Consider the following 110,890-nt stretch of genomic DNA (forward strand, 5'->3'; position numbering starts at 1 on the left):
CTCCTTCAACCCCTCCCCCTCTTTACTGCCACCATAACCTCTAGCACATCCCTCATGATACAATTCCTTCTTAGTCAATGTCTCAAATAGTTTTTCTTCCTCTTTTTAATATTTAAAAGTGTTCTTTTCTCACCTACCATTAACAATACCTTCTCATTCGTTTCTCGGTCGACCCAGCTAATTCTCTCCATTCTTCTCCACACCCACATTTCGAAAGCTTCCAGTCCTTTTTTTTAAATCACTTTTGCGTAATGTCCATGTTTCTGACCCATACAATACAATACTCTACACGAAGCAATTTATGAGTCTTTTTCTCAACTCTTTATTCAAGGTCTCACAAAATAGACTTTTCTTCCTCCTAAAGGCTTCTTTCGATGTTCCTATCCTTGTTTATATTCCACGTTCACACTTCATATCATCACTAATGATACTACGCAGATATCGGAAACTAGACACGTGTTCTATTTTCTCCTCTTCAACTTCTATATTTGACACCGACCCCTTCGTTCCAATCACCATGATTTTTGTCTTTCTAACATTTATTGTCATCCCATATTCTTCACAGCTCTTCCTCAAATTTCCTAACATCCTATTGATTTTCTTTTAAAATTCTGCAACAAGTGTCATATCATCTGCAAACCGTATACACCTAAACAGTCTACCCAGGGCTGGAAAACTCAGCTGGAGGCCCGAGACTAGAAAAAATATGTTGTTCCTACTGACGTCACCTAATACATTTCTGTGAAAGTGCTGTATGAAAGGGGTTAAGGGAATATGTTTCATATTTTTGGTCATATTTTATTTTATAATGATGATTGTATCTTCATGGTTCTTCCTAGATAGCCACTTGAAATTTGGAGGCCCGATGGAGATTTGGAGGAGATAGCCAGTTGATCAGAGTGGAGGCCCCTGTTTATCTGGGGGCCCGGAGCTATACCCCCCTAAGCCCCTCCCTTAATCCGGCCCTGAGTCTACCTCCTACCGAGCGAAGCAGTTGAGTAAAAATTAAAAATTTTAAGTATATGAGTAAAAATTACAAGGTTAGTAGGAATAAAATTTTACATTTTGGCGACGTGACTTTCCTCAACAGCCGACCGAGGTTTATATCCAAAGAGGATATTGTTTTTTTTATTATTATTATTAAGATATTACCCAAATTTTCTTTATTTTTGGTATTGTAAAAGCTTGTACTAAAAAACTAAATCAAATACATTTTTTTAACGTTAAACGCAACGTCCTTTGGCCTAAAGAAGATAGGTGATTAATGAAACTGAAACTCAATAATCATAAAAGACTTTGGTGGAACGAGAAAACTCACGGACCCTGTACCTCTTGCATTAGAGAAGAGTCATTGTCCTCCTCAGAGATTATGTATTTATTTAAATGTTAATATAATTCCAGATACAGCCGTAGGACCACATTTCACCAGATGGCATACATTTTGAAATATGGTAATGTATTTAGGAGTGAAGATTCTTAGCATTTATCTGGTGAACTAGACAAAAAAAAAAAAAAAAAAAACTGGAAAACTCTCAGTTAGGATGGCCAGGAGTGCAGTTCGACCTAGCATGATTGGAAAGCAAAGAATCTAATCTTTCATCCTCATCTGATATTATATTTATAATTACGTTAAGCTCTTCTGTTAAAACTTTCTATTGGTTACTTTTAAAATAGTTCTTTACAGTATCTCACGATGGTGGTTTAATACCAAACATTTTGTGATTCATTTTTAATTCAACATGAAACCAAGCATACGAAGCTAGGCGTGCTCAAATGGTGTAGGTCAGTGAGAACACCTACTCACAATCTATCTTCTGACTGAAGAAAAGGAAGGACATAAAACTCACAAATTCTTGGGAGGTCAAAACATGAGCACACAAAGGAGCAAAGTGGTCAAGTATAAAATTGCTCTCTCACAAACCAGAAGCTAGCTATTTTATCGTTCAGACTACTGATTTATTTAGGGTGGTTTAATTTAAAAGTAATTCATTTTTTTAATGTATATAATTTTCATAAGCAAGAACAGTTTGTTCTGTGCGAAACAATTTTCCTACTATCATATTTACCAGCCCCAAAGAGCACAGGGACTCAGTGGTAGATTGGATACCTCTGGTGCAAGAGGTACCTGGTTTGATCTCAGACCACGTAAGTTTATGATGGACAACAATGAATTATGGTCACAATAAGTATTGTTATGATCATGAAAAATACTATTTGTTCTCGGGGATTTTCTCGGAGTACTCTCTTTTCTTTTCAAATGCTCATTAAAGCAATTCTTAGACACTTATTGGCTTCCATGAAGCATTCCTTTCCTTTAGTCTAAGGGCACCGTGGGGTGTACCGTAGCATCTAAAGATTTCATTTCATTACAATGAAATGCTCTTTCTTTCAATTAAACTTTTTCAGTTTAACGTCCCACGCTTGTGCCCTTCAGGCTAAGGAAGACGGATGACTTAGGCAAGTAACTGATGATTAAAGAATTGATGGAATGATAAAGTAGAAGGAAATGGGAGTACCCTGAGAAAACCCGCGAACACGATGTTGTCCACCACAAACTTACTTGGCCGAGAAACGAAGCAGGGATCCCATGAATTATAAGTAAGGACTCTACCCGCTGAGCAGTACTTGGGGTCCCGGGTTCGATCCCACCCACCGCCAAGTGAACTTTGTGGTGGACAAACACCTTGTGCGTGCGTTTTCTCGGGGTTCTCCCGTTTCCTCCCACTTTCTTCATTCCACCGTTTCATTCATTACTCATCATCACCGTCTGCTTTAGCCTAACTGGCATAAGCATGGGACGTAAAACTTAAAGATTTCATTTTCATTTTCAAAGATTTCATTTTTCTACCACTGAGCGCCCTCGTCACTATGTGTCTTATAATGAGCAAAATAGAAAATGTTTTTGATATAAATATTGAAATTTGAGGAAAGAAGGTCAATATTTCCGAGGAAAACGTATTTTTGGCGATCCCTTGTACCTCTAATTGAGGACAAGTAATATTTCAAATTACTTATTTCATATGACTTTATAAGAACTTGATCGTTATGCTTTACTGACTGCCTCTCTCGTGGTTTTCCTATTATTTAAATCTTACAAAAAGGAAAAAAAACAGTACGGCCTTCGAGATCCCCTTGTAAAGAGCATAAACATAGCACTAACCTATGTAAATATGACTTGTACGAGTATAAAAACTGTAAAATTACGCCTCGAGCATATTTTTCTGGCGTGTGTGATTTATTGAGCTATAACTAGAAGTTGAAGGAAGGATTTCATTAATATAAATGGTGTAATAGCTGCCATATGAGGAGGGTGTTGAAGCTCTTTTTCTATACATTGCGAGGTCATAGAAAAAGGTGCAAGTAATTATGCATCCACAACATTCAATAGGTCAATGGACATTTTATTAACGAATTCAAATATATTGAATTCTGCTTATTGCGTTAATTTCTATTTGAGCCGATATAGCAAAAAACATTAGGAAAATGTACAGTACAGAAAAAGTGTCTCTTAGGATAAGGTCAAACAATACATCATTTCCTAACTCAGTTTCGTAAAATTAAATTGGCATTCAGGTCACTAATCTAACACTTTGCTTTCAGGAATAAAATTTTCTTTCTTACGTTTGTATGAAATATATTCGTTGTAATCGATACGTTCTTGTGTAATTAATTGTTCATGCAGCAATATGTAGATTTTGATACTCACATGTCGTAACTAAGCCTGCAAGTTCAAACTGGAATCTGTAAGACCCCAGTTGCATTTTATAGTTATTCTGTAACTTACCTTTATCGGATTGGCGGATGAAAATTAATTCAAATTCAGTTTTCGAAACCATTATTGATAATAATTTATGCATGTAACTAATTCTTTTAAATCTAGGCTATAATGTTATGAGTGCAAGGTATGTTTTCATAATGTCTTCTATGGTACAGTTGGGTTTATTTGTAATCGAGCACCAGTGAAAACCCTGTTTTGCGATCCTCTGCGCATGTCTGTTCAAGGAAGAAGTGCCTAATTATTTTCTTCCTAATTAAGACATATTGCAGTCTCATAGTTGTATTAAATGCTTTCAGAAATCGCTTAAGAACTCTGTTATCTTCTAGGCCGCAGTGTGTATGTTATTTACCAAGAAAGTGTATGTATACTGTAGAGTTAATAACACTTTGAAGACAAGAAAAATCATCCATACACTTCTGCATACGAATAAACTCTCTTAATTCAATGCGGATATCTGAAGTTATGTTTCGTAATCTTTTATTGTTTTAGCACTCAAAGCACAAAGGAAGCTCCATAAATTTTGCACAACTCACTATAATTTTTTGCATTGGGCAATTAATTTTCATGCGAACATTCTATGGTCCTTTATGTAGAAATTAAATATACAAATTTGGTTCCAATACTAACAGCTAAGTCTCAATAGACAATGAAGTAGACAGCTGCATCCACAAATGGTAGTGATAGAATTATTTTACAAGAACGAAGACGATTCCGTCAGAACTACTCAAAAAAAGATGCTTCTTGTCTGTGGGGATCAGGCTTTGGACCATAGCAGTAGCAATAAGGTTTCAAAGGTTCAGGACTCAGTCGGATTGGCTTCATCATGGTTCTGACTTTAGTCATTCCACAGGACCTCTCCGACTAATCCAAGCATTAGGAAACTGCTGACCAAGGTACTTACGGAGACAAGTACCGTAGTGGGGTAGGCCGCTATCGTACTGGAGAAACTTAGGGAATGATCCATTCTACGGCAGCAGTGGTCACAAAATATCGTCTTCTAACATGCGCAGTTTAATCCATCATCGTTAGGGTCTCATAGATGAAGAATAGCCCCACAACACGAGCGTCTCAACCGCCACACAACACTATTATATTGCCGAGAGCACCTGCGGATACGTGAAACAACGCGAATTACTGTCCGATCAGTATCGCAGTGTTCTGTTTGTTAGCCTCGCTCAACACGTGAAACTTGGTCTCATCAGTAAACAATACGTCAGAGGCAAATGCGGGGTTCGTACCTGCTTTATGACCCACTGAGCAAATTCCAGACGAAGATCTGGATTATCTTCTGTAAGATGTGCTTGAAGTTGCAGCTTACAAGGGTGCTACTTATTCAGTAACATAATGCTCATGATTAATGTGCGAATAAAACCACTTTCAGGAGCTACGCTATGTGTGCTTCTTTTGGGACTTTCACTGAATAATGTTAACATTACCACAGTTGTTGCCTTGTTTGTTGTGATGCATAGTCTACTAGTCGTTGGTTGATCTGCCACAGTTCCAGTTTATTGGAATTTCATCAGCATCAGCATTTCAGCAGCAACCTTTCCGGATGGCGGCAGTTAAAATCGTCTGCAATAACTCTGATGCTTCGTTCTCCAGAGACCAGGATGATCTCAATGCACCCTGCATGCATCAAGACCATTTTCTGGTAGTCAGTCACAAAAAAGAAAAGAAACAGTCATAACTTCGTAACTGTTAGTGGTAAAGCAAAAGTAACAGTGCGATTCAATTTCTACGAAACGATGCTATTAAAATGACGTATTACAGGTTTCCATTTGAGACAATTGCGTAAAATTCAAGACGGCAGACATCATTGTGATGTGTGCTCAAACATTTTACTCCAGCCATATTCCCCATCTTACTTTGGTTATATTTTGCTGCATTTACCACTCATTAGGGTAGTGCCACGTCTTTGAACAACACTTTACAGAGATTACATTAGTAATGAGGCAAAGCAAACACACCTGCAACAAAAGATGGTAATGCTTATTATAGAATTCAATGTCAAATTGCAATCAATGAAGCAAGTACTTCTTCTTTCTTGCTTTTTTTAATACTAAAAGAGAACTTGCTTCCACCGTCAATGATAAGAAACTTGCTTATGATAAAGGAAAATTAGTTTTCATATCAAACGTGTGATAAATAACTTAAATAGAACAGGTGTTTGTTACTATCCGAGAATTGAAATTTTGCTTAAATTATGCACTTGACAACAATCAACTATTCACTTTAACACTCGTCCAAGTGACCTCAAACTACTCTGTAATGCAGTGCAAAAATGATTTATGAATATAATATGCCAATAGGACAGATACAGAAATTCAACTAACATCATCATGAAATCTGGTCCATCAAGACATATTTTAAATCATATAGTTTTCATATATTGCAATTTTGATATTTTATGTCAGTTTTTACCGTTCACAAAACTTGCTGCCCTGTGCAAATGAACTGTAAACCCGGACCTGGCTTTGACTCAGTTTTTTATCCTTATATACAAAGGAAGTTCTAACTGACTGACTGTTCAACGTCCAGTCCAAACCGCTTAGCTAGGAACTTGAAATTAAGACAGTACACACGATTTATGACGTAAGATACCACTAAGGAAGATTCTTTTGGAAATTCAAAGGTAAAGGGGGAATATAGGGGTAGTAACTATTATATTAAAGTGTTCATATCTTGGAATTTCTGATGATTAGAGACATAAAATCTAATATATGGACTTCTCATTTTAAGTAATAAAACACATGTTTAAGAGTTTCTTGATATCTAACTAGAAGGGAAGAAAATTGGCGGAAGGAAGAGTAGAAACTAATTATCATAACAAGATAATTATATCACGGAATCTCTTAAGGTTAGAGACATGGAATTTGGTATTTCGACTTCACATTTAAAATAATAAGACCGTGTTTCAGCGTTTTTAATATTTGACCTACAAGGAAAGAAAATGTGGTGAGCAGTAAAAAAGGATGGCATTACAATTATTATAATAAGATAGCCATATCCTTGAAACCATTAACGTTAGATGTGTTAAATCTGATGTTTCGGGTGTTAATTATTTGGATTGTTATCTGATACATATATAGATATCTCTTACTTCTATCGAAATTGATATATCAGAACGTATATATCGGAACATATGAGCCTGTATCGTAATTACAACCATTAATTAATGTTGAAGATTTACATGGTTATGAAGATTACTGTAAGTATGCTTTTACTTTGTAAGTTGAAGATTTACTTGGTTGTGAAAATTACTATAAATATGCTTTTACTTTGTAAGTTGAAGATTTACTTTGTTATAAAGATTACTGTAAATATGCTTTTACTTTTTAAGTTGAAGATTTACTTGGTTATGAAGATTACTGTAAATATGCTTTTACTTTGTGAGTTGAAGATTTACTTGGTTATGAAGATAACTGTAAATATGCTTTTACTTTGTAAGTTGAAGATTTACTTGGTTATGAAGATTACTGTAAATATGCTTTTACTTTTTAAGTTGAAGATTTACTTGGTTATGAAGATTACTGTAAATATGCTTTTACTTTGTAAGTTGAAGATTTACTTGGTTATGAAGATTACTGTAAATATGGTTTTACTTTGTAAGTTGAAGATTTACTTGGTTATGAAGATTACTGTAAATATGCTTTTACTTTGTAAGTTGAAAATTTACTTGGTTATGAAGATTACTGTAAATATGCTTTTACTTTGTAAACACATTTTATTATATTACACATTTGTTATTTTATATACAGTGTGTATCAAAAAGGACTTTACAACTCTGAAACTCATACTTTGTAAACACATTTTATTATAGTACACATTTGTGTTATTTTATATATTTATTTAACAGTCACCAGATACAGCTCCGAGGCCATTTTACACTGGATATCCAACAACAATAACAATGGAAAGGATTTGGGAAGGTATCGGCCAAGGCCTGTTTACTAGGTACCATCCCGGCATTTGCCTGGTAGGACTGAGGGAAACCCTGGAAAACCTCAGTCAGGATGGTCGGCAGCGGGAACAGTGTGTATCAAAAAGGACTTTACAACTTTGAGACTTATTTATTTATTTACCTTACAGACATGGTTTCGGTGTGATTTTGTAGCAAGAAGTTTAATGTGGCTTTTATTGGTGATGAGCCACACACATACCATTTGAAGTCGATTTCTTGCCAAACCCGCTGCAGTATGTCAGGTGTTACTTGTTCAATTGCGGATAGATCCTAGCTCTGGTTCAGTTGCGAGGTAGATGGTTCGAGAGGCAACCGTTTTCTCAACACATGCCAAACTGTCATGTGTGGGACGCCCAGCTGTCGAGAATCACTCAGGGTCGATTTTGTACGACTGTTCACAAAAATTTGTTTCACTTGCTCTACAACGTCTTCAGTCAAACAGGGACGACCTGAAGATTTTTTGTGTCTTATTGAACATCCAGTTTCAATAAAACACTTATACCACTAATAAATAGTAGCCCTACTGGGAGGATCTTTACCATATACTTTGTACGAAAATTGCGTTGCACAGTTGTCGAAGACTTGGATTCTTCAAACCAAAGCACACAGCTAGCACGCTCAGTACCAAGAAGGGCAGCCATCTTTGCTGCAACTACCGCTAGCATTTGCAGTGGCTTGTTTCTGAACTAGTGTATTACGTGTACTACTAGTTGATATTGTGGTTATTAAATTAGGAAAAACAAATAGGAATTGCCTGGCATTTAGAGGAAGTTTTGAAAGAAAGAATATTTTGTATTAACTAGGTTTACAAATTGTTTATGCTTTTCTAATGTTAATTACACTATTTTAAATGACCGCAGATTTGGTATCACAGGGAGACAATTCCATTTTAGTAGATCCAGTAAACCTTTGTATAAATGCGTTCTTGAAACTATTATAATGTAGTATGTAGTGTTTATGAATGTATTAAGTAACTAACTCTATGGCCTATGGATCCTGGAGGTCCAATGGTGCGTTCAGAAAAGATCTCCATTGACTTCTATCCTTAACCAACTGAATCCAGTTTCTACTTTGTATTCCTATTTCTGCGAGATCCATGTTAATATTTTCCTTTCATCTGCGCCTAGTTCTCTCTTAAAGACATTTTCCGATTGGATATCCAGTGTATAAATCACATATACATTATAATACATTCATAAAACTGTATACATATAACTACATGAATGGAGTAGAGAGAGAAGACGAGTGAAAGGAATATGTCCATATTATGCACCGGGAATACTATTGAAAATAAAAATTAGACATGAAAACTGGTATTTTGGATTTTTCATCTAAAAATACACGTAATTAAACATATTTTTCGGTGTTGTTCGGTGATGTCTGACCTAAAATGGAAGGAAAAAGAGCGGCAACGCTTCCTTAAGATTCCTATACCTACGCAAAATATTGTCTACAGTAACACCTGGGAGCATTTGCTAACCATGTGTAGTTTTACGCTTTTTTTCACGTGGCGCGTGCGCTATATCAAATTTACAATATGATGATCACTGCACAGCACAAATCTGAGACACAAACGCAAAATAACGAAGATATCTGAGGGTAAAAAGGAAAGAAGGAAATGTGCTCTTTATAACGAACAACTGCATAGTAGTACATGAATTAGTGTAATAAAACAACATGGTCTTATGATTAATTTCCTGTATTTTGTTCGTTACTCTTTTGTTATAATGTTCTTGAATATTAAAACCTTCGCTAATTTTCCAACACATTGATCAATGTTTTAAAAACAATTCTAGCTGTTACTCTTGTCATTTAGCAATGTTGTCATGTGAATATGCTTTACTAGATGCAACAAGTTAACTCTTTAGTTTCGTCCACAATGGTAGCTCTGAACTCCTACTAGAATACCTGAAAACATCATTACTATTTTCAGATTGGCAACGCTGAGCTGGACATAAAAACGTGTGCTATATGTCGTGGCTTTTCCATTTACCTTTGCATACACCGGGCAATCCGAGTGCGCAGAAGCCCAGAAAACATTTGCGACCCATTTTTTATTAGAGCTCTTACAAAATCTGGTTACATAGGATCCAATTCCTTGATCATATTTCTACAGCTCTATGATACTACCCAGCAATGTTTTTGTGCGTCGGAAATGGCAGATGGATTACAGTGTTTCTTTCCTCTAGTTAGATAATATGCTGTTTCACCTAATAAAATAATAGTACCTAGAAAGATACCAACGGCTAAAATATAAAACACTGACTGCAAATCTTGCAACATTATCACTCGTTCCGTTGAGCACTCATCTCCACAAGGAGTTATCCCACTCGCTTTGCTCATCTCATCTGATTCAGACCAGCTTCTCTCGCCCGTCGGATGAGGACGTCAGAGCGATAGACAAGAGGCGAACCTTTCGGAAAGCCTATTGCTCGAAGTGACATTGACAACGATTCCAGTAGGCTGTGAAATTGGTTATTGCACACCGAGCACGGACTGACTTCTCTCTTATAATATTCCACGAATGATTCTGTTCCAAACAAAGCAAATTGCATTCCTTTTGCTATCTTCGTCAAGACTCTTCGATGATTTGAGTCGATTTGATATCTTTCATGCAAAGCCTGTAGTGTTGGGTTAGACTTTTCATCTAGCATGCTCTTAATAGTCAAATGACCAATTGGAGATAAGGAAGACCATGCCAGCTCCTTCCAAGTATTTGTGTTGGGATAATATTTCGGAATTGTGAGAACACTAACAATGGCGCCCGTGTAAATAGAAGCAATGATTAAACTGAAATAAACCCAAGCGAAGAAAATTAATCTTATTTGGTAGAGCTTTGGTTGCATTACGGATACTTGAAGAAAAACGCCAAACATTCTTAAAGCTAAGGGAACAATTTCTTCGTCTTTCTTGATTGTTGTAAATATTTGCGTTAGTTTACAAGCTATTAGAGCTGCTACAAGTGATGATAATATTGCCAGCCACATATCAATTTGATACATGTTCAGCAGAGCCTTCCAGGGAGAAATTGCGTCATCCTTGGGAATCGTAACTACTGTTTTGCCAATGCTTGTGTATTCTGAAAACTCTATAACTTCAAATCTGTAGTGAATCAGAAACATACTGGCGTACGCAATATCTGCTTCATTTCTCTGAATATCTCCTATTACACTAGTGAAACTTCCATTCGGAAGGCGTTGTCCAAACTGACTCCATCCGTTCACTTTTACAAAATCGGGAGTGTAATTCATGTCAGTATTGAGAACTCCAAAAATTTTAAACTGATAGCCTCCGCTCCAGTCACGCCCATTCCTGTTTTCAAACAGAAACGTCGGTAATATAGAGTGGTATATAGTATTTACACGCAATATACTGTATGTCCATGGAGGTTAGATGTCTTGGAAAGGGAGTAGGCAAAGGTGAAAACACTTTTTGCATCATCAAGCGAATCTAAACTCACTTTTTTGCGTAATGTACAACTGCAGAAAAGGATTCTGTGATACTGCTGTAACATTTTTGAATTCATAATTAAAACTACAAATTGGGGAGTCATTTTGAAGTTTGCCTCTAATGTACAATAGTGCTAATCTCAACAGTCGTCTGCTTATTTTACTGGGTAAAATATCAGATAAGTCTTGTTCACTTACGTCAGACGTGTATGTTGCAAGAAATCTTGCTCATTTCTTCCAGTAAAACGTATCAGTCTCAGAAGCCAAACTCTCAACATATTTCCAGTTACACACAAAGAGTATTGTAAGGTCTTCGTCTCTGAGAGTTTCTTTAGATCGGTAGTTAATATCGTTTGGTACTACGCTGGCGTTAATAATAGTGGCAGAAACTGTTTGTTTCCCAAGGTACAGTCTTGGGAAGTAACGTAACGCAAGTAACGCGTTTCTTGTAACGCGTTACTTTTTAAGTAACGTTTCCTAGTAACGCGTTACATTTTTTCCAAAGTAACTGTAACGGTAACGCGTTACAATTTTTTAAGTAACGTACCTAGTTAGCGTTACTTTTTTCGCGTTACATTTCGGATGAGTAACTACAATATATGTATAATTTTTTTCGGAAACATGTTTCTTTCTTGTAAGTGAATTTCTCAGAATGAAACAATCGAGCATGAACTACGTATGTCAGTGACCGACAATCACAGACACACAAAGAAACAGATAAGTTCGTAGTGCCACTTGCTGTTTTTGGAAGATGAGGACAGCCTTAAGGAAATCACGTGTACTGATTGCAAGCACCTGGAACATATTGTCGTAGATTTTGACAGCTCCAAATCAATATATTCAGTGAGTGAACTAGGAGTGCAATGATACCGGTACTCTATTGTACTTTTATTGGTGTTATTTTTTATAAAGATGGAGAACGAAAATATTTTACCGTTCGAACATTTGAAAAATACTTTTTTCTTAAGAACTGAGGATGATGGTGGACTGAATTTAAAAGTAAAGTGTCTGAAGTGCCCCGGCGGAAAATATTTATCAACAACTAGGGTGCCATAATTAATTATTTACAGTAAGGGGTTAATATGAATAAACTGTGTTCTGATGAGCAGGCATACTTTATTACTAGAAAATAGTTTGCTGATGGTATGTCTGCTTTCCTTCAGTTTCACTTTCAGATCAGTTTGCTTATCCTAGAGTCCCGTTGATTATAGAGTTTGAAACTAGCTTTAACCTTTATTTTACGGCTTGTCAGCCAGAATAGTAAATCCGTTCTTTCCCGCGTGTCACTGTACTGACACAGGCGAAAGGTCTACTTTGACCCGCGAGCACACCGGTTGAGAACCAACGTTTTTGGTTCCTTTCACTATGGACTATCTCTTCATACAATAAGGCATATCATTTAAAAAAAAAATATGTGTGCTCGCGGGTCAAAGTAAACCTTTCGCCTGTGTCAGTACAGTGACACGCGGGAAAGAACAGATTTACTATTCTGGCAGTGTAGTGACAAGCCGTAAATTAAAAAGCATGTATCGATTTTAGAGTTACTGGCAAGTTTTGATTCACTCCCAGTTCATGTGTTCTCATTTTATTAGTTGTAGTGTAATGTTTCTCTATATTCTGTATTTTTAATTGTACATAACAACATTGTTATTATTATATAATTAGTTTAGCAGAATAATAATAAGCAACCATTTTTTCTAACGCATAGGGTTGTGCACGAGTCAATCTAAAACTCGACTCGACTCGCATTCAAGTCGAGTTTCGAGTCAAGTCAAAGGTAATATCCTCGAGTCAAGTTACGAGTCGATTCATATTTTCGCGTCGAGTTTCCAGTCCAGTCGAGTTTGATAAATGACTCGTTCGTTTTAACTTGTCTTGAAATCATGGCCTGATTACACTGGAAAACGAAAGCCATAAGAAATGTAAGCTAAACAGTAATATGGAATAATTTTAGTGTTGCTCACGAGAGGGGACACTGTTCGCATCTCGTCTCGTCTCGATAACGAGACCACAAGAGATTTTTTATAGCAAGCTCAGCTCGGCTCGGCTCAACTGAGAAGATGGCTCGAGCCCGCTCGCTTGGGGTGAACCATCGGCTCGAGCTGACTTGGTAGGGATGAGCCATCTGCTCGGTTCGGCTCAACTGAGCCGAGGGCTCTAGCCGTCGGTTGGGTGAGTTGTTGGCTCGGCTCACTTCGGGTCTATAGTGAATGAGCTGTGAGCCGAGCTGCTCGAGTCGTTGACAATTCTAAACCCGGGCCGAGCAGTTCAGTTTTGAACATATTTGGCCAGTGCCCTTTAACTTTTAATAGTGTCTGGCTCGAGCCCGAATACTCAACCTAGACCCTTAACCCAAATTCAGAAGCTAGTGATCAATGTCCTTGACTCCTAGACTTCACGACTACCGAGGTAGGCAATCAACTAGTTTTTTAGTATTCAAATACAAACCGCCTATCTTTCATGTTTATATACAGTGTTGTTATAATAATAATAATAATAATAATAATAATAATAATAATAATAATAATAATAATAATAATAATAATAATAATAATAATAATAGCGGTAGTAATAGTAGTATGGAAAATTGAAGTCATATTTTTTTTTTCAAATTTTAAGTTTCGGACTTAAAAGTAACGCGTTAGTAAAGTAACTTGTAACGCGTTACATTTTCTCAAGTAACTTACCCAACACTGCCAAGGTACTGGTGGAGGAGAGAAGCTAGCGATGCAAAGTGTTGTTGAAAAATTATATTGACAACATGAGCTTCTGGAAACTGGGAAACACACAGCTGACTTATAGCTTCTGACAGCTGATGATCATGGTGACACGTGTCTACAAAATTTAAAGATTGAGTTGCTCCTATCGACAAACTCGTTCCAATGATTAATGGATATAAATACACTGTACGCTTACTCCTTACAGAGAGAGAGAGAGAGTAAAGACAAATAATGTGTTGAAATTTTATACTTCTGCTTTGATATCTGAAATGAAAGAAAAGAATAAATATGAAATTACTTTGCTCAGCTTCAATCTACTTGTATCAATAAAAGTACAACATTTATTTAGTAAAAGTACGAATAATGCTAATATTTAATTTTAGTATAAAGTGCAACATTGTATTTATTATGAAAAATATTACCCGGCAAATGCACTCACAAATCTCTGGCAGACTTTCTCTTTTGACGAAACTTAACTTAACTTGTAAGAATTCAAACGCTTTTGCTCACTGGAAATCAAAACCATAACCAATTTTCGGCATTGACAGTTGTAAGGGAAATATTTGTATTTCATCTACAAATATATATATATAGTGCAAAAGGCTTGGTCTTTCAGTTGAACAAATTGAAAAATACTCGACTGTGTATACTTCTCAAGAACATTTTAATTTTGTCAACTTTTATATCAGAAAAAAGTTATTTTAATTTTAACAAAAACTCATTTAAATCTTATCTCGTGCACATCCCTAGGCCTGATCGTGAGTTCTCAAACAAAATGTTAATGAGCAATAACAGCATGTAAATACAATATAGATATATTGTTTAAGCTTTCTTACAGAAAGCAGGTAGAGCCTACTTAAAAACATTTTTATTACTTTTCTTGAGTGATAAAAATGATGATGTACAGTTCTTAAGCTTAGTACTTTATACTCCATTATTAGCCTTAAACAGTTAGTTTTTGAGTAAATTATGCCAAGTTATGTGAGTGACGAACACTGGTGCAAAACCCTGACGACCACTGGAACATTTCGATTTTGAGGTGAAGACTCAAGGAATTTTACAAGGGATTTCAAAATATATTGTTTTTCCTTCAATGGCTATTGGACTTTAAATTGTAACTACATGGTCAAAGATTCACGATGCTCGCAGCAAAGACAAAAAAGAGTAATTTTTCAACCTTGAAGTGATGACCACTGGTGCCTTTACCCTACCACCATTCGACACATGTTACGCAATATAAGTTTGTTCATCTTAATGTATAAGATCACTTTAGTTTATTCCTTAATTCTATCCAAACTTGTCACATTAAGGTTAAATAAATTTCAAGAACTTTAACCATAATTACTTACAAAGATTTTGGTTCAATATTTTCACAATTTTATTATTCTAATTACATTGGAAAGCATATTGATACTTTTGTACTTTATTTAGGGAAAACTTGAGCTAAGTATATTATTCTAATTCAAGGATAATTTTGCAAAAGTGAAGCTAAGTAAATACTTTTTACTCTTCAATCGCGTCATATTATGCTCAAATGAGGTAACAAAAAAAATCGTAAAGTAAACGAATTTACACACCTTCGATCAAAATTTGTTATGAACTGTATCTCAAAGTTAATTTTTTTTCGTTTTGAGCATGATTTAACTTCGATTGAAACGTTAGTTTACACAGCCATAGTAAATTCGCGGATTTTACTTACAGTTACAGTAGGTTACATCTATGGTTGCCACCTGTCTCAAATTAGGCGAAAAACCATAAATTTTAAGATTTTCAGCTTTCTGCATTACGGCTAAAGATACATTATATGATGGATGCCAAATTATCGCGAGAGAAAAAAACACAAAAATGCGACAGAAATTCTTGGAGAGATTTGTACATTTTGATTCATCTATGACTATCGAAATGTACTTATGAGTATCGAGATATCGACATGCTTTTATCACTAAAATGTTTCATGTTGGCTGCAATGAAATAACCTTCAATTCTTTCACCAGTTCAATAGTTCATAACTTCTGTTCAACAAGCTAACCGGGGCGCAATGGCTCAGCGGTAGAGCGTTCACCTTTGGTGCATGGGGTCCTTGGTTCGATTCCAGCTTGCTGCAAGTAAGCTTTGTGGTGGACAAACACCTCGGGGTTCTCTCGTTTCCTCCCGCATTCTTCATTCCACTATTTCCTCCATTTCTCATCATTACCATCTCCTTTAGCCTAGCTGGCATAACCGTGGGTTGTAAAATTTAAAGATTTCATTTCATTTTTCTCAAAAACCGATGCTGCAAATTTTCTGTTTCGGAAGTTTCTGGGTTCAAATTTTTATTGCAATTTTCATTTATTAATAAAATATTCTTAATAAATTGTACAATATACAAATTTGGGACAGAGGAATCGGTGATATGCACAAACTCGGTAACTATGTTCTGTTCTAGGCTCATCAAAAGGTGGCAATTCTTTCATCTGAGCTTCAGTTTCTTATGGCGAAAAGTGTCAATCCAATAAGTCGTAATCAGTATTTAGGATATGTATACGAGGTTTTCATCATTCAGTTTGTTTTAAACCATGACCAAACCTTTACTACTTTCTATTATTTTGAAGGCAAAATTGTTGTTATTAGCAATAATTCTAATTATAGACGAAGCGTTGAAGAAACGAAGTACACGAAATAAGCTTTTTTTAAAAATCAGAGATTAAACCAATAGCCAATTTACAAGACGCTAGAAATAAATCTCTGCAGTAAATGACAACTCACTTTTACTCAGCAGTTGGAAATGCATTCGTATTCCTTTCTTTAGATCTTTACTTTCACCAAACACTGAAGACATTAACTCTGAAACACCATTCGACAAATATTGAATTTACGTCCACCAATTTCAATGCGTACCCTACAAATGTCCATTATGCAGATGGCGTGATATATTTCGTCCATTAATCAGAAGAAATTGTTCCAATGTACAGACAAAAAACAAGTATGATGCAGTGATAAGCGTAATGGATTTAATTGCGTTATTACATAGCATACAGTTATCGTATATCGCTTTTCCACTAATGTTCCTTTAAACCCATTAACTTATACACGTACAACATAATAGTTTTCCATTAAATTTTTCGTATCAAACGTTTTCATTGATGGTAGTTTGATCAAATAAGTTAGTTGAAATTTTTGCACGTACTATAAAGATGAATCTCCTTCCTCATTCATTTATATTTCTTCAGTCAATTGTATATGAATACTGAATGTCTATTAGGTAGAGACAATAGTAGTCCGGGATTTTGCTCTTCGCCTAATTTATTTTATAAACTATTACAAAACAGTCTTTGTATCTACATAGAGAATATATCAGAATATTCCTTAAAACAAGTGAGGAGAAGAAAAGAAATGTTCTACACGGGAACCTTTTAACTCATAGCCGCTTCAAGGGGTCTGTAGCGACTTCAGGATACGGAACTTTGGTAAACTCCTTACCTCATGTCAGCCTCCAGAGGTTCAGGTTGTGGCCAGAAATCCCCGTACCTCATGGCAGCCTCCAGGGATTTGGGCAAGATGATACTCCTTCGTCCAGAGCAACCTCAGGAGCAGGTGTAAGTTAAGCGATGAGTGTTCAACTGATATTTCTTTCCTCTTCGGATCCACTTTTATAGGCAATTTCTGGGTAGCTCGTTCCTCCTCGCTTCCCGTCGTGCTGGTTTCGTGTCTTTCTGGTTCCTTTATGTGTATCGTCTGTTGTACTGATGATTGTAAACGATAGCACGTATTGTATATGCATATGTTCTCGCACTCGAAGACGAGGATCCTTACAATATATTTCTTGTATACTTTTAGAGAGAAAAAAATACTATTTTGTGGGACCTTGAATAAAGAGTTGAGAAAAAGAATCATAAAATGCTTCGTGTGGAGTATTGTTGAATGGAGCAGAAACATGGATATTAGGCAAAAATTATGAAAAACGACTGGAAGTTTTCGAAATATGGGGTGAAAGGGAATGGAGAGAATTAGCTGGGTCGAATGGAAAATAAATGAAACTGTGTTAGAAATGGTGGGGAAAAAAGAACAATCTTAGATATTATTAAAAAGAGGATGAGAAACTGATTGGGACATTGGCTAAGAAGAAACTATATAATGAGGAACATCCTAGAGGGTATGGTGACAGGGAAGAGAGGGAGGGGTGAAGGTGACAACAATTGATGGACGATATCAAAACAGAAAAATCATACGTGAAGACGGGATCGGGTCAGTTGCTCAAGTATGTTTTGCCCAACCGTTAAAGTGTTGGACATTTCCTCAAGTATCTTATCTTGCTATTGATCATGAACTGGAAATCCATGACAGGCGCGAAACGCTTGGCTAATTGTCAGAACGGGGGCTGGAGATTTTCATATATGATAAAATATACGCAGGGTTGCCACAAATTAGAGAAAAAATTTTACTATGTTTTTTTTTTATTTTATTAATAAGATTGAATGTTTTTCATGAATCATTTAGGTCAAAGATCTGAATATTCTTGAAGTATGTGCATGCGCTTCTAGTAGTTATCACATTCTCAGTATCATATTTTGCATTACGAAGGCAAAACACTGTATCTGAGCAATTCAAATTACAAACTGGATTTCTTTCATTGCTTAAAAGACTTAAGAAAAATAGAATAATTAATTAAGACGATATTTATTTAAAATAAACTGTCCTTTTACACCGTATTTACGAATTCTTCAATAAATCACATTAATTTCTTAGGTTATGTAAGTATAATTCAAATAAGCTGTATTGAAGGGAACTATATTAAATTTTCCATTGTTTAAAACAAAATGTTTTATGAGTATAGTATAACAAAGATTAAAAATAGTGTTAGACAAGAGACGAGATTTGAGGCTGTTTCGTCTTGAAAAAGAGGCGTGAAAGTGTTGTCTTTAAAAACATGTTTATTAGAAGAGATTTTATCTTGAAAAGTAGGCCTAAAAGTGTTGTCTTTAAGAAAAAAAAACGTGTTTATTGGAAGAGTTCGGTGTCATCTCGAAAATTCTCCCTCGACATTATGTTGGGTAACACTAATAGCATAATCTACATAAAAGAGTGGAAGTGATCGCTCATCATCGCCTAGACGATACTTCTTTAGGTAAAAATAAACGTGAAATTTGGACAGAATATTCCTTAGATGTACTCCACTAGCTCACAAAGAAACGAAAGAAAGTGCTTATGGTATCGGGAGCACACACTATTCGATGCTGCGTTTGTCATGTTTGGATTTGTTATATAAGAGATTGTTTCTGTTACATAGAAAGGCAAATATCAAGAAATATAATAGACGTTTATTATAACACGATTAATTTTGGTTTTTGAAAAATATGGGAAGATATTTTTGTATGAAAAGGTAAATAGCAAGAAATATAACATATACGTAATATTATTATGTAGTAAATTTTATACCCACGATCTATCTTTAATTGACATTTACCAATTTTTAGTTCTCACCTATAAGAAAGAAAAGAGTGAGCATCACCTTCTACCACTACGTATAAGTGCCCCTAAATGTGTAACTTTCGTCAAAGGGAAGATTTAAGTTTGTTGGTGCACCAGTTTCAGACCTTTTAAAATAGGTTTCTTGAATTTCATTTATGCACAATTATCCTTGCTGTTTACTTTGAAAAGGATTATCTTATGTTAATAGAGAACAGTAGTTTAGTTTTTTAAGTATATGCTGACAATGTGAAAGTATAAAGACATGACACGTAATATGTTGACCTATCTCCAAATTCTGTTTTCTTCTCCAGCACTAAATAAATAAACTAATCTTGTGCCTAGTGATAATGCAATATTAGTTTCGAGGGTGGAGGATTGTGATTTTGAAAAAGAAACGATCACTATTGCCAAAAACTGTTTGACACAATGGAGTATCATCGCGTCATATCCTGTTCACTCGAGGTTTGTTATTTATGTCATGATCGCACATAGGCCCTTGTTTGTGCACTCCCGGCCTAGGCCTATTCCTTTTATCACGGAGACAAGAAATAAGAAAGGATTTTTTGGAGCATGTATTCCAAGGGAAATAAAGAGGTTTTTAAAGTTTTTTTTTGTTTGTATCTCACTCTTAGTATCTCACACATTCATGAAATTAGAGAAATGAAACTCAACCTATAAACTCTTCTTTAAAATAAGGAAATATCGTATTTCAGCGCCTTCAAAAATCCCGTTTCTTACGGCGACATTTCTATAATATTCAAACTTCCCTTCCTTTCTTCAGAGTCTGTCGAATGTCAAGATTCGCTTACGTTGGAGGTCTAGAATTCAGTACATAGATTCTTAATTAAAAATAGGGGAACACATGTTTTAAGAGCAGAAAGAAGGACATATTTATTATATTGAAATTTCCTTTAGTTATACATAAAGTGCCGAGTCTGACAATTTAAATTTCAGGTTTTATATGCATTACACCTTATCTTCCCGAGAGGAGAACGGAAACTTCTGCTATTTTATGTATAATCAGAATACGTTTTTTTTTTTTAAATATGTATTTAATAACTAGCCTTCGGCTAGGTTAGGTTAGGTTAGGTTACAGTACAGTACAGTACAGTAATTCTGTACTCTTTATCACAAAGAAGAGAACAACAAGCATTAATATTTTTAGAGTCCATTCTAGAAAATAAATTGTACACTGAGTATCTTATAAATAATATATCACACAGAGTACCAACTTATAAAGTAAGAGCTCTGTATTAAGGGTCTTCACTATAGCGAAATTAAACTACTGCTAATTTTAAAGTTTTTCTGTAATACCTTCAAAACTAATAAAAATATTCGAAAAGCAGAAACATAGTGAACTAGGCAATATAATTCTGCATGTGATACCTTTACTACAATTCACCTATCTGCTTTTGGTATCCCGCTATTTACAGAACCCGCAAAAATTGCTAAATCTATCTACAGTTGCAAATCGAAAGCAGATAGATGAGTTGTGATAACGGTATCACACCCAAAATCGTATTGTTTAGTTCACTACGTTTCTGCTTTTCGGATATTTTTATCTGTTTTGAGGATATTATAGAAAAACTCTAAAATTAGCGGTAGTTTAATTTCGCAGTAGTGAGGACCCTTAAGTGCCTTACTTACTATACATAATAACGGGAGACCGGACTCTTTTAGAAATTAGGCTTGTATTAGGTTTCTAGTACTTTTATAATGTTTTATAACAATTCAGACATGATTCTCTTTGATAAATAGTTATATTTATATCCTGTTATTAGACAATCTAATCATTAAGATTAGGGCTATTTTAGTGCTTTTACTTTATTCTATTTTACGTTATATGACTCAGTTTTAAAGTATGAAATATTGCACTTGTACTTTTATATATAGTACTAACATTGAATTTTAAGCCTTTAAATTCTATTATGCACAAAATATTCAATTACCTTGTACAGTGCTATACTTAGTTCACGCTGTTCTCAGCACTTTAAATATATTTTTAATTAAATTAAATTAAACTATTATTATTATTATTATTATTATTATTATTATTATTATTATTATTATTATTATTATTATTATTATTATTATTATTATTATTATTATTATTATTACTGAAACCTAACACAGGTAATACATTTCAAGCTCTCGAAATGTTTGTGATTTGTATTTGGTTGCATTGTATACGGGATACGAAGGTAGCGAGATTTCCTTAGCTAGGCTACCTTGTTTCGCTATAGGCAACGTTTCTTTCTTCATCTTATCTCTAGTTTCTATCTTATTTTGCTCTTGTTTTCTTATTCTTTTATTCTACTTTTCTTTTTTATGTTATTTGTATTTTGCTTCCTCCCGCCCTGAGAATCTTTTTTTCGATCCCCCCACTATGAAAGAAAGGAGATCCAACCCCCTTAAGTTCAGGACGTGAGAAGGAATTTTGTTGTAGAAAAATAAAAGAGGTTTTGTATGTCCGCTTCTTTCCCAGAGGAAAAATGGTTACACTCTTTCAGATGCAAGGCGTGGATTGCATACGATAAGCAACTTTAAACACTGCACGTATTCTGTGCATGCATAATGTTATCGTGGACTTGTGGGAGTAAGGAAGCCAATGTTGCCAACTGGATCACCATAGCTCAAAATGCTGGTCCACCCACAGTGCTCTAGTTCTGCTTTCTTCAGTGTGAAAACAGTGGTCGAAATGAGACGGTATGCGGTGGTATGCCATACCGCCTTGGTTTTTCAGTGATGAAGGCATACCGAATCTCATTTTTTAGTGATCAAGACATACCTTACCGTCACTGGAGAGTAGATGCTAAATATCTTGAATAAATATATTTTTATACACAGAAATTGACGAATAGCTTTGCATGTAAAAAGATTTTATTTCTTATGTAGAAATAATTAACGCGCAAAAATTGCTAAATCTATCTACAGTTGCAAATCGAAAGCAGATAGATGAGTTGTGATAACGGTATCACACCCAAAATCGTATTGTTTAGTTCACTACGTTTCTGCTTTTCGGATATTTTTATCTGTTTTGAGGATATTATAGAAAAACTCTAAAATTAGCGGTAGTTTAATTTCGCAGTAGTGAGGACCCTTAAGTGCCTTACTTACTATACATAATAACGGGAGACCGGACTCTTTTAGAAATTAGGCTTGTATTAGGTTTCTAGTACTTTTATAATGTTTTATAACAATTCAGACATGATTCTCTTTGATAAATAGTTATATTTATATCCTGTTATTAGACCAACAACACCAACCTTTTTATTATCTTTCTCCTACCTTTTGTTTTTCAAATTAGGTGTCTTCAAAGAAATTCATCTAGTTTATACTTTGATGTTCCATACTGAATTGTTTCTTTCGTATATATATATATATATATATATATATATATATATATATATATATATATATATATATATATATATATATATATATATATATGTGTGTGTGTGTGTGTGTGTGTGTGTGTTTTCTTGTCTTAAAAATGTGTTTTGAGCATGAGCGGAATTAGGTGTTGCCCGTTGTGGAGGCGATTTTTCCGGAAATTTAGAATACCTCTCAGTTGAATGGTACGGGAGCTTCCTCCCAGGAAATTGTTAATATAAAAACTCGGCTTTTGAGCATTTTCGTATATAATTCTCTATAATAAAGCATCAGAGGATATTTAATTTTTTTTTTTTCAAAAAGTTGTTGGCGAGGGATCAAAATCTCTCCATGATCCCGCTCCCATAACTAAAGAGAAGCTCTCCAATGGTTTTCACTCATTATGTAATAGAAATGCAATCTTTTAGGCAACATACCCTCACTGTATTTCAACATTTAGATAGCCGGTATGTCGAGTCAAAATCGTAATAAAACATACTGCCTCTGCTTTTTTTTCACTTCAAGCACTGTGTAAAGATGATTCCCGTTTTCTATGATTGTTTTGTCGGCTTCGAATCTTTCTGTATTCTGTCAAAGTGGATTCCCTTAGCCAAATTCTATTTAGAAAACGCAATGTTTTGTCAAACCCGCAAGGGTAAACGGCCTTCCACCATCCGAATCAGTCGGTATTTGTGCCCGGTTACGTCAGGAAAGGGTTTTCAACTTTAAAAAAATCCATTAGCTTTACCAACACGATATGTTCATGATTTTAACTTCGACTAAGGATAGAAGAATTCAAAATTTTATGTAATCGAAATATGTATGGTTATTGAAAAATTCGAAAAATAATAAAGCTACTGGGCCTGGGAGGCCCCAGATCCCGGATAAGGGTTAACCCGGCGACACTGGTGCCAAGTCTCACAGACTCATGTCTCCTGTTTTTGTAGCCTGTTACTAATAGCTAGTCGTTGGTTATGATTGGAGTTCAAATTGAAAATTTTATTTTTCAATAGACTTCTGAACAAGATTCATTACCTTGTGATAACAAAATAAAATTATCAACAAAAATTGTTAGGTAAAGATTTAAAATTTAACAAATGGGTCTGTGAGACTAGGCGCCAGTGCTCAAGTCTCATTAACAAGCGTCAGTGCTGCGGGGTTAATTTCTCATCATCACCGTCTCCTTTAGCATAGCTGGCATAACCGTAGGACGTAAAGATTTCGTTTCATTTTTTTCATTTTCATTTTTTTCATTCATCAAATAAAATGTATTTAAATGAGCTTCACGTAAACCTGTGACTTATACAACCCGCCAATCATATAGCTCTGGGTGGTTGTATAGCATGCAGGGATGAATATAACAGTTCTTTCTGGATTAGATTAGCAAAACTGCAATTCTTACAAGTAAACTTTACGTTTGGGTGAATCGAGTTGCTGACTGAGACACATATGAGAAAGTAGTACTAAATGTGGTCAGTATTTCAGTGAAGTTGTAGGTGCGAAGCTCCAGGGGTTTAGGAGATACAGCTACCAGAACATCACATGGAAGTACATAATAGTCTTCATACAGTTGGAGGTAAAGCCCTGTAAGACCTCTTCTAACGACAAAAGGTGAATAACAAATATATGGGTACATATTAGGATTAGGGGGAAGTCATATAGTAAGAGTATACCTGAAATCGGCTATCTTGAAATCCGCCATTTTGAATTAAGGTTAAGTTTTTAAAATAGGAATAGGGTCATGTGATACATGATTTAAGGCGCAAATTTAATCAGATGAACAATGGTGACGTTAATTTTGGTTTACGCGCAATTGGTAAAAAGTTACAGGGAAATTAAATATTGTTGCAGAATATGTATTAGTCCTTTACCCCACCTTGTAAATTTTGTGTTAATGATAATAATTAAATAAAAAGCATGTGGATAAATATTAGGTCTATGGTAAGAGTTGCCTTGATGACGGCCATGTTGAAATCCGCCATTTTGAATCAGACAAAAGTTTTAAACAAAACGCATAACAGTGACACCTTATTAATAGCAAATTTTACCATAAATCCAACGGTATAACAATTTTTGCTTTATCATTAACCAGCATTTGTTATCGCATAAACAAGTTGCTAATTTAAGGAAAAATGACCAAAGTGGAATTGAGTCATAATTGAACTTGGGTGTTTCTTCCAGAAAAGTCCTCAATTAGTACAATCAATATGTAGTTCAGAAAAGAGTGCATGACTTGCACAAACATTGTAACGCCACCATTGTATTTCTTATTAACTTCTAGCCCGAAGTCATCTATTGCATTACTCTATTCCCATTTAATTTTGTGCTGGTTAATGATAAAGCAAAAATTGTTATACCGTTGGATTTATGGTAAATTTTGCGATTAATAAGATGTCACTGTTACGCGTTTTTTTTTAAACTTTTGTCTGATTCAAAATGGCGGATTTCAACATGGCCGTCATCAAGGCAACTCTTACCATAGACCTAATATTTATCCACATGCTTTTTATTTAATTATTATCATTAACACAAAATTTACAGGGTGGGGTAAAGGACTAATACATATGCTGCAACAATATTTAATTTCCCTGTAACTTTTTACCAATTGCGCGTAAATCAAAATTAACGTCACCATTGTTCATCTGATTAAATTTGCGCCTTAAATCATGTATCACATGACCCTATTCCTATTTTAAAAACTTAATCTTAATTCAAAATGGCGGATTTCAAGATGGCCGCCGTCAGGTATACTCTTACTATATGACTTCCCCCTAGTCCTAATATGTACCCATATATTTGTTATTCACCTTTTGTCGTTAGAAGAGGTCTTACAGGGCTTTTACCTCCAACTGTATGAAGACTATTATGTACTTCCATGTGATGTTCTGGTAGCTGTATCTCCTAAACCCCTGGAGCTTCGCACCTACAACTTCACTGAAATACTGACCACATTTAGTACTACTTTCTCATATGTGTCTCAGTCAGCAACTCGATTCACCCAAACGTAAGGTTTACTTGTTAGTTGTGAAGCCTGCCAGAAATAAATAAGTTGACCATTGTGGAAACTCCTTCAATGCGTGAGTAGTAACGCGTACGTGGTGTTCAAAATTTTTACGTGAATCATTAGTTACATGAATAGTAGTAATAATTAGGAAATAACAGGAGGAGAAAGACTCATATAGAAGAGAAAATAAGATAGAAAGGTAAACAACAAGCTTTGTGCTGTACAACGTCATTACACATCTTCCTGTCCTCTCTAACAAGCTTTCTCCCTCCCTTTCTTTCTCTCCTGTTCTCTCTTTTTGCAGAAATTCCAGCATTTTTCCTTATTACTTTCCCTTCCAGGTTGAAAACTAAAACTGTGTCTATCTCCTGTGCTAAGTTCATCTATCGTCGAACGCTTTTCCGATTCTAACGCATATTAAGGAAATAGTTATATTGTAGTTGAAACACTCACAGATATTCATTGTAAAATTAAGTCTTAAAAATATTAATTAAACACTAGCCGAACCTGCGCTCTCTACACAGCGCATCATTCGCATATGAGCAAAAATCTCCTTATCATTCCTCACAACATATGTACATGTCCCTTTACACACACAAGTGAAAGACGTCTTGATTTTTAAAAAAAAATCGGCAAGAGGTATCATAAAGGGGAGATATTTTCGATTATTTTTTCTCAATATCTCGCACCGTTTGCAAGATTTGAGCCTACTTCCGGTTGAGTTTCTAATTCAAGTATGACCAGTGTTTTCTTTCTTCTTGCATGCAGTATGTAATAAGCAAATACATTACATATACAATTAATTATAATGTCAGTTATATATGGTGTTCATTGGGCAAAACACTCAAAACATAAAGATTTATCTTAAGACTCGAGAAATGGTTATCCATCCTTTTTCACTATTATTTGGCCATGGAACAAACGCCTGAGACATATACAACCCCAATATACAACATTGTGGTGTTGGAATGTATAACACATAGGATATGATGCTTTAGGTTTTAAAAAAAATTCAATGCTTCCAGCGTACCCTAAAAAAATGTTATAAAGAAATAATGGCCATGTTTTTGTAAAATATTCAATTAAAACTGGACAATCTACGCAAAATTTCCAATCGATCAGTGAAAACGTCATCTTTCTAGAGCCTGTAGTTTCCGAGATCTCATTGTCGAAAAGATTGACCACAAACATATAAACATAGTTTAAAAGAACTCGGAAGATGAAAGCACAACTCACATGCATTGATTTTAGAGAAGGCTTATTAAAATACAAAGGCTTTGAACAATAATTTTATATCATAAACTTTATGAAAAAGATATAGTTAACTAATTTAGACTATTTAAAGTACAAATACTTAACATGTTTGTCTCTGTTAAACGTGAAATCACACATAACCGTAAATGAAAGATTTGAAAGCTAAAGTTATAGGTTGGAGCTCAGGCGCTTTTAATTTTACCTGTATTAGCAACACCAATACGTATTAAAACCTATGCCAAAGAGAGGGCGTAACCCTTTAATGGCTGGGGTTAGTCTATTTGATATGAAGCCAAGTATGATTATATAAACCAAAATAAATGATTAAAGAAGTTTCCTAAACCTAACCCCTTACCTTTACAAAAAAAAAAGCGCTTTTAATTGCTATTGTAGTATTTTAATAGATAGATGTGATAAGTTAAACTGTGACCCACTTAGATATCTCCCCCTCAGCCGAAAGATCCCAAAACATACATAACTGATATTTTATATTCCATCCAAACATTTTATTTTAGTAACTTTGCTACATCGTAGAAGAACATTGAAAATGCTGAAGGAAAGATTTGAATTCAAGATTTAGACGTTCAAGTTAAGAGTATTAACCATGAGGCCAAGTAGTCTAGCGACGAAGCGAAATCTCGGTCTAATAAAATATAAACTTGCCTGGACCACCCATGTTACCATTTTTTTACATTGATTTACATTTTATCTTTTTTTTTTAATTGCATTACCGTTATGACTTATGGTCTCTAGAGAAGCGTAGATCTCCCTCGTGGCTAAGCGGTTAGCGTACGCGCCTGTGGCGTGGGAGACCCGGGTTCAATTCCCGGCGGGAGCTCATGTGGTTCGGACTCCACGTTAATCAGTAGGTCCACGTCTCATATAGCCTCGCTGCTGAAAGGGACGCTAAACTAAAATCAATTCAATTCTAGAGAAGCATAACTAAGAATTCCTATTTTGGTCAACCACAAAGAGTTCAGTTTCATGCCTGGATGCTATACAACCAACCATAGTCATAAAATTGGCGGGTTGTATATTTCACAGGTTAGATGAAGCTCATTCAAATGCATTATATTCAATGAAGTGCTGAAAAACTTAAGTTCGCCACCATACGCTCTGACACTCCTGCTTCTTTTCACTTAAGACTGCAGAAATAAAAGATATCATGAATTATCGCTTTACAATATCTTCCACATAGCAATATATTCAAGAGATCTGTGTTCGATTCCCAATGGGAGTGATTTAGATCCCATGTTAAGATGTAGCTCCACTTTTCGTGTAGCCTCCGTGCTGAACGGAACGCTAAACTCCAAATCAACTATTCAGTATACATATTTGATACATATTCTATTTCCCAACCATATAGAAGTCTACCTTTCTTTGAAATTTTAAACAAAGGTAGAATCTTAACATGATTGATTTTACTCACAACGTCTCCAACGTTATGATTTGACTTTCGAAACGAAAGAATCATTAAAATTAAGTTTGTGAGGATTGAGGTCTTTTTCCAAATTAAAACACACAGAATAGGTTTACACGTGCCATTGACGTTCATCAAGTCTTTCTAGAGGTGTACGAAGTAGCCACTGTGAATAAGAGGCCAGTAAAGCGTTTTACCCTCAGAGACAATGATGTTCAGGAAATTACAGCATCAAATCATAAGATGAAAAGTTACATATAACTATTGTTGGTAATACTTGTTGTTAGTTACTTCAAAGAGTAGCAATGACAGGATCGTAATTTACATTTAACGTGATTTTGTGTCTTAAAGAAGTTTTTCTCTTGACATGATCAGAAACGTGTTTTAGTCTTTTGCAGTGGCAATAGAAAAAAAAATGTTTTGATTGCCTATCGGTTCACGTGGAATGGTAGTATCTAATATAGCATTACTTTGGAAGCGATCAACGTTTTCTCTCTAAACGCCCGCCCAAAGAGAGAGAAACGCATCATCAACATTTCGGAGAGCGAAAGAGTAAACTAGGGGATATAAAGTAGTTAGCGGTTGATGCTTATCTTATGACGCGTTGGCTGATTGAATCTTCCTGTGCCTTATCAGCATCGAGGCTACATGAGACAGGGCGTACTGTTTGAAGTGGAATTGAACCACTACTTGCATTTGCACCCGAGGCAAATATCTCCACCGGAAGTTGAAGCGGAGACCACCTGCACAGAAACCACGCACGTTATTAATTCGTCAATGAGAATGTAATTATATGACAATCTTATTTTCAAAAGCGAACATGTCTACTTCCTTTTTTTCTCGAAATCCATCTTGAATGAAAAAGAAAATAATCATACCACAGAAATTAGAAACAATCATTAGAATGCATAAATACTCGGGATTTGCAAATATCCAGGTATTTAGTCTACCTTTTTCAGTATGCATAGAAACTGGTTGATGGCTCGATTAGGAGTTTCCTTGTAGCATAAGTGTTATGGTTAATCAGGCCTGTAGCCACTACATTAAGACAGGGGTGGAGATCAGTTTTGGTACGTGAGGTGATTTCGGCCATGTGTACAAATTATATTAACGTGTTTTCCATAAGCAGCTATCTTCACTACAATGAAGATAGGATGAATCATGCAATTCGAGAAATCTCAAAAGGAAAAAACAAGTGTAAGGAAGGTCGTTGAAAAGCATACGGTAACATATTTCTCTCAACTATCATGAACAAAATTCACAGCACGATGAAGCCGAAGAAAATCCAATGTAATAATGAAACTATGTGTAAAGCACTCGTAGATGGTTATGGACTCGCTAAAAGCCCATACGAGCGTTATGGTAGGTCAGTGATCGTTAGAAAATTCCGTCTCTACGTTGGAAGGATCACTGAGCAATTGCCTCTCACGTCCTTGCCTCACGTAAGATGATTTGCAAAACTGTACACATATTTTTTTTTCTATTGATGATGAATGAATCTGAGGAGCTTCATTGACTGGCTGAACGAGTTTAATTACTCTTAAGAACCTGCGAAAAAATTACTTTGTCTTCACACCCGTGAAGTCGTGAGGTGCAGTAATCCTTATTCCTGTGAAAGTAGTGTTATGTTCAAAGTAAGAATTAATGATGCTTACATAGGTACTTGTATCTTTGTATCATTTTATTATTGTATTTTGTCAGTTAAGCATTAAAAGAAAAATTGCGACTGAGGTTACAGCAACAATCTCTGATTTCGTTTGTGTCCGAAGTCACTGTGATCATTTGAAAAGTTAGACATTTACATTTATTAAATGGCAATTGTTTTAATCAAAAACAAAATTTCTTCTCCAGAAATAATTCAATATACAACTTAATTAACAAATAAGAAAAGAACTGAGTACGGTGAAAATAATTAATTACCCTTTATTCCGATCCGAAAACCAAAACACAGGTTTTCAGTTATTGATATTAAAGTGGCCGTAAGTCGCTAGCTTACCCTTTGCTATTAGTACACCCCACATCGTGCAGATCTAAAGGTCTCTCACTAACGGCTTTTTAATATCTAATGACTGAAAACTTGTTTCTTTATTTTCATTTCGAAACAAAGGATGAATTGTTTTCACCTTAGCCTTTTTTCTAAATTAAGTTTTGTATTTTCTACTTTGCAGCGTATGAACTTTGAAGTCTTTGTCATCTCATCCATAAGTCGGTGGGCAACAGGAAAATCTTGGGAGAGCTATTTTATACTTAGATAAGGTCTCTTCTTCGTAACTGCATCTAGATATTCTAACCTTGGTCTTCCTCTTCCTGGTTTTCCTTCTGTCTTTCTTTTTATCAACACGGTGATCCAATCGGAGTGCCGAATAAGATGGCCAAGCATGCTGTTTCTTCTTTTTCCTAATATCTTCACGATCTGTCGTCCTTCATTAGCTTCCTTTAGTATGTCTTCATTCCTTTTTCCCTTTGGTCCATGACATGCGTAACATTCTGCGCCAACACCACATTTCAAGTGCTTCCAGCTTGAAAATTTCAGGTTTTCTCAATGTCCACTTCTCTGATCCATAAAGCGCCTCGTTCCATACCAGGAGGGCCGCGGTGGCTCAGTGGTAGAGCGTTTACCTCTAGTGCTTGGGGTCTCGGGTTCGATCCCAGCTCCTGCCAAGTGAACTTTGTGGTGGACAAACACCGTATGCGTGGGTTTTCTCGGGGTTCTCCCGTTTCCTCCCACTTTCTTCATTTCACCATTTCATTCATTACTCATCATCACCGTCTCCTTTAGCCTAACCGGCATAATCGTGGGACGTAAAACTCAGATTATTCGTTCCATACCAGGGTCTTAATAAATCGTTTTCGGACGTCCAGCGACACATTTCTCGATGTTAGCAGTCCTCTTTTCCAATTAAACGCTTGTTTACATTTTGCTATTCTGAAACTTGCGTCTTTTTCTTTTCTTCCGTCCGAGGATATTAAGACTTCCTAAATAGGGGAACGTCTTAACATTTTCGATTTTCTTTCCATCTAGCCATATGTTTGCCCTTTCTTGTCCTGCTCTTGTGCATTTTATCACTTTGGTTTACTTCTTATTTATCTTCCTTTTTGCATTTTTTCCAGTTGGTCGTTCAAGTTTGAAAGTGTTTCCTGCAGGTCCTTTTCGTTTCCCGCTATCAGTGCTATGTCATCAGAGAACTTTGAAGTTCCTAATGAAAAAGAAAAAAGGTACTTAATAAGTTAATAATCGCTTATGTTCTATGGAGTTAGCAATATATATATCCTTGCTATAATATATATAGCAAGGATGAGTAATAAGTCTTGCAATATTTCCAGAACCCGAACAGCAGGCGCGCGTATATACCATGATCAATCGTAAACACAAGGACAAACTAGACTAAGAGATACAGTGAAAAACGAACTATTTGTTACGGAGGGCGCCACTACGGCAGGATTTTCACTCAGTTTTCTGTAGCAGTGATAACAAGTGCTCAACAACGTCTGGTTGTGCTACATGAGCTAATGTCAGCTCAGGCTCAGAGGAGTGTGGATGTGTGCGGGCAACTGCTACAAAATCATCGTGATTTCCCTTTTCTTAAAGGATTCTCACATGTGACGAAAAGTGAGCGTTTTTCGCGCACTAATCTAAATGCGCAAGAATCTGTAGTTAAGCAAGGGCAAAATTTCCAGAACTAGTCGTCAAGCAGGGCCGTTTCAAGCGTAAAGTCATGCTCCGTGTGTGGTAGAACTTCGAAGGGTAATTTACTTGCACTTCGTTAATAACGGTCGCATCATCAATGCGAATCTTTATTTAACCCGTTGAAGTGGATGTATGCTGCACTGCGTCAAAAATATCCTGCATTGATGAACCGAAAGGGCACCTCGCTACAACAGAAACTCAAAACCACACTCGGCTCGAAAAATGCAACAAAAGATTCAGGAACAGGTCAACAACCGGCAAAGATAGTAATGACTTTGCCCCTTTAAATTACTACCTGTTTCTGTCCATGGCACAGTTCCAAAAATCACGATAGTTGACTAACCAGCAGGAAATGGAAACAGCAGCAACTGACTTTTTTGTCTCTCAGGACAAGACGTGGTATCGATATGAAATGGAGGAACTGGCAGGAGATAGACAGTCCAATAGAAGGAGCTATACGTTAAATGATAATCTGCTTGTACGGGACTGTAATAAACACTGGTATCTTGTGTACCAGAATATTGCAAGACTTATCCTATTCCATCCTTCCCGGGAAGAAGTGGCGATTCTTTTGGAAATGATAATATGGGTGATTCTAAGCAAACAATAATTCATACAAACATAGATCATATTCTCAACAATTTCAGAGTTACAGGTTGTGAAAAATTTTTCTACATTATATTGTTCATTGTGCACCCTGTAGTTATTCTACGTTATTAAGAGAAATTTGTGAATGAAGGTTGTCATCCAATTCCCTTAAATAATCTTAACTTTGTTTATATATAAACACAATCTAAATCATTTAAGAAAACAGAATATGAAAATTTCGTTAACATGTACGAAAAATATTTTTTATATTAAAGTAAATTGGAGAATAAAGTTCAGAAATTAAGAGCATCAAATTAACTCATTTAAAATGGCTTTTAGAGCAAGAATCATAAAATTAGGTTTACATAATTTCTAAGCAACCAGTTTGTTATCTTCATCATACAAAACCAAACTGATAGGTTGAGATTGTAGCCATTATTCGGATGAAAATGGTGTTTATATTCAAAACGGGGTTTATATTAATTGACTGCCTACATCAGTCATTCCACAAAGAAGTAATGGATTACTGTTTCGTTTCTTTAGCTATTTCTTCAGTAAATATTTTTCTAAATTAACGTTTCCTGTTGTTCGCAGTGCTTTTTATGCCACTAGCAAGATAAGCATAATGTTTCGAGCAAACACTTTTACACTGTAATCATGTATACTTGATTCTTCTTAGGGATGTTCAACTGTAGCGGAAATAGTAAGGCCCAATAACTGTCCACTTGATGGAGTTCCAATTAAAAAAATAGTCTCTGTAGCTGACTGATTGAAACTGAAGTTATTTTGGACGACATGCGGGAACAGGAGGACATGGGTAAGCCACACAATCCACTTGGTTTAAATAGCATTCTTTCCCCGGAGGACATTGATGAACATTGCAAGGGTTGTCCGCAGGATTGCATCTGTCAGAAACTGCAAATACAAACACAAAAACATTAACAGAAAATTATACAACAGAATAGCGCTATGTTCTATTGAAGCATAAAAGAGTAAGTTTAGACCATTTGAATCCAAACATGTACTTGTGTGTTTACATGCGTTGGTGAATTCCACAAAAAATTCTCAAAAAAATTAAGTTTAGATTAAATCCGAGGCCCCATTACGTATCAGCTTCCGTCAACGCAAGCAATTTGTATAATCAGTAGGCCCTATTACATATTGATTTTGTGAATTCATTATATGACATAAGTTACACAAATTTTCAATTTTCCCATAATCTCTGCGTATGACGTATTAATAGGAAAATCATCGTTTGCTACGTGTAGCTAAGGTTTTCCACAAACACACCACAAAAATGTCTTCGCGAATATTTTTTTAATTATATTACTATTAGTCTTGCTTACGACACGACAAATTTTTCGTCTCCTCTCAAAAGCGAGACGAGTCGAAAGGAGAAGTTCCTTTTCAAATTCGAGACGAGACATTTCTCGTGAGCAACACTAGTTCACGCTAATCTTGGATCTCAAATACTGTTTTCGTGTTACATCATTCACAGGATAAATTGATAAATGATTGTACGAACACAGTGAGGAACATTTATCAACGTTTAAAGGTACGTCAAGTCATTATATAATATACTCCAATAATAAATATGGTTTAAATGTTGTTATATCACACTCATCGTAGAATTTTCGTGACCCAGGAGGATTCTGATAACTTCTAGCTCAAATTAAGGAAAAAAATCAGGTGTTACATTTTGAACAAAAATACGAAATAAAACGAGAATTTTTTTTCGAGACGAGAGAGGGAATTATTTTGCAAGAATTAAGACGAGACTAGAATAGTACAAAAATTTACGAAACGAGAAAACCTTATTTCCTCGCGTCGTCTCGTCTCTTGGACAACACTAACTGTTATGACGAATTTTGGGAAGATGGATAGATAAAGTATGTTCTATTTCACTCTTCTCGATCAGGCTTATCGCTGAAACAGGTCGTAATTTGGGGTATTAGATGCACGTGTAATGCGGACGTGTACGTGTCGAAACGAAACAAGAAAGAATTAAGACAAGAAATCTATAAAACGAAATTAAAAGACGACACGAAAAAACCTTATTTTTCATTTCCTTTCATCTCATGACCTATTCAAAATGAAACGTATTTTGATTTCTAATATATTGAAAGGGGAGCAACAGCCAACGTAAGTCAAAATATCATTCCAAGTTATATAGTTGTCACTTTCCAAGTTACATAGGTTATATTAATGCATTAGGATCCCGGTCACAGTTTTAAGAAATGAATATCGGTTTTCAGGTATTTTCTTACAGGCCAGAATCTGAGGCCACAGATTAGTATCATAATTGTCGGGTATTCTAATTTGTGAATTATATTAAAGACCTTGAAAACAGAAATTAATGCACTGAAACTGCACTTTCAATCTGGTGCTTTACAAGTCTAAACTGTAGATAGTAGTAAGAGCTTCTGTTGTGTTGTCATCAGGGATGTAAGTAGCGATAGGTCTTCGGGGTCCAGACTCCCCTTCCTCTAGAAACTTGGACCTCTCTGTAAATTAAATGTAGTTTCAGAAATAATTATAATTTTACAAATTTTACATATAATTTACACCAGGCGTAAAAGTGGCTCTGAGAAGGTAGGTGGCGGTATGACATCACGCCATTCCCCCTGCTTATCTTTGCCAATTGTAATTTTTTAGAAACTGGGGGGGCGCCATACACATTTTTTCCAGGTGGGAGGACGGCGTTTCCCCGTGTTCCCCCCTCTTACGCCTGATGTACACTCATACCCCCGAAATGAATTCCTGCATACATCCAAGATCATCATTATATAATATTAATCTTTTGCGTGAATGTCTCTACTGTCATGTATTATCTCTGCTGCCTTATTATTATTATTATTATTATTATTATTATTATTATTATTATTATTATTATTATTATTATTATTATTATTATTATTATTATTTAATTGTATAAGTTGTGCAGTTCTTTGTTAGCTGACAAGAATATGTGCACGTCTTATCACTTGGAAAATTTTATAGTCGAAATCAATGTGATCACCGCTAGTACTTTCGTATAGATCTAGTACATTTTATAATATTTTAGTGTTCTACTACGTTCACCAACAAATCTAGTACTTTTCTCATCCTCTTCTTTTTTCGTAAATACATTTGGGAGGGGAAAAAGGAACCTCATGAAAATTTGCCAAATGTACGAAAATTTCACTGTTCCTCGTAACATTTTTCTTCCTGTTTCTTTTTCAACAGTGGCATTAACAAAAGCGGAAGTGGGAGATAGGTGCCGTCCGGTCGCCTCCTCCAATCAATAAATTACCACAATAAACAATATTGCATGTTTAGTAACCCGTTTAAACAGTAGGATATTAACGAATTAAAACTCAATTTTCTCAATAAGCCTATTTTATGATATGTTGTTGTTTTCTCCCGACATCCTCTATATTTGTCATACTTGTGTTACTTTAGTGTTTTTACAGTGAGTTCTAATACGACAATTAAGCAGGGATTACGCCAGCTGTTTTTTTTTTTTTTTTTTTTTTTTTAGTTTGGGGTATAAAGCCAAAATTTAGAGGCTATGAGTGGTTTGCACGGTTTGTATCGAATTTTAACTTTAAAAAAAAAAATATGTAAGTTTGAGGTTTTTCCAAGAATGTGGGGTCACTCCCCTCACAGAGGATGGGGAGCTGCCGAAAACTTTCTAATAAGATATTACTATCGTAAAATGTCATAAATAGGGTGAAATGGGAGCATATAAGATTTTAGTGCTTGTTTCCAAGATCTATTACTTTTTTTTTTCTGCATAGGTTAGTACGAAATATTTTTGCTGGATGATCACAATGGTCCAAATTGCCAGGGAGAAAATTAATAATAGTTGAGGCTCATGATAATGTAGATTTTCAGAATCGTAATTCATATGACTTTTCACTTATGACAGAATAAAATGCGGCATTTCATAACAAGCAATTGCTATTTTAAAGAACGCGAGACACTCAAAATACTTACACGTAACGCACTTTCCATCATCACAGCATCCTTTGCAACATTCAGAACTTCTCAGGCACTAAATAGAAAGAAAAACAAGTTATCAGAATAAAGTAAAATTACTCCGGTGGACCATCATTTTTAAAAGAAAATTATATGGTTCATATGTAGGTACAAGGATTCGAAAAGTCATGATTCGCTGTTTTATCAGGGAAAAAATTATAATTCCTGAAATATACAGATGTATACCACTAATTTGAGTAACCGACGTATTGGACTAGTCGAATAAAACCAGTGGGGTCTGCAGATGGGTTTGGCTGGGAACAACTCAAAACGTTTAAATGGCATGCAATGTCTTCGAACGACGAACCTTCTAGAAGAAGTATGAGTGCAGTATCTATCCTCTCCCCAAAATGGCAGACAAGTAACGTTTAAAAAGTGACATAGCTACAATTAATATTGAATCTTTCCTCAGTATTTTCTGCTAGGTCTAAAACAGAGCGAAATTTCAAAACTTCTCTTCTATTAATCAAAACTGGATTATAAAATCAACTAAGGCGTTACCGAGGAAGTAACTTTACAAAACCATACAACAATCAGGAGAATTCCGAGAAAAACAATGAACATAATGTTTCCCAGGTTTAATGCATGCTACACCTTGTGTTTGACAATACCAAAGGGTGTATTACTATTAATGGCCTGTTCCCCAATCGGAAACAGTACCACACGCCACTGATAAATATATACATCAAAAGATATTCTTTAGGTACCAGTTAAGACACTGGAGAACTTTTTTTTTTTTTAATATGACTCCGCAACCCTCTGTAGAAGCAGAGTATAATATGCATGAGCTTCCCCGTGAGTAAGTGGTTAGCGTTCGCAGTTCCTGTGAGAAAGACCCGATGGCAGCTGACATGGTTCGAATTCCACGTTAAGCTGTACTGTACGTCAAAGACTCCTATAAATTTGTTACCTGAAAAGGGACGTTAGTTTCTATAGAAACAACAAACTTATTATCTAGATCAGTAATAGCCAAATGCTGGCCAGCTGGCCGGAAATGTGTTTCGTCCGACCAGCGAATAAAAATGGAAAATGTATTATTAATTTTTTATTCTTAATTCCATACGTAACAAAAAGAGAGTGGTTGGCCATTATAATATGACTAATCGCGCCTTGACTTTTCACCTTGAAAATGTTTTTAATTTTCTAGGTACCAAGTCGATTCTGCGAGGTAGGGTTGTTAGTCGATGTTTGTTGAAGTTTAGTGTCTCTTCTCAGCACAGAGGCTCTACGAGAGAGGGATCTACAATTTAAAGTGGAATTCAAACCAAGTTTCAAGGTTCTCCCATCGGAAATCGAACCCAGGACACCATGCAGCAAGTGGTTCGTACACTACTCTAGACCAGCAGGGGAAAATGAAATGAAATCTTTAAGGTTTTTTATGTCCCACGGTTAGGGATGCGCACGAGACAAGATTTGTGGCTGTTTCGTCTCGAAATTGTGCTATAAAAGTGATGTCTCGACTCGAAAAATGTATATTTCTCTATTGGAAGAGGTGTGTGTCGACTCGAATTTTGTCAGGAAAATCCTGTCTCGACTCGTCTCATGCGCATCCCTACGCACGGTTATGCCGGTTAGGCTAAAGGAGACGGTGATGATGAATGAAATGGAATGAAGAAAGTGGGAGGAAATGGGAGAACCCCGAGAAAACCCACGCACACGGTGTTTGTCCACCACAAAGTTCACTTGGCGGGCACTGGGATCGAACCCGGGACCCCAAGTACCAGAGATGAACGCTCTACCACTGAGCCACCGCGGCCCCGACCAGCAGGGGAGACTATCGTTCTTAAGATGACAAGCAATATAATAAACTAGCAGCGTTCACCCCGCTTCGCTGCGGTCACCCCGGAACGCAATAAACTTTGTTACTTAGATAATTTTTACTTTTTCGCTTTCAAGTGATATGATAAAAACCATAGAAGATTGCAGTAAATCTTAACATTATATCGCCTGTCATTTATGTTAACCCGCCCCGCTTCGCTGCGGTCATCCCGGTGCTGGCATATTGTAAAAGTGTCTGTAAAAATAAGCAAATCAATTAAAAAATTTTAAACAGAAGATTCAAGCTATTTTCCGCTGTATATCGCCTGTCATTTATGTTAACCCGCCGAGTGACACGGTCATGCGGGTTGCATATAAACACGTTTATTTTTACCTATGATGAACTAATAACAAAGGATTTGTACGTTATGGACACTTGAATGGTCAATTATCTCAAGACACTGGTAATTAAAAATTAAAGTGATATGATAAAAACCATCTAGGGTCCAAATCCTAATAACCCCCCAAAAATGAAAGAAATTGGTTCAGCCGTATTAGCGTGATGAGCGGACAAAGGATTTTGTACGTTCTCTTTTATATATATAGATTAACTTCATGAATGCCGTTAAAACCCATTTGTGTAAGGTAGCTAATTTAAGCACACCTTAAATCTTCACTGAAATTTCGATGATAATGATGATGATGATAATAATAATAATAATAATAATAATAATAATAATAATAATAATAATAACGTTAGGCTTATTTTCGAGACAATACTGGACTTATCGATAGTACGCACCAGATCGATTAAATTCATAATAGTTGGAGGGAAAATCACAAATCTATACATTCGAAAAATGTTTAAATATTCTCCCATGGGAAAAAGTTTAAGAATCATTACTTTACTTCAATTGATTTTTGGTTCTTTTTCGAATGGATTACAGATTCTTAATTCATTTTGGTAGTGTGAGTTATCCTAATGTTTAAGATAGGTAAACTTTGTTTTCAGCATTATTTGTATTTATAATAAATCAGTTTATGTCAGCACATATGTAGACATGTCTGATTTTGAAAGTAGAACCTTCCGTTCGTATACATTTTCCGAAACTTGCAGCATTGGTCTGCATTTTTTACACTCAAATGTATTTTTATTTCAATTTCATACATTCCACATGTAAAGATACACTGGCTATTTGTACTCGAAGAAGGAATTGTTAAAAAAAGAAAAGAAAAGAAAAGAAAAGAAAAGAAAAGAAAAGAAAAGAAAAGAAAAGAAAAGAAAAGAAAAGAAAGAAACTTCTGAAATATATCTATGTGAAGTCAACATGATGCTGTTAAATACTCTTGTTTAAGTAATTTTCATACATTTCAATGTATTTTTTATAAGATTTCAAAAGTAAAGCTGAAATTCAAATATAAAACCTAGCGTTCTTGTGCCTAAGCTAAGATTTTTAAATCGTATTAGCCAGATGGAAATGTGTCTACATTATGGCATTTCAGAATATGGTAACCGTAGTTTATCAGATTCATTATCAGTTAGTAAAAATAGAAGATTAAAAAAAGGTAATTATATTTCAAAAAGGGTTATTTGATCAAAGAGTTTTTGCATAACTAGTATTTGTTTTATTTTTATTTTAGCGAAATTAAAATTGATTAGTGCCTCATACTAAAATATAATCATAATTATGTATAACATTCCTTAAAGTAATGCCTGAAATGCGGATCATCATGTTCACTACCTAGAAATTAGCACAACGTTTTAGTTATTTAAAAAATGACTCAAATTCAAAGCAAGGTCATGGTGGCTCAGTGGTAGAGCTTTCACCTCTGTTGCATGGGGTCCTTGGTTGATCCCAGATCGCGCCAAGTAAACTTTGTGGTTGACAAACACCGTGTAAGTAGGTTTTCTCGGTGTTGTCCCGTTTCCTTCCACTTTCTTCATTCCACCATTTTCTTCGTTTCTCATCATTACCATCTCCTTGAGCATAGAAGGCAAAACTGCGGGACGTAAATCTTCAAGATTACATTTCATTTGTTCAAAGCATTATCTAATTTCAATACATCTTTTAGACGAATTAAGCCCCAGGTGGAATTGCTGGTAAGATCAAGATACAAATGCTCAGATTACACAACTGTGAGGATGGCTACGTTCTTAAAGCACCAAACAGAAAAAAAATGAAGCTTTCACAAATATTTAATTTTCTCTTACTCTTAGTCTGCATCTATTCCCTCTTTACAACACCCTGATTTAAAATTTTCTATCCGCCGTTTTGAACTGCGGCATAGGAAGACACTGACTATCCAACAGTATCTCTAATGTCATAGTTGCTCCATTGGTTTGGTTAAACAAGGGTGATAGAACATTCAAATGCAACATTCAGGCAATACAAGATAAAGCTCAAACATTAGGTAGAAAATTTGAAAAGTACATTTCTATAATTAATATATTTAGGGTCCGAATTACCGGGGGAAGGGGCTGACAGAGCTTTTCCCTTATTCACATGTTGATTCCCACAAAGAAACTAACTCTTGAATCCCTGCCGGCGATGCTTGTCCCCCCCCCCAAAAAAAATGTTTGTTGGTTACAAGTTTGAGTATGTTGTCAAATTCCAGTGTATAACGTCATTTCATCTTATTTTAATCTGCCATCTGTACTCCGAAATGAAAACGTAACTCCTCACCTTTGATTTCTGAGCTACCATAATATACATCTCTTCCGCTGTTTTCGCCGTCGCTCAGTTTAACTATTTTGTTGTCACTTCCAAGTGTCCTCATCCGAGTCAGTTCACCGTTGGTAGTAATGTTGATTGTGCAATGTTAAATTCGCAGTTTCTTTCTGTAATATTTGTACCCCATATCGGAATTTAAAAAATACTTTCGAAGTGACCAATCACTAGAAGTTCCGAAGGCAGGGATTGACTTTGTAGGGGAACAGTACAAAGCCATTTTCCCCGCCATTGAAGTTGCCGCTGTCAGCAGAAGAATTTATGTGAGATGAAGAGAAAAAATAAAAGACTATACTCTCTGTATAATTACTCTCAAACACCCTCTGTGTTGTCCTGATCTAGCAACTTCTGACTACCATAATTTTGGACTCATGAAAGGACACACCCAATAAACGTTTTAACACATTTGAAGCACCGCAAGATGCTTCGGTTACCTAACTCACGAATTTGGAGCAAGATTTTTTTCTTGCAACCGGCATGCAAAAATTGCTCCCCCGATGAAATAATTACTTGTGCCCCACTGACGACTACCTCCATATGCATAACATCCACACTTTCATATTTGTACTCCTTCATCTTTAGGAATAAATTCAATATTTATCTGTTTGTATAAAAAGCAAATGAATTTATTAATCAAATTAAATTTTTGATGTTCTATCCGTGTTTTAATATTTGAACTGAAATGAAATATTTCAGTTTTACTAGGCAAAAAGAGACAACGATGATGAGAAATGAATGCAATGGTCGAATAAATGAAGTGGGAGGAAACAGGAGAACCCCTAGAAAAGCCACGTACATCGTATTTGTCCACCACAAAGCCCACTTGGCGCGAGTTGGGATCGAACCACGTATGAACGCTCTACCACTAAGCCACCGTGCTCCCAATTATTTGAATTGACATTTCAAAGGTGACTTACTGTCATTATATCTATCATCAAAATTTACGTATCATTATGTAACTGTTCTAGTTCATGTAACTGATGATGAAGACCGTACGTTACTTTTGCAACGTTAGTTCAAATAATTAAAACACGACTGGATCATCAAAACTTAAGATGTTTAAATACACGTATCTCCGTGAGTATTTTACAGAATATATTACTCTAAATGAATTATTGTTTAGATATTAATCACTTTTCACATGTAGCACCAACGTCGTTTCACAGCAAAAGCATTCATATTGAAAAGTTAGATGAAAGTCTTGGTAAATATATTAAAGATTATAGGGTTTATTCTTCTGGTGATATCATATTAAGGAAAAACCCTGGTAAAATGGCTAGTCGTAAGATTCGAACTAGAGACCTGATTTCTAGGCAGTTCTGGTTCGAGAAGCCCCTACTTCTATCAAGTGACGTAACTAGGGGGAAGCAAATGGGACTTGTGCCCCGGGCACCGGATTGGAAGGGCAAATACTTGGGGGAGCGTTTTGGTTTGGTTGGTCAGGGGGTTGCTAAGGCGAGTTCTTGCCCCGGGCAGCAACTAGCGTATTTGCGTCACTACTTCTACCCCAGGTTACGTGAGTTTTTGGTGAACAACATTGTGTCCGTGTGTTTTCTTGGAGTTTCCAGTTTCCTCCCACATTTCATTCCACCAATTCGTTTCACAATTACTTAATTAGCGATCTGTTTAATTAAGCCTTCAGGGCATAATGATTCCATTTCATTTTCCTGCTTTTTAGCCAAAAACTCTAACTGTGTGTCTATCTTGACACACTATTGACCCATTTGTGCTAATAATATGTTTGTGTCAGGAGCTCCATTGAACTTACCGTATTGCCATTTTCTATGCAATCCTTCGCTTGTGAAAACACCAAAAGCACCGTTTGCACGAGAAGAATCTTCCACATCGTAGATCACTCCTTCCAACAACAACGTTTCAACTGGAAAATAAACAAATAACACGTGGTAGAAGGTAATTGTATAAACATACATACTGCGTACATGTTCCTCCTTTACCGGAAATGAATGTTACGTGTAAGTGAGAGGTGGACCCAATGATTTGTGGGCCGGGTCATTTCCGGTGACAACCACTGTTATTGTGTCCCTGAATTAAAATCTGTTGATGTGGGAAAACAATGTTACGATGCCAATGAAGCCGTGACGAATGCAAATGAAACCAGAAAACAACACAATTACGTAAGAACAGTATACAGATAGTGAAAGATATAGGGCCCAAAATGTCTTTTTTGTGTATTTCAGGAATTCTTCGCTTATGTACGTAAGTGTTTCTGATTACCTTTTGTTTCTCTCACACTCTGGGAAATTAAGAACAAAGGATCGTTATCATTCCGAGTTATGCTGTGGATTCTCCTCACAAAATGTAAATTGCTCGCTGAACGGTTGAGATTTCTTTTAAATATTCTCCTATGCAAACACATTTAACTGTTTCGGCTGCTCAACGGAGTCCTTTCTCGAGCATCAAAGGAAAGAGAGTGGGAAAGACAACTGGGAAGACATTGGATACAGTTCGCATGCATCTAAATATTATATTGTGATTACACCAGTTACGCTGTCCGTATAGGATACAACAAAATTCAACGAAATAACTGAATAAGATTTTTGAATGATCCTTAAGATACATTGTACGCAATGCATTTTCTTTCACGCTCTACCCTAGGCAACTGTTTTTAAGTTGGTCACTAGGAAACGTGTGAGGGTAGATTTACAAAGAAGTTGCACCACCCGAGTGTGACGTAATGTCACGTAATATATCTTATAGAGGTCAAGGTGGAACAAAACGAGTCCTGCAGAGCTTCTACCCCCCTTAGCTCGCTCAGCTATGTTTCGTAGCGTAAGTAAATCATTTTTTATGCATTATATATTACATATAATGGCAAATAAGTATTATTTTCATCTTATTTTAATAATAAAAGTGTTACTGAAATTTTTTAAAAAAATCTTTGGGCTGGGTTTGAATCCACGCCAAAAGAGATTTTCATTACTTGCCCGAGCACTAGCCTACTGGGCTACGAGGACCGACAGCAGTTGGCGTTTAATGTGTTCTATATGTATGCTACGTGTCGAGAAACGGATAACTTCAACCAATCAGAACCGTGTGTTTAGCTCCTATGGCTAGGGTCGAGCGTGATTAAATTATATACGTACGCAATCTATAAAATATTAAACAATGATTCATGCAATTCTGTGGAACAAAACGAGCTATGTGGGGCTTCTAACCCCCTTTGCTCGCTGACACTCGCTCAGATATGTTTCGTAACGTAAGTAAATCACTTTTTATGCATTATATATTACATTCGAGGGTAAATAAGTATTATTTTCGGCCGCGAGGACCGACAGCAGTTGGCATTTAATGTGTTCTATATGTATGCTACGTGTCGAGAAACGGATAACTTCAACCAATCAGAACCGTGTGTTTAGCTCCTATGGCTAGGGTCGAGCGTGATTAAATTATATACGTACGCAATCTATAAAATATTAAACAATGATTCATGCAATTCTGTGGAACAAAACGAGCTATGTGGGGCTTCTAACCCCCTTTGCTCGCTGACACTCGCTCAGATATGTTTCGTAACGTAAGTAAATCACTTTTTATGCATTATATATTACATTCAAGGGTAAATAAGTATTATTTTCGGCCGCGAGGACCGACAGCAGTTGGCATTTAATGTGTTCTATATGTATGCTACGTGTCGAGAAACGGATAACTTCAACCAATCAGAACCGTGTGTTTAGCTCCTATGGCTAGGGTCGAGCGTGATTAAATTATATACACGTAACGCAATCTATAAAATATTAAACGATGATTCATGCAATTCTGTGGAACGAAACGAGCCATATGGGGCTTCTAACCCCCTTCTCTCGCTGACACTCGCTCAGCTATGTTTCATAACGTAAGTAAATCACTTTTTATGCATTATATATTACATTCGAGGGTAAATAAGTATTATTTTCGGCCGCGAGGACCGACAGCAGTTGGCGTTTAATTTGTCCTATATGTATGCTACGTGTCGAGAAACGGATAACTTCAACCAATCAGAACCGTGTGTTTAGCTCCTATGGCTAGGGTCGAGCGTGATTAAATTATATACGTACGCAATCTATAAAATATTAAACAATGATTCATGCAATTCTGTGGAACAAAACGAGCTATGTGGGGCTTCTAACCCCCTTTGCTCGCTGACACACGCTCAGATATGTTTCCTAACGTAAGTAAATCACTTTTTATGCATTATATATTACATTCAAGGGTAAATAAGTATTATTTTCGGCCGCGAGGACCGACAGCAGTTGGCATTTAATGTGTTCTATATGTATGCTACGTGTCGAGAAACGGATAACTTCAACCAATCAGAACCGTGTGTTTAGCTCCTATGGCTAGGGTCGAGCGTGATTAAATTATATACGTACGCAATCTATAAAATATTAAACAATGATTCATGCAATTCTGTGGAACAAAACGAGCTATGTGGGGCTTCTAACCCCCTTTGCTCGCTGACACTCGCTCAGATATGTTTCGTAACGTAAGTAAATCACTTTTTATGCATTATATATTACATTCGAGGGTAAATAAGTATTATTTTCGGCCGCGAGGACCGACAGCAGTTGGCATTTAATGTGTTCTATATGTATGCTACGTGTCGAGAAACGGATAACTTCAACCAATCAGAACCGTGTGTTTAGCTCCTATGGCTAGGGTCGAGCGTGATTAAATTATATACGTACGCAATCTATAAAATATTAAACAATGATTCATGCAATTCTGTGGAACAAAACGAGCTATGTGGGGCTTCTAACCCCCTTTGCTCGCTGACACTCGCTCAGATATGTTTCGTAACGTAAGTAAATCACTTTTTATGCATTATATATTACATTCGAGGGTAAATAAGTATTATTTTCGGCCGCGAGGACCGACAGCAGTTGGCGTTTAATGTGTTCTATATGTATGCTACGTGTCGAGAAACGGATAACTTCAACCAATCAGAACCGTGTGTTTAGCTCCTATGGCTAGGGTCGAGCGTGATTAAATTATATACGTACGCAATCTATAAAATATTAAACAATGATTCATGCAATTCTGTGGAACAAAACGAGCTATGTGGGGCTTCTAACCCCCTTTGCTCGCTGACACTCGCTCAGATATGTTTCGTAACGTAAGTAAATCACTTTTTATGCATTATATATTACATTCGAGGGTAAATAAGTATTATTTTCGGCCGCGAGGACCGACAGCAGTTGGCATTTAATGTGTTCTATATGTATGCTACGTGTCGAGAAACGGATAACTTCAACCAATCAGAACCGTGTGTTTAGCTCCTATGGCTAGGGTCGAGCGTGATTAAATTATATACGTACGCAATCTATAAAATATTAAACAATGATTCATGAAATTCTGTGGAACAAAACGAGCTATGTGGGGCTTCTAACCCCCTTTGCTCGCTGACACTCGCTCAGATATGTTTCGTAACGTAAGTAAATCACTTTTTATGCATTATATATTACATTCAAGGGTAAATAAGTATTATTTTCGGCCGCGAGGACCGACAGCAGTTGGCGTTTAATGTGTTCTATATGTATGCTACGTGTCGAGAAACGGATAACTTCAACCAATCAGAACCGTGTGTTTAGCTCCTATGGCTAGGGTCGAGCGTGATTAAATTATATACGTACGCAATCTATAAAATATTAAACAATGATTCATGCAATTCTGTGGAACAAAACGAGCTATGTGGGGCTTCTAACCCCCTTTGCTCGCTGACACTCGCTCAGATATGTTTCGTAACGTAAGTAAATCACTTTTTATGCATTATATATTACATTCGAGGGTAAATAAGTATTATTTTCGGCCGCGAGGACCGACAGCAGTTGGCATTTAATGTGTTCTATATGTATGCTACGTGTCGAGAAACGGATAACTTCAACCAATCAGAACCGTGTGTTTAGCTCCTATGGCTAGGGTCGAGCGTGATTAAATTATATACGTACGCAATCTATAAAATATTAAACGATGATTCATGCAATTCTGTGGAACGAAACGAGCCATATGGGGCTTCTAACCCCCTTCTCTCGCTGACACTCGCTCAGCTATGTTTCATAACGTAAGTAAATCACTTTTTATGCATTATATATTACATTCGAGGGTAAATAAGTATTATTTTCGGCCGCGAGGACCGACAGCAGTTGGCGTTTAATGTGTTCTATATGTATGCTACGTGTCGAGAAACGGATAACTTCAACCAATCAGAACCGTGTGTTTAGCTCCTATGGCTAGGGTCGAGCGTGATTAAATTATATACGTACGCAATCTATAAAATATTAAACAATGATTCATGCAATTCTGTGGAACAAAACGAGCTATGTGGGGCTTCTAACCCCCTTTGCTCGCTGACACTCGCTCAGCTATGTTTCGTAACGTAAGTAAATCACTTTTTATGCATTATATATTACATTCGAGGGTAAATAAGTATTATTTTCGGCCGCGAGGACCGACAGCAGTTGGCGTTTAATGTGTTCTATATGTATGCTACGTGTCGAGAAACGGATAACTTCAACCAATCAGAACCGTGTATTTACCTCCTATGGCTAGGGTCGAGCGTGATTAAATTACATACGTAACGCAATCTATAAAATATTAAACGATGATTCATGCAATTCTGTGGAACGAAACGAGCCATATGGGGCTTCTAACCCCCTTCTCTCGCTGACACTCGCTCAGCTATGTTTCATAACGTAAGTAAATCACTTTTTATGCATTATATATTACATTCAAGGGTAAATAAGTATTATTTTCGGCCGCGAGGACCGACAGCAGTTGGCGTTTAATTTGTCCTATATGTATGCTACGTGTCGAGAAACGGATAACTTCAACCAATCAGAACCGTGTGTTTAGCTTCTATGGCTAGGGTCGAGCGTGATTAAATTATATACACGTAACGCAATCTATAAAATATTAAACGATGATTCATGCAATTCTGTGGAACGAAACGAGCCATATGGGGCTTCTAACCCCCTTCTCTCGCTGACACTCGCTCAGCTATGTTTTATAACGTAAGTAAATCACTTTTTATGCATTATATATTACATTCAAGGGTAAATAAGTATTATTTTCGGCCGCGAGGACCGACAGCAGTTGGCGTTTAATTTGTCCTATATGTATGCTACGTGTCGAGAAACGGATAACTTCAACCAATCAGAACCGTGTGTTTAGCTCCTATGGCTAGGGTCGAGCGTGATTATATACGTACGCAATCTATAAAATATTAAACGATGATTCATGCAATTCTGTGGAACGAAACGAGCCATATGGGGCTTCTAACCCCCTTCTCTCGCTGACACTCGCTCAGCTATGTTTCATAACGTAAGTAAATCACTTTTTATGCATTATATATTACATTCAAGGGTAAATAAGTATTATTTTCGGCCGCGAGGACCGACAGCAGTTGGCGTTTAATTTGTCCTATATGTATGCTACGTGTCGAGAAACGGATAACTTCAACCAATCAGAACCGTGTGTTTAGCTCCTATGGCTAGGGTCGAGCGTGATTAAATTATATACGTACGCAATCTATAAAATATTAAACAATGATTCATGCAATTCTGTGGAACAAAACGAGCTATGTGGGGCTTCTAACCCCCTTCTCTCGCTGACACTCGCTCAGCTATGTTTCATAACGTAAGTAAATCACTTTTTATGCATTATATATTACATTCAAGGGTAAATAAGTATTATTTTCGGCCGCGAGGACCGACAGCAGTTGGCGTTTAATGTGTTCTATATGTATGCTACGTGTCGAGAAACGGATAACTTCAACCAATCAGAACCGTGTGTTTAGCTCCTATGGCTAGGGTCGAGCGTGATTAAATTATATACGTACGCAATCTATAAAATATTAAACAATGATTCATGCAATTCTGTGGAACAAAACGAGCTATGTGGGGCTTCTAACCCCCTTTGCTCGCTGACACTCGCTCAGATATATTTCGTAACGTAAGTAAATCACTTTTTATGCATTATATATTACATTCGAGGGTAAATAAGTATTATTTTCGGCCGCGAGGACCGACAGCAGTTGGCATTTAATGTGTTCTATATGTATGCTACGTGTCGAGAAACGGATAACTTCAACCAATCAGAACCGTGTGTTTAGCTCCTATGGCTAGGGTCGAGCGTGATTAAATTATATACGTACGCAATCTATAAAATATTAAACAATGATTCATGCAATTCTGTGGAACAAAACGAGCTATGTGGGGCTTCTAACCCCCTTTGCTCGCTGACACTCGCTCAGATATGTTTCGTAACGTAAGTAAATCACTTTTTATGCATTATATATTACATTCGAGGGTAAATAAGTATTATTTTCGGCCGCGAGGACCGACAGCAGTTGGCGTTTAATGTGTTCTATATGTATGCTACGTGTCGAGAAACGGATAACTTCAACCAATCAGAACCGTGTGTTTAGCTCCTATGGCTAGGGTCGAGCTTGATTAAATTATATACGTACGCAATCTATAAAATATTAAACGATGATTCATGCAATTCTGTGGAACAAAACGAGCTATGTGGGGCTTCTAACCCCCTTTGCTCGCTGACACTCGCTCAGATATGTTTCGTAACGTAAGTAAATCACTTTTTATGCATTATATATTACATTCGAGGGTAAATAAGTATTATTTTCGGCCGCGAGGACCGACAGCAGTTGGCATTTAATGTGTTCTATATGTATGCTACGTGTCGAGAAACGGATAACTTCAACCAATCAGAACCGTGTGTTTAGCTCCTATGGCTAGGGTCGAGCGTGATTAAATTATATACGTACGCAATCTATAAAATATTAAACAATGATTCATGCAATTCTGTGGAACAAAACGAGCTATGTGGGGCTTCTAACCCCCTTTGCTCGCTGACACTCGCTCAGATATGTTTCGTAACGTAAGTAAATCACTTTTTATGCATTATATATTACATTCGAGGGTAAATAAGTATTATTTTCGGCCGCGAGGACCGACAGCAGTTGGCATTTAATGTGTTCTATATGTATGCTACGTGTCGAGAAACGGATAACTTCAACCAATCAGAACCGTGTGTTTAGCTCCTATGGCTAGGGTCGAGCGTGATTAAATTATATACGTACGCAATCTATAAAATATTAAACAATGATTCATGCAATTCTGTGGAACAAAACGAGCTATGTGGGGCTTCTAACCCCCTTTGCTCGCTGACACTCGCTCAGATATGTTTCGTAACGTAAGTAAATCACTTTTTATGCATTATATATTACATTCGAGGGTAAATAAGTATTATTTTCGGCCGCGAGGACCGACAGCAGTTGGCATTTAATGTGTTCTATATGTATGCTACGTGTCGAGAAACGGATAACTTCAACCAATCAGAACCGTGTGTTTAGCTCCTATGGCTAGGGTCGAGCGTGATTAAATTATATACGTACGCAATCTATAAAATATTAAACAATGATTCATGCAATTCTGTGGAACAAAACGAGCTATGTGGGGCTTCTAACCCCCTTTGCTCGCTGACACTCGCTCAGATATGTTTCGTAACGTAAGTAAATCACTTTTTATGCATTATATATTACATTCGAGGGTAAATAAGTATTATTTTCGGCCGCGAGGACCGACAGCAGTTGGCATTTAATGTGTTCTATATGTATGCTACGTGTCGAGAAACGGATAACTTCAACCAATCAGAACCGTGTGTTTAGCTCCTATGGCTAGGGTCGAGCGAGATTAAATTATATACGTACGCAATCTATAAAATATTAAACAATGATTCATGCAATTCTGTGGAACAAAACGAGCTATGTGGGGCTTCTAACCCCCTTTGCTCGCTGACACTCGCTCAGATATGTTTCGTAACGTAAGTAAATCACTTTTTATGCATTATATATTACATTCGAGGGTAAATAAGTATTATTTTCGGCCGCGAGGACCGACAGCAGTTGGCATTTAATGTGTTCTATATGTATGCTACGTGTCGAGAAACGGATAACTTCAACCAATCAGAACCGTGTGTTTAGCTCCTATGGCTAGGGTCGAGCGTGATTAAATTATATACACGTAACGCAATCTATAAAATATTAAACGATGATTCATGAAATTCTGTGGAACAAAACGAGCTATGTGGGGCTTCTAACCCCCTTTGCTCGCTGACACTCGCTCAGATATGTTTCGTAACGTAAGTAAATCACTTTTTATGCATTATATATTACATTCAAGGGTAAATAAGTATTATTTTCGGCCGCGAGGACCGACAGCAGTTGGCGTTTAATTTGTCCTATATGTATGCTACGTGTCGAGAAACGGATAACTTCAACCAATCAGAACCGTGTGTTTAGCTTCTATGGCTAGGGTCGAGCGTGATTAAATTATATACACGTAACGCAATCTATAAAATATTAAACGATGATTCATGCAATTCTGTGGAACGAAACGAGCTATGTGGGGCTTCTAACCCCCTTTGCTCGCTGACACTCGCTCAGATATGTTTCGTAACGTAAGTAAATCACTTTTTATGCATTATATATTACATTCGAGGGTAAATAAGTATTATTTTCGGCCGCGAGGACCGACAGCAGTTGGCGTTTAATGTGTTCTATATGTATGCTACGTGTCGAGAAACGGATAACTTCAACCAATCAGAACCGTGTGTTTAGCTCCTATGGCTAGGGTCGAGCGTGATTAAATTATATACGTACGCAATCTATAAAATATTAAACAATGATTCATGCAATTCTGTGGAACAAAACGAGCTATGTGGGGCTTCTAACCCCCTTTGCTCGCTGACACTCGCTCAGATATGTTTCGTAACGTAAGTAAATCACTTTTTATGCATTATATATTACATTCAAGGGTAAATAAGTATTATTTTCGGCCGCGAGGACCGACAGCAGTTGGCGTTTAATGTGTTCTATATGTATGCTACGTGTCGAGAAACGGATAACTTCAACCAATCAGAACCGTGTGTTTAGCTCCTATGGCTAGGGTCGAGCGTGATTAAATTATATACACGTAACGCAATCTATAAAATATTAAACGATGATTCATGCAATTCTGTGGAACGAAACGAGCCATATGGGGCTTCTAACCCCCTTCTCTCGCTGACACTCGCTCAGCTATGTTTCATAACGTAAGTAAATCACTTTTTATGCATTATATATTACATTCAAGGGTAAATAAGTATTATTTTCGGCCGCGAGGACCGACAGCAGTTGGCGTTTAATTTGTCCTATATGTATGCTACGTGTCGAGAAACGGATAACTTCAACCAATCAGAACCGTGTGTTTAGCTCCTATGGCTAGGGTCGAGCGTGATTAAATTATATACACGTAACGCAATCTATAAAATATTAAACGATGATTCATGCAATTCTGTGGAACGAAACGAGCTATGTGGGGCTTCTAACCCCCTTTGCTCGCTGACACTCGCTCAGATATGTTTCGTAACGTAAGTAAATCACTTTTTATGCATTATATATTACATTCGAGGGTAAATAAGTATTATTTTCGGCCGCGAGGACCGACAGCAGTTGGCGTTTAATGTGTTCTATATCTATGCTACGTGTCGAGAAACGGATAACTTCAACCAATCAGAACCGTGTGTTTAGCTCCTATGGCTAGGGTCGAGCGTGATTAAATTATATACGTACGCAATCTATAAAATATTAAACAATGATTCATGCAATTCTGTGGAACAAAACGAGCTATGTGGGGCTTCTAACCCCCTTTGCTCGCTGACACTCGCTCAGATATGTTTCGTAACGTAAGTAAATCACTTTTTATGCATTATATATTACATTCAAGGGTAAATAAGTATTATTTTCGGCCGCGAGGACCGACAGCAGTTGGCGTTTAATGTGTTCTATATGTATGCTACGTGTCGAGAAACGGATAACTTCAACCAATCAGAACCGTGTGTTTAGCTCCTATGGCTAGGGTCGAGCGTCATTAAATTATATACACGTAACGCAATCTATAAAATATTAAACGATGATTCATGCAATTCTGTGGAACGAAACGAGCCATATGGGGCTTCTAACCCCCTTCTCTCGCTGACACTCGCTCAGCTATGTTTCATAACGTAAGTAAATCACTTTTTATGCATTATATATTACATTCAAGGGTAAATAAGTATTATTTTCGGCCGCGAGGACCGACAGCAGTTGGCGTTTAATTTGTCCTATATGTATACTACGTGTCGAGAAACGGATAACTTCAACCAATCAGAACCGTGTGTTTAGCTCCTATGGCTAGGGTCGAGCGTGATTAAATTATATACACGTAACGCAATCTATAAAATATTAAACGATGATTCATGCAATTCTGTGGAACGAAACGAGCTATGTGGGGCTTCTAACCCCCTTTGCTCGCTGACACTCGCTCAGATATGTTTCGTAACGTAAGTAAATCACTTTTTATGCATTATATATTACATTCGAGGGTAAATAAGTATTATTTTCGGCCGCGAGGACCGACAGCAGTTGGCATTTAATGTGTTCTATATGTATGCTACGTGTCGAGAAACGGATAACTTCAACCAATCAGAACCGTGTGTTTAGCTCCTATGGCTAGGGTCGAGCGTGATTAAATTATATACGTACGCAATCTATAAAATATTAAACAATGATTCATGCAATTCTGTGGAACAAAACGAGCTATGTGGGGCTTCTAACCCCCTTTGCTCGCTGACACTCGCTCAGATATGTTTCGTAACGTAAGTAAATCACTTTTTATGCATTATATATTACATTCGAGGGTAAATAAGTATTATTTTCGGCCGCGAGGACCGACAGCAGTTGGCATTTAATGTGTTCTATATGTATGCTACGTGTCGAGAAACGGATAACTTCAACCAATCAGAACCGTGTGTTTAGCTCCTATGGCTAGGGTCGAGCGTGATTAAATTATATACGTACGCAATCTATAAAATATTAAACAATGATTCATGCAATTCTGTGGAACAAAACGAGCTATGTGGGGCTTCTAACCCCCTTTGCTCGCTGACACTCGCTCAGATATGTTTCGTAACGTAAGTAAATCACTTTTTATGCATTATATATTACATTCGAGGGTAAATAAGTATTATTTTCGGCCGCGAGGACCGACAGCAGTTGGCATTTAATGTGTTCTATATGTATGCTACGTGTCGAGAAACGGATAACTTCAACCAATCAGAACCGTGTGTTTAGCTCCTATGGCTAGGGTCGAGCGTGATTAAATTATATACGTACGCAATCTATAAAATATTAAACAATGATTCATGCAATTCTGTGGAACAAAACGAGCTATGTGGGGCTTCTAACCCCCTTTGCTCGCTGACACTCGCTCAGATATGTTTCGTAACGTAAGTAAATCACTTTTTATGCATTATATATTACATTCGAGGGTAAATAAGTATTATTTTCGGCCGCGAGGACCGACAGCAGTTGGCATTTAATGTGTTCTATATGTATGCTACGTGTCGAGAAACGGATAACTTCAACCAATCAGAACCGTGTGTTTAGCTCCTATGGCTAGGGTCGAGCGTGATTAAATTATATACGTACGCAATCTATAAAATATTAAACAATGATTCATGCAATTCTGTGGAACAAAACGAGCTATGTGGGGCTTCTAACCCCCTTTGCTCGCTGACACTCGCTCAGATATGTTTCGTAACGTAAGTAAATCACTTTTTATGCATTATATATTACATTCGAGGGTAAATAAGTATTATTTTCGGCCGCGAGGACCGACAGCAGTTGGCATTTAATGTGTTCTATATGTATGCTACGTGTCGAGAAACGGATAACTTCAACCAATCAGAACCGTGTGTTTAGCTCCTATGGCTAGGGTCGAGCGTGATTAAATTATATACGTACGCAATCTATAAAATATTAAACAATGATTCATGCAATTCTGTGGAACAAAACGAGCTATGTGGGGCTTCTAACCCCCTTTGCTCGCTGACACTCGCTCAGATATGTTTCGTAACGTAAGTAAATCACTTTTTATGCATTATATATTACATTCGAGGGTAAATAAGTATTATTTTCGGCCGCGAGGACCGACAGCAGTTGGCATTTAATGTGTTCTATATGTATGCTACGTGTCGAGAAACGGATAACTTCAACCAATCAGAACCGTGTGTTTAGCTCCTATGGCTAGGGTCGAGCGTGATTAAATTATATACGTACGCAATCTATAAAATATTAAACAATGATTCATGCAATTCTGTGGAACAAAACGAGCTATGTGGGGCTTCTAACCCCCTTTGCTCGCTGACACTCGCTCAGATATGTTTCGTAACGTAAGTAAATCACTTTTTATGCATTATATATTACATTCGAGGGTAAATAAGTATTATTTTCGGCCGCGAGGACCGACAGCAGTTGGCATTTAATGTGTTCTATATGTATGCTACGTGTCGAGAAACGGATAACTTCAACCAATCAGAACCGTGTGTTTAGCTCCTATGGCTAGGGTCGAGCGTGATTAAATTATATACACGTAACGCAATCTATAAAATATTAAACGATGATTCATGCAATTCTGTGGAACGAAACGAGCCATATGGGGCTTCTAACCCCCTTCTCTCGCTGACACTCGCTCAGCTATGTTTCATAACGTAAGTAAATCACTTTTTATGCATTATATATTACATTCAAGGGTAAATAAGTATTATTTTCGGCCGCGAGGACCGACAGCAGTTGGCGTTTAATTTGTCCTATATGTATGCTACGTGTCGAGAAACGGATAACTTCAACCAATCAGAACCGTGTGTTTAGCTCCTATGGCTAGGGTCGAGCGTGATTAAATTATATACGTACGCAATCTATAAAATATTAAACAATGATTCATGCAATTCTGTGGAACAAAACGAGCTATGTGGGGCTTCTAACCCCCTTTGCTCGCTGACACTCGCTCAGCTATGTTTCATAACGTAAGTAAATCACTTTTTATGCATTATATATTACATTCGAGGGTAAATAAGTATTATTTTCGGCCGCGAGGACCGACAGCAGTTGGCGTTTAATGTGTTCTATATGTATGCTACGTGTCGAGAAACGGATAACTTCAACCAATCAGAACCGTGTGTTTAGCTCCTATGGCTAGGGTCGAGCGTGATTAAATTATATACGTAACGCAATCTATAAAATATTAAACGATGATTCATGCAATTCTGTGGAACGAAACGAGCTATGTGGGGCTTCTAACCCCCTTCTCTCGCTGACACTCGCTCAGCTATGTTTCATAACGTAAGTAAATCACTTTTTATGCATTATATATTACATTCAAGGGTAAATAAGTATTATTTTCGGCCGCGAGGACCGACAGCAGTTGGCGTTTAATTTGTCCTATATGTATGCTACGTGTCGAGAAACGGATAACTTCAACCAATCAGAACCGTGTGTTTAGCTCCTATGGCTAGGGTCGAGCGTGATTAAATTATATACGTACGCAATCTATAAAATATTAAACAATGATTCATGCAATTCTGTGGAACAAAACGAGCTATGTGGGGCTTCTAACCCCCTTTGCTCGCTGACACTCGCTCAGATATGTTTCGTAACGTAAGTAAATCACTTTTTATGCATTATATATTACATTCGAGGGTAAATAAGTATTATTTTCGGCCGCGAGGACCGACAGCAGTTGGCGTTTAATGTGTTCTATATGTATGCTACGTGTCGAGAAACGGATAACTTCAACCAATCAGAACCGTGTGTTTAGCTCCTATGGCTAGGGTCGAGCGTGATTAAATTATATACGTAAAGCAATCTATAAAATATTAAACAATGATTCATGCAATTCTGTGGAACAAAACGAGCTATGTGGGGCTTCTAACCCCCTTTGCTCGCTGACACTCGCTCAGATATGTTTCGTAACGTAAGTAAATCACTTTTTATGCATTATATATTACATTCGAGGGTAAATAAGTATTATTTTCGGCCGCGAGGACCGACAGCAGTTGGCGTTTAATGTGTTCTATATGTATGCTACGTGTCGAGAAACGGATAACTTCAACCAATCAGAACCGTGTGTTTAGCTCCTATGGCTAGGGTCGAGCGTGATTAAATTATATACGTACGCAATCTATAAAATATTAAACAATGATTCATGCAATTCTGTGGAACAAAACGAGCTATGTGGGGCTTCTAACCCCCTTTGCTCGCTGACACTCGCTCAGATATGTTTCGTAACGTAAGTAAATCACTTTTTATGCATTATATATTACATTCGAGGGTAAATAAGTATTATTTTCGGCCGCGAGGACCGACAGCAGTTGGCGTTTAATGTGTTCTATATGTATGCTACGTGTCGAGAAACGGATAACTTCAACCAATCAGAACCGTGTGTTTAGCTCCTATGGCTAGGGTCGAGCGTGATTAAATTATATACGTAAAGCAATCTATAAAATATTAAACGATGATTCATGCAATTCTGTGGAACAAAACGAGCTATGTGGGGCTTCTAACCCCCTTTGCTCGCTGACACTCGCTCAGATATGTTTCGTAACGTAAGTAAATCACTTTTTATGCATTATATATTACATTCGAGGGTAAATAAGTATTATTTTCGGCCGCGAGGACCGACAGCAGTTGGCGTTTAATGTGTTCTATATGTATGCTACGTGTCGAGAAACGGATAACTTCAACCAATCAGAACCGTGTGTTTAGCTCCTATGGCTAGGGTCGAGCGTGATTAAATTATATACACGTAACGCAATCTATAAAATATTAAACAATGATTCATGCAATTCTGTGGAACAAAACGAGCTATGTGGGGCTTCTAACCCCCTTTGCTCGCTGACACTCGCTCAGATATGTTTCGTAACGTAAGTAAATCACTTTTTATGCATTATATATTACATTCGAGGGTAAATAAGTATTATTTTCGGCCGCGAGGACCGACAGCAGTTGGCGTTTAATGTGTTCTATATGTATGCTACGTGTCGAGAAACGGATAACTTCAACCAATCAGAACCGTGTGTTTAGCTCCTATGGCTAGGGTCGAGCGTGATTAAATTATATACACGTAACGCAATCTATAAAATATTAAACGATGATTCATGAAATTCTGTGGAACGAAACGAGCCATATGGGGCTTCTAACCCCCTTCTCTCGCTGACACTCGCTCAGCTATGTTTCATAACGTAAGTAAATCACTTTTTATGCATTATATATTACATTCAAGGGTAAATAAGTATTATTTTCGGCCGCGAGGACCGACAGCAGTTGGCGTTTAATTTGTCCTATATGTATGCTACGTGTCGAGAAACGGATAACTTCAACCAATCAGAACCGTGTGTTTAGCTCCTATGGCTAGGGTCGAGCGTGATTAAATTATATACACGTAACGCAATCTATAAAATATTAAACGATGATTCATGAAATTCTCACAAGATGGCTGTTAAATGGCTAATACACATCTAAAGTAAACGGCGTCCCCTTCGGATTTGTTTGAAGTTTTCTGTTTTGCGTACTCATGTGACACCTAACATAAGTTATAAAGAACCTGGGTTCGAAACTAGGATCAGAGCTTGACAACTGCAGAGACCATTATGCAAGGTCAATCCTTACATAGGGCCTATATGTCGTTCCCCACCACACACTATCTTGCCTAACAAGAGTTGAGTTCCGTTCGATACATATTGAGATGGCTTCAGGCAATGAAAGGGGTAAGGCGTGAAAATTTCTAGACATTGGTAAGTACAGCAGATGGTGTAATCTGAACCTTGCTCCGTCCGTCTTCACTCCTCAGGTCTTCTCAGGTAGCCATTTTTACAGAGGTTGAATGAATCCTGAGCTGCATAAAACGAAAAAGCCATCTCTTTCGTCTACACCGGTGTCACGGTGAAAACCTGCATCGTGAAAAACGTACCGGGGGATACAATATTACCGGAGATTTCTTACCCCCCGATAAGATTTCACCGGGGCTCACCTGGTTGCTAGATAGATGCCTCGCCAACTATGCCACCGAGAGTGTAGATGTAGAGGAACTTCTTATTTTGTAGTGGGAATACAATTCTTTCATTACCAACATACAACTACTAATTTTGAACCTTTCTTCTTCAGGTTAATTATCTTTGATTACAGTTGGAAAGGGTCACAAATAAAAATAATGCTTTATTTAAGAATCTAAGTAATTTCTCTCAACTCCTTATAGAACTCTTTTCTGGTAATACTTAACGCAGGAGCGGAACCAGGGGGGAGGCGATCGGGGCAATTACCCCTCCCCTCAGAAGAGGAAACTTTCTTATTTTATATATAAATAAAACGCACCCGAGTTTGGAGCTCTTAAAAGTAGCTCAAAGTAGCAGTATTAGAACCCACTGCCCCCCCCCAGGATCCGCCCCTGACTTGACGCTGATTGGTTCTTAAAAGTGCTGAAATGGAAATACGTAGAAGAAAAGTGAAGCAAGACCTTGGACAAAACTTGGATTCAATTGTTCTCTAAATAAAAATGAAATTTCTTTTCTGGTTCCATTTTCATCCAATTGTCTTGACTAAGTTTTAAAATATTGTTCAAGCTTTCTCTAACCATGCACAGGAAAAAAAGAAATCGGAAAGATGCGCCTGAAATATTTTAAAACACAACTTTGTAGAATTTAGGACAATAATGTAGCACATGTGACAACATGGGCAAAAAGGCAAGACAACTAGCGCCCCCTTCAAACCAGGTGAGTTACTGGATAAATGAGGCTCTGTTGAAATATCAGAAGAATTGAAATGTAGCTCTTCTTTGAATCAGAATCGAATCAGCAATAAAAACAGGCATGTTTTGTAATTTAAATATCGGAATTTTACCGTCTTGTAAACATAAAAGAAAGACGACTTAATTCTAGAAGTGGCTTATTAAAATTTTAGACGTGTGGTCATGACATGAATCCTCCATTTTACATGCTTTAACTTATTCTCCAAACGTATCCTCAAATCCTGCAACCTTGTTTTAACTCATTTCTCTACGTCATACTGTGATGAATTTGATGTCCCTGTACAAAACCATGAAGAATAGAACTTCCCATTAGGGACTGGAATGCCTTTGGAATGAACAAGCTTTGTATGGTGATAATATAAAAAGGTCAAATTGTGTAATCGAGCATTCTTGCTTTAATGTAGCCTAATATGCAAAAGCGAATTAAGTAATGCAGGAGCCTAAGAATGTTTAGAAATGATTTCACCGGGAAAGGCCTTCCATCTCTTTGATCTCCTAAAATTTCAATATTCTCTTTTCTTAAAAGCATTTAGAAATAATTTTAATTAATATTTAATTTAATTCTCTCTATTAATAATTTGAAGAGTTGAAAGAGTGAACCATTTCAAATGACACTAATGCGGTCTTGATTCTGTGTTATCTCATATGTCGTCGTGCAAGAGACATAGGGGCGTAACTGAAAATTCGGCCATTTTGAGATAAGACTACCAAACCACTAATTTGTATGCGCTCTTTGCAATAGACATACTGGCGTATCTGTATTTCATACGGTTTAAAAGTTAGTGTGATAAATATAAACATCGTAACTAACATTAGGCCTAAATCGCAAGAGACATACAGATGTATCTATACTTACGTTTGAATGTCTCTTTTATTCAGCTGTTAGAGGCAGAGACATAGTGGCGTATCTGCACTCGCCCATATGTTTCTTAACTCTTAACTCGTTCAGTTTATTAGAGGGCAGAGAAATAGTAGCGTATCTGTTATTTTGTATATTAATCACGGAAGCTCATTAACTAATATTGTTCAATCTATCTACATTTTTAATTTCTAATAATTCTAGTGTTGTTAAACATTAACGTTGATTAGCCATTCTATGAATTGCAAGGCGATTTTTCATGTGGAGAGGTTGGCAATAAGAACAGAAACAGCTGTCTGCATTAGTATTGTTGTGGAAACATAAATTTTGCCGGTGTGTACTTGTACTGTGGTGTTAGTGTGCAAGTTTATGTTTGGACTTAAACGTTCTTTTTTATTTTTATTACAGTTAATAATTTAGAAGAGAACAATACTCATTGGTATGATCTAGTGTAAGTTCCTGTTCATAAAAAAATACTACAAGAAAATGGATTGTGAAAGTGATGAACACGTTCCTTTAGCTTCCTTGCAGAGTAGACCTAACAACAATAATGTTAATAATAAAGATGTGGAGTTGGACTTAATGGGTGCCAATCTAGACTTGGATCCAGATTATGTTCCAGCATGCGACGTTGAGACTGGTAGGAAAACAGTTTACTCGATTTGTGATAGCTGCGGCTATGTCTTGTGTGAAGATCATTTTACCGTGGGTTCTTGCGATAATGGACATTCCATAAACAATGCATCGTGTACACAACTTTTTAACTGTAATGATAATTATCAGCCTAAACCTACAAATTCTAGGGTTGATCAATGTGCCACTTGTGAAATTGGTGACTGCAAAGAAGAAACGTTTGCAGCATGTACACTATCTTTTCGTTTCCTTTGTTTTAATCATCTTGATAAGAGTCTGTGTATTGATGACCATCAGCTGAAAGGGAAAGGTACAGAAACTCCCAAAACAGTTAGGCCTAAGAAAAAACCATTGGCATACCCTACAGTTAATTTGGATTCAGAATCGTTTGAAGTAGATGGAAGCTCAAAAGAAGGTGCCACTGTAGATCTTGCTCTAGATCAACTTAAAAATAGGAAAAACAAAAAGATGGTAAAAGAGCAAAGGAATAGAGGAGAACAATATGTAAGTGTAACGACAAAAAAAGTGTTGCAGCTAGAAATGTACTTAGAGAAAGGTGTAATGGCAAAGTATGTAAAAGATTTGCGCATAAGTGTTCAGAAATTTCTGATGAAGGAAGACAACAAATACTGATTGATTTCTACAGAATTGGAAGCCTCCAACTGCAGAGGGAATACATTGGAAGGTATGTAAAGAAAAGAAAAAAAAAAGATACCCACCAAGAGAAAAACAAGTGAAAAAGAACAGTCTCGAAGATCATATACTTTTGTAGATTGTTTGCCTAAACAAGGGAGTGAAATTTATGTATGCAAAAAGTTTTTTATAAACACACAAGAAAAGATGGTTAGGACTTCACTATCAAAAGTAAAAGAATCCGAGGTTTTGGAAGGAGAAAAAAAGAGGAGGTCACCCGAAAGTTTTACAAGACCAGGACAAAACAGTTTGGGATGCAATTATTAACCACATTAGCTGTTTCCCACAGGGCCTCAACTTCAAAGGAATATTTGCATTCTGACCTGAGTTTATACAAAATGGTCGATATGTTTAACAGGGAAAATGAAACAAACAATATCAAGACTAGTTACTACACCTATTCAAATGTTTTCAGGGAAATGAACCTTGGGTTTCATCACCCAAAGAAAGACCAATGTGGGCTATGTAGTGCCTACACAAGTGGCGACCCCAATACAAAAGCCGAGCTGGAACAACGCTACCAAGCCCATATTGCTGAAAAACACGCTGTGAGGGCCTACAAACAACACGTAAAGGATCATCTGGTAGACCAGTTCTGTGTATGTGCCAGTTTCGATTTACAGCAAATAATACTGCTCCCTATAGCTGCAGACAGTAAGCTCTTCTACCATAGAAGACTTACAAATTTCATCATGACTGTTTATAACATCGCCAACAAAGATTGTTCTTGTTACGTTTGCCATGAAGGCTTAGGATCATGTGAGATCGCGTCATGTCTGTATGACTACTTAATTGATCTTGATAAGAAGAATGTTAAAGAGGTATTTTTGTTCTCTGACGGATGCAGTGGTCAGAACAAAAACACTGCCATTGCTACAATGCTACTTCATGTTGTAAGCACTTCAGAAAGTATCAGATTTATACGAGCCATACCATGGCCAAAATGAAGGTGATTCTGAGCATAGTTCAGCGTTAGGTACTGCTGGTAATGTCAGTGTACCTTCTGAACTAAAATCTATTGTACGTCTCGCACGCAGAAGACAACCATATGACGTACGCAGTATGGAAACTTCAGATTTTTTGGATTTCATGGGCCTAGCCAAAAAAGCTAAGGATTCTTTCTGTACGTAAAGACGATGGAGGAGGAAATGTGAAGTGGCCTAGTATGATCGAGTACATGGTTTTGAAGGAAGATCCTTCTAAACTTTTTTCAAAACAAGCCATGTGGTTAGTTTGTACAGCAGTGTGACATTGCCCAGAAGTGACATTGATCCCAGTTCAAAGCCAAGGAGACTCTACAAGGACAACGAACCGAAATTGAAAAAAAAGACAAATATATTGATTTGATGGCGCTCTGCAGTGGTCCAACACCCATCGTTCGGGGCGAAGACAACGTGCTCTTTTACAAAAACTTGCGCCATGATTAATTTCAATGGTAAACTGATTGTCTTCAACCAGCATAATGAAGAAGGACATTTTTCCTTGCCAGAGTTTGTTAGGCCTATTGTGTTTTGTTCCTACAGTCATCTTTTTCATATGTTTTGTCCTTAGGTCTAACTGTTTCTTTTTCTTTACATGGTAAATTGAAGATGTTTGTTTAGTAATTAATTGGCCAGTTTAATTTCTTGTTTTTTTTTTTTTTTTTTTTAATATTCACATAGTAAAATTTTCAGATAAGAATCTTAATTTCCATTTTATCTTCAGATTTTCCTGTATATTTTATTTAATAGGCTAAGTTTCAGGCCTACGTTGATTTTCACATGGTATCTAGTTAACAGGCTTGGGCCCACATTAATTTTTACGTTGTATAATCCTCTTTTATGTTTTTCATGGTTTGTACTTAATAAATTTAATGTAACAAGCTAAAATCTTTTTCTGTCTTTTCCTTTGTCATTATGATGTCACTTCCGTTCACTTTTTTATCCCTCAAATTTTTCACTGAACCCCCCCCCCTTAGCAAAGACATCACCACCATGTCAAAACAGTTATTTTAGAGACTTAGAACAGTTTATAACTTGAAAATTATTGGGCGTAACTGACGTTTTCAATTTTTTTGTTTGATACATACAGGCGTATCTGCTTTCACATGCCATTTTGAGCGGATGTTATAAACAAACAAAAAAAATTAACACGCGTACTTTGATGTACATATCTTAAGGTATTATGTGCTACGATTTTGTTTACTTAGGCCGCTTATATCTAGATTTACAACATCAAACATAGGTACATGTTTCTTAAATCTGCTCTCCTGAAAAGTTGTCAGTATACAGTTACGCCCCTATGTCTCTTGCACGACGATGTATGAGCTGTGAGAGTCCAATATACAGGCTGACAGTGAGCAAAATACAGTTCCTGATTTGAAAAGTCATAACTTTAATACCAAAAGCACTACTCTCCTCAAACTTTCGCAATAGTTGCTACATAAACTCAAAACGTTTTTGGTGTGTTCATTGAAATTACGAACACGCGATGTGCGCGGCATCTGTTACGTGTGAACCATAGAAACGATAATCCAGGTCTAGCCAAATCTTACGAAGCGTAACCGATGTAATGGAGTTTATAATTGCAGTAATGCATTCCTGAAGATCTGGTAAACCTACGAAAGCATTCAGAACCCTGAGTGATCGTCAGGAACGCATTAGTATAGCTATAAACTCTACATCTATAATACATCGGTGACGCTTCACTAGATTTGGCTGGAGCTGAATTATCGTCTCGGTGGTTCCCGCGTAACAGATGGTAGATGGCGCTTTTGAGTTTGTGTAACTACTGCGGAAGTTTGAGCAGAATAGTGGTTTTGGTATTCAAGTTACACACTTTTGAAATTAGGGATTGTTTTTATGCTCACCCTGTGTACTGTATAAGAGACACAATTCTTTCTTCGGTTTATTATTAGAAGATTTTGAAATATGAAATGCTCGAAACAAAAAAAAAAAAAAATAAAAATAAAAAAATAAAAGAAAGAAAAAGAAAAGAGACGAAGAAAGGGCTGAATTTAGAAAATACAAAATGCTTTACGAACTCCCTCTAACTAACTCTATGACCTATAGAACCCGAAGGTTTAATGTAGCGTTCCAAATGCTTTGTTATTTTATAAAACTTCTACTTTGAAAAGATAACATAAATAATATCCTTTTTTTAATCTTGAAAAATCTCTGATATACAGGTTTTGCATCCCTCCTCCACAACGTTCATCTGATTTTCGTACAACAAAAATCAATCACTAGGATACGTGATTTATTGAACTCATTTGATGTTGACCAAATCGAGCTTGCTGGTAGGCCTTCACGATCTTCGTACGCAGATGAAATAAAGTAGTGTGCATATCTTCAGTGTTCAATTATAATCCATTTTGGCTTGCAGTCAGAAAAAGACAATTGTTTTTTAGACGCGGCGCCCTTATGGGTCAAAGTAGAACAGAGAGAACTTGAAGAGGTCGATAATTTCAAGTATCTGAAAAGTATTTTGACGAGAGACGCTTACTGCACCAAAGAGATCAGGTCAAGAATTGCCATAACCAAAGAAATCAACAAAAAAAAGATCACTCTTAACTAGCAGGCTTAATATTGGACTATGGAAGTGCTATTTATAGAGTATTGAACTGTATGATTCAGAGACTGGACATTACGGAAGTTAGAGAAGAAATATTTAGATAGCTTTGAAATGTAATGTTGGAGGAAGATGGAGAAGATAAAATGGACAGAGGGAGTAATAAAGGAAAATGTTTTGAAACAGGTAGGAGAGAAGAGGAAGCTTTTAGCCGCATCCTTTGTAGGATGGCCAATTGGATTGGACACTTGCAAAGAAATTGTCTTCTTCACACAGCCATAGAAGGAAAGATGGAAGGAAAGCGAGGAATAGGAAGAAGAGCGCAATTGATCGATAACTTGAAAAATAGAAGAAAATATTGGGAGTAAAAAGAGGAAGCTGAACATAGAGAAACGTGGAAGAAACATATCAAAGTACTTAATAATATAATAATAAAATAATGATAATTTATAATAACAAGGAACAACAATTCATAGTTAATTACAAGATTAAGAAAATAAATGATGAGACAGTTGTTAAAAATCAATGAACAACTACCCTTTCCCAGAAAAAGGGAAGCTTACTAATCCTAACATAATACGTCCTTGTAGTAAAACGAAATAAAAGCCGAAGGCCGATTGTTATTTTGCCTTGAAATAAACGTGGAAGTGATCCATATTTCATCAACCGCATTGCTTCCTTGTGAATGCATTCAAAATCTCAATAACAGGATCACCGTGAAAGAGGTAAGTCTAATTGCATCATTTACATAACAGTGGTAATTCATTCCACAGATAGACACATATCTGAAGCACTGGCTGCAGTCTTCTACCACTTCTTGTTGAAACAGAGTTTTCAAGATTCACTTCTTAAAAGTGGTAAGTTCGCTGAACATCTCTTAATTTTGGTATGTGTTTAGGATTTAGGATTTAGATTTCTGGGCTTTCGGCATCTATGGCCATTTAGTCCGTTGCGTGTGAAGGATGATGTTCCTCGGCGAGCATACTATTCGGGAAAAGGGAAGGAAGGAAGCCGCCTGGGACCTATAAGTTAGATACCACCCCGGCATTTGCCTGGTGTGAATGAGGAAAATCCGGGAAAACCTCATTCAGGGTGGCTGGCCTGAAAAAGTTTTTCACACTTTTTCGACCGAGTGCCCACACTTTTGGTAGTGTTGCTTATTATAAAGTGTTCCCCTTAAAGAGTTACCGATTCACGTCTCTTTGCAAAAACCTGAATGTGTATCTAGCATGCAGAATTAACACGTTGGCTACCAACGTCCGATATATGGGGCACAGCGGATTTTAAGAGGGACCGATTCATAGACATAAACCGCCACTATAGACCGGTCATAAGAAAATTACCTTACCCACAGACCATCTGCTAGAACGAGCCCGAGCGTCTCACATATGGGACGCTGGTCCTTGGTGAAAATCAATGCGTCCCAAATATATTTTTTGTGTCGGTAGCGTTCTGATCTTCTTTGATCAATTTATTTTTTTTATTTAAAGAAAAAATAATAAAATTCATATCTACAGTGCGGGAATACGATATTTCTAAGAGAGATCTCTGGTCATTGTGTGTTATTGTTTGTAACAATTATAGGCGTAACGAGAGGGGGCTAGGTCGATCATAGAACTCTTTTGGTCCTGTATACTACCGCTGGATCACAGATAAGTTCCTTTTAATTCTCACAAGTAAGGAATCATACTTTCCAGCAAAATATCCTACTTATAGCGATGGTAACAAGACAATTCCGGAGATTTATTTATATTTACTATTTTTACCTGATTTGTTTGATTTTCTATACATATCATCTGTGTTTGTTCGCTATTTAATCTCTCTCTAATATACAAGGTCGGTGAACAAATACATGCACATTTTTAATGAAGGAAAACTCCATATTGCATGTTAGTATTCATAACTCACAAGTTTAATTAATTTTACAATAAAGCATAATTCAGGTTTCCTGGAGGTGCTCAACGTGGTTCTAAACTTTTCTAAAAACCGTAGCCCAAGAAACGCGAATTGTAGATGTACGAGCTCTTCAGGACTCTCCCGGATCCATATATACAGGATGGACCTTTTATCTTATTTCCTTGTAAGTTTTAAACTAATACATACAAACCTCTAAAAACTTCGAACTACGAAAATATCGACAGGAAAACATTGTTTGATATTCTCTGCAGTACCACCAGGTTAACAACGTTGTCAGCTGTATGTTGTATTCCTACTGTTATAATGAATAGCTTGAAGACTAAAGTACGGCAAAGTACGATGAAAAAATAAGAAAATATGAAAATTCGAAGTCCAAAATATGAAAATTCAATTATATTTGGTCTAGGAATTAATTCTTGCGGGTGGACAAGAGATGGCGCAACGAACGGAGCGTCCCACAGTTCCGTGTATCCACACATGTGTTGCAAACCCCTGTCATCGCGTATCGTTCGTAGTATAGGGCAGTGGATTAAAGCGTCAACAACACCAGTTTGTAGTTAAGTGAACATGGCGCAATTTGTGCCTGATAAAGTGTTTTTGCGGGGTGTCCTGCTGCATTACTTTAACATGCAAAAAAGTGCGACTGAAAGTCATCGTATTTTGGTGGAAGTGTATGGTGACCATGCTCTAGCTGAGCGAACGTGTCAGAAGTGATTTGCACGGTTTAGAAGTGGTGATTTCGGCTTGGCAGACCAAGAGCGAGCTGGACAGCCAAAAAATTTCAAGACGAAGAATTGACAGCATTGCTCGAGCAGGATTCGTGTCAAACACAGGAACAACTTGCAGCAGCATTAGGCGTTGATCAAACAACAGTCTCCAAACGCTTGAAACCCATGGGAATGATTCAAAAGATGTCACATTGGGTTCCACATGAATTGAAAGACAGAGACGTTGAAAGACGAAAAACCATTTGCGAATTGCTGCATCAACGACAGAGCACAAAGGGGTTTCTGCATCGAATTATTACGGGTGATGAGAAGTGGATCCATTACGAGAACCCTAAACGAAAAAAGGCCTGGGTGAAACCAGGTGAACCAGGTCCATTACAACCAAAACGAGATATTCACTGTGCAAAGGTTATGCTGTGCATATGGTGGGATATGAAAGGTGTGGTGTACTATGAGCTGCTGCAACCGGGTGAAACTATGAATGGAGAACGTTATCGACGACAATTTATGCGTTTGAAGCAAGCTCTGGCCAGAACACGACCAGAATGGGAGAACAGACATGATATACTTATTGTTCAACATGATAACGCTCGCCCACATGTCGCAAAACTGGTCAAAACCTATTTAGAAAATGTCGGATGGGAAGTTTTACCCCACCCGCCGTATTCACCAGACGTTGCTCCTTCGGACTACTACTTGTTCGATTGCATGAACAACGATTTGATTGGACAGCGGTTTACTTCTTCAGAAGATATCGAAACATGGGTCTCTGACTGGATCGCTTCCAAGGATGAGGACTTCTTTCGCCACGGAATCCGTACATTGCCTGACAGATGGGCGAAAGTGGTGGCTAGCGATGGACAATATTTTTTTTAAGGTATTTATGTATTTTGTGTTTGTACTACAGCTTCAATGTGTGCGTACCAACCGCACGAATTAATTCCTAGACCAAATATATTTCCATATATCACTTTCTATTTATATTATTCATTAATCTTTTTGAAATATATTAGGCGTAGATTACACCATTATTTGAATAATAAATGCATAAGATTAAGAATTGACTTTTTTAAAACGATATATTAGCATACAATAAGAATAAAAGAAAGGAAAACAAATTTGGGAATGTTCAACTGACACCATCTCGGACCTCTACTGGGAAAAAGGGGCTTGTTCATAAGTGTCAAGTGGGCAACTAACACGTGTTCGTGGGTGTACGTGGTACCTCAGCAATTAAAATTGAAGTAATCAGGTTTCTCCAGAAATGAATTGACCATGCGTTCTCTCAATGATCGGCTAACACGTGCCACTGGGCTCAAGAGTAAGGATTTCCAAAATTGGGTTCGACTTCCCGAGGGCGTGGTCATATTGTAAGATTTGGTACTATGAATGATGTCTTCCCACTTGCGACAGTCCTATTAGCGACAGGAACTGTTAACTGTCCTATGAGCGACCGATTCGATCTGTTAACTGCCCTATGAGTCACCGATTCGTTCATACTAAGATAATGGAAGAAGATAAGATTCTCTCTTCTTTAACTTGTTTCATGCTAATGTGATTTAGAACCTAACAAAATGTACTATGGAAAATTTCGCTCTACATGAATTTAATACGTGAGAATGCTCTCATTACATTAACAATCTTTTATACGTTTTTCCTAATATTATATTTTTGAATTAATTTATATGAATACAGCTCCGCCTTTGTCTATGATTCTAATATAATTAAAAATTTCATGTTAAAATTATACGGAGCATAAGTTTAGATTGAATATGTTTATGGCATAAGAAAGAAATCAGAAAGAGGTAGGGGCACCCGAAGAAAATATTCTAGGGAAGGGCATCTCCATGGTTGCTGTATCACGTCTGGTATATCTAATATTTAATATATGTGGTTTACTATATTACGTGTACATTTTTGTGAGCCAGGGGGGCAACCCCTGCCTTCCCATCGGGCGCTCATGGAAAGAGGGTGTTCACCACTTGAGGATATCAAAGAAATCTAAAAACACGGTGTATTCGAAGAAATTATTACACAAGTTACAAATCTCTCGCAGGACTTAACAGTTCATCTAGTCATAAGGTACTATTTCAGATTGCTACACGACAAGCTTTTATGTATAAGTCAAAACAATTGGAGGAAGGCAAATTAAACAATTAGTTTACGTTTTAGTAGCTTACAATAGGGAAGAAGGTAGTTTAAAGAGTTTGTTTACCTTTTGGATTGCTTAGAGTGAACTGTATTGTAATTGGTGGGATTGGTTGAGAATAGCCAATCAGATGTAAGAGGTCTCAAAAGCTGTCTTTTGCCATTGACATTTTTTTTCGTTCATTTTATTCACTTCGAAACTGTTACACGTTTAAGTTTTAAAAAATAAAATATATTACTGGGCTTAGTGAGTAATTAGATTTGAATCAAATTAAGCACAGAAAACAAAGCTTTTGAAGAAAGGGGATATTACAACTGGATTTTCAATAATTACATAGGAATATAAATTTCATGGAAATATCCCTGTTGTTTCGTTAATATGTTTTGTCAAATCTAACTCAAAATTAAAATAAGTTTTATTTGCACTCACAGTAGAGGAAAAATATATTTTGCGAACAGTATCACTGGCACGTACATATTTCATACCAAGATTGTTCGGACGCTAATAACGCCAGAGGCAAACATACTTTACGAGGTGGAATCATACCATCTTCCATCATCTCAATGTAAATGAACCGGTCGCTCATAGGACAGATAACAGTTCGTGTCGCAAATAGGACTGTCGCTTCTGAGACTAATTCCTATGAATGAGGTGCTTCGGCACCAAAAAAGTATTGTGAGTTTTCGTTAGATTAATACTTGCTAAGGGAGTTTCCTCCACAAGCAGATGTAAGTGCGATATATATATATATATATATATATATATATATATATATATATATATATATATATATATATATATGTGTGTGTGTGTGTGTGTGTGTGTGTGTGTGTGTGTGTGTGTGTGTGTGTGTGTGTGTATATCGATTCGTTGAGTTAATGGGCGCTTCCCTTTAGCCTTCTTCAGCACGATTTTATGTGCGAAGCAGGTACCTTTTGAACGAACAATCACCGCACACTTATCGATATTCAGGTATGTCTGTCAGTATAACACCTGAAAGAGCGGGACTGCCCATCCACCACGAACAAACGTGGTACACCATTTCGGTTCCTCAATTTTGCATTAGCGTCAGACAGCTCTGTCCCACATGAGATGCAATTTGAGTAATTTTAATTGGATTGGAGTTTAGTATCCATTTCAACATCAAGGTTACATCAGACTTTAGTTTAAAGTGTGAACTGAACCACATGAGCTCCCGCCGAGAAACGAATCCGTAAGCTAATTATATAGCCATAAGGGAGTTTTATTTTTTAAAAAGTTCAGTGTGTTGGAGGTACTGTACACTAGTAAATCCTAGGATAACATAGTTTTTCTTTCTCATAAAAGTAAGGTAAGACAAATATAAAGAGAGAGGTTCTTTCCACTCCTAAAAAGGAGAATCGTACGAGTCATTGCTCCCGTTAATGCAGCTGTACCTCAGCCGTAACCTGAGGTAGGCAAGGTTAAGGTTCTAGCCCGTTCCTGTTTCCAAGATCATAGATTGAACTTCGGTGGATTGTAGCTATACCGGTACCTTCCAATGTTAACATGCCTCTTGGTTCTAAAAGGTGACGTGAGCTTACCTTAAAACATTGGAGATACTGGTAAACTCTTGCTTCAGTAGATATAACTCGCAGATAGATTTCTTGATCTGATAAGAAAGGAGCTTCCACTTCTATTGGAGGAAGAGAAGTGGACTAAACCTTGAAGGTAGTGATGTACTTGAGGGTATATGGGGTATACCCACCTAACATTTTCATAGTCCATACACATAGTGTATACTTAATTAAATTTGCCAGTGTGTAGGTATGTGGTGAAAATTGAACATATATATACTTTTCATGTTTGCTTTGTGACCCATGTTGATTTCCTGAAATTAAATTCTTATCAAAACGACTGGTTATAAATAAGAATTGACCAAATTAGTTTCTAAAAATTTTAATTTTACGCGTATAAAACTTTTAGATTTTGATTTTGACATTGTAGCCTGTGAGAATGCGTAGCCTCAACAATTTTCGGATAATCAAAAGGTTCATTTTCCGGACCTATCTTACAATCGTGAGGACTAAACCTCAAAGATTTTAATTCAATTCAATGGGACGACTCTAATCACTAGTGTGAGCTCCCTCGTGGCTAAGCGGTTTAGCTTACGCGCCTTTGGCATGGAAGACTCGAGTTCGATTCCCGGTGGGAGGTCATGTGGTTCGGATTCCACGTTAATCAATAGATCAACGTCTCATGCAGCCTCGCTGCTGAAGGGACGTTAAGCTGAAAATCTAACCTAATCGCTAGTGTTTCCACATTGACGACTCCTATTCTGTTCTATTAAATCATACTGTACCTATAGGCTAGTACTTTTAAGCTGGAAGCAATGTATTCAGAAATCATATTATACTAAATACATCATGGAAGGCGTTGCTTTCGACATAAATTTAGCATTTATAAAAATACACGCGTACAGCGTACACCCACCCAGATCTCGCACGGGGCGGACAGATGATGATCGGGGAAGGATAAAGTGGCACAAAAATACAGATGGTGATCAGAAAAATGGAAACACCTGAACGAAATTGCAACTTATCAGATTAATATGGTGTCGGGCCACCTTTCGCCTTCAGAACAGCCCTGATGCGACGTGGGATGGAGGCATAGAGGTTGTGGAATTTTACACCATTCCTCGTGCAGGGCATCGGCCAGTTCTGTGAGAGAGGATGGAGGTGGAAATCGTCGCCGGAGTCGTGTTTCCAAGACGGACCACAGATGTTCAATTATGTTGAGATATGGGGATTGGGCGGGCCAGGGGAGGTGTTGAACTTCATCCCGCTGTTCCTCAAACCACGCTGCAACAACGCCAGCTGTGTTAATGGGCGCATTATCATCCTGGAAGATGGCGTCATTGTCCGGGAACAACATCCGGACCATAGGATGCAAGTGGTCTCCTAAAATTGCGACATAATCTTTGGGAGTGATTCGTCCGCTAAGTGTGACCACAGGACCCAATAAAAACCATGATATGGCGGCCCACAGCATCACCGAGCCGCCGCATGTTTCACAGTTGGGCGGAGACACTGCAGATCATAAGCTTCTTTGGGCGTTCTCCACACATAAACACGGCCCGTGGTTGGGAATAGGGTGAAGGACGACTCATCCGACCATATCACACGTTTACAGTCCTCAACGGTCCAAGTTGAATGGTCGCGGCACCATTTGCGGCGTGCGAAAGCGTTATGGTCCCTGATGAGCGGTTTGGCCCGTGCAACACGACCCCGTAAGTTCATGTCATGTAATTCGCGGCGGACTGTGATTGTCGAAACAGGGTGGGGGAGGTGCTGATTGAGTTCCTCCGTCACTTGCTCCGCAGTGGCACGACGGTTCTGCGTGACAATGAGCTTTAATACCCGGCGTGACCTGTCACTCATGATTTTCTTCCGTCCACTGTTCCGCTTCCCCGATGTGTTTTTCCCGTGTGTTGTGTAGGCCGTCATCACCTTCGACACTGTCCCACGCGACACACCTAACATAGTAGCCATTGCCGTCACACTCACTCCACATAACCGCGCACCAACAATTTGCCCTCTTTGAAAATCTGAGAGGTCTCCCATTTTACACCACCTCCGTCTGCTGCAGCCACTGGACACTGCTGTTCCACTGCGCCTGACGTAATATGGAGACCGACCTGCGGGCGCCACGACACCACTGCCAACACATACATCTGACGTGTTGCCAACTACATGTGTTTCCATTCTTCTGATCACCATCTGTATGTTCTGTAGTTTAATTTTAATTTGTATTTTTTTTTAAATTTATTTTATTCATTTATTTCTTGGTTGGTTTACGCTGTAAATCGTTTACATACAAGAGTATATCTAGTTTTAAAAAAATATCATTACACCATTGCTGGGGAAGTGATTGAGAAATGAAATGAAATATTTCAGTTTAATCAAGGCAAGCGAATGATGATGGAATTATTGGTGGAATGAGAAAGTGGGAAAGGCAAAACCCATAGACACGATTTTGTCCAATATAAACTTATAGGCCAAGGATCGAACCAGAGACCCCACGTACCAGAGATAAACTCAATACCACTCAGCCACCGTACCCCCTCAAATACATTTATTATTAAAGTATGTCGTTTAATGACTTAACATATCTTTAAACGTTAATAAATGCTCTTCATATTTGTATAATCACTTTCTCAATTTATAACTTTAACTTGAATCATGTAACACTGAACAGTGTTTGAGATCTAACGAGGGAAGGGTGTGACGTCACTCAGAGATAATTGAACCAAATTTGGTGTAGAAGTACATAATGGGAATAGAAAAGAACGTGTGGAAGCATTCGTTTCGCAAGCGTTTGAAATTAGAAATAATGGGTCCTACAGTTCTGGAGAAGTATGCCCTGTCACTCAGATATTGATGGGATGGAACTTTTGCTCACTGTTGCGGCCAAAGCAGAAGAAGTTAAATAAAGTAGAATGAAAACAGAAACAAATGAGCTCAACAGAAAATGCGATAATATCAGCCCTCAGTCCCATCAGGCCAATGAAGGGATACTAAATCTTTCAAGTGACCTTGACATTACCCACCTTACCTCTTGTCCATTGGGTGTGCATCACTAGTTAGCCCAATGAAATGATATGAAGCAAATCAAGAAGATATTTGCACAGAAATTAATCGATGTCACGAAACGCTCATGTTCACTTTGAGTTCACACTATTAAAGTGCAGTATTTGTGAAACTTACGTGAGTTAATTTGGAGTCTTGAACGAAGTTGTTTTTACGAGGCAGTTTCTATCCAATGCATTTTGCTGCTTTCTAGTGGTGAGTAGACCAAATTCAAATATTTCCTTTATCCTTTGTATTAATAGTTGTGCTAATAATGAACAGTCTTGTATGTATTCAAACGGTTATTTTTGTCATGGCCGTCCACAGTCATTCCAATTTTAAATATCACTAATACCGAAATATATATTTAAATTTTCATCACAATACTTTAATTTTGGTGGGCGCCACGTCGTAGATATCAAAAACCCGTACAAATGTATTCAGTTAATATTAGTGTGTTTAATACTTGCGTACTAACAGCATCTTATAGTGTGAAGAAATACATCAACTTCATTTCGACCCCTTCGCTGGAAAACTTCTGGCGACGCCAATGATTAATTTCTGTATGTATTTTCATTATTTTCTTAATATAATTTCATTAAGCTAACTAGTGATACGTACGGTACCGAATGGGTAATGGCAAAGGCAGTTGATAGATTTAGTATCCCAGCATACGCCTGGTGGAACTGAGGGTGGACATTGGCGCATTTTCTGTTCAGCTCATCTTTTCTGTTTTCATTCTACTTTATTTAACTTCTTCTGCACTGGTCACAACACCGAGCAAAAGCTCCGTCCCATCAATATCTGATTGAGAGGCCATACTTCTCCAGAAGTGTAGGGTGCATTATTTCTGATTCCGAACGCCTGCGAAACGAATGCTTCCAAACGTTCGTTTCTATTCTCATTATCGACTCCTACACCAAATTTTGTGCAATTATCTCTGAGTGACCTCGCGCCCTTCCCTCGTAAGACGTGGGTGAACTAATGTTGCCCACGAACTAGCGAGATTTCTCGTTCCGGAAACGAGACGGAAATTGTAATATTTCTAATCTCATCTAGAATTTGAAAATATACTTCTTATCTCGTGGGCAAAACTTCTGGTAACCTAGGTGAATGGGAGAAATGCCCCGGAGAAAATTTTGTACCTCCCAGGAGGGAGACTTTGTCCAAGGCCTTATCGCCTGAAATCATCACAATACGTAAGTATAGAAGTCTTTGATCTGCATTCAGCGTCCATTGCATCTTCACACTTCTATCTCTGTCGAAACCGGAAGTGACAACATTGAATCCTCATAATTCAGAAGGCTATCGTAGTTTCATAATATGAAAACAAATTCACTTGTTTGTTTTAACGTTGTAGCTGCATAGCTCTTTCCGACATGCCATCACTTCAGACATTTTTTTTTTAAATCTTCTCAAGCATCTTGAAAGAAAAAGTGTGCAACAAGTTGTCTATTTGATTCAGTTACTTTCTCCCTGGTTTATGCCTTTGCATTTGTAAACTTTTTCTTTTTCATTTGCATTAAACAAGCGATGTTCAGTTTTAGCTCTGAAATATTTGTTCTTTTGATGCATTGAAGGCAATATACCTTTCTCTTGGTTGAGGCATTCATTCTTCAACATCGAGTCGTCCATTTTGGTGAAAACAACTTCAAGGTAAAGAAATCAATCTGCTTTTTTAATTTTATTGTTAATTTTAATAATATAATTTACCTAACTTGTTGAAATCACCAGTTTAAATTATTATTTGTTAATCTTTCATGCTCATCCCTTCCATATTCACTTTTAAAAAACTTTTTTGTTTTATAAGTATCATTATGCGAAAGTCCTTGTAATTATTTGAAATCTATATTTCTCGCCGCTGGTCTGGTTCAGTGCTGCCAACTTCAAACGTTATAAAATTCCATTTTGACAGGCAGAAATTGCCATTTTGCTTTTGAATTTGCTACGCATTACAAACTTTTTCAAAATTTATAAAATATGAAAAGCGAAATTACCGTATGTCACTTACTCTCTTTAATATATGGATTATATCAGAGATTTTGCGTTAATCAAATAGTTTATGAACAAGTAATTAAAGGAGACAATTCAAAATGTTGACGAAAGCGAGTACATTTCTTTGTTAGAATTTGGTATTTTAATCACACTTTGTGACGTAATCCTCGATAGAACGTAAGGAAACTAGATAAGACAAGCATCATTCTCCAATAACTTTATGTGGAAAGTTTTTTTTTTATTGATTGTTTCTCGCTTTGATTCTTTTTTTTTTTTTAAAAAAAAAAAAAGAGAGTTGTTCATAAGTTCCTTACCACTTGTTTTTGAGTTTTCCAAGTCACTTCCACGCTAGCATGTATTTTAGAGTAAAAAAATGACAATTAACACTCATCTCACGTTTATTGAAGACTTGTTTATCTACTTTTTGCCCATAAAGAATTTTCTTGAAGTCACTTCCATACTAGTATGTATTTTACAGTAAAAAATGACAACTAGCCCTCATTTCACTTTATTGAAGACTTGTTTGCCTACTTTTTGTCCATAGAGAATTTTCTCAAAGTCGATGTAGTAAATTTATAAAAAATCCCATATATGCTACCAATTTCTACGAAAATTCCCTTTATTCCTTTTCGAGAAATTGTTGCAAGAATTCCACAAAATAGGATTTTCCCCTTGGGTTGGTATCACTGGTCTGGTTTCTAGCAAGGATGTTGTAAAATAGAGGATCTGCCCATATGCACCTTCATCCTATTAAATCAATGAAGCCAAAAAACAACCGAGCATCGGCACGCCTGATTGGCTACTCTCGTTTCCGCCATCGTCTGATTGGATACTTTCCTTTCCGCCATAATTGTTGGCTCAAAATATTGCGATCCTATTGGGCGGAGTGGCCAGAGTAGAGGTGGCGAAACTGTGACGTATGGCTTCAAGATTTTGTTGTAAGGACAGATCCTCTATTTTATAAGATCCTTAGTTACTAGTGCTTTCGCCTTGGGTCTAAAGCTGCCATCTTTTGGTAAATAAAAAGCGGAACACACTTACTGAACATGATGGGCCTTATGCAGAGTCGTTTTGAAGTATGATTAGCATCATACTAAAAGCCTGACTACTGCAGGAAGCATATGTTAATCGAACTCTTTAGTATGGCACTAATCATGTTTCAGAACGACTCTGCATAAGGCCCCTAGACCCTACACATCTGCGGTTTCTCATACGGGTCAATCCATGGGAAGTGGTCCAAAACAGGTTGATTGCTCGACCATCTCGCTCTTTATAAAAATTTAAGCGTGACGAACCTTGTGTATGAGAAGGTCAATAACATCATTCACGTTGTCGTATGTACAAGTATTCCTGAATGGCGGCCATCTTTGTTGTCGGTGGAGCGCCAATTTTTGCATTTGCAAGCGTTTACGAAAACTACAGTTGCTCAGGACTTATAATCAGACGAACACCAAACAAAAACGAATGTTTACAGGAGAGACTGAGGTACAAGGAGAATATAAACTTTTGCTACTAAATAAATATGCAGGGTTGCAAACCAACACACAAAATCGCCAGAAAAACTACAGAAAATTACACTTAAAGAGGCTGTATTTTGGAATGACATAAAGTGTGGGGTTCATTAGTTTTGTGCTGAATACTACTGCATATAAAGAGTCTGCAGAAATATCCACAACTATGATACTACTAGCACCGTAGCTTTATGCGGGTTTGAAAATTGAAGTTAGTGATTTTGATGCCATGTTTGAGTCGTAATATCTCAGGAGGACAAAGTGCTAAAAATTTCTGCTTAGGCCACAAAGTAAGTCTGTATGTGAATAAACTATTGCAAAAAAAAATCATTACTGACATTACATGGACAAAAAAATTAGAACATGGTAAAAACGCAAAGAAAGCACGTGCGTGACAATGGTCGAAGCCAGGAAAAAAATAAATGTATGTTTGTTTCATGCTAGATCTCAAAAACTACGCATGGTGCAGCAATTAGGCCCGCTTCTGTTTGTGTCCAGTTGGGCAAAAGCTTGCGAGTAGTGTTTGTTCCATCTTCCTAGCTCCATGATCATTGCCACGTCTATATGGTAAGGGGGTTAGCTCCCCCTTGCATTCACAACATCCATCGTCGAAGTGCACCGTGGTATTAAGTCACTTAATGTATCTGCAAAGTATCATTGAAATCGATTTCCAGTTACGGAAATTAATATGTTCACAAGGTTACGTTTTATAGAATAGACTAACTAGCCTTTGACTAGCTGGGGACTCTGCCCCCAGATCCACGCCTTTGTTCTGCCTACGGCCTCGCAACTCCTGAACTCGCAATTTTACCATATTTCAAGTTTACTTTCCTGTTTTAACTATCTAAAAGATAATATTTTGTATCCCAAGAAAAGTCTTTTAAATAACATAGAAATTTTTCATCCGCCCTTAAACCCCTGAAATCTAAAAATATTCACTTTTGTCAATTTTCCTGTAGGTTAGTCCCTGAACGCTACGATCATGCCAAATTTCGTCATTCTATTCCTGCCGGAAGTGCCTAAACATTTTGGGGTGTAGAATATGTCCCATATAAATAACATGCGAAAGATTTTTTAGTTCTTCATAAAACCACTCTAAAGTTGGAAAATTTTATTTTTGATTTACTTGGGTAACGCTAACGAAAACGTATAAGCATACTGAATTTCGAGTTTTTATTCCAATTCTAAGTACCTAAAATATGAGATTATAGGTATAAGAGGTCCATTTAAATAACATGGAGAATTTCTTCATCCCCCCATAGACCCCCTAAAAATTAAAAATATTCACTTTTGGCAATTTTACTGTGGGTTACTCCCGGAAAGCTACAATCATGCCAAATTTTAACTTTCCACCTCAACTGCAAGTACCGCTTTATTTTAGGTCAGTTCATGTAATTTTATATATAGTTAGAATAGATGTAACGCAACCTTGTGAACACACAACTTCCGCAACTGGAATTGGATTTTGTGTGGGCGTGATACAAGTCTCCCCACCAACATAGGACATATCACGTTTTTCTTTAGTCATTTTTCATCTCTGATATTGAGATCTGATTGGAAGAAAAACTAAGTTTGAAGGAAATTTTCATAGGTAAATTTAGCTAAAAGGGAAAAAGGGAATTTTTCGATAAAGCGTGAAAATCCAGAGAAATTCTCGCGCTGACTGACTGAACAATAGCCTATAAATGTTTTAATTTTTCTTTGTTCTTCAGAAATAAACCAATAAAATAGTTTGTATGTGTGTGTGTTTAAAGCAGTGATCGTCAAACCGCCGATCGCAAGCTACTAGTAGCTCGCGGAAACATTTAGAGTAATCATCTATTTGGACATTATTAATCTATTTTAACACTTCGAAACTTCCATGCGTATCCAAACTTGTATTTTTTTTTTGAATTGTCAATTAGAACAATTGCCATGTCTGACCAAAACCGAAAATGTCACTCAAATGTTATGCCCGTGAACCTGACCCCACCTATACCGGCACTAATTTTAAAATATATGCCAAAATTAGTGTCTAATTAGGACTGACGACCTGTAATGTTTAAAAAAAAAATGTGCTGTTACACAAACAAAGAAGATCCTGGGTGGGGCTAGGTTCATGCTAGCTCCACCCACTCAACCCATTGAAAGGAAACCTATACACAAAGTTAGTGTTAAATTAGTGCTGACGATACCGCATGAAAAGAAAACTAGTGCTATTATCAGGCCAAAATATATTCGAAAATCTTTAATAATGGCATCATCAAAGAAAACAATCGGTCAGTCATTTTTATCAAAAGATACATAGCACTAATTTTCTTTCTGTGCAGTATCGTCAGCACTAATTTTTGGCATAGTTTACAAAATTAATGCTCCACTATTTACAGTGGGTGGGGTTGTCCTCACGTGAACCTGGCCCCACCCACATCAGCACTAATTTTAAAACATATGCCAAAAGTTAGTGCCTAATTAGTACTGACGACCTATAAAGTTAAAAAAAAAAATTGTGGTGTTACACAAACGTCAAAAAACAAAAAAGATTCTAGCTGAGGCTAGGTTCACCCTATCCCCACCCACTCACCCGATTGAGATGAAACCAATACACAAAGTTAGTATTAAATTACTGCTGACGATACTGTATCTTTTGATAAAAATGAGCTATCGATTGTTTTCTTTGATGATACCGCCATATTAGATTTTCGATTATATTTGGCCTTTTCATAATAGCACTAATTTCTTTTTCTGTGGTGTCGTCAGCACTAATTTAACAATAACTTTGTGTATAGGTTTCATCTCAATCGGTTGAGTGGGTGGGGCTAGCGTGAACCTAGCCCCACTCAGAGTCTTTTTTGTCTGTTTGTTTGTTTGTTTTTTGACATCTATGAAACAGCAAAATTTTTTAACATTATAGGTCGTCAGCACTAATAAGGTACTAATTTTTGGCATATATTTTAAAATTAGTGCCGGTGTGGGTGGGATCAGGTTCACGGACATTCAAATGTTTGATCACCGTGAGGATGCAAGTAAATATAACAAAATACAACCAAACTTGTTAATTAAGATCTTTGAGGCAATCGGTGCATTCGAAAAGAGTGATAATTTCAAGAGAGAAAATAAATAATAACTATAGAGAATAAAGAAGTATACTTACGTTAGGAGGGTAGTTTTAGAACAATTTATGTACAAGGTCCTGTGAAAATAACAGGTTAAAATTCTTAATTTAAAATTAAAATGAATTCAAGAAGTCATTTTTCACTTGCAACACCAAAGAAACAAAAAAACACAAACAAAATCGAACACACTACTTATTCAAAAGACTTTTTCCAGCAGAAGGTATTTTCTCTAATTAATGCATCCTTGTTTCCTTCCGAGTGTACTGTGTCGTGACTTTCCAACTTCCTCCGAAGCATCAAGGGAACTGTTTGTTACATAAGAACGCCTCCATAACCTTCGAATGCCGTAAAAATGTATTTGGTTATTCTTCACTTCCTCTTCGCATGCCTTGACGTCAACTGAAACCTCAGATCTTGCTGGTACTAAATGCTTAAGACAACTTTGACCCAATTTCCTCACAAACACACTAAAAGCATTGCTATTATTCAAATTCAAAGGGAATATTTTTTTGAAAGGTCTCCAGCCATTGCTATAAATGCAACCAAGCCACTATCATTCTCTGCTAAATGCATTAAAAATGAAATGAAAGAGAAGAAAGGTTGTTTTTCACTTTCATAGTTTATGCATGTTAATATTGGTCTGTTGAATTCAAGAACACGTTTATTTGTTAAGTAAGTGAAACACTTGAGTAATCATGAAATGCCTTGTGGCTAAGCGGTTAGCGTAGTCGCCTTTGGCGTGAGAGACTCAGGTTTGATTCCGGGAGCTCCTCCGTGGCTAAGCGGTTAGAACATGCGCCTTTGGCGTGGGAGACCCGGGTTCGATTCCCGGAGGGAGCTCATATGGTTCGGAATCCACCTTAATCAGTAGGTCCACGTCTCATATAGCCTCGCTGCTGAAAGGGACGTTAAACTCAAAATCAACTCAACTCAGGTTTGATTCCTGCCGGGAGCTCATGTGGTTTGGATTCCACGTTAAGCTGTATGTCCACGTCTCATATAGTGATGTGAAACTGCTTGCCTCGAGCCCTGAGCCACCAGCTCGGTTTGGTTCAACTGAGCCAACAGCTCGAGCCGGTTCAATTGCATTGAGCCATTGGCTCGGCTCAGGTGAGCCATCGGATCGAGCCCGTTCGGTTGCTATGAGCTACCGGCTCCGTTCGGTTCGGCCCTGGAACACTTGGAGCAATTTTAACCAAATGTCCACATATTACCTACAGTCTGGAAAAGAGTATTGTTGGGATAAGATAAGTTCCCCTAGCTAGTGGTATCAACCGACTCGGCTCAAGCCCTGTGCAACTGGCTCAGCTCGAGCTCCGGCTCGGCTCGGCTCGGTTCAACTGAGCCAACAGCTCGAGCCAGCTCGATTAGAATTAGCCATTGGCTCAGTTTGACTCGGCTCGAGCCGGCTCGGTTGGGTAGCTGTTGGCTCGGCACGGTGATGACTGAGCCGAGCCGTTGACAACTGGTCTCATATTGCGGTCCTCCTGCAAAGGACGCTAAAGTAAGAATCAAATCAAATCAACTTTAATAATCTCAGACGAAAGATCACCAGAGATCAAGAGTTAATACGGATAACTCAATTCATTTGAATGTAATACAGATTCTGATTATTTTTATTTAATTTATATTTAAAATAAGAACATTCTAGAGCATTATTAGCGCATTACGAAAATAAGTAACAAAATAGTGGGTACAGTTAGCGGCAAAATTTCTTTTTATTTGGTAACATTTATTTTGGGAATGGTGGTGGCATAGCTGAAACGTACAACGGTGGTATGGCTGGAAAGAACAGAAAATTACATTTTGAAGTTAAGAAACGAATTTCCTCAAACGGAAAGAAATTTTGTCGCTGACTGTACACTACGTGAAGGAGCTTTGAATGCAACCAGCCTGACGTTTAGGTACAACTGGGTTCCATACTAACGGGTCCTTCTTTTTGATTGTCATTATCTTCGGGGTCAAGTGAATGGGTCACTTCCGTCAATGAAGTACGTTCTTAACTTCCATTCCTCTAAATCCTGCCCAAAAATGAAGATATCCATTAAATAGTTCTTGAAATTTTTGTTTCCCGGACGGACGGATATACGGACAAACCAAACTCCTTAGGAAGACTCCGAAGATTAGCCATTTATGAATTATAGATATCACTGAAATGAATATGAATGATCTAAAGCCTCATGCTTAGTTTCCGAGAAGTTATAGAAAAACTACTTTTTGTAGATCGAAATGTTGATACTAGGGACGGGCAAAACCGGTTTCTATAAAAACCAAAATCCGAAAAACCGACATTTGGGTTTTCTCTAAAACCGGTTCGGTTTTTCACCGAAACCGGTTTCGGTTTTCTCCAAAAACCGGTTCGGTTTTCACCGAAACTGGTTTCGGTGAAAACTTTTCGAAAACACATAAAACTATTTTTTGTGGAAATGGATTCGGTTTCCGGAGAACAACGAAACACCATTGTGGTCAGAAATAGAACAAATTTTGGAAAAAACCGGAATCGGTTTTGAAGAAAACCGAAACCGGATCAGGTGAAAAAACGAGCCGGTTTTGAAGAAAACCGAAACCGGTTTCGGTGAAAAACCGAAAAACCGTTTTTTGTGCCCACCACTAGTTGATACCCCCCGATAACCACCCGAGTTATTAAACTTATGAAGTATTTTCACAGCAAGCCCTTCGTTGTGACGGTAGCAAGGGGCCAAAATTATTGTTAACTCTTTCATATTTGCTTAACTGTAATATTATCAAAAGATGATAAATTGCATCGAGCTCAAGGCAAAGTTTGATGCACAGTTTTCGAGAAAAACGAATCTTTATTGTGCTAAAAAGAATAGAGTATTTCTGTCCAATAACAGTTTGTAGCTTTTAGTCTGTTGGATATTCTTTATTTATTTATTTATTTATTTATTTATTTATTTATTTATTTATTTATTTATTTATAAGCACACGGAACAGAAAATTATGAAGTCCACTTGAAGTCGACATTCTTGTCTCCAGGCGCACACCCATTTTTTTTTTTTTTTTTTTTTTTTTTTTTTTTTTTTTTTTTAATTTGAGGAGTCCGCAGCGTTTACTGGGGAGGAGGAATCCAACATGTATATGTAATATTGAACCTTCTAGATGCAGTTACGAAGAAGAGGTCTTATCAAAGTACAAAACAGCTCTCCCAAGTGAAAGAAAAGTTTTAAAATTTCCATGTTGCCCACAGGGCGTAAATAAGGGCCCCGCATACCCCGCATTGCGGGGGGCCTCAAGCCATCAGGGGCTCCTAAATCGTGGAGTAAGATGTAGGGTAAGGGCCCCACTCCACGCTGTCTGCGGGAGGGCCCCTAAGCCTTTAGTTACGTCACTGGTTGCCTACCAACCTATGGTTGAGGTGAACAAGAAGAAGATATTAAATCTGTGTTATTCTGCACCCGAAAAGACGATAAGTAATTGTTAATTACAGCCACCTATATTCCCAGAAAATATGATAGAATTAAATTATTTTTATAATGAATGGGAAAGTACAGATGAGGTGTAAAATCGAATCTTAACGCTATAGGGTGTTAAAGAAGTATAGTTTTGTTACGAAAATGTACAAATATTAGCAGAGTTACGAAGTTTTGTGGGGGAGGGGGTCCGGACCTGGTAGAAGGACCTATTCGTGGATAACGATTGTTCTTTTCATAGATTATTATTATTATTATTATTATTATTATTATTATTATTATTATTATTATTATTATTATTATTATTATATGCTGAAGGACGTGTCTCATAATTTGTAAGTAGCATGTAATCATAATTTAAGGATAAAGAACATCTTCTAGATTTCAAAGGTAATTTTGTTCCTAGAAAATTTACAAGGCGCCTCGTGGAACACCAGTGATATATGCATTACAATAGGCCATCCAACCACGATGCCACGTTTTTCTTAGGGAGAAATGGAGGAGCAGCAAAAATTTTGAGGCTGTAGTTTTAAACTCTCAAAGAACGACTTTAATCGTCCGTCTGTCGACAGATATCAGAGAAAAAAAAACAGAAATCAAGATTTTTTAGAAATTGATTCAGGGTCCCAAAGATAGGTTTCGTCTCCTCCGTAAACTCCTTTTCAAACCAGAAGTGGTTCAAATCGGTTTCAACATTCATCGTCATAGAACAAAATGGTATTAGATAGCAACAAGCAATTTTCTGCAAGCGGTTCAGGGTGGCAAGAAACATACCATAACAAGTAACAACACTTTACCAAAACCGGAGGTGGTTGAAATTTACTACTATTTCCGGTTTCAATTCTGATTTCCATGCAGTAGAAACGATAAGAGATATTAAGATGCATTTTCTGCAATAGATTCAGCTTCTCCATTAACCGTCTTTTCAAACCGGAAGTGGTTAAAATTAGCCATTCCCCGTTTCAACCTTTATCGTCATAGAACAAAACAGTAAGATATAGGGAGTATCACGTGTTTATTTGTATAATTATTTGTTTGATATCGAAAAGGATAGTATTATTGTATATTATTTTATCTATTGCATATTTCGGGAATTGTAAAGGGCGCTTACCCCGTTGAGCCTTTCACTGGATAGATCAAACGCGGAAACGGAAAGTCATTCGCTCAATAAAGCAAAATAAATTGGGTTACTCTAATGCACTATGCTCTGTTAATATATTAATATATAGAGACGGTTTTAAAAAAAAAAAGTCATACAGATATTTGATATAAATTTAAATACTAAACTTGAGGTGGACATCCAAGTGCGATAATCAAAATAACAAAATGTAGCTGGCTTTTTGTTTTGGAAGAAAGACACCGCGCGTTCAAATCAGGAGGCTAGCGATCCTCACTGAGGATTTTTCAGGGCTTTTCACTCAGATCCACCCGATGTATACCACCAAGATTGCACTCCCTACTATAAACTCTAGGGGCCTTATGCAGAGTCGTTTTGACGCGTCATTAGTGCCATACTAAAGAGTTCGACTAACATATGTTTCCTGCAGTAGTCAGGCCTTTAGTATGACGCTAATCATACGTCAAAACGACTCTGCATAAGACCCTAGGTGACTTTCTTCTACTTCCGTTCTTAATGGTGTGTCCTTGCTATTTTTTTATTAGCAATTAAATATTTCAGTGAGAATTTGCCTTCGAGGCTCTAATTGCAAATATGTTAATATAAATTGAATCGATCATTTGGAAATAACTTTTACCATGTTGTTATCCAAATGATCTGCGAATGCTTTTTATTTGATACTATAAAGAGAAATACAGCCCTTCTCATTGGTTTAGTGGCTAGCTCGCTATTCTTTTGTGCACGTGGTTCCGGGTTCAATTCCTACTGGAGGAGAGCATTGAAATTTGATGGTTCGAATCCCACCTTATATTGTAGGTCCATATCACATATAACCTCAGTGCTCGAGACTCTTAAATTCCAATAAAGAAGCAATAAAAATTGCAATTTTAACATTAGCATTAGATTTCTAAACAATCCGGATGGAACTAAGCCTGTGTGTATGCTTGACAGGCTGGCTGCGGTCGTAAATAAACAGCGAGAGCTTTGTGGTTGTGGCATGGGAAAACAACGGCCTTGAGGAAGCAATTTCAATGAGTGTAAGCTTCCCTCCCGTTCACACAGTGTTGTCAGATGGCGGGAAATTTCCCGTAAAACGGGAAATTCTTAACATTGGCGGGAGTGCGGGAAATTCTGGTTGAAAACGGGAAATTCTGTCAACTTTTCTTTATTTTCATGTCATCTCTTTCTCACTCCTTGTCTTCATCTCTTTGTACTTGGAATAATACATAGATTGGAAACGTCTTTGATGATCAAGGTAACAGCAAGAGAGGTTTATAAACCGAACCAAATGGAACTGAATATTAATCGCGCCAATATCAATTTTCCGCGAAAAGAAAGAAGGGAGGGAGGGTTTATGGCCCTTCGCTTACTATATATTAATGGAATGTTCGGTTGATGTGAGGGACACACACACACACACACAAAATGTATATTTCTCTCTATATCAAATAAACTATAGCTAGAAAATAGAAGGATAGCCCTATGATAGATTTCTCTTCCCGCAGGAAAAGATGTACTTCTGATTGATTGCTCATAGTTATTTGATTTTAACTTGAAATTATTAATATAATGATTAATTAATTAATTATTAATTAAATTAATTAATGATTGATATTCTTCCTTGGCGGGAAATTTTGCAAACGATCGGGAAATTTCAGGGCTTTGAGCGGGAAATTTGTTATTCTGAATCTGACAACACTGCGTTCACATAGATGGCGCTGGCAATCGACGTCTCTTGGATATTCCGGGCAGCCACTCCATTGATACACATCGTCCAGCACGTCCACCCGAAGCACGTCTCGCGTTATTTGCCCATTCGTTTGACAACAACATTTATCTTCTTTCTCACATGTGTGGCTTTTTTTTTCTTTCTCTTCTGAACATCGCTATCGAAAGATTTTCACAACAAAATCTTGGCCACCTGAACATTTTGCGAATTTCCATGGACACCTGTTGGTCTGCAAGCAACATAGATTATTGGCACACGTGATTAAGAAGCCAAATACAAGGACGAAAAAGCTTCGTGAGATCCTGGTCTTAAATTCAAACCTGATTAGGATTACCAAACGGAAGAGTCGTAAAGATGAACCAGAAATTGGGAAAAGATCAGACTAAGAAAAACGAAAAAGACTGTGTAAAATCGTTGCAAGTGGTGGGAGAATAGATTTGACATTTTAGATATCTGTTCAGAGATTCACACACACCCATGACTATGGGATCTAAGCTTGAACGCCGTGGGAGTGTCACTATTCATCTCAGCGACCCGAAAAAATGTAATGAAATGAAATCTTTCAGTTTAACGTCCCACGATTATGCCCTTTAGGTTAAGGGATACGGATGATTAAGGCAAATGAATTGGTGGAATGATAGTATTGGAGGAAACGGGAGTACCCTGGGAAAACCCACGGTCACGATGTTCACCACTAATTTACTTGGACGGGGATCCGCGACCCCGAAAACAATCGATTTGACAGCAATATCCGTCGTCCCAGGTATCTTCTTTCATGCATATATTTTGACCCACCCCTACCCAATCCCCTTACACGAAAGAAAAAAAGGTAAAGAAATGAGTGAAGTAGATGAACAAGAATAAGCCACTTAAAGGATTAGGAACGAAATCATAGCCAAATATTTTGTAAAAGCTGGGTTTACTGGAAAATTTTTCTCCTGAAAGTACTGAGATTCCAGAAATAACGAAAAAATTAAGAATTTATGAATTTTAGAAAATTTATCGTTCAACTCTAAAAGAGGTGGAGAAGAGGTACTAAGAGGATAAATCCATCTTTTTTTTTTTAATGACTTTAACTCCCTGCAGAAGGAATGATTGGGAAACCTCAAAGAAAATGTACCTCCACCAAAATTGAATATTTAAAACCAAAATTATAATGGAATACTTTTCAAATTGAGGGGGAAGTGAAATAATACTTTCGTTTGAAAACAATATTTTGAACCCAAATTTTTGTGATTAATTAGTGTAATTTTAAACTTTACTTTCTCTACGAACATTTCATTATTTTTCTTTATTATGCCAGGACAAATTACCGTCATCATGCCGCCATAGAGAGTAAGATGGAAGGAAAGCGAGGAGTAGGAAGAAGAAGAATATAGATCTAAGTTAGCAATAATTTGAAAAATAGAATATATTGGGAGTTAAAGGAGAAATCTGAAGATCGAGAAATCCACCATTTCCAGACCTTAACGTAAGGGGGAATATCCTATTAGCCTCAGGACTTGCCAACAGGCAGAATACCTAATAATAATAATAATAATAATAATAATAATAATAATAATAATAATAATAATAATAATAATAATAATAATAATAATAATAATAATAATAATAATATTGTCTTCAAGGCTACGATTTTTCTTCGGAAAAGTTAAAAACTACTTCATTTCTGCACAGGTGTAAATTATTCAGACAAAGAAGCTTCTATTTTGGTGTATTCCAGTTTATGGAAACAACGAAACAGTCAAATTCATAAATCCTATTGTTCTGCAGGACTTAGGTCGCGTGACCGTGCCAACTTAATCATTTCCATTGATTTCATACCTTTGTGAAGTTGCTGCAAAGACCTTCCCTACGGACTAACGTTATCTTTCTGCGTGTCGCACTTTGCCTCGATTCCTGGTGTAGCTAGCCACGTTATTTTGACTCTCTTGAATTTTGCGTTCTGCGCGCTCTTTTGGATGATTGGCAAGCGTAAAATGTGGTTTAGTTCAATGACTTATGCATAATAGTATTTCTAGCTACTAATCAATCGAGTTTCGTTTGATTTCCATCTTTTAGTAGAATTTTATAAGTCAATCTTTAAAAGTTATAGTGAATGTCAAACCATGTTTTATTACACGTTCCCTGCCAAAGTATGAACTTATGGAGATCCATTCAAATATTCTTTTCTGTGCAACTATGTATAATTAAATTGTCATCACGTTATAGGAGCACACGTAAGTATTTAATAAAGTTCAGAAAATCTAACATACAACGTAAAGTCCATACTGTAAAATAATATTGTGCAGATATTATATAACCATTACCGGTGCACAATATTACCTGAATCTATTGATATGAGAGTATAGTTATATTAATGATAATACAACATAAGCCACTTAAAAAATTCTTTACATTAATAACATATTAAGAATAAAGTTTTATTTAACTAATGGCCTGTATAAAGGTGAAGAAGGTTAATTTGACAGTTTGTATTTCCATTCATGAAAATTTTATGTAGCAGTTATGTTCGAAGGAACAATAATTACCAGTACGCATATTTAATTCGATCTTTTTCTTTCTCAGTTAATCGCCTTATTTGTATATTGTTGCAACATCTGAAAACAGAGCGGCATGTATCTTCTTATGATGATACGGACACATTGGAAAGTCGGTATATTAATGGAAGCTAGGCGAAAGATTTCCCAGCATTCGCTTTGTGTCCATCATGTTCAAGGTTCCCAGTGGTTGGAAGCTAGCTGTTTGCAGGTTACAATGTTATGCTAATCAGATCTGTATGTAGTTTTCAGTGTCAGTAAAGATTCTATATTCTTATCAGGTGATCACAAAGACTCCAACTTCACTGTGGCACATTCTTCCTCCATATTTTAACCCTAAGCTATGGGTAATGTTTCTTTTTCTTAAAAAATGTACCGTGGGAGCACAGTATTTGGAAAGGCACATATTATTTTCACACGGTACTATTCTATTTATTATTATATTATAGACGTATTATTTTGGTCTCTTCCGGGAAGGCTGGGGGCCAGTGCCCCCCACAAACATGTCTGGAAGAAACAATGGTGGGGGTATTCTCAAAGCCATAAAGCATAAATTAAGTGTTGCCACAATCGAAAATCTTTACTTGGTTTATTTTGGAAATTTAGCTAGCATGTATATGTGTACACTTCCTACATGGAGTGGATTTTTACCCCCTCCCCCTTATACTTGAGAGATTGCCACTCCAAACAGTATGTTATTTCTGCAAGTGGAGGAAGGCACATACTAAGTTTTATCAAAATCGGAAACTTATCGTCGAACAGACGGATAGACACACAAATGCCAATTGAGTTAAATAGTAGAGGCTTAGCTAAAACACGCTTCAAAAATTGTTCAGTTATACTGGCGATGCTGAGCACTGCTGTATTTCTTTCTCTACGTATGACTAAGCTTATATATACATATATTTTTTTTAAGGTTTACTTTTACCTGACTGTTTACAATTTTATAACTTTTACTTTGTTTAAAAAATGTATTAAACTTAAATGCGTTTCTATTCGGAGGTGAGTATGTCTCCTTGGATAAAAATAATTCCTTGAATAAAAGAATAGAAAAAAAATGTGAATAAATCCTTTTGTTTCTCCAGAGGACACCCAGTACCAAATACAAATGAGAGGGACACCCAGCGTCTCCTTTGCTCTCTCAGCAGTTTTTATTCTTGGCCTATCAATTGTGGAATCTCAGGATTGCCGAGTTGCTGGACAAAGTGTAAGTATCAAAGTTCTTCTTAATAATTAGTACATCAAAAATCGAATGTCTTCAGTTATAAAATTGTTTTTAGAAAATATAGCATAAAAGGCCCCAACTATTGAATGAACTATGGTATTACGCTCATCCAGATATATCCGTTTATCAGGATAATATGTATACTTATGAAAAGCGAACCATGTAAGGGCTTTCAAAAGGAGAATTAATAAACTTGGTTTAAAATGATTCCTTTCCGAGCTGCAAGTAAAAGAAACCATTAAAAACAAGTTTCAGACTTGTATATTGTTTATACCATGAGCTGATGCTGCATAATGTCATGAGAAATATACTATATGAATCACAAAAACTGTAACAATTAGTGAATAATGCTTTTTTGATATGGATTCAGCGTCCGAGGAACAAATTCTATCTTTGATGTTATTAGTCCTTTGCAAAACTTTACTTAATACATATATTGCTTCAAGTTAAAGTAAAATTTAATTTCTTACCGTGTGCAATTGCTAAGTCATATTGTACAATTCGCGGCAAAAAACCTGCAACATGAGGATGTAAGTTTATTGTGAAACTACGCCTAACAGCACAAGGAATGAACATAACGTCTAAGTGGAACGACTCATGCCAGGATAAACCTCGGCCTCCTCCCGTGCACACTTATTTTGGAGCAAAAGGCTTCGTCATTTCACAATAAACTTATATGCTCATGTTGCAGGTTTTTTGCCGCGAATTGTACCTAGGTAATGTTCACAGTTTTTAAGGTTTGTTCTACAGTTTATAGCAAAATTCTGTAACGACGAAAATTGGGAAAGCGATCCGTTGTCTCTTTTAATCTACATCCAGAATTGAGGAAAGATGCATGGGAAGTACGCCCCTCAGTGATCAATATTTCAGTAGAAAAAGTGAAACTGGAATAGCATGAGTGGAAAAAGCCCTCTTTATCATGATAACTAGTTCCTCGTGTTCAGAAATCATGAATGAACGAGGTTCAAGAAGAAAACTGCAACATATGATGAATATTGTAAAGTTTTGTTTTCTTTAAGGAGCCCATTATTAATAATTTCTCTCATGCTTAGTTGGTTTTATTGAAAATATTCTTCGTGGGACACACAAGTAAATCTAGGATGTTGTCCATGCACAGGAAGTGAGGAACGTCGATATATAATTTTCAGATATCTACGCCTTTTTCTTGCTCTTATAAGCCTTCGAGCATTATAAGAGTAATGATATTATTGGCCGACTTGCTGGACTACTGCCGCCTGACGGACAAAATAAGTGGAAGTTGCAGAGAAATGACATGACATAGCCATTTGCGGGGTATCTGCAAATTGTTTCGGACATCCTGATTGGCTAATCGTCTGTTACAGTGTTCTTTATTGGTCATTCCATTTCCAACTAATATTGGCTTACCTGCCGTTCTCCCTACGCTAAGGTCTGGGAAGTATTGTGACGGGTAAATGTTAAGATATTTGGTTTGGTTTAGTGTATTTGGTTTTCATCAAAATATATCGGACAAGGTGTTATTTACGTGTTTATTAGACAAAGTGTTAATTTTGCGGAAAGAACAATTGAAGGATATAATTAGGTTCATGTTTATGATGAATGAAACTGTTGTGAGTGAAAATGAGCCAGATGTGTCTGAAGTTATGATGTTTGTTGTGAGCCATAAGTACATGGAAATAGAGTTTAGTTCTAAGGTCTTTTGTAAGGGAGTTATAGAGTGGCTAAAGTAAAGGGTCTTTGAAAGAATAAGATATGAAAGGATTAGATTGTCGGAAATGACATTCCTGAAACTTAGTTACTGAATGGAGTGTATGTAATGTATATAACCAGAATTCCTTAGGTATTTAACTGCCAAGGTGATTTGAGGGTACTGGTCCCAGGAGGTCATAAATTTCATCTTACCTTTGGCTCGATTATGGATAGTTATATCACATTTTTGTCTCGATGTTTTGTTTCTCCCGAAAATGTACTAATGGGAACCGAGCACCTTATGAGATTCTCATTGTCTCACAGTAATTTGTGACAATGAGCATCATATATGATGCTCAAGAACCTGGATAAGTTAGTAATTTGTGATATCAAGCATGATCATCATATATGGTGCTCATGGCCCCAGAGAAAAATAAGGTGAGCACCACATATGATGCTCATGGCAGTCAACCTGTTGTGAAACCGAGCGGAATATTACGTTTATAGATAATTTAAACCAACAAACCAACTAATTAGAGACCCTTAGATTACTACCTTAGCAGTAAACTGAAAAATTCCAGGTTTATCTGCGCGCCAGAAACTAACGGTAAACGACTGGTTGTGTGGCTGCGACGAATTAGCATTACTTTCTTACTTCCCTGGCTGAATTTATTCTTTTGTGTTTAGAAAGTTGTGTAGAAACCTGTTCAGGAACTCCTGGCTTATTAATTTGAATAATTATTTTGTTGCTATTCAGATATTCATTTAGCATATCGTTATTCACTGCTCTACTGTAATATTACACATCCCCCATAGCTTATGAGCATCAAAAAAATCCTCAAATTGCCACTGATATAGATATATTCCTCTGGAAAAATAAATCAGGATCGTTTCATCTCCGCAGGAAGTGAAGGACATACTAGAGCTAATTTTAGGGTCTTTTCATCTGCGCAGGAAGTGAAGAATGCACTACAACTAATTTTAGGGTCTTTTCATCTGCGCAGGAAGTGAAGAATGCACTACAACTAATTTTAGGGTCTTTTCATCTGCGCAGGAAGTGAAGAATGCACTACAACTAATTTTTAGATGTCTCTTATTGTTCAGTGCGCACTTTTCACTATTTATGATGTGCTAAAGAAACTTTAGTTTATACGAGTAGAATAATTTTTGAATGCTAAATCCCCAAAACTTTTCAAACTTAATTTTCTCTATACTATACTCAAGACTTGTTACTTCCAGTGTGGCGATACTAAAGACTGCTGTGGTGGCTGTTGCTGGGGATCCAAATGCATTGACAGTGAGTACCTCAAAGTTTCTTTGTGTAATAATTTTGTAGCTGATAAAAAATAAGAGGTAAGACTGATAAAAAATATTTAAAACATAAAGATTGATTTCTGGCTCGGGAAACTTATAGATAGAAATTCGAATAATTGGAGTTCCGGAAATACCCCACTCCTCAACCAAGTACTATACGGCAGTCGTATTCAACCCGGGATACACGATGACCTTTCAGGAGGTACATGAAATTTCAAATAACATAGTTTTATTAAATCTACTATAAATAAAATAAAGAGTTTGTTTGTGTGTTTGTCTGTCTGTCTGTGTGCGGCCTGGAGACCAGACGACTGGACCGAGAGTTACCAAATTTTGGTCACTGGTACCTTGATTCAGGCCCCAGAACAAGACGAAGCGTTTTTATTATTATTATTCGCACCAGGGGGGTCTCAGGGAAGGGTGATCACCGGAACTTGTAAAAGTAGTAGAAAATGTCCGATATTAGTGTCGTATTCATAGTTTTCGCGGTCGCCGAGATCAATGGTGAAACTTCTATTGCATTCATCCCATTGGGCTGCGGGCTGGGGGTCACCCGGGGGATACACAGACATGTAAAATTAATCCAAAACGACATATATATTAGTGCCAAATTCATAGTTTTCACGGTCGCTGAGATGAATTGTGATACCTCCATTAGCGATGATTTGCAAATTCAGCTGCCATTGCATTGTATGCGAGCCGGGGATCACCTGCGGGGGGTTACTAAGACGTACAAATAATCCAAAATGACCGATATTAGTTTGAAATCCATAGTTTTCGGGGTCTCTGAGATCAATGGTGAAACTCCGATCGCATTCACACCATTCGGCTGCGGGCCTGGGGTCACCGGGAGGAGGGGATGCGGAGACGTAAAAATAATCAAAAATGACCGATATTAGTACCAAATCCATAGTTTCCGTGGTCGCTGAAATCAGTGGTGACGCTTCCACTAGCGATGACTTGCAAATAATTCACCTACCATTGTATGCGGGCCAAAGGTTACCTGCGGGAGGGTTACCGAGACATGTGAAAATTATCCAAAATGACCGATATTATTGTCAAATCCATAGTTTTCGGGGTCGCTGAGCTCAATGGTGAAACTCAAGATCACGTTTACTTTGAAATTTAGCCTCATCAGCTAAGGACCGGGGGCTACAATAGAAGGGTCATTGAGATGTGTAAAATAATCCAAAATGAACGATATTAGTGTCAAATCCATTGTTTCCACGGTCGCTGAGATGAATGGTGATACTCCCATAGGCGTTGACTTTCAATCACCAGTTTTCTTTCTAAATTCGAACCAGGAGTCTCAGGGGGCGTTTACCGGGATATGTAAAAGTAGTAGCAAATGACGATATGTTTTTGTTGTTGTTGTTGTTCAGTTTGTTTACATAGATATTTTATCTTATCCATGCGAAGAAAGGGTATATTCAGCCAGTTTATAATAAGTAGAGCAACCCAAAAGCATAAAAAGCATAATAGCAATTTAGACATATGGTTGGTATCTTGAACATGGTTGTGGTTATTTAAGGGTCCAGAAGAAACTAATTTTAAAAGCATAATTTTAGAATATAAAGCATAAAACATAATTTAAAATATATAGCACAATTCTTGGAAAATTCTGTTTAACTGCAAGTTTAACATACTATATTAATATTTTTAAAAACCAATATTTACAAAGCAAAATCATTGAGAACATAACAATGCAACAATGAAAAGTTAATTTTTATTTCTGTAAACTTTTCGGTGTAATCCTTTGATGTGGGAATAAAAAAAATGGAAATGAATAAAATTTTCCGCCAACAACGAATAGTACACAAGAACTCCACACTATATTGTTATGTGTACCTCCTAAACTTGAGCACTTTCTGTATTTTTTAGTGATATCTTTTAATTTCCCTTTCTGTATATATGCACCTCTAAGGCACACACAAGTGAAACAAGAACTGACTCGAGTAAAGCATATCTCTTTACAATGCATTAAGTAGAAATTTCATTAAATATAAAAGAAACTTGCATAAAATATTAATAAATAGATCAAGATATTTAGAATATTTAATGTATAGTAAATATTTTACATTATATACGATTAATATAAAACAATGAATGAAATTAACAATAAATCATAATTTGGAAAATAATAAAGCATAATTACACAAAAAATAAAGTATAATGTGGATTGCTCTAATAATAAGATTCTTGAATTTAATGTAAAACTGGGTCATTTAATTGATAAGTTCTTTAATCCTTCAGCACTCGCGCACAGACCGTCACGCGAGAACTCGCACGCGGTCGAAACGACCGCGCTGTAAAATTTGACGTTAAGGAATGAATTACATAATTTTAAATGAATTGTATACTTGCCAAAAGCGGTGGTGTGTTGCAACAATACAGTCTGGGGGAGGATTAGAGGGCGGTGAGGGGAAGTTTGCTCAAAGTCACTAAACAAAATCAAAGAATATTTATAGGTGCGGTCGAAAAAACCGCGCTGCGAGTTCTCGAGGGTTAATCTGTTCTGATATAGTTAACTTATAATTTAATTTGAATAAAGCTTAAATTAGGGGATATACGTTTGAAAGTATCATTAGAGGTGCGCTGAAAAAAAAAACGTAGAATATCATTGCTATAAGGGATGCTCTCTGTACCTTCGTCCGCCACATTAAACTTGTGCAACTGAATAAGTGAACAATGAATTCTTAATTAAACTTTACACGCAATACAGAAATGTCCAGTAAGATATGTTTATGATGGTAACAGATTGACCATAATATCCTGAATCAAGTAATGGTTGAAATAACTAACTCTTCCACTGACTTCTGTTCTTAGCCAACTGCAGACACTTTTATTCCTATTTCTGCGACATCCATCTTAATATTGTCTTCCCATCTGCGCCTAGATCTTCTTAATGGTCGTTCTCAGATTGGATTTCCAGTTAAAGCTTTGAAAGCGTTCCTACTTTTTTCAATTCTGGCTACATGACCTGCCTACCTGAGCCTCCTAGATTTGATTACCCTAACAATGTTGGGTAAATAGTATAAATTATGTAGTTCCTCGTTATGAAGTTTCTGCCATTCCGCATTCCCGTTCCTCTTGGGTCCGAATATTCATCTCAGGATCTTGCTCTCAGATACTTTCAGTCTACTTTCTTCACTCAGAGTAAGCGACCATGTTTCTCAACCATACAGCACAACAGCCATGATCGTTTTATATACGTATTTTAAGTTTCAAGTTCTCCGACAGAATTCGCGACGACAAGAGATTTTAAATTGAATAATAACACGAATTACCTGCTTTTAGTTGACATTTACCGTAATTTCTTCGTTAATATGACGATGGCTGAAATGATGATTAACAAGTAAAATGTAGTAAACATAAACTAAATTAACATGTTGCAGATTACGACATAGTTATATTTGATGAAATAAAATGGATTCACAATTAATCAGTTATACACAGCTTCTTTTTATAAGTGTTTAACGGCAGCTGTTATATAGAGCTTTCTAGGGTACTAAACACAAGAGCCTTGATTCTACAATTAGATAAGTATTTTTGACTTTTTACAGTGTTCTGAAGGGTCCATCAATTTTCTTATACCGGCTATACCGGCTATTGTGCTGCCAAAATGACTTGAGCCGTAGCAAAAATGCGAACTAACGCTCACATCCTCACACACCCACGCGTTGAGCCAATAAGGGTTCAGCTGTTGCTACCGAGAGAAAGCGAGTGGATTTCCTTCAGCCGATAGCAGCGCTTGCAACGGAAGACTAGGGATCAAGTCAATGTGGCATATCAATAATACTGTCGTATATATATATATATATACTCTCTAATTGACATGCGTAAGGTAGCACCTGATAAATATACAATGTTTGGGAGGTGATTCCTGACACCAAAATAAGACAAAAAGTAAGACCCACCTGGGTGCACAAAATGCTTCCTTTCGGAGTTATAGACTGCCGAAATCTTGAAAAAAATGAACTTTGAAGGTCCATAGATCCTAAACTATGGGACCTACCGTAGTCGGTTCAAGACTTCACTTAGGAACTAACATGTGCGCTATCCAAAAATACATGTCTCAAAATCCTAAGGTACTCACGCAACAATTTTCGTAGAGGCTGTTAGGCTACAGGCATGTAATTTGAAGTACTCACAAACTGTCTTTATAAAAATTGTTGCGGAAGTACCGCAGGATTCTGAAACTTGGATATTTGGATACGGCACATACTAGTTTCTAAGTGAAGTCTTGAACCGACTACGGTAGATCCCATAGTTTTGGAGCTGTGAACCTTTAAATTTCATTTTTTTTCTCGTGTTTTCGGCAGCCTATAACTTCGAAAGGAAGCATTTGTGCACCCAAGGTTGGTCTATACTTTTTGTCTTATCTTGGTGTCAGGAATCACCTCCCAAACGTTGTCAGTGTTGTTTTGAAACACCCTGTATAAATGCATTAATGTCACTATCTTACGCTTAATGAATAACAGTTTCCAGTTTTTTTTTTTTTTTTTAATTAGTTGTTTCGTGAATAATCTTAAAAGGTTTCTTCTGCAGCACCAGAACATTATCTACTTGACTACATTTACTCCAAAGTAATATCCGGTGTTCAATTACTATGTGAAAAATGAGAATTATGAATTCTTATATGTTCATGGGTAAATGTACCACAAAGTTTCTTAATAGCAGATCAGTCGAGAGAATTTTCTACATATATATTTGACATATTGTTTTCGGGTCAGTAGGCTGTCTATGTGTGTAGCAAGAAATTTATAAACTACAATTATATTTTTGGTTATCATCATAACGATTAAGACTAAATTCTAGCTTTTGTTTGCTTGTCTTGATTCAATAGAAAACAATCGTTTTGAGTCATGTTGCTTCCTCTATTAATACGTTTTCAGTTTCTGTTCTTTGTAAGACTGAAGCAATGCTAAATGGTGAAAGAGCATAAAGAAACGATTGGGGCTTTCGGTAATATGTCGCGAATATTTGGTGAGGTGAAGGATATTAAAGGAAAGCCGAGAACCCTATTCAGCCATAGCGGTTATAGTTTTTAGAGAGGTAGTTTTGCCGGGTGTAGTTTCAGCATCCGATATAAACAGAAAAAGAACACTGCTTTAATGTTTTCTTACGTAGGTGAGAGAAAAAATCTACTTAATGTATTTCATTGGTTAATAAAAAATAACATCCGGTAGGAGAGTAATCACTCGAAAACTGGGCCTGACGCATCTAAAGCATGTCAGGTTCTGCTTATCAAGAAGTAAGTAGACCAAATTACAGTCTGGAATCGTTTCCCACTACCAGTTTTTATTATATATTTTTTTTAATAAACAGTACTTTACAGAGACACGACAATATGGTAAAGAAAGATGGCCCGAGTAGCCTAAAGCAGGATCTCCACATAGCTCCGCAGCAAGCTCGGTGGAGTGGATTAGGAATCCCCAATACTCCGAAGCAATCAGAGAGAATCATGGAACTCTAAAGCAAGCTAAGCGACTGAAGTAACGAATTCCAACAGAGCTCCGAAGCAAGCTAAGCGGGAAAAAGGAAAGCCTAGAGTTTCAAAACAAACTACAGGCTTTGGGTTAGGTATCTTCTAGAGCTCCAAAGCAAGCTAAAAGAAGGGTGACCAATCACAAACTGGTACCTATCCATGGAATTTTCTTAGTTAATAGTTGCTTCAGGTGAGGTGGTGGCGCTAAAACGTTATGTTCTTCTATCCGACATTTCGTGCTCGAGTTACGGTCATTCGTTTCGTCGTTTCGATCAATTTTCAGCAACTGTAACTCTGCAACAATGCATTTGTACACCCAGATTGATGCTTTTTATTTTTTTCTTATGAAAATTCATTTCTTCAATTTTTTTTTTCCAAACATCCTGTGTACTGATATTAAGGCCTTTCATAAATTCGTTTATTCAACGTAAACACATTATAAACACATTACGTTGCACATTACAATCAAAGTTTATGTAGGAGCCTAATGATCTAAATTCACTTCGAGAAAATTACATTTCTCGTTAACTTACTGATTTTTTCTATTTTTTGTTTCAGCTTACCGGTCGTGTATACACCCCGGAGACCCTTGCGATGACCACTCGTGTCCTCCGGGGATGTACTGTAAACTTTATCAGCCACCTTGCAGCGGATGTGATGTAACACCCACCTGCGTTTCACACAGTTCCTGATGCTTCCAAGTCTAAGAATTAATGCTATGTCAAAATGTTTTATAATGTAATTAATGAAATGTGATTAAGGAATGTTTTATTTATTTATACAGTATTTCATTTTTAAAAAGAATAAATTTCTGTTTATTACAAAACTTGAAAAATAAATGTAATATAATGACATACGCAAATAAATTGTACTTTCTCAACAATTTTCTATAATATTTTTTGTTATTAACATAATATTCTTTGTTGGTCTGACGAAATATTAGATTCTACAGTCTCAAAACTTTATATTTTTAACAGTCACATAAAGTAAAAGCAAGTCTCAGCCGCGCTCTCGTCAGATCATCAGTCGTCAGCTAATATGTCGTATGTCCGCTATGTGGAGGAGAGTGGCTACTGAAAACAATTTTGCAGGCAGTGAGACGTGGAGCTTTGTACAGGACTCATTGCTCATCACATGTCAACATCCTGTCCAGAAAAGGCTCCTTCCTCAGATGAGACTGCAAAGAAACCCGTGTCTGCTCGCGTTGCCTTCTGTCCCGGAGTCAAATCATGTGGGACCCATTGATCCAACTTTTAGTGCTTCCCAAGTTGATGGAGGTGCTGCCGAATGATTTCTCCACTTGAACACAGACCTCCCTGCATGGGGTCTCACACTATTAACGGGGAAAATTGAAAAGGAATTTCTTTAATTATTACACTAGTACATATTGTGAAATTAAAACATCATTCTCTGTAACTTAGTTTTAAAAAAAACGTAAATTTGTAACAATTATATTTATACAAAAACGTTGAAACAAAGATAGGAATAAAATAAGTTGTTGTTTTTTCAATTCTATTAGTTAAAAGTTTGTACTCGGGAGGAGTGACAAAAAACATCTTTCGGACTAGGGGCGGCAAAATGTTAAATTCGGCCCGGATTATGGTACACAAGACGAAAGCCGAAACAAGAGTCAAGACCACGAGGTGTGCTTCGTCTACGTTAAGCAAATCAAGCTGATAATTAGCATTATTTTTTTAAAAAAAAGGAGCCACAGTGGTTTAGTGGTACAGTGCTACCTTTGCTGCATGGGGTCTCTGATTCGATTCCAGCTCGCACTTAGTGGTGGATAAACATCATGCGCTTAGGTTTTGTCGGGTTTATGTCATTTCCTCCAACTTTCCTCAATTCAGCATTTTTATTATTCATTTACGTCTTTGGTTGGACCCATCTTGATAATTGTTTCCATACAGCTGGGTGACACTCATTTTTGTAGCTGTAATCATTATGCGTGGGTGGTGATGGTTTATCTAGTTATCGGTGAAACACCATCTATAACGGTAGAGAGAGACGAATGTTACATCTAGAGAAGATGATATTTTTTTTCTTTTCTTTTCTTTTTTTCTTTTCTTTTTTTTTTTAATCTAGTGTTCTTTGAATAGAAGGAATAAATATGGTGCAGACGTAATTTGTACAAGAAGTACAATTTTCATTTGTCATACGTAATGTTGAGTTGATACATACTTCTGTTACTTTTTATGAACTCCTCTACGGTGGAAGTAAGTCCCCTCTTTATTTAGGATTAACCTTATTACCCTTCGGGAAAAATTATTATTTTCGCAATTCACTCCATATTGCTGCAAAACTTTGCTTCAAATTAGTGACGAGTTTTGCAGGGGGTCTGAATGCAATAGCCAGACTAAAGAGTTTGGTCGCCAATGGTTAATGAAATGTTTTCGCAATCTGGTTCTAAATTTATTCCTAATCTAGTCGATCTAGTCGATCTCAGACTTTTTAAGTTTCATTGAAGTCTGGTGATTATGCTGGCTACAATGAACAAATTTGGCCGGTATAGTACACCCACAGTAAATTAACATGCCAAAAAATCATACCAGCTGTGAAAATTTAAAAATAAACTCAACTATCCTATTCAGGTTTATGCATACGATCATATCGTTAGCTTTGGCTGGCGATTAGTAAATTGAAAGAGTATGGTCTTAAGGATCTTGGGACGTTTATCTTGTTGCAAGACCCAACATTTGAAGGTATTCTTCGAAAATACTATATACTCTAGGATAATTTGATTGTATGTTGTTCACTATCTTTCCCAACGAAATAATGCCCATCAACTTCCGTGATGGAGGGACATCCACAAGACCACCTCCTTTTTGAATATTCAGTGCCATAGACCTAGCTGGGTAATCCACAGTTTTATTTTGTTTTTAATTCTGAACAGTTGTTTTGACTAGTGTTACAAAGGAATTGACTTGTTATAAATCTATTACTTGTCACTTTATTTTCTTTGTAACAGAATTTTTACCTGTCTACTTCAGCTTTCAAAATACTTGATTCTTCGAGTAATATCACCTACGGAAATACGGAAAACAAACGAGACTTCGAAGCCTATAAAAGCAATCCAAAGGAGAAATGAATTAGGAGAGGTACAGGAAAGAATTTTATAACGCCCTACCCCGCCACCAACTAATATCATTTCACCGTTAACGTAGCCCTTTAAGTAAAACAAATTAACAAAATTACACAAATACTATAAAACAATGATAAACAAGAAATCTACGAGGGACAAACAAAACGTTTCGTTATAACTATTTATTACCACAATATAGCTACACATTCACCCAATCGCCTTTAAAATAGGCTCCTTGAGAACACACAAACTTTTTCCACCGCTCCTCTGATTGCTGGAAACAACGCAGAAAGTCATATTTTGCTATGTTCCATGTTCAGCTATCACGTTAGTTTGGATGTCTTCTACGGTGGCGAAATGGCTCGCAGAAGCAAACATTCCCCTCCCTACTTACTGGATTTAGGACCAGCGGATTTCTGGGTCTTTCCTAAGATCAAAAAGGGCCTCAAAAGTAATCGTTTTGCCACTGTAGAAGACATCCAAATCAATGGGACGGTTGAACTTCGGAACATACCAAAACAAGACTTTCAGCGTTGTTTTCAATAATGATAGGGGCGGTGGAACAAGTGTCTGTGTTCTCAAGGAGTCTATTTTGAAGGCGAATAAGTGAATGTGTTCTCAAAGAGCCTATTTTGAAGGCGATTAAGTGAATGTTTTCTCAAGGAGCCTATTTTGAAGGCGATTAAGTGAATGTGTTCTCAAGGAGCCTATTTTGAAGGCGATTAAGTGAATGTGTTCTCAAGGAGCCTATTTTGAAGGCGATTAAGTGAATGTTTTCTCAAGGAGCCTAATTTGAAGGCGATTAAGTGAATGTGTTCTCAAGGAGCCTATTTTGAAGGCGATTAAGTGAATGTTTTCTCAAGGAGCCTATTTTGAAGGCGATTAAGTGAATGTGTTCTCAAGGAACCTATTTTGAAGGCGATTAAGTGAATGTGTTCTCAAGGAGCCTATTTTGAAGGCGATTAAGTGAATGTTTTCTCAAGGAGCCTATTTTGAAGGCGATTAAGTGAATGTGTTCTCAAGGAGCCTATTTTAAAGGCGATTAAGTGAATGTGTACTTATATTGTGGCAATAAATAGTTACCCACACACTTTCTGGCTCCTTCTCGTATACATTCCACATAATTTTGACGGAGATATACATAATTTTAAAAAGTTTAATTTTTGTTAATGAACATAACTAGTTTGACTTTGAATACCACTTCGAGAAATGATATAACAATGTTTTAAGACGAAATATCCACAAAAATTACATCAGCACAGTACTGCTTTCTATAATTATACATATCATACGACCGTAAATTAAAAATAATAATAACTTCGAAACTAGAACAGGTAGAAAATTTAACAGACTCATAAAATGAATATTAAGAAGTCACCCAACACCTTCAAAAGCAATTTTTTAATTAGAAAAATTGGTAATTATTTTTTTGAAAAGTGTTATTGAAGGAATGGAGTGTTTTCCCCTTTTTCTTAAACAAGATGCAAGTCTCGGATACAAATTTAAGTAGTTTTTGTCCCACTTAAGAAAGGGAGTTTTGTTTTTTCATAACCACACGAAAGAGTTATCACTAATCCTTTTTTTAAATATTTTGAACAGCCTCGAGATAAAGTCATCTAAATTAATCAAGTACCTCCAGAGACCATTGCAGGGATTAAGTGTAATATGTAACCACCAATACTCTTTCGAATTATCTCGAACAACTTTAAGAAAAGATTCAAGATCAATCAAGCCACTTCTTACATACAGGGCGGAAATTGATTTTTTTTTTCGACAAGAGCCTCACATACTAAAAATAACACAAAATTTACCATTTTTCATTTGTTTTCCATAAATGAAAGGAGATAATGAAATGCAACTTACTACAATCATAGATAACAGAAAATATAAGCCTAAAGAATTTTCAGTGTTGCCAGAATAATATTTCCCCCAAAATCTAAGTTAAGGCAGCAACTAGAGGAACAAACTCATCTGCATTTGATTGCGTATCTTATTGGAATCCTGTGAACTACTTTTAAATAATAGTTGTATTTAGTTTGTAATAAACAAAATGGTTTTAACATACAGTTCTTAAAATTAAATAATAATGTTATTTAAAAAGAAGTTCACAGGATTCCAAAACAACGTGATACGTAATCAAATGTAGCTGAGTTTGTTCCTCTAGTCGCTGCCTTAACTTAGATTTTTAGAGAAATGTTATTCTGACAACATTGTAATTTCTATGCATGGCAACACTGAAAATTCTTGAGGTTCATATTTTCTATTGTAGAATAATATTATCTATGATTGTAGCAAGTTGCATTTCATTATCTCCTTTCACTTATGAAAAACAAGCAAAAGAAAAATGGTATTTTTTTTATTATTTTTAGTATGTCAGGCTCTTAAAGCAGTTTTAAACAATCACAGGGGGACGAAACAAAGATTTTAGTTAGAAAAAATAGCTTTATAAAAGAATATAATAAACACCTTGATGTATATGGGAAATAGTTCACTTTTATTTAAACTATTTTTTACATATGTATTGTATGCAGTTGGTTCTAAATTCTTAAAATCTACATGTACCCACAGCTCTCTGCTTTGTTACCGTTTGTTTTCTATTATCATCCACAACGAAACATAATGGCACATAATATACTGTACACATTTGCATTGATTCGAATAAAGATGTGCCACATTGTTTTATTAAAATTTCTTTTTTGTTTTACAACTTCGTTACCACTGTGACCATAGTCAATAGCTTCCCCTTTCTTTCCAGAAGCATTTGAAGTTCAATACTAAATTCTTTCCTTCGTATTCGTATTAATGTTGTTTATAGAATGAAAATTACTTTATTATAAAGTGAACCGAAAGAAAGAAAAACTAAAAGCAACAAATATCTTTATATAATTGAAAAATGGATTTCAAAAACCTTTGTTTTTCAATTCTTTCAACAACAAATATTTTTGACGCAAATTATTAACAATAAATAAAACAGTTATTATTCCTTTGTTTTCTTTAACAAATCTTGCTTAACATTTAAAATTCTCAATATTGTTACATTCATTCTTTATAAGAAAGAACAATTGACTAACGCTTACTTTTAAAAATACTTAATTATAAGAAAATCTTCTATTTAGCATATACAATTTTTTTCAACATTACACAAATATTTTTCATTTTCTTAAAGTTATTAAGTTCTTGCTTCAGTTTCATCAAAAAACAAGCCAATAATAATAATAATACAATAAATACTTTTGAAATAACTTTTTTTTTTGCACTACTGACGGTTCAGTCGACAGATGGGAAGCAGAGTAAAATTTTCATAATAAATTTTTAAGCAATTTAAATATTATATTAAAAGACCTTCTTTCGCACTTTCACACGTTTACACAATACTTTCGCACCGAAATGTTTCATTTTTTCACAAATAGGTTTGTATGAAATGTGATTTTTGATAGTATTACTTTTTTTTTCACTAGTTTCAATAGCAAGAACAGATTCCACTACAGTGAAGAAAATTTTTCATGGGTTGATCTTTCACCAGAAGCAAATGTACATATACACTTGTGAACATATGTGTGTTTATGTGTATTTATTCTTTCCCAATGAAAAGCATTATTACGTTCATGATTAACAGACACATTGTGAAAGTTCGCCACAATCCTACCCCTAAGAAAAAAAGAATAATCTTAGTGAACACATGAGGCCCCTTTTATAAATATAGAATTGATGCTACATTTTGCAAAGTCCATCAGCCGAAAAATTTGCAACCAAGAAATATATCATCATAACCCATCTCTCCTTCTCCCTCTCCCCTTTCCTGTAATTTCATAAATCCATACATGCTGCTAAAAACAAGAAATAAATATTGTAGGGTGTCCACAATAAATGAGTCGAAAAAATTGTATTGTGTATCTTAAAAAGATTATACAAAGAAGTTAAAACATAGTTTTAAGTCGAGAAATCATGTCTAGATAGAATTTCTAGTTCATTTCTTCTACCAAAATCTTACTTGGCAGATTAAAATCCTTGCTGACAAACTAAGAAGGTATGTATTAATTTTAATAGTGCATGTTGCTTTAAAATAACGTATCTACAATATAAGAAAAATATTTAAAACAGTAGATGGATTATTAACTTTCTTAATTGTTTTTCTCTATTTGGACAATAACTGTTTATCTGTATCAAAATGTTCTGTGTACTGTATTAAATTCGTAATAATTATGGTAAGTAACAAAACTTTAAAGTAAAAAATTTGGATTGCCAGCTCAAAGTGATTATGTTTTATTTGTAACACGAAAATGGGCCTTTTGTGACTAATAAACCATAATCTAGCGTTTATTTATTTTGTAAATGTATTTCAACTTTCTTTCAATATACACTATACGAACTTCCATCCTATTCTGAATGGAATTAATTTTAAATTATGTTTTAAAAAGCACAAAAAAATAAAGTCTCAGTATTGCGGTACTAGTAGACACCCTAATAACTAAGTTTTTTTTCTATATGTATTGTGAAATCAAGAAGAAAAATCACTAATTCTGTTAAATGCTATAAGAACCTCAAGTACAAAAAGATTACAAATATAATTATGTTTTAATTAACAAATCTTGCAAACCGAAAAGTGTCTGGATTTTTAGTACATTCGTAACACTATTCTGTGGATAATAGTAGCTGATAGCAATAGCATAACGCTAGCAACAGTAGTAGTATTATTTCTTCACATCTCCCGCCTTTTTTGTTTTAGGCCTGATGGACTGATGATCCGGCAAATGCCGAAAAGTATTTCCCATGGGGAATACGCAGAACCTACCCCAAGGTATCAACAAGTAGTCACCACAGTCTTTATATAAAAGTGTCTGTCAAAAGACACAAACAAAGAAGAGAAATTGTTATTATTAGTAGTAGTATTTCGAACTCTACACCATGTACACACATTAAAAGTCCGTGTATCTATATACTCATATATATAATACTTTTGTATATTATGTACTTTCAAACTGTGAAGATACCTCACACAGAACAAAAAAATTATAGAGTTGGTTTCTCAATATAATTACTAAGAATATTTACACTGACTGTACAAGCACACAATAGCAGACATTTTGTTCATTTTCTGTTTACAGAACAGGTACAAGGATCATTCACAACCACATTTTCTCCAAAAAATAGAAATTAACTTTTAAAAAATTAAAAAAAAGGCGTGATAGTGAATAAACAATGGATCATTTCTTTTATAATATATATTTATATAAAAAGCACAATGTTAAGTTATTGTAGTTATCACAAATCAAAGTCATGCTGCGCATTTCCTAAATGTCAAATATACATGTTTCTCTTTCTGTTAACATAGCGCTCATTTATTTTATTGTGAATTTGCTAAACCTTTCAATCGTGTTACTATGATATATCTAACAGAGGAAAAAGTCTTTTCTTCAATAAAGATAAGATATAGTTCTTTAAATTCCATTAAATGTAAAATTTACTTCTTTAAATTTTGTTTGTAAATCATTATTAAAAGGAACAGCACAAATGATCTAAATGTTAATCACAGGAAGAAAAGAAAGAAGATTTTATAATGTTTCCACTGTGCTAATGTATTTTATATACATATACAAATATACATATTTTTGCATGTATGAAAAAGCTGTAAAAATTCAAAATGGCTACAAAATGCAAAATTTTGATTGAACTATTAAATGTATGTATATATCCATAATTTAATTAGTGTTATTTATTCAAAAGTAACAAAAGAAAAGCTGCATTTCTTTACAAAATGTCGAACTATTACATTTTTAAAGCTTACATTAGGCATTGTTCGAAAAATAATTAATGCTTCGAAATAGAAAAAGAATTAAATATTTTGTTTCCTTAGAACATAAACTAAGGAATTGAAATGCATTGTCTTATAAACAATCTATGGATGATTTATTGCTCATAACAACTGAAAATATTAACACTATCATACATATAATACATTCTATTATCTGAAAAAAATTGTTGTCCATACTTCCTACAGTTTTGATTTTTGTTAAATTTCTGTTCTTTCCATCTCAAATACTCACTAATATTTTCAAAAAAAAAAAAAAAAAAAAATGGTGCCATTCTACCGTGTGTACACATGCCATTAATACAATCTTCTTGGTTTCCTATGAATAGAATGAAGACACGGACACTCGCTTTCATGTCACTCAAAACCCAAAAAATGTACATATTGAAACACTTCTCTGTACTAGTTATTACAATGAGCAATTGACTGCAACCAGAGGATCCCTTAAATAGTGTTGCTGGCATTGTAGTTTTTGTATTAAAATATTAAATATATCCTTTCAAAGTAATAACGAACCATCTCAAGGCAGTCAGTATAATGTAGTTATTTACTTTAATTTATAGGTTCCTGCTGGTGAAATAGAAAGTTAAATTTCACATTCGTAGAAAATTATGAAAATTATCTAACACAATATCAAAATGATCTCCAGTCAGGCTAAAAGTATGTTAACAATTAAACACTATTAATTGCTGCTCTAATAGTACTTCTGCGCCACCGAGTCTATAATTTCATTATGCTCTTCTCAATTACATTTGTAATGTAAAAAAATATATGAACATAAAATGAAATAATAAATTTCAAACTTAGGAACATTATGTATAGCAACAATGAATAATAATATATTTCAAAATCAATAATAAAACATTGTATTGTATAACAAGTATTTTAGGAAAACCAAAAATGGATCAAAAGATTGCGATCTTGGCTAATAATTACTTTTTGAATCAGGGGCCACAAGATTTTTGAACGGCCCCTAAATCGAGTTTTCATATTTTTTTGCGGAATAAGCACATCATACTGATAGTTTGGGTTCGACTACACTATATGTTGTTTGCCAGATATAAGGCATAAAAGAAAATTTTTGATCGAAATATTTTGGATCTTTTGATCCAAAAATAAATCTGAATGAAATATAACAGCCTCAACTTGTAAAATAAAATCTATTACTATTTAATACAGTGGACTATATATCTATCAACAATAAACAAAAATTCCCACACGTTAAAACATCCAGGAGTATAAAATCTGAGAAGGTTTCGAGACATTTTTCACCTCTTCCTCAGCACATCTAGAAAAAAAAACTGTTGCTTCACAAAGGAATTTTCTATTTTGTCCAATCTGAGGAATAAAAGTGAAGAGAAAAAAAATCTTAGTTTAGTAGTAAAATTTCTCTCTCTTCCTAATGTAAGAGTAATGAAAAGTCCTTCGCATCTTCTACGTAACATCATAAATAGCCAGTGACGTGACGTTGAAAATCAGCGCCCATGGCAAGAGTATACGACGGTGCCTCCGTACATATGAGTGAGGTCGACAGACCAGCCGCGAAGCATAAAAAAATTTTCAAAAATAAACCCTCATTTTCCTTGATTTTGAGCACTTTTATTACTTTTCCTATATATATATATGTATTATTTTTTCCTCTCGAATTTTGCGCCCCTTATTTCGGCCCGCTCGCCTACCCACCCCAATGGCACGGCACTGTAAATGGCGAACACTCAATTAACAATCTTGAACTAACGGTCACTTAACGATGTTGAATTGCGAATCACTCAACAAATTGATGCTGCTGTAATATACGTTGTAAGATGTTCACTTTTTACCTTAAACCATTTACACGTACTCAAAACAGCATTTACATAATAAGAACATCTTGAGTGTGTGTGTAAATGTTACAAGTTAAAAAAAAAAAAAGAAC

At 36.5% G+C, this 110,890-nt stretch overlaps 1 protein-coding gene and 2 long non-coding RNA genes across 6 annotated transcripts; 1 reads left to right on the top strand and 2 right to left on the bottom strand.

The window, feature by feature from the left end:
• Positions 1–10,078: 10,078 nt before the first annotated feature.
• Positions 10,079–10,990, bottom strand: LOC145665743 (putative glutamate receptor). Its single transcript, XM_081732881.1, has one exon. The coding sequence runs from the start codon at positions 10,988–10,990 to the stop codon at positions 10,079–10,081; it is 912 nt and encodes a 303-aa protein (XP_081589007.1).
• Positions 10,991–32,697: 21,707 nt separating this feature from the next.
• LOC145682962 (uncharacterized) lies at positions 32,698–81,930 on the bottom strand. 4 transcript variants are annotated; one of them, XR_014130962.1, is made up of 4 exons: positions 81,765–81,930; positions 42,958–43,068; positions 36,661–36,718; positions 32,702–33,597 (listed from the first exon to the last, which is right to left on the bottom strand). It is a non-coding gene; the product is annotated as an uncharacterized LOC145682962 (long non-coding RNA). The 4 variants fall into 4 exon arrangements; XR_014130959.1 differs by having other exon boundaries at positions 81,611–81,928; XR_014130960.1 differs by having other exon boundaries at positions 81,762–81,881.
• LOC145682975 (uncharacterized) lies at positions 66,317–103,106 on the top strand. The gene is made up of 4 exons (XR_014130963.1): positions 66,317–66,451; positions 91,475–91,596; positions 94,522–94,579; positions 100,643–103,106. It is a non-coding gene; the product is annotated as an uncharacterized LOC145682975 (long non-coding RNA).
• The last annotated feature ends 7,784 nt before the right edge of the window (positions 103,107–110,890 follow it).

The sequence above is a fragment of the Thermobia domestica genome, chromosome 1 (assembly GCF_964235325.1).
Source record: "Thermobia domestica chromosome 1, izTheDome1.hap1.1, whole genome shotgun sequence".
Lineage (NCBI taxonomy): Eukaryota > Metazoa > Arthropoda > Insecta > Zygentoma > Lepismatidae > Thermobia > Thermobia domestica.

Excerpts from the sequence above, each read along its gene's own strand:
- LOC145665743 (XM_081732881.1), bottom strand. The coding sequence starts at position 10,990 with ATGAATTACACTCCCGATTTTGTAAAAGTGAACGGATGGAGTCAGTTT.